The sequence below is a fragment of the Lepidochelys olivacea genome, assembly GCF_965140295.1.
Source record: "Lepidochelys olivacea isolate rLepOli2 genome assembly, chromosome: 1".
Taxonomy (NCBI): Eukaryota; Metazoa; Chordata; order Testudines; family Cheloniidae; genus Lepidochelys; species Lepidochelys olivacea.
In genome coordinates, this window is record NC_140411.1 from 220743332 (window position 1) to 220887510 (window position 144179).

Genomic DNA, 144179 nt, shown 5'->3' on the forward strand with positions numbered 1-144179 from the left:
AAGTGCAGGCTGTAGCCCAGAACATCTTCATTGCAGTTAAATAGCCCCACAGCCCAAGCCCCGCAAGCCTGAGTCAGCTGGTGTGGGCCAGCCACGGGTATTTAATTGCAGTGTAGACAGACCCTAAGAGGCAGCAGAGTCCTGTTCAAATTCCTTCAACCTCTCAAGCAGAGGTGGAACTTGAACGAGAGTCTCCCACCTCCCAGGTGAGTTCCCTAACCACTGGGCTAAAAGTTTTGAGGAAAGGCCTCCTTTCCCTCCCCTCCCCCAGCTGTTATTGTGTGAACTCACCATGGGGAGGGAGGGCAATCTGGTAGGCACCCTCTGAGCTCACTTACCAGATTGGGACCTGCACAGCACATCACATGACTTGGGCAGCAAAACACTTATCTTCGCCTGGTTTGTGAATCACTGTTGGAGGTGGAGCTCAGCATCTGGATGCCTAGAAGGAGGCAGCAGTGCACATGCACAGAGGCAGTAACACTGGCATCTAGGCAGGGCTGCTGGAACAGGGGGGGCCAAGCGGCCATGGCCCTCCCACTTTTGAGCTCTGGCTTCTGGCCTGACCTGGGGGCGGGGCCTTGGGGGCCGGAAGCTGGAGCCAGGCCTGGGGAAGAGCAGCCTGGGCAGCTATGGGGAGCCTCCACCTGCTCCAGGTGAGAGGGTCCGAGAGCAGACCCCGGCCTGTGTCCCCATCCTCTACCCAGGGCAGATGAAGGGTCTGGCTACCATGGCCTGGCTGTGGCTCTTCGGCCCCCGAGGCCCCACCCCCAGGTCAGGCCAGAAGCCAGAGCTGGGTCAGGGTAAGACATGCTGGGGGGGCGGAGATAGGGACACATGCTGGGGCTGCTTTCGCCCCCCTCCCCCTCCAGACAGGTGTAGGGGCCCAGGCTCCCCGGCCCGGCTCCAGCTTGGCTGAGGGAGAGGAGCCTCATACGGAAGAGGAGGGGCAGGTATGGGACTACAGAGGGGTGGTGCCTTGTGCACGCTTCCCCACCCCTTTCAGGAAGAATCCGTCACCCTTGTACCTAGGCAACTTTTATTCTGCAAAATTTAGGTGATGAATGAGCTTAGGCCCCTACAGGGTTCAGCTGGACTTTGCGCATTGCAGCAGTCCAAAAATTGGGACTTAGGTGCCTAAAATGAGACTTAGGCACCTTACTCCTTTTGTGCATTCAGGTCTGAGTGACCAACACAGAGTGGGACTAAGCAGGCTAAGATGGTACAGCCTGCTCCACTGATGCACATGGCCTGTTCTGTGGATTGGAATGGGAGGAACCATGGCCCCTCCTGTCTCTGTTTAGGGGAGTGTGTACCCCAGGACATGTGGACTGAGAAGTCCCTGAATTCCGTCAAGTGGATGGTCTGTGATTATGACTGACCCTTGTGTGGGAGGTGCACAGAAGACTAACAAAGCTTCTTGTGTCCTCCAACTCTGAATTCAGTCTGGCTCTTGGTTTTAGCTGCCAATTGATTCCTTCTTCTGGCACAGGAAAATACCATCATATTCTGATTTAACAGGACATTACACCTACCTCTCTGAGATCTGCAAAGGACTGAAAATCAAGGGGTCTTACCTTTGCCTGTGTTAATTGTGTTTTTCTCTCTGATTTAATGATGACAGGGAGGACGCTAGACCTGCCTATTCGTAGTTTTTCAGGCTTGGAAGCAATTTTCTTCCTACCAAGTGATGACAAAGAAAATTAATCAGTGGGACCTCACTACTAAACACACTATATATTATGCCTATGCTTAAGGGGAAACTATTCTGACCATCCTGAAAAAAAATGTTCTGGAATGAAGCTACTCAATTCACTGAAATATTGCAAGCAGTATCTATTCACATATAATGTCACTGGAATATAATACACGAGTATAATTTTGTTCTTTTTTTTTTTTTGATGAAAAAATAAGATGACGAGTGTGCTGGCTAGTAAGTATCCAGTCTTGGAATGATTAAAAAGATTTTTTTCCTTTAGGGAACAAATTGCATTAAAGAAAATTGAGTGAAGGTGCATGGCCTTATAGTAGCTCCATCTAGGTTGTATTTCCCTAGTTTCTTTATGAGAAGGTCATGCGAGACAGTATCACAAGGCTTACTGAAGTCAAGATATACCACATCTACCGCTTCCCCCCTATTCACAAGCTATCAGGTTGGTTTGACGTGATTTGTTCTTGACAAATCCATGCTGACTGTTACTTATTACCTTATTATCTTCTAGGTGTCTGCAAATTGGTTGCTTAATTATTTGCTCCATTATCTTTTCAGGTACAGAAGTTAAGCTGACTGGTACAGAAGTTAAGCTTTCCTGAGAAAGCAGGATGATCAGCGAGTTATCTTAAGTGCCTATACACAAATGTAAGAAGCCTGGAAACAAGCAGAGAGAACTGGAAGTCCTGGCACAGTCAAGGAATTATGATGTGATTGGAATAACGGAGACTTGGTGGGGTAACTCACATGACTGGAGCACTGTCATGGATGGGTATAAACTGTTCAGGAAGGACAGGCAGGGCAGAAAAGGTGGGAGAGTTGCATTGTATGTAAGAGAGCAGTATGACTGCTCAGAGCTCCAGTATGAAACTGCAGGAAAAACCTGAGAGTCTCTGGATTAAGTTTAGAAGTGTGAGCAACAAGGGTGATATCGTGGTGGGAGTCTGCTATAGACCACCAGACCAGGGGGATGAGGTGGACAAGACTTTCTTCAGGCAACCAACAGAAGTTACTAGATCACTTCAGTCACCCCGATATCCACTAGGAGAGCAATACAGCAGTGCACAGACAATCCAGGAAGTTTTTGGAAAGTGTAGGGGACAATTTCCTGGTGCAAGTGCTGGAGGAACCAACTAGGGGCAGAGCTCTTCTTGACATACTGCTCACAAACAGGGAAGAATTAGTGGAGGAAGCAAAAGTGGATGGGAACCTGGGAGGCAGTGACCATGAGATGGTCGAGTTCAGGATCCTGACACAAGGAAGAAAGAGAAGCAGAATATGGACCCTGGACTTCAGGCTGTAGATATTTAGTAATATGTTGCTATCAATGCTCTTCAGCGATTTATTTGTAAGGAGGAAGTCAGGGAAAACATCCTTTGCCAAGGACCAGATTCTGATACCCTTACTTATGTTGAATACTATCTGACTCAATGAATAGCACTGACAAAGTCAATGAAAGTATTTATGGAGCAAAGTGCTATTAAGAATGAGTTAGGATATCAGACTTTGTTCCTAAACTCCGATTTTTTATTCTAAATGTTCTAACAAACCATCCAGCCAGGCTGATGTTTTCTATTTTCTTTCAATATGTGTCTACATTTTGCACTATCTTTTTGCTGCCTTCCTATTGACAGCCTCCACAGCATTCCAAGACCTTTGGTGGCTCTCCCACTACTTCTAAAAGATTCACAAAGAAATAACTGAGATAGATAGCTAGCTAGATAGATATTTACTCTTTCTCAAAATGAGGCTTTTTGCTATTGTGTTATCTTATTTGATAATAAAAGTTCTCAGGAAAAGAGAAAGACTTGACAAATAAAATAGTAATAATAATAAAATAATAATAATTAATAATAATTATAATAATTTTGGACCTAATAACAATTAGGTTTATTATTATACAGATTATACTAAGCATGAGCCTGATTTTGATTATAGACCATCAAGCAGAATTGAGGAACTACAGTTTGAAACTGTTAGAAAATTCGGAATCTTGTTTACAAGATATAAAAAAACTTTTAGGACAGAATCCTGCAGCCATTATTCACGTCAGTAGTCCTATGACAGTATGGATTTGCAGGAGTGGGTCCTTGTTCTGTACGAATTGTTGACCACTTGTTCTTCCATGCTAGGTGACTTTTAAGACACAGAAAAACTAAAGCTGAAAAAACAGATGCCTGGAAGAGCTGCTGCTTTTTCTGACCAGCTAAGTTTCTTCAGAGATCCCATCCAAAGCATCAGGATATGCATTTTCCTCAAATATATGAATACCTTGGCTGAGTCAAGTGCATTATGTGTATATTGACTGAGAAATGAACAACCTGCAGTATACTGCTATCCTTATAAAATGGTGATTTTAAAATGAAAGATTAAGAACTTGTTTGCTTTTTAGAAAGTAATATTTGTGGTGGTGGTTGTTGTTCAAAGAATCATAGATATTCAAGATGGAAAAGGCCCGTAAGATCATTCTGTCCATCATCATAGTGTATGTTTGTTTCCTACAGGAAATTATCAAGAGCTTTGGCTAATTTATGTGCCAAAAAAATGGAGCTTCCAGCACTTCCTTTGGAAAACTATTCCACGACTTAATTTTTTTCCCCTTGAGGTCACAGAGATAGGGGCGGGGTGGTGTGCTCTTCAAAACGGCATCTCTTGTCCAGTACCAGATAAAACAACATCCAGTTTTGTCTCAGTACCAGTCAGGGAACAAACCTTAGAAAAGGAGGACAAATAGCCTGCCTAGTGGTAGAACATATTTTTGAAAGAAATGTCTGATTGCTACCCTCCACTGTCGTTCAATTCAGTTAGTGCTGTAACATGACCAGAATGACCAGATTTTCCAGATTTAAGATAGATACGAAAACTGAAAAAGCAAGAGATGTCCTTGTAAGTTACCTCATTTGTTCAAGAAGGAAAACATAAAACTGTCCAACCTCAGATTTTTTTGAGCTTTCTCAGGCTTTCTATTCTGAGGAGTTTTGGCAGCACTGTAAATGTGGATTCCTGGGCCATAAGCACAAAAACCTTGAAAGTGAAATTGGATATGTAACCCGCTGCTTGCTCAGAGTGGCGCGCCCCTTTAGTAAAGGGTGCCTACAGATAAAATAGAGGACCCTGGATATCAGAGAGATGGGCATGTCAACATAAAGTAGACATACAGAGATAAGAATAGATGGGAGCAATAGACCGGGGGGAAGGGGATCTTGTGAAAAAAAAAAAAGAGAGAGAAAGAGAGACTACTGTTGATTTTTGATCCCCCTTGTCCAAATTCACTTAAAGTTGGTGATTTTTATCTTTTTCCTGATTGGAACAATATTAAGATTATTTGATGTCTTTTTGTTTTGTAGTGGCAGGGGGGAAAAACAGGTGGACAAGGGAGGAAGCTGCAGAAAGCAAAACTTCAGGTTTTTAAGTGTGCCACTGTCCACAGGTATGGAAGCAAACCATCACCATCCTGACCAATCTCAAAGATGACAGTCAGCTGATCTGCATGTGACACCTCAGGTGTTGAGTCGACAGACACTAAGCCCTGGTCTACACTAGGACTTTAGGTCGAATTTAGCAGCGTTAAATCGATGTAAACCTGCACCCGTCCACACGATGAAGCCCTTTATTTCGACTTAAAGGGCTCTTAAAATCGATTTCCTTACTCCACCCCTGACAAGTGGATTAGCGCTTAAATCGGCCTTGCCGGGTCGAATTTGGGGTACTGTGGACACAATTCGACGGTATTGGCCTCCGGGATCTATCCCAGAGTGCTCCATTGTGACTGCTCTGGACAGCACTCTCAACTCAGATGCACAATTGTTTGCCATTGCTCTGACGCAGGGAGGGGCAACTGACGACACGGCTTACAGGGTTGGCTTTAGGGAGCTAAAATCAACAAAGGGGGTGGCTTTACATCAAGGAGTATTTCAGGCAGGACTTCACGGAGGGTTCCAATAAGAAATGGTGCACCTAAGTTATTGTTCTTATTGGAACAAGGAGGTTAGTCTGGCCTCTGATTGATACATGGCTAGATTTACCTCGCTGCACCTTCCCTGTGAGTGACTGCAGTGTGACCTAGAGGAATGAGACCCCTAGACAGGGGAGGGGGGGAAGCAAATGAGTACAAAACAAATCTGGTCTATTTCTTGTTTTGATCCACTACATCTATCTTTTACATCTTTGGCTGGCAGCAGATGGTGCAGAAGGACTGCATGCCATCCACATCTCATGGCTGCCCGGCAGAAGATGATGCAATACGACTGCTAGCCATCCTCATCTCTTGCCTGCCCGGCAGAAGATGGTACAATACGACTGCTAGTCATCCTCATCTCTTGCTAGCAATCCATATCGTCTGCCTGCTCACCATAAGATGGTTCAATAGGACTGACTGCAGGACTAAAGAGAATGACCTGGTCAAGTCACTCCAAATTTAGTCCCTGCGCCCATGTCTGTCCAGGCGCTCCCGGCCGACGTGGCCAGGAGCACCTCGGACATGAAGATGACGGCTACCAGTCATATTGCACCGTCTGCTGCCACAAGACAATGGGTTGCTGCTACTGTGTAGCAATGCCGTACCGCGTCTGCCAGCACCCAGGAGACATACGGTGACGGTTACCTGAGCGGGCTCCATGCTTGCCGTGGTATGGCGTCTGCACAGGTAACTCAGGAAAAAAGGCGCGAAACAATTGTCTGCTGCTGCTTTCATGGAGGGAGGGAGGGAACGGGGGCCTGACGATATGTACCCCGAACCACCCGCGACAATGTTTTAGCCCCATCAGGCATTGGGATCTCAACCCAGAATTCCAATGGGCAGCGGAGATTGCGGGAACTGTGGGATAGCCACCCACAGTGCAACGCTCCGGAAGTCGACTCTAGCCTCGGTACTGTGGAAGCACTCCGCCGAGTTAATGCACTTAATGCACTTAGAGCATTTTCTGTGGGGACACACACACTCGAATATATAAAACCGATTTCTAAAAAAACGACTTCTATAAATTCGACCTAATTCCGTAGTGTAGACATACCCTGAGAAATATCCCATATCTTTGATCTCATGTACAATGGCTGATAGTGTCATCTTTGCCAGCAGTGGAATGAATTAATCAATAATAGTCTTTGATAGATATGATGTATGGCATTTTCCATGATTTGCGTGTTCATTGATGTGCTGAGCTACGAAAGGGTCGAACTTAGCGATTAGCTCTAGAACACCAAGGTAATTGCCATTGTGTTTCGATCCAACAGTCTCATCTGAGCTATGGAATGGCAGACCATGCTCAGCAAGAAAACCTATGGTTTCAGCTATGCATCTGAGAACGTTCTTCCAATAAGCCCAAGCTTCCAAAAACTGGTTTTCCATTTGGGTATCAATTCTGCCACTAACTTTCTTTTGGGCATGGTACCTGCTAATGGACAATGCATGCTGCTTACTCATTGCATGATTGGTAATGTAGGCAGTAGTCTTCCAATTATTGAAGCCTTCGCAGAACATTCCCCACACTTTGGATCAGAAAACAGGTGGCAATAAAAACAGGACACTTTCTTCTTAGAAGGTGAATAGATGAGCCATTCTCAATTGCCAATCTGTTTGTTAGGCTTCACATATTCAAACATTGATTTAGTGAGATAACGATTCTGATTGGTGTACTCTCGCTTTGTCAATGAAAAGTCAGCATCTAGAATCTGGCATTTCTGTGGGCCCTTCTCAGTCCAATATGCAATGAGATCTTGAGAAGTCAAGTCCCACTTGCCTGGATGGTTGGAGAAGGATATTTTTGTATTACTATCACTGGGAAAGTCTTCAGAGGAGTGGGATGAGACTGCAGCTAGAGAAGTCACAGGAGGCTGCTCCTTTCCATCAGGTGCAGGAGCAGCAGGTTCACTGGGCTGGTATTCGCCTGGACTTCCTCACCACCAGACTTAATAGGAGGAAAAAATGTTAGGATGAAAGGAGTGCCTTTCAGCACTACATCTTGTCTTTGCCGTCTTTCTTTGCCCTCCTTCAACTTCTGCCATCCTCCTTTCTTTGACATGGTTTCTATAGTCCAGTGTAGGCCTTCTGTGTACAAAGTTCAATATTGCTTGGGCCCACAAACACTTACTAGCCCACAAAGACAAAATCAAAACCACTATACATTGAATTCACAGTCTTGATGGATTAATTTATACAAAGCTATATCTAATGAGACAAAAAATTTCCGCTGGCCCCGCTACTGTCGCTCAGCTGTTACTTCAATATGAAATGGAGGGCCTACAGTAGGGCCTAAAAATAGGAGAGTCTAAAAAGTAGGGCCTAAAGTAGGACCTAAAAATAGGAGGGCCTAAGGCCTTATTAGACTATGCGTTAATCCGGCCCTGACAACATCCCATACACAATTGTATTTTTAATACAATGTACCTTACTGGTATTAACTGGCAATTCAATAAGGTTCGGGGGAGAGGGGGTTAGTTGGGGAGAACATGAAACAGGAGTTATACTATAATGTTGCAACTGATTATGTCAATGTAGAGCAGATGTCCAGTACAGGTACTCTGTAGGGAAGGGACACAGTGATCAGATAAAATGGATTGGTAAAAGATTTAAAGGAGGTATTCTTTCAAGGAACAGAAACAGTGTGCCCTTGTTGCCAAGAAGGCCAATGGCATTTTGGGATGTATAAGTAGGGGCATTGCCAGCAGATCGAGGGACATGATCGTTCCGTTCTATTCGACATCGGTGAGGCCTCATCTGGAGTACTGTGTCCAGTTTTGGGCTCCACACTACAAGAAGGATGTGGAAAAATTGGAAAACGTCCAGCGGAGGGCAACAAAAATGATTAGGGGACTGGAACACATGACTTATGAGGAGAGGCTGAGGGAACTGGGATTGTTTAGCCTGTGGAAGAGAAAAATGAGGGGGGATTTGATAGTTGCTTTCAACTACCTGAAAGGGGGTTTCAAAGGGGACTGTTCTCAGTGGTAGCAGATGACAGAACAAGGAGTAATGGTCTCAAGTTGCAGTGGGGGAGGTTTAGTTTGGATATTAGGAAAAACTTTTTCACTAGAAGGGTGGTGAAACACTGGAATGCGCTACCTAGGGAGGTGGTGGAAACTCCTTCCTTAGAAGTTTTTAAGGTCGGGCTTGACAAAGCCCTGGCTGGGATGATTTAGTTGGGGATTGGTCCTGCTTTGAGCAGGGGGTTGGACTAGATGACCTCCTGAGGTCCCTTCCAACCCTGATATTCTATGTTTCTATGATTCTATGAAACAGGAGAGGCTCGGGGCTCTTATGACTGGTACAGCAGGGAGCCAACCCCCTCTCTTTCATAGTCCCTCCCACCCAGCAGGTTGGCCGGGGACCAGGATGGATAAAGGGGAGGGCTGCCAGAAGCCTCTTCGGTATATATTGAAATAATTATGGAATTACCTGCACTGTACACTCCCAGACAGTTAAGAATAAAGTTGCAGCCTAATTAAACCACATCCAGTGTCTCCTGTCCTTGCAACATAGCTGGATAATGAGGTTATTAGAAACTTATAGAAACTTGCTGAATATTGTGTGTGAGGAAGGCAAAGACGTAGCACATCAGAGGTGGATTTGATTCAAATAGGATGTTATTTTTCATTGCACTGATTTATGACACAATGCTGTCACACACCAGCTGCAGCCCACCAAAGCTACTTTGGAATTTCTGGACAGATTGTGGTCAAATGCAATTATGTATTATTCAGCAAATCGACAGTTTGCTGCATAGAGAATCACAGAATTAAGTGGCACGCCATCTAGTTTCTGTATGTTTGGGATCTACAGTGACAAGGTTGGTAGTATGCTGGGCCAAAGTCCACAAAGACAAGAGAATTAATCAAACATATAAGCCAGATAAATACTGATGTGCTCAGAGATACTGGTCTCATTAAGGGATATCCTGTAAAGCGTGGCCTGATACCTACTGCAAAGCCCAGGGGAGATGATCTGTTTCACTGCCGCCAAACGTGCAAGTGGAGTTTGAATGAGGGAGAGTAATGGAATTATTGTGCAGATTCATGAACCAACTGAGTGGCATGATCATATTGTTCCTGTTTTTGAAAACAAATTAAACTATAAGGATTTGTGTTGAACTTATTAAATTCAGCAACACTGAAATAAAAGTAAATTATGCCTTCACTTCTTACCTCACCAATGCAAAAAGAGAGCTTATAACAATAATGCAGTATCTTAAGGAGGGTGGCCAAACATACTTCTGATGAGAGCTTTTCGCATTACTTAATGAATTGAGTGTCACTGCACTGACAAACCAAGAGCCTCTGAACCGAGAATAAATTCACAGTCTTCCCAGAAATACTGAAAGGTGAGGGAGTGATTATTTGAAGCTCACATGGGATTAAGCATATGTTGAGAACAAGCACACAAGCCATCTGGTACCTAGAAATCAGTATAGCCATTAAAAATAAAGTAATATCTTGCACCGGCAGTGACAACAGGCTCCCAGCATGAAGAACATTTAAACTCCTCTGCCTGATGGATCATGGCAGCTACAGCTATATCTGACTACAATGGCCAATTATATTTAGTGGTCATTAACTATTTTTCATGTTTCATAGAGATATTTCTCATGCGAACTACATTCAGCAAGATAGTTATAAATGAAAGTGTTTGGTCTCTATGTAATCTATAGTCAGTTAATTTCCAATAATTTTTCATCTGCAAAATTCAAGACATTCCAGTATGTTACCTCTAGTTCATATTACCCTCAAGGGAATGGCAATGCAGAGAGAGAAGTCCAGACTGTCAAAAGTATCCTGAAGCAGAATAATCCATTTCCAGCCTTCCTGAGCTAACTCTTTAAACAGTGATAAATAGTCCAACAGTTATTAGAAAATCAAATTCACATAAATACGCCATCTTTTTGCCGAAACTAGAGCCTTATTGGCCAAATTCTGAAAAGGATAAGGTGTTATATGAAACAGAAAGATTTGTGTAAAAAGTTTCATGACAAAAGAAATTCTACTAGGCCCTTACCAGACTTAAACTCTGAAGCTAAAACAGTTGGTAAGAAATAGTGGAGTGAGCCTACAGGAAAAATGAAATACTCCAAGATCCTATCTCATCAAAGCTGAGGAAGAAAATGTTACAAATTACTTCTGTCTACTCAGGATTCCTGGATAGATGTTGCTGACATTTCCCAAACAAACAAAAGTACAAACAAACAAGACAATTTACCCAGGGCTGAGGTCATGCATAAAAAATTTAAGCTAAATGGATCATTTTTCATGAAGTCATGAGCAAGTGGAAACAAAGTTTTATAATGTAAATCCCAGTGTAATATTAAACAATGGCTTTTATTACTATGTAAGTATATAGAGAGAGCTTATTTTAATTGCTTATAAGAGTTTATATGATCACTCAGATTTATCTGTAATAACGTAATTGTGTATAGACAAAATTATGTATTGGTTTATTTGTCTTTCTTTTATTTATTATTTATTTAATTGTCTTACCTATTATTTATGTATGCTATTAAATTATTCAGCTCTATAAAGAACACTAGAAAATAGGATGAGGACAAAAATCATAGCAGTGCTCATAAAATACTGATAAATCTTAATTCTCACTTCATTTTAAGGAAACCCCAATTGTTATTGCAAGTCATAATTGCTCTAACTATCTGTCTAGGTTCTTCTACCATACCCATCACTGTAATATTTCAGCACCTTAGAAACAATAAACTCGCAACAGTGTTTTCTGTCTTGAATGAACCCTAAGTATTTGAATACAAAACATACTTTTCACATATTGAGGAACTCGAATTTAGCACATATTCCTGTTCTCAGATGCTCACCGCAGATCTCTTTTGCATATTTTGCATCTGATCAGTGAGCAAAACTCCCACTAAAGTCAATGGGAGTTATCTGTGGGGTATGAATGCAGACTATGCAACCAAGTTCTGCAGCATAATCAAGAGTTCAGGAATGCGGATAAGAGTTAGATCCAACGGGAAAGTCTTAACTCTAGTGTCAAGACCCAACTCGGCTAGATAATACTTAGACCTGCAATGAGTGCAGGGGATTGGACTAGATGACCTCTCCAGGTCCCTTCCAGTCCTATGATTCTACTGCCCTCCAATCTATCTATTTTTTAAAATAATATATTTTCTTTAATTAATACACTGTTCACATCACTTTCAACCTCCATTTCCAAATGTCATAGACCTTGCTATATAATTATAAGTCATTATTAATAAACAATTAGTAAGTGTCTTCAAAGTTTCCCACCATGATTCAATAGAAGTTTCAGTTTTTAACAACTGTGGAGCCAAGGCATCAATCTTAATCTCCAACCTTTCCTCCATGGATCTTAATGCAGAAAGAAACGTCTTCCATGAGATCCCCAGAGAATCACCATTTTCAAAAATGGGGTCCCCGGGACCTGCCTGGCGTGAAGGAGAATAGGGAGTTGCACTGGGTGTACCTGAACATGCAGCTCCATCCCACCAATCACCAGTACTTAACCTCAAATTGTGTTCAGTAGGCCTCTGCCGATTTTTCTCATCTGGCGATTTTCTCTTTTTCTGTGGCATTATCACTGCACTCAAAGAGAGTTTGAAGTGAGAAATGCACAAGCCGATGACACAGAAGAATGCCTGCAGGTAAGGAAACCTGCTGCATGCACATTCACAGCACCACCGTCCTGCACTGTCCCCAAGATTTTGCCATTTTGAATCTAGTTTTTATAAGCATGCTTGGGATCAAGGCTAGTGTTAGGGCCAGAGCAGATGCATGGTGTCTTTGTCGCAGTGGAATTCTGCAGATTGTATCTATGATGTAGTAATATTCTAAATGACAAACTGCATTCTTGTGGTCATAGTGACCAAACTACCCTCAAAAGTTATGTAAATAATTAGTAAATTTGCATGTGAGATTGCAATTATATTGTTTTTGATTTCATCTGTAGGAGATGGTAGCCAGATTTGTATATAGCTCTGAATAAAATTCCTTGTTACCCTGGAGTGACAATCATCCTTTTGCTTCAGCCAGGGTGAGTGGTACCCAGCTCAATCAGACTTTTAGAGGAGTTGGAAGCAAGGTAGTGGACTAGGAGCTACAGCCAAAGACCTTGTCTACTATAACCCTATTCTTAAACTCACTTATCACTTAAACTGCCTTATCACCAGTGCAGTTCCACCAATGGTAGCAATGGGAAGAGCACTAGTGTAGATAAGGCACTGGCCAGGTTTACTACTATGTTATTTAATGCTGCTCCACCTTATATTCACAAAGCACCTTTCTTTCTGAAGGATCGCCAAGTGCCTTACAAACTAAAATCAAAATGCATACATAGACTACTTACTGTCTCACTAATGAACAGTGGAGTGAAACACAGAAAAAGTTTAACAGTGCATAGCAACACTACAAAAGAATTCAGAGCAGAAAGGGAAGAAGAACATTATATATGGCTGAAATTGGAGGTGGTATTTACATAGAAAGTAATTTCCTGAGATGGAAAATGGCCAGGATAATACAAACAACCTATGCTTGACAAAAGACAATGGGATTTCAAATGGTTAGGGTCTCCATTTTATGCATTATCCAGTCTTTTTTGGCTCCTTCTGTGTCCCTTTATAAGTTGGGGCAAAACCCTTCATAGCAATGACCCTACCAACCAAACATACTAGCGAGACTTCTGTCTTCTTCAAGTGGAGTGTGAGGCAGCCCTGACACATCTAGCCAGAAATATTGTCTATACACCTCTCAAGGACAGAGACTATAGCTATGTGTACGCTACAAAATTAAGTCGACACAAGTTACGCTGTCGATCAAAAACCGCTATAATCACATTGCCTGTGCATGTTCACACAACGCTCCTTGTGTCCCCAGAGCATGTCCACAGATGGTGCTCTAGTATCGAGGGAGAGAGCAGTGCACTGTGGGTAGCTATCCCACTGTACAGCTAGCCACCTTCATGTGCGTGGAAGCTTCTAGGAGTTGTGGGAATGGGAAATGGATTGCAGTACGTCATGGATGAAGGCTCACCATCCCACGATGCAGTTTTTTCTGTTCCATCATTCCAACTACACTTCATGCCATTTTTCAACGGCCCCTGTAAACTGTGTGCCTGCCATCTTTGCCTGAAAACATGGATCCTGCACTGCTCTCTAGTCTTGTGATAAGTGTTACGAACACAACACCGCTGATCATGCAGTATTTCATGATCTGCAAATCTGAACAGGAATCCGTGGTGCCTGCCCTGCTGTGTGCCATGGAAAGACACAAATCCAGATTACTTTTGGCATTCATGGAGCAGCTGCACATGGTGGACCATCACTATTGGGCTCGGGAAACAAGCACTGAGTGATGGGATTGCGTCATTATGCAGGTCTGGAATGGCGAGCAGTGGCAGCAGAACTTTTGGATGCCCAAAGCCACCTTCCTGGAACTGTGGGCGGCACTCACCCCTGCCCTGCAGCACAAGTACACCAAAATGAGAGCTACCCTCTTGTGGGAGAAGCATGCGGGGATCACTGTGTGGAAGCTGGCAACTCCAGACTGCTCCCGGTCAGTCATGAATCAGTTTGGAGTTGGGAAGGCCACTGTGGGGGTTGCATTCATGCAAGCATGCAGGGCTATTAATCACATCCTGCCAAGAAGGACTGACTCTGGGAAATGTGTGTGAAAGAGTGAATGGGTTTGTGGCAATGGGATTCTCTAACTGCGGCATGGTGACAGATGGCACGCATATCCCAATTCTGGCCTCAGACCATCTTGTGACAGAGTTCATCAGTAGAAAGGGCTACTTCTCTATGGTATTGCAGGCACTGGTGGATCACTGGGGTCGTTTCACTGATATCAACGTGGGGTGGTCAAGGATGGTACACGATGCATGCATCTTCAGGAACACTGGCATGTTAAACAAGCTGCAAGCGGGAACTTTCTTTACAGACCAGAAGATTCAAATGGGGATGGTGAAATGCCTGTAGTGATCCTGGGAGATCCAGCCTACCTCTTATTCCCATGGCTTAAGAAGTCTTATACCAGAAACCTTGATAGCAGCAAGGAGCGCTTCAACAAAAGGCTCAGCTTGTGCAGAATGACCACTGAATGTGCCTTTGGCAGATTAAAGGTGCACTGGCGCTGCTTTTTTGGCAGGTTAGACCTCAATGAGGAAAATATTCCCATGGTCATAGCAGCCTGCTGTGCTCTGCATAACATTTGTGAAGCTAAGGAGGAAAATTTCCCCCAAGGGGTGGAGAGTTGAGACGGCTCACCTGGCGGCTGACTTTGAGTAGCCAGATACTAGGATATTAGAGGGACTCAATGTGGGGCTATTTGAATCAGGGATGCTTTGAAGTAGCATTTTGACAATGAGCCCCACTAATGTTTTTTTGTAATGCATTCAGCAAGGCTTTATTTACTTGCCGCCTGGAATGACCCTTGTGATGACTGCTTCTTGAGCAGGATTTGTAGCCTGCAAATATGCCAATTGCCTCTGTGTATGAATTCCAGCACCAACCACTGTGTGTAGGAGAAAGAGATTCACTTTCTTTCTATGAGTACATTTTTATTAAACAGCAATAACCAATACACAGAATTCAGTGTCCTGCAAGGGAAATGACACTGAGGAGCACTCTCTTAATGGACACTCTCATAGCTGTGTGTAGGTCCAGCTGTCATTAGGCAACCTGTTTGAAGGGATGGAGAGAAAGGGGTACTGTGACGGGCTCGAAATATGCAAGGAATGTGGGGTGGGAGACAGGGGGGGAGTTTGGGGAGGGCATGGCATGCAGTTCTATACAGTCTCTCTAATCTCTTGGAGCATTTCACTATCAACCATCGTCATCCTGCTCAGTTGGCCAGTAGTATATTCCTACTGATATATTCTTATTACTCAAGCATGGAATTTCTATCCCTAGAGATTCAGTTATACCGTTTGATTCATTTAAGACTTTTACTATATTTGACTTTATACGCTTTCTTTCATATATAGAGCCACTCCCCAACAAGCATGTCTTACTCTGTCAATCCTATATATTTTGTACCCTAGTATTACCGTGTACCATTGATTATCATCATTCCACCAAGTTTCTGTGATGTCTGTTATATCAATACAGACACTCCCCAACTTACACAAGTGTTCCGTTCCAGAATGCCTTGCGCAACTCACATTTTCCGTAAGTCAGAAACGTATACCTGACCATTACGCAAAAAAACAAATTAAAAAAACCCTCCTATTTCTATCTTACAGAACCTTTTCTGTAAGTGCGGATTTGCGTAAGTCTGGTCTTGTGTAACCCGGGGAACGTCTGTATCCTCATTTAATACCAGGCACTCAAGTTCACCCATTTTATTATTTAGAATTCTAGCATCCGTATACAAGCACTTATAAAATTTGTCACTTTTTAGCTGTCTGCCCTTGCGATGTAATTGAATGGGATTCTTTTTCGTTTGACTGTTTCTTTTCAGTTCCCACCTGTACTTGATCAACTTCTATCCTCTCATCTTTACTAGGATATAGAGAATCCTCGTTAATAGATCTTCCCATAAGGGATGTCTCTGTCTGAACCATATGCTCGTCCACAACTGTTGGCTTTCCCCCAGCCCTTAGTTTAAAAGCTCATCTACAAACTTTTTAATTTTATATGCCAGCAATCTGGTTTCGTTTTGGTTTAGGTAGAGCCCATCCTTCCTGTATCGGCTCCTCCTTTCCCATAAGGTTCCTCAGTTCCTAATAACCCAAAGCCCTCCTGCCTATACCATTGTCTTATTCATGCACTGAGACCCTGCAGCTCTGCCTAACTGGCCCTACGCATGGAACTGGAAGCATTTCAGAGAATTTTATTATGGAGGTCCTGGACTTCAATCTTTGAGCCGTGTCAGTCCCAGGACATTAGAGAGACAAAGTGAGTGAGGTAATATCTTTTATTGGACCAACTTCTCTTCGTGAGAGAGACATGCTTTCAAGCTTATACAGAGCTCTTCTTCAGGTCTGTGTAAGCTTGAAAGCTTGTCTCTCTTACCAACAGAAGCTGGACCAATAAAAGATATTACCTCACCCCACCTTGTCTCTCTGTTAGGATTAGGGTCAGTGATCAGAGGTTCTTTTGTTCTGTTTTAAATAATTTTGACAGGGTTGTCAAACTATAGCAAACGGAGCAAAATACTGTGTTCTTCGTTTATATCATCACCTCCTTTGCTTTTTTTGTTCATAAAAAGCATTGGTATTAATGCTAAAAACCAAACTATACAATTACTGGCATTTATGACAGAAACCAAATCACGGCACGTAGTGAATATCTGTTGTGAACGCATTTAGAGCTCAAATAAATTGCATAACTACTGAAAGGAATTATCTATCTTTCACTGAGGTTCCAGCTTTTACCTAACGTTGCCACTGGGACGATTGAGGCATACAGAGGTCAGGTGACTTGCCTAAAAAATTGAATCCATTACTTAGAACCAAGAATTCCTCTTAGTCATTCCCAGAAAACAATAAACCTCCTCGGTTTCTTAAATCCACAATAAATAATCTTTTAGTATCTTGTTTTATTTTTATAATCACATTTGAACTGAAAAAGTATAATTGTATAAAGGACTAATTACAGTTAAGTTATATTTTACTTCAAACAGCATCATAGTTCACAAAATTATATTATTCAAATATTATTCTGAACAACTGGGCTACTTATCCCTTTAATGCCTTTCCCCCATATCCCATACTGAAGGGAATTAAGAAGTTAAAAACTATTATTTATTTGCAAATGCTTCACTGATTCATTACCCAGTCCTTTGAATTGTTACGAGGTCAAATTCATCCCTTGTGTAAACTGGCACAACTGACTTTTGTGGCAGTGTGCCTTCTTAAACAAGAACTGACTTTGGTCCATGGACTCACCATTTCTAAATTAAGGTCAGGTCCTGGTGGTTCAGTAACTACCATTCCAAAACTTTATTTATTGCACAATAAATAGATTTTCATAATCATAAAACCCTTGATTTTGCAAACATTTAAGCATATGCTTAACTTCAATGGGTTTTGGATTTGTCTCATAACTAGTTCCACTGACTTCAAGGGGATAATCACATGCATAAGGTAATGCTTACATATTTGCAGGGCTGAGGCCAAAGTTTGTAAGAAATTTTCAAAATGCATAAAGTCAGTTACTATTACAAACTAGCTGTTTATAAAGTATATTTTATTTTACTTTTTTTAAAAATACAGTTTTCTAAGCAGCACATTATACATTCTTAGAAATAAAATCCACACGAATACAAATATCAGTAAGTTTTAACAAAGATTTGAGAATCAACTTTTCTGGACTGGGAGGAACAATGATTTCACTTTACTAAAGGGATTCTTTAATTGGACTATGAACAGAATGAATACTAAAAACTGGGAATTCAAAACTGCAACTTTAAGGTTACATTATGAATCCATTCTATATTTTTAGATCCATAATTGATACACCGCTTTTTAGATTGTTTTTATGCAATTTAAAAATGTAATACCCCCCCTTTTTTTTTTTCAAAAGAGGATAGACATCATAAGGTACAATCTCAAATACACAATCAATTTATTTGGGCCTGATCCATCAAAGATGCTGAGCAACCTGAGGTCTCCTTGATTAAGTAATATTATTCAGCAGCCGAAGGTGCTCAGCACTTCACTGGTGGTACACTGCACCTTGAAGGATGAAGGCCCTTTATTAATAACAGACAAGCAACATTGACAGAATTTCCTCCCTCTGAATGAACAGTTTAATGAACAGTTTACTGCTCATTTGTTTTCAACCCTGTTTAAAAACAAAAGAACCCCACCGAACACTCAGCTTCTTTCTAAACAGTAATCCTTCAAGTGAGAGACACTTTCATAGATCATTCAACTGCTGGCGGCAGTTGGGTGCAGTGGTTTCACTCGTGCTAATCTGGACAAGCCAAGTCTGAGACCTTGAGTAGGTGATTTAACTGAAATTCCTCCCAGTGGGTTACTCCTGCATCCCAAGGCAGCTGAAAGCGTTTTAAAACAAAACAAGTGTCACAAATTAACAGAAAAATCATTGTCACTAACTTACAAAAAAGAGCTAATAAGTATCCTCTTCTAGAAATTGCAGAGAGGCCTGAACAATATTGCAGGAAAGCACATAAAAATCAGGTACACTGCCAGTGGGAACATATTTGACAGTTACAGCAGAAGGGGACAAAATCTGCAGGAGACTTTTAAGGCTCCCCCTACATGTAACCTCACGGTGACACCAACACATTTCACTCTGCTACCATAATACAGCATTTCTCAAAATCTGGACTGCCGTACACTTGCTGGTGCTCTGCAGAACATTAGCAGGTCTCATGGTACTATATTCCTTCACCTTTTTATCAACTGCTTTTACAGATATCCTGTTTTTATTGCCATGAAGAGGCAGGGTACATGAAAAAACAGCAGAGAACAAAGAGCCCGTAGCCCTCTAGCCTAACACTAGAGGCTGCTGCTACATAGGAGAGGAGAAGAGAAACTATGAGTCTCCCCCCACTGAGTCTGCTCTGCTGAAACTGTGAGCTACCACTCTGAGCCACCGGTAGGGGCAGGAGGTATAAGTGGAGGATGAATAGCCAGGGGAGCATGGAACTAGGCATTTGGCAGCATGTGTAGTAGGAAATGAGGACTTGAGAGTATGTAGACATGTGCAAGGAAAGAGGACCAAGCAGAAAGGATCCACATGCAGAAGAAGACAATAGATGAGAAAGGTGAAAAAGCAAGAGGGAGCAGCAGTGTGATCTAACTTTTTGAAAAAAGACCAAACACTTATCATACTAAAGGCAACTACAAATACAAAAATAATAGTAGCCAAGTATTGGTGTAAGGAAGCAAATAGTGCATTGCAACAGGGATGCTGGACACCTCTTAAAAGAGGAAATGTCCACAAGACAATCCCTATATTGAGATTTGTGCCACACTATTGGGAAAAAGCTTTAGCACCCTTGTCCTATCAAGAGAAAGGATACTGAGGCACCTGGGAAGTGGACAGGATAATTTTGTGTGGGACAATTGACTCTAGGACACAGAGGTGAGTGGGGTAGCTCATACTTTGATGAGGAGGTGCTTGTTTAGAAATATAAATACTTTAGAGAACACCTTTTTAAACACATGTAAATAGGTATATTTGTCTGCAGTTACCATATTACATATACCTGGTGGTATCCATTTGGGCTTCTTCTTGTCTGTTGAGGGACTTGATGTGTATAAAGGTTTTCCAATAGGTTCTGGAGAACTTGATGTCTTCTTCACTGTTGACTGAGATTTTGCTTGGATTATCCGTGGAGAAGAAACTAACGGAACCACTTTGGCAGGAAAACAAAAAAAGCTTTAGAAAAATTGCTCTTTATTAAAGAAATCACACTGCACAAAATTACTGTGCAAGTGAGGACCATTCACTTCAAAGAAATACAGGTGGATATGTCTTAAGAATCCCACCTTCCAATCAATGCAAGTACATTTATTTGAACACGTTATAGCCTCATACTTATTACCTGGTTTGGAAGTAAGCACTTATCTTGTTACTGGCATGGGACGTATTGTAGAACTGCATGAAGGGACAAGCTAACATAAACTCTGCCATAAACTCTACAAGAAAAAACATTTCCACACCACAACTAAAATGGTTCTGTAGTATATGATTTAGCTTACACTTGTAAGCTTACACTTACATTGTTTGAAACTAAATCACACCAGCAGGTCTGATGCATAGTTATTTAACACACATGTAAGAAATAGTTTTTTAAAAGGTTGTTGTGCTGATACAAATTGTGTTAAAGAGACACAGTGACCTTGTAACTCAAGTGTGGTAAATAAATATCTTTAACTATACTATTAATAAACACTGAAGATCATTAAAGGCCTTGATTCCCTGTAAGCAATCCATGTGGGTGCAGGGATCCACCCAGCCAGATGTGATCATATGATAAGGACCTAAAAGTAAAATAATGTAGAAAACCTAAATGAATCATTGTTATGTTTGTTTGTTTGCTTGTTGTTTTTTAATGGGACACAGTCAACTGAAAAAAAATAAATCATCCTTCTGTCTGTTCATTTTTATTTTACTCGTTACACCTAAAACTCAAAATTACTCTAATTGAAAGATTAAATAATTATTTCTAGGGCTGTTGACTAATCACCGTTAACTCACAAAATTAACTCACAAAAATTATTCATAGTTTTAATCGCACTGATAAACAATACCAATTGAAATTTATTAAATATTGTGGATGTTTTTCTACATTTTCAAATATATTGATTTCAATTACAACACAGAATACAAAGCCTTGCATGGACAGGTTTCAGATGAAGTGGTCTTTAGCCCATGAAAGCTTATGCTCAAATAAATTTGTTAGTTTCTAAGGTGCCACAAGTACTCCTCTTTCTTTCTACAGAAGACAAAGTGTACAGTGCTCACATTATATTATTATATTACAAATATCTGCAATGTAAAAATGATAAATAGTATTTTTCAATTAACTTCATACAAGTACTATAGTACAATCTCTTTATCGTGAAAGTGCGACTTAAAAATGTAGATTTTTACATAACTGCACTCGAAAATAAAACAATGTCAAACTTTAGACTCTACAAGTCCACTCAGTCCTACCTCTTCTTCAGCCAATTGCTACGACAAACAAACATTTATGCGAGATAATGCTGCCAGCTTCTCACTTTCAGGTGACATTGTAAATAAGAACAGGCATTCGCATGGCACTTTTGTAGCTGGCATTCCAAGATATTTACATGGCACACATGCTAAACATTCATATGCTCCTGCATGCTTTGGCCACCATTCTGGAGGACATGCTTCCATGCTGATGACGCTCGCTAAAAAACTAATGTATTAATTAAATTTGTGAACTCCTGGCAGAGAATTGTATGTCTCCTGCTCTGTGTTTTACCTGCATACTGCCATATATTTCATGTTATGGCAGTCTCAGATGATGACCCAGCATGTTGTTCATTTTAAGAATACTTTCAATACAGATTTGAAAAAATGCAAAGAAGGTACTAATGTGAGATTTCTAAAGATAGCTACAGCACTCGACCCAAGGTTTAAGAATCTGAAGTGCCTTCCAAAATCTGAGAGGGACGAGGTGTGGAGCATGCTTCCAGAAGTCTTAAAAGAGCAACACTCCAATGCAGAAACTACAGAACCCGAACCATTAAAAAAGAAAATCAACCTTCTGCTGGTGGCATCTGACTCAGATGATGAAAATGAACATGCGTTGGTCTGCACTACTTTGGATTGTTATTGAGCAGAGCCCATCATCAGCACGGATATGTCCTTGGGAATGGTGGTTGAAGCATGAAGGGACATATGAATCTTTAGTGCATCTGGCATGTAAATATCTTGCAATGCCAGCTACAATAGTGCCATGCGAACACCTGTTCTCACTTTCAAGTGACATTGTAAACAAGAAGCAGGCAGCATTGTCTCCTGCACATGTAAACAAACTTGTTTGTCTGAGCAATTGGCTGATCAAGAAGTAGGACTGAGTGGACTTGTAGGCTCTATAGTTTGACATTGTTGTATTTTTGAATGCAGTTTTTTTTTGTGCATAATTCTACATTTGTAAGTTCAACTTTCTTGATAAAGAGATTGTACTACAGTACTTGTATGAGGTGAATTGAAAAATACTATTTTTTATTTTTACAGTGAAAATATTTATAATAAAAATAAATATAAAGTGAGCACTGTACACTTTGTATTCTATGTTGAAATTGAAATCAATATATTTGAAAATATGGAAAACATCCAAAAATATTTAAATAAATGGTATTCTATTATTGTTTAACAGCATGATTAATCGTGATTAATTTCTTTAATTGCTTGACAGCCCTAATTATTTCTCATTTCTTATGTTGTCCATTTGACAGCAGTTTGTGTACAGTTTCATTATTACCCCAGATAGTTAGTGTGTCAATTTCCCCTATTTCTCTAAGTATTTCACACAATACAGGACAGACTTTTTTTTTTAAATTAGGAAAAAATGATTGTAAAACCACAAAAATCAGCAGGTTGACTGAAGTACAGGGAGAGTACCTGAAACTTCTTTTCACTCACTTTTTGAAAATGACTCTGCTTTGAAATGTAAACAGGTCAGTGTGCGCTAGGGAACTTTTAGTACATGGTAGCAGAGTTCAGAGGGACAGTTAGCATGCGGCACAACTGCATGTTGTAGATTCACCCCCCAGTTCATATTCACTAACTGTCTGTCTAAACAAGTCCTGTATTTTTTGGTGATTACATCAAGCTTACGTGTAGCATTAATTCTGGATTTGGAGAGTTTCTTTTCTTTTTCTGTTTGGACCTTTAACTTAATTTCTTTCCTTTTATTTTCTTTAGTTTTCTTCTTTTTTGCAGCAAAATCTTCATCATCTTCCTCACTGAAATCTGAACCACCCTCTGATTCCTCATCTAAAAACAGAAGAAAAAAATATATGAGGTTTGACATGTCTTTAGTAGGAGTGCAATTTATTGTTGCCACCTGGTTTTCTAAGCACATTCTGAACAAAAGGAAACCATGTTTGGAGTCCTAGGCTGAAGGTCGAATAAGGAATAATAAGCTCAACTGACCAGGTCAAAAACCTAGCCTTTAGCTTCGTTCTCTTGAAATGCATTCAGGACACATAGCTAATAACAAATTGTAGTATTTCAACGAGGAACAAAGGTATATAAGGCTGAAAACAGTAAACATTTTACTGAAAATATTCTTCTCTCAGGATAATTAGACATATTCAAAACATACCCAATAGGAAAAATGTAATAGTAGAAAACTTACCAGACACAAAGTCTGGCTCATAGTTATCAGCATGGTCTCCCTCATCACTGTCATCTGTCAGTAACTTCTGCTGTGACACAGCTTTAGATGCTGCTCTTCTTTGCCTATAACCACCTGTGGGGATGTCATTGTCATCTGTGACCTGATCGGGGCCTGCAAGATAAACAGTGGTCTTATTAACACTAGTTAATAAAGGAACTGGTTGCATGATTAATAGTAAGTACTAAGTGTTTTGCTGGACTGGAACCTTAGTTTCCAGAACTGATTCCGAGTATTTCTGGAGATCTTTATCCAAGTGCACAGTATCTGAGCTTCTTCAAATGTCTGTAATTCTCATTTTATTTTATCTTTTTAAAAACTGCTCTGAGTCCTTTTTGCAGGTAAAAGTTGCCAATGCTATTCTGGAATCAAGGTGTTAAGAGTGAAGACTCAAGTAGTTGAGAGTACTTAGATCTTCCAAGGAGATAAGCAGTGCCTTAAAATATTTGTGTGTGCACATGCATGCATGTGATTTGTTCAGTTTTCACTTCTTGATGATAAATTGATGGTTTAAAAAGATTATTTGGAAATCTGAACTCAATTCCTACCAATTTTAAGACAGGAGCCAAATTTAGATCTAAACAGATTGAATATATCTTTCAGACCAAAGCATATCTACGCAATAAAAATCACTTTTATTCTTTTTTCTCCAATAGTTTTTGCCTTCACTTCCCTAAAAAGAAATGTTTCAGGAACACTGCTTACACATATGTTTACATATACAGACAGACACAATAATAACTTACCTAAGAGACCACTATCTGCACTGCAGTTGGAGAGGATGGAACTGCTGTCTACATTTTCTAATTCAATAGCTTCACATTTTTTAATGCCTATATTTAAAAAAAATGCATAAAATATGTTTGAAAATTTGCCCTATAAAGACTCAGGATATCAAAAAATGAAAATAATTTAGCCCAAACAAGTTAAACTCTAGCAGATTCCAGATAAAATTATTTTTAGTAGATAATGATATTTTTTGTCACAGAAAAGCTGCAATGTAATATATTAACTTTGACCAGAATTACAGTTGCCACACTGTGATGGGCTGAAATAATTTGTGATTTTCTTTGTTCTTTATAATAAATTGAATTGCATTATATCCATTTCACTATAAGGAAACAAGGTGTAGACAGTATAGTACAGTGTTAAGAGGAAGATGTTAATATGGAGCATAAATGCACTTAAAACACTTTTCTCACACTTTTTTTTTCCCATTTTAACTATGTTATTCTCCCTCCACACATTTTGGAAGCCAAGCATTTAATGTTTAGTAATATTTCTCTGTAATTACAGATCTACATTCCAGTAAAAGCTGGGACAAAAAGAAGCTATTATTGTGGAAAATCCACAAATTTTGAGTATTGAAACAGATTTTACTGTACACTCCAAAGACTAAATTTGCAATTGTAAAATTAAGTCTCTAATACATCTGCTTGCAAAGATTACCATCTTTTGTTAGGCATGGACAGTGTACTCAGTAATATACATGCACCATTAAAACAACTTCTGCCCCACATTCTTCTAAAGTCTAAATCTGTAGATTTTGAGGACTACGCGACTGAAATGGTTGAAGTCATCCGCATAGGCCCAGTTCAATTCTCATTGAAGTTAATGGAAATTTTTCCACTGACATCAATGGTGAGTTGCATCAGATCCCTATGAGAGAAAGTTAATATTGTTCTTGGAAAGTTTAATCAACCCAAGAGCTTTATATTTAGGATAGTCAAAGACTGAAGCTTAATCTACATTATACACAAGTCATTACAGTAGGTTTTTTCAAAATTGCACAGCACTACTTAGCATTAGCACAATTTCGTATGATAAACCTCATCCCATCAATGAATAAAAAGAAATGTTCGAGTCTTCTCAATTAATCAATTAAAAGAAAGGATACAATACCAGCACGGTTATAAAGCAACTACAAAGGATGCTGAATACAATCAAGGAATAGTTTAAAATGGGAAAAGTTCAAATGCATTTTAATTGTACAGATAACCTTGTTCTTGTGAATCTTGCGTTTCAAGGATGTCTCCAGATGGTTCTTTCACTGACAAGGCTAACGCAACTTCTAAATCTCTCTGGTAAAGTTTGTCATCTAAGGCTATCCTGAAACAAGTAAAAAACGTTCTAGGAATTTTTTTCCAATAAATCTGGTGAATATTATTTTCGCGAACTGAAGCGATGCAAAGCTACTTCTGAGCAGCTACTCATTAATGTAATTATAAGTCAGCATCTATGCAGGAAATAATAAAAAATGTTACAATACATAATCTGTAATTTACTGCATACCAAATGAGCAGAGGTTTGTAAAATTCAGATGATAGAACAGAAGTACGTCACACTTACCAATATAGAATGCTTTATGTCTTCAAAGTGTTGTACATACATTGATTAATGATCAGTAACAGACTGGAAAAATCTATTTCATTTGTAGAAAATATCCCACTGGCATGGAATTCCACATAAAATATTTTCTACCAAAAAAGTTGTTTAAAATAAGGATAATTAAGTTTTATTTGACTTTTAAGATCTACTTCTGAATTTCTGTCAAATATGAGCTGACCTTTTGTTGAAGCCCTAAGTTCACTTATTTGAACCTTTCACTGCACTGCACCTTTAAGTGGGGGGAGGCACTTGCCGGGGAGAGGGAATAGCACTGGGGGGTGGAGTGGGGTGAGGCTGAGAAGCTGCTGCAAAAGGGGGAGTGAGCCAGCGAGGCCACACTGATTCATCCCCAGGGATCGGAAGGGCCGGGGAATTCAAAAGGGAAAAGCCCGGCAGAGAAAGCCACTTTTCCCTGGACTAGGTGGAGCAGCACCTGCCCTCCCTCCCTCGAGGTGGCAAAATACCAGGTTTGGTCAGAACCTGCTGTGGGCATAGCCACTCCTGTCTAGGAGGGCTGGAAAGGAATTTTTCCCTCACCACCCAATTGGCCTAGGTGGAGTGGGGATTTTTTTTGTTTTTGCCTTCCCTTCACGACCAGATTACCCTAGGTGGAGTGGGGGTTTTTCACCTTCTCCCACAGCAAGTTCAGGGAGGGTTTTGTTATTGTGAGGAGGGAAAGGTGTTAGACTATTATGTCACAACTCATTATGTAAATGTGGGGCAGATGTCGAGCACAGGTACTCCATAGAGAAGTGATAGAGTGACAGACAAATGGCTTGGTAAAGGACTTAAAAAGGAGCTGTTGGTTTAATTTTCCTGATATCTGCTGGGAGAGCAATACAGCGGTGCACAGACAATCCAGGAAGTTTTTGGAAAGTGTAGGGGACAATTTCCTGGTACAAGTGCTAGAGGAGCCAACTAGGGGGGGAGCTTTTCTTGACCTGCTGCTCACAAACTGGGAAGAATTAGTAGGGGAAGCAAAAGTGGATGGGAATCTGGGAGGCAGTGACCATGAGTTGGTTGAGTTCAGGATCCTGACCCAGGGAAGAAAGGTAAGCAGCAGGATATGGACCCTGGACTTCAGGAAAGCAGACTTCGACTCCCTCAGGGAACAGATGGATAGGATCCCCTGGGGGACTAACATGAAGGGGAAAGGAGTCCAGGAGAGCTGGCTGTATTTCAAGGAATCCCTGTTGAGGTTACAGGGACAAACCATCCCGATGTGTCGAAAGAATAGTAAATATGGCAGGCGACCAGCTTGGCTTAACGGTGAAATCCTAGCGGATCTTAAGCATAAAAAAGAAGCTTACAAGAAGTGGAAGGTTGGACATATGACCAGGGAAGAGTATAAAAATATTGCTCGGGCATGTAGGAATGAAATTAGGAGGGCCAAATCGCACCTGGAGCTGCAGCTAGCGAGAGATGTTAAGAGTAACAAGAAGGGTTTCTTCAGGTATGTTGGCAACAAGAAGAAAGCCAAGGAAAGTGTGGGCCCCTTACTGAATGAGGGAGGCAACCTAGTGATGGAGGATGTGGAAAAAGCTAATGTACTCAATGCTTTTTTTGCCTCTGTCTTCACGAACAAGGTCAGCTCCCAGACTGCTGTGCTGGGCGTCACAACATGGGGAATAGATGGCCAGCCCTCTGTGGAGAAAGAGGTGGTTAGGGACTATTTAGAAAAACTGGACGTGCACAAGTCCATGGGGCCGGATGAGTTGCATCCAAGAGTGCTAAAGGAACTGGCGGCTGTGATTGCAGAGCCATTGGCCATTATCTTTGAAAACTCGTGGCGAATGGGGGAAGTCCCGGAAGACTGGAAAAAGGCTAATGTTGTGCCAATCTTTAAAAAAGGGAAGAAGGAGGATCCTGGGAACTACAGGCCAGTCAGCCTCACTTCAGTCACCGGAAAAATCATGGAGCAGGTCCTCAAAGAATCAATCCTGAAGCACTTACATGAGAGGAAAGTGATCAGGAACAGTCAGCATGGATTCACCAAGGGAAGGTCATGCCTGACTAATCTAATCGCCTTCTATGATGAGATTACTGGTTCTGTGGATGAAGGGAAAGCAGTGGATGTATTGTATCTTGACTTTAGCAAAGCTTTTGACACGGTCTCCCACAGTATTCTTGTCAGCAAGTTAAGGAAATATGGGCTGGATGAATGCACCATAAGGTGGGTAGAAAGTTGGCTAGATTGTCAGGCTCAACGGGTAGTGATCAATGGCTCCATGTCTAGTTGGCAGCCGGTGTCAAGTGGAGTGCCCCAGGGGTCAGTCCTGGGGCCAGTTTTGTTCAATATCTTCATAAATGATCTGGAGGATGGTGTGGATTGCACTCTCAGCAAATTTGCAGATGATACTAAACTGGGAGGAGTGGTAGATACGCTGGAGGGCAGGGATAGGATACAGAGGGACCTAGACAAATTGGAGGATTGGGCCAAAAGAAATCTGATGAGGTTCAATAAGGATAAGTGCAGGGTCCTGCACTTAGGACGGAAGAACCCAATGCACAGCTACAGACTAGGGACCGAATGGCTAGGCAGCAGTTCTGCGGAAAAGGACCTAGGGGTGACAGTGGACGAGAAGCTGGATATGAGTCAGCAGTGTGCCCTTGTTGCCAAGAAGGCCAATGGCATTTTGGGATGTATAAGTAGGGGCATAGCGAGCAGATCGAGGGACGTGATCGTCCCCCTCTATTCGACATTGGTGAGGCCTCATCTGGAGTACTGTGTCCAGTTTTGGGCCCCACACTACAAGAAGGATGTGGGAGAGAGTCCAGCGAAGGGCAACAAAAATGATTAGGGGTCTGGAACACAGGAGTTATGAGGAGAGGCTGAGGGAACTGGGATTGTTTAGTCTGCGGAAGAGAAGAATGAGGGGGGATTTGATAGCTGCTTTCAACTACCTGAGAGGTGGTTCCAGAGAGGATGGTTCTAGACTATTCTCAGTGGTGGAAGAGGACAGGACAAGGAGTAATGGTCTCAAGTTGCAGTTGGGGAGATTTAGGTTGGATATTAGGAAAAACTTTTTCACTAGGAGGGTGTGAAACACTGGAATGCGTTGCCTAGGGAGGTGGTGGAATCTCCTTCCTTAAAAGTTTTTAAAGTCAGGCTTAACAAAGCCCTGGCTGGGATGATTTAATTGGGGATGGGTCCTGCTTTTGAGCAGGGGGTTGGACTAGATGACCTCCTGAGGTCCCTTCCAACTCTGATATTCTATGATTCTATGAAAGGAGCAGAATGGGTGATGAGGGGTGTTTGGGGCTCCTATGACTGGTACGGCAGGGAGCAAACCCCCTTTTCCTATAGCCCACCTTAACCCTCGTTCGGAGTTGGTGGGGAGGGAGGATGATAAATTCCTAGCAATGGGTTGTCTAGGGGACCTGGATGGAAAAAGTGGGGGCTGACGGAAGCCCCCCAGTAGATATTGAATGAACATGGAGCTACCTGCACTGTACACTTTTATCTGCCAGGTAGTCCCAGGCATCTAATAATGAAATTGCGGCCTGATTAAAACCATGTCAAGTGTCTCCTGTTCCGTTTTGTATACTAAGCCTATGGACCATACAGTGTTTTCATGTGCTATACTGATGGGTTCCCTAGAACTACCTAGATTAGATTAGCCACAAATTTACCTAATTTAGGCCCCAAACCTGCATTGGACCTATGTAGGCAGATCTCTGCACCAGTGTAGAGCCCTGTTGAAATCCACATTGCTTCACGTCATCAAAAAGGTCCACCGAGTCATAAATGATTGAAGAATTGAGGTGCAGGCACTCCTGTCATTAGACATTATTAGATTATCCTTCACTCATTAATGGGCAAAAGAATTTGATAATAAATCTCAGACTAATATGTTAGAACTTTATTTGTAGTTATTTAAAACTACACTCTAGAAAAGTGTAAAACTCTAGGAAAACTAAGAAATTGAAGTGTTGAGATGAAGCTTTTCTATTGCACACAAATAACTACACTTCATTACCTCTCACCTTTTACTGGGCGTTTTCTTCGGCACTGTAGTCACCTCCTTGTGTGGCCTTTTCTGCTTCTCCTTTTTCTCCCTATTTGTCTCTGTAGGTACTACTCTAGATTTTTTGTTTAAAGGTGCAGGTAAACAGGCAAAGTCTTCATCTGTTTATAAAAACATGCGCAAGTTAGAAATAGTTTTGCCCATACAGTGCAAGTTTTTCCAACCACCACAAAAAAGGTCTCTCTCCTCGGAAAACTTATTTAATCACAAATATAAAATATTCTAAATGTTCATGTTCTTATGGCCCTCATCTGAAACCAATTTTCAGTCTCATAATCAGAAGACAAATAGATGCAACTGTAATGAGCTCTGGGATACTCTGGAACAAAAGGTACCAGCTAAACGTAGATCGTAATCCTAGTGAGACCTGATCCTACTATTTCTAACATAATTTTCAAGATGTAGATATTCAAGTTAATTAATTATCAACATGGGGATAAAGTTTCAATCTCAAATATGTTCTCAGAGTTCTCATTCACTTGTGATTCAAGTTCTTCTGATAACTGAATACCATTCAATACACACCATTCTTACAGTTCTTGGTCTTTTGGAACCTTTTCCTTTTAATGATTCCCATTCTTAAAAAAGATCTCTCCCCTTTCATTACATTGCCTCTTTACAAAGTATATGTCTTTAGTCCTCCAAGGCCCAAACTGGAAACAAAGACTGAAAATCAGGGATATCAGACTAAAAGCAATCCAAGAACTTTAAAATTTTGTCTTTAGTACATATAACTACGATGCAAAAAAACTGCCATAAAAATAAGTGATAATATCAAGTTTGAATGGGATGGAGGTGAATGCTGTATAATGAGATTTACTCAGCTAGTAGACAAAAAAAAAAAAGTCTTCCTGTCTGCTTTATAAAATATGTTGTCTATCAATGTTTCCCTGGACTCACATTGTTATACTGCACAAACCATACACCCTCAGAGGTGTTCCACTGTAACAAAGAAAACCTTTAATCTCTATGCAGCAAGGATACATCAAAAGATAACAGATCAAATTCTGTCCTTGAATACAAGCATGATCTGTCCTACTGCAGCCAATGGGAAATGTTCACTCACATTCAACGACAGAGCTAAATGCTTTCTGCTAAAGGTTGGCATGCTTATGCAGTAGATCAATCTTTAAAACTAATCTATCAGCCAGAATAATGGTAGATGTAATATAAGGCGTTGAGGGTCAAAGTGAAAAACAAGGGAAATGGGAACAGTTCTCAGTGCTCTCAAAATGATGCAGAAACCCTTCCTGCAAGAACATTAAACATTCAGAGAAAACGACCACTTAAGATGCATCTGCTGGAATAAGAAAAATTAATTAACAAGACTTTTTTTTAAATGTAAAAGAATGTCTCCCTCAGTTTCAGAACCTATATATCAAGTATCAGCTAAAGAAAATTTCTATACCAAACGTAAACACCTGAAAATAGGATAATGAAAAGGATTTTGCTGCCCACTGTGGAGGGCGGACCCCCTGCACACAGTTTCCTCTACCTCAGGAAAAAGGGAAAGTTTAGTTGTCTTTGTGACACCATCCCCTCTTGCTGCCTCCAGAGCCCAGGGAAACTCCTCAATGGGGCCAGTGATCAGTGCAGAGGAAAAGAGTGGAAAATGGGTGAACTAGGTAAGGAGGATGCATGGCACACCACACTGTTCCCCTCCCAGACCTCCAGAGATTCCTAAGGAACATTTAAAAACCCTAGAGCTGTATCTTCTATTTCACAGAAGGAGGTGGACTGCTATGTATTGAAGCCGGACCAAACAGACATAGAACTTCAGCAGAGAGGCATGAGACCTCTGCACAGATGGCCCTAGATTCCTGTAGATCACTGTCATTTACAGAAAGCCCTGTGGCCTGTTCCATGGAAGGAACATCCCTCTGGAAAAATGTCAGAGAAATCTCTGCGAGAAGAACCTAGCAAAGCTCTCCTGTCCCAAGTCTCCTCCTACAATTTGTTTTTCCTGCAGGAGGGGGCTGACCTAACCCAATATTATGAACAGGTCAGCAGTGTAAATATCACTGCTATTGGGTAATATCCTTATAACATGTATTGTATTCTAACAGGGCCTGAATTTAATTCCACTAAAGCCAATAAGAGGTTTTTCACTGAATTCAACAGAAGGATAGGACCCATATTCTACCAACATTTTATACAAAGCCATTGCAGAACTTAACTCTTTTTGTTGTGGATAATAGTAGGACCACTTACCATCATTTTCAAAATCCCCAAACTGTGAATAATCAACAATTTTCTTATTCCTATGACAAAACAACACACATTATTAGTCACTCAATACAAGAATCATTATTTGTTAATTTTAGTTTCTCAGCATTGTACTAATTCCCCTTTTCAAATCAGCCTCTATTCATATATATAGTTAGTCATTGCTATCATATAAACTGTAAGCTCAATTCAACATGCGTTAGTGTCCAGCTATTCAAGTGTTTTGGAAGTAAATGGCTTTTTGTTGCTGAGTTAATTTATTTCTTCTATGTACACAATTTATCAAAATAATTATTTCCTTCTAAAAAATAATTAATCTTATAAATTACGTTATTGTCTTGTATAGTTATTTGAGATGTGTTTTCCAGGGTACTTTTAGATTTTGTTTCCTAGACTAAACTGTAAGATCATCGTATAAATATTACCATATGCAAGACTGCATCATCAAAACTTTCAACACATTACTTAGGCCCTTGATCCTGTAACAAGTTACATGCCAGTCGACACAAGCCCACGTGGAGATCTGTTGACTTCAATAGGATCTCTGATAAGCACAGGGATCTGCCTGCCTGCACAGAGCTCAGCAGGATTGGGGCCTAAGATCTGATTGTGACATTCTATACCGGGGGGGAGCGTGCTGTAATCTCCATATTCCTCATTTTCATATAATCGTGATCTTACGTATAAAGCATGCCTTGCAAGGTATCAGGAGAAAGGTTATGATCTGCAAAACTCATTTATCTATCCATATATGTGTAGCATTAATGCATATGAAGTTATGACAATTGTGTAGTATTGTTTTCACTAAAACATGATGTAAGTTGGGGGCATCAGCCAGATATTAGCTCCCCAGAGGCAACAGCAAGGAAAGTTACCAACGCCCAGGCGGGGTGTCAAAGAACCCATCAACAGCCATTGTCCAACAAGGGAGCCACAATGGAATGACTCACCTGCATGAGGCCACACTAGGGGAACTGCTCAACTTTGCTTGGAGAGACTCAATAACGCTCACCTGACTCTGAAGTGGGGAGAGGGGCAAAGAGAGAGGAAAGGACATGATAAAAGGAAGAGATGTTTGCCACGCTCTTCCTCTCTCTTCCACCTACACCTACAGACACCACACCAAGCGACTGAAGCGCTGATCAAAGGGGAGAGCCTGGCTGAAGGGCAACCAGCCAGTCTGTGGTGAGAAGCATCTAAGTTTGTAAGGACGCTGAAAGTGTTAAGATCATCTTAGAATGCGCTTTGCTTTTATTTCATTTGACCAAATATGACTTGTTTTGCTTTGACTTATAAATCACTTAAAATCTATCTTTATAGTTAATAAATGTTTGTTTATTCTACCTGAAGCAGTGCGTTTGGTTTGAAGTGTGTCAGAGGCTCCCCTTGGGATAACAAGCCTAGTGCATATCAATTTCTTCATTAAATTGACAAACTCATATAAGCTTGCAGAGTCCAGCAGGCATAACTGGACACTGCAAGACGGAGGTTCCTAGGGTTGTGTCTGGGACCGGAGATATTGGCTAGTGTCATTCACTTGCAAGTAGCTGGGAGCAGCTTACATGCCCGAGGCTGTGCATGAACAGCCCAGGAGTGGAGGTTCTCACAGCAGAGCACGGTAAGATCACCAGTCCAGATAACTCCAGAGGGGAACATCATACTGATCCACAGTATATTTATTCACTAGTGACTCAACCCTAAAGATGCTGAGCACATTCAACTTCATTATGAGTGAGGACAAAGAAATAATAGGTATTTAGGAAAGCAATGTTAGAAATATAGACAAAAAACAACAATACAAGAAAATGCATCTGGAAAAAAAATAATCAGGAACACAGATATTCAATGAAAGGGAAACACTGAGCCTACAATGACTTCTGCACAGGTACGTGGATCTGCCCATGCAGAGCTCATTGTAGGATTATAGCTTAGAAGAATAAACCATTGTCAAAAATGGGATCTTTATGTCACTTTCTCAACAGAGATCGAAAACTGTTTGCCCACAGGTGTAGATGGGACAAACTGTTTTCAACATTTGTTATAGGAAGTGTTATAGACACATTCTGGAATAAGTTGTCTAAAACATGTTATGCAGCAGGTGTGGTTATTCCCAGTCTACACATGCCTCAGGGAAGCCACTGTCTTCAATTGCTGGTATGAAGAAGCCAGAGAGGACCTTTTGTTAACTTTTGCCATCATCGATTAATTCTTTTGTGTCGATGTAACCTACTGTGAAAAGAGAATGATGGGCGATAGTGGAGAACAACTCTAATATGAAACTGAAATGATTACAGTGTTTAAAAAAGCTGATATTACAAAGATGCAAGATGGGAAATCACAGTCCCTCTCTGTAAACCTTTTGTAAGGGCACAGTCATAATACTGTGTTCATCACCATCATGTTCCTATTACGCCTCTGGTGTTTAAGGCGGTGACGAAGCTCCTCCACTCCTGTCTGTTTCTGACAAGTCTTTCAATGGTTCCCCAGCTGTGGCCCGGGTTTTTCAGCTTGGCTTCCACAAGCTCTTTGCCACGTTGTTTTCGGGCGGCCTTGTTTTCATTTGCCTTCAGGTGTCCATCCTATTGCTACTTTGTGGTTAGAATCAGTTTCTATCTGAAGCACATGACCGATCCATCTCCAACGCCTCCTGGCAATGATGGTGCTCAGATCCTCTTGGTTGCACTGTGTCAATAGATCTTGGTTTGAGATTGTTCTGAGCCAAAAGATATGGAGGATTTTTCTGAGGCAGGTTAAATGGAATAAAGACAGTTTGGACATGTCATACTTTCTCATTCCCCAGCATTCTGTACTATAAAGTAATGTTGAAAGTACGCAGCTCTGATAAATCTTGAGTTTGGTTTTATTGTTGCATTTTGATGATTTCCAATCTGTATTTAAGCTCCTGAAGGTGTTCCTGGCTTTATTGATTTTGTTCCGAATGTCCTGGCTTGTTCCACCGTCCTGGCTGATGGCGCTACCCAAGTATGTGAATGTTTCTATTTTGGTGAGAACATAATCCCCTATCCGTACTGGTGATGGTGAGGCAATATTAAAGGTCATGGTATCTTCCTATTATGGTTGATTTTCAGTCCAATTTGCTGGCTGAATGCGTTGAGTTGTTTCTTCTTGTATATGGTGTTGGGTATGTGATAGGAGAGCGACATCATCTGCGAAGTCCAGGTCTTCAAGGGATGAGAAGAGCGTCCATTTAATGCCTCTTGGCATGTCTACTGTTGTACGCTGCATTACCCAGTCGATGGCAATGTTGAAGAGGATTGCAAACATGACACACGCCGATGTACTGCTGTTTTCACTTCCAAACTGAGCTTACTGTGATCAGTACAACCTCAAATGTCTGTATATCATGGGCTTTGATGCTAGAGTGTTGCAGATCTTATAAGTCCTTCCCCCTCCAAGATAGGGAAATAAGTAACAGCAAACAAGTTTGGATAAATGTATGATTATATGTACTGTTGTTGTAGCTGTATTATCAGAGATAAGCTCGCCTCTCAGCAACATAAGCTGCTCCAATAAAAGATATTACCTCACCCACCTTATCTTTTGCACATACATAGGCAGTTACTTGCAACTGTATGGCACCCACCACCAAAGTGGGTGGAGAACTGTACATAGCTTAGATGCATACTTGCCTAACATCAAGCTTTTAGGAGGGCTTCTCAGGCCTGGTCTACGCTACGCAGGTTGACGCAAGACAGGTTACATCAACCTAGCTGTGGAAGAGTATACATAAATTTCACTCCCACAGATGTAACTGCCCCACTACGCCAAATTAGACCTTGTGTACACTACACAGTTTTGTTGACAAAAGTTAGCTTCTGTCAGCAAAACAGTGGAGGTATACACACTGAAATGTTCTTCCCACCAATGTAACCCCCCTACTCTGACAAATAAAATCACCTCGACGAGAGGCACAGAGCTTTTTGCGACTTGGTTAGAGCGACTCAATGTCAGTGTAGACACTGAACCTGCTTATGTTTCCTAATTGGCCTCCAAGAGGTGTCCCACAATGCCCATCATGACCGCTCTGGTCAACAGTTTTAACTCTGCTGCCCTGCAGGAACACAAGCATGCATCCTTCCCCCGTTTAAAAGCCTGGGAATTTTTGAAATTCCTCTTCCTCTTTGCTCAGCATGGACTGTTCACACAGCATCTTCCCAGCTGATCATGCTGGGTTTCCGCAACAGAGGTGCTCCCGCCTGGGGTACACCAGAGCCGTTGGATCTGTTGGGAGAGGAGGCTGTGCAGTCACAGCTTCGCTCAAGTTGTAGGAACTTTGATATCTACAGACAGATTGCTCATGGCATGCAGAAGGGACAAAAAGGGACAAGCAGCAGTGCAATGCTAAGACCAAGGAGTTAAGGCAGGCATACGAGAAGGCAAGGGAGGCAAACGGTCGCTCTGGTGTAGCACTGAAGACACGCCACTTCTACCAGGAGCTGGAGGCCATCCTCAGCAGCAACCCCACCTCCACTGCCAAGAGCTCCATGGATACTTTGGGGGACTGGAGGCAGCAGCCAGCAGAGTCAAGCCCGAGGACAAAGTGATAGATGAGGAAGTGGAGTTGGAGGAGGATGTGGGACATGTGACAAAGTCATCTGGTGGCATGGCAAGTCAGGACCTATTTTTGACTCCAGAGGGGTTTAGCCAGTTCCAGCACTATGGCTCTGGTGCTCATGAAGCAGGAGAGCATGCTCTGGTAAGCACACATTTTGCTTTGATACTGCACAGAGATGAGAGATTGAGGTCTCATTTACTTTGTTATATGGTAGAGGAGGGATAAGAGGTAGAAATTACCAACAGAGCCTGAGCAGCTAAGCAACGGGGGCCCGGCAGAAAAGTTTGTTAATGTCCTGGAAATCCTGCATAGAGATCTCTAGGAAGCTTTCATGTAGGTACTCTGCAATCCTCTGCCAACGATTCTTTGGCAGAGCTGCCTTGTTTCCCCCCGCCGTGGGAAACTTTGCCATACCAACGGGCAATTATTTCTGTAGGGACCAAAGTGGCACACAGGGAAGCAACATAGGAAGCCGGCCTGAAGCCGTACGCATGCAGGAAGTGCACCGTTGCATCCGGAGTTACCTTCAGGAGTGAGATATCGGATTTGATTACCCCAGCCTGTGGAAAAGGGTGATAATATTCAGAATAGTCTCTCTAGGTACGTATAGTAACCCTCTTCACAAACTACCCAGAATCTTTGTCCATTCTTGCCCATTCCCTCTTCCTAACATCTTCCCCTCTCCCCCACTCCACCCCTGCCGAACTCACCCTATTTTGGACTCTTGTCCAGCTGTGTGCTAGCTAAAAGACAGTGAGAAAGAGGTATATGTGACTTTTATGATTCACAGCTGTCAGTGAACTCACAATACTGTCTCTATTCTTTATTTCCTTGGCTTCTGCAAATGTGCCCTTGAGGACCATCTCCTACACCCCGATGGAGCACCTCTGTCAGATAAGGAGGCGAACCAGGTGTAGTAAGGAGAGTGCAAAGTGCTGCAGTCAACACATACAGCAGATAGCAAAACTGGAGGGAGACAGTTAACGAAAAATGTAGGCTAAACGTTGCTAAAATTCAAATACAGTGGCTATAAGCAGAGGAACATTTGCTCACTACAATTAAAGCCCAGGAAGCAAGCCTTACAGGAGTCATTCAAGGAAGCATGTAAACACTCCCTGGCCGAATGTATCACAGAAAGACACATTACTGGGACTCATTGTCTTAATGCTCCTTCAAAGCCATCCTGATTCGAATAGCCCCCTGCTGAGCCCCTCTAATTGGCCTGGTATCTGGCTAATCAAAATCAGCAGCCAGCCAATTTATCTTAGCGCTCCATCCCTGGGGAAACCTTTCCCCCAACGCTTCACAAATGTTATGTAGAAGACAGCAGGCTGCTTTGACCATCAGAATATTGTCCTCATTGAGGTCTACCCTGCCAAAGGCACAGTCAACGGTCATTCGGCCCCTGCTGAGCCTGTTGTTGAAAAGCTCCTTGCTGCTGGCTAGGTTCCCAGTGTAAGACTTCATGAGCCATGGGAGCAGGAGGTAGGTGGGTCTCCCAGGATCACTATGGGCATTTGCACATCCTCCATTGGAATCTTCTGGTTGGGAAAGAAAGTTCCTGCATGCAGCTTTCTGTACAGTCCAGCGTTCCTAAAGATGCGTGCATCATGAACCTTCCCTGACCAATTTACATTGATATCAGTGAAACGGCCCCAGTGTTCCACCAGTGCCTGCAAGACCATGGAGAAGTAGCCCTTTCGGTTGTTATACTCCGTTACAAGATGGTCTGGGGCCAAATTTGGGATGTGCGTGCCATCTATTGCCCCACTGCAGTTAAGGAATCCCATTGCTGCGAAGCCATCAAGTATTTCCTGCACATCACCCAGAGTCACAGTCCTTCGTCGCAGGAGGCGACTGGTGGCCCTGCACACTTACAACACCACAACCCTCAGGGTGGACTTTCCAACTTCAAACTGATTCGCAACTGACTGGAAGCAGTCTGGAGTTGCTGGCTTCCACACAGCAATCTCCACTTGCTTTTCCACTGTGAAGGCAGCTCTCATTCTGGTGTCTTTACACCACAGGGTAGGGGCAAGCTCTGCACACAGTTCCAGGAAGGTGGCTTTGCACATCCAAAAGTTCTACAGCCACTGCTTGTCATCCCAGACATGCATCATGATGCGATCCCACCACTCAGTGCTTGTTACCTGAGGCCAGTAGCAACAGTCAATAGTGTGCAGCTACTCCATGATTACCAGGTACAATCTTGAATTGTTTCTTTCCACTGCACACAGCAGGGCAGGCACCACAGAGTCACCTTCTGTTTCCCAGCTCATGAAATACTGCAGGACCAGGTGCTTTGGGTTCATAATACTTATCACCAGACTGATCAGCAGTTCAGGATGGTTTCAGGCAGAGATGGCAAGTGCAGTTTACAGAGGCTATTAAAAAACAGCACGAAACGAAGTCAGAAGCCCATGGAATGATTGGAGAGAAAGAACTACATCATGGGATGGTGAGCACAACCCCATGATTAAGGCTAAAATTTTGTCACAGATATTTTTAGTAAAAGTCAGGGACAGGTCATAGGTTTCTGTGAATTTTTGTTTATTGCCCGTGACGTGTCCCTGACTTTTACTAAAAATATCCCTGAACAAATGAGGAGGGAGAGGATGGTTCCCCCACCGCCAGGGGCGGCTGCAGGGGGTCCCCTCGCCACCCAGGGGTTGAAGTGGAAAGGGCAGGGACAAGGAATGACAGCTCCAGCTCCAGCCCCACTGCCCTGTGGCTGAAGTGGAAAATGTCACAGAGGTCTCTGGAAGTTGCGGATTCCGCGACCTCTGTCACACAAACATAACCTTACCCATGATGCACTGTGACCCATTCCCAGACCTGCCAGCGGCCGAGAGTGGCACATTGCACAGGGAGATCGCTACGGACAACGCAACACTCTCTGTCCAGGCAAGAGCACCGACTGGCGAACGTGCTCTGCCGACAGGAAGAGCGGTTGTACAGATGGGCGCAACTGATGGAATTAAAGCGGCTTACGATCAACACCGTAACTTAAGTCAACTTAACCCTGTAGCGCAAACATGGCCTGAGCAGCCCCGTTTCCCCCAGGGGCGCAGAGTCTCAGCCGCTGTAAGGTCAGCAAAGACAGCGCGCTCCTTGCGCCAACGGCTGCCAGCTTCGAGGAGCCCCCCCACAATGCCCCGCGCGGCCAGGACAATCCACCCAATGGCGCCTGGTGAGGCCCCCGCAACACCTACGCAGTGCGCAGGCGCGCACACGATGTAACAGCAGGGCCGGGCGCAAGCGGACACCAGTGAGCTAGACACGGCGTCAGACGATCAACCCCCCCCCCCCTCCCGCCAGCGGCGCCCCCCGGGCCTGGCCACAGGCGCGGGAAGCGACCACGCCGCCAAGGCTGGACCAAGGGCTACGCTAGCGGGGGATCCAGAGGACTGTTACCCCCCCCTCCCTCAGTCCACGGCGCTGAAGTGCCCCCGGGAGTCCGAGCCACCCCCGCGCTAACAGGGGGTGAGCGAGAATGAGGCTGCGCCCTGGCGGCTTGGTCACAAGCGATCCCGGTGTAACGGTCCGCGCCGGGACAGCGCCCCCCTGGCCCGTGTGTGTGTGTGTGTGTGTGTGTGTGTGGGTGGGCGCGCGCCGGGGCGGGGGGGGGCACCCACCTCCTGACCGGCCTCTCCATCGCGGCGGGGCGCGCGCCGGCTCCCCAGCCGCCGGGCGGGCCGCTCCTCTCCCCGCTCGCGCCGCCCCGGCACATTCGTCACCTGCACAAAAAAGGAGGCGGGGCCGGGGCGGGGAGGAGGAGGCGAATCTGCGGCGCCGGATCCGAAGGAGCCGCCGGGAGCGGCAGCGCCGCGCCGTCCCACCCCCGCCAGCTGCTCCGCCCCCGCCGGCCGGGGCTCAAGTGAGGGAGGGGCTGCCCCTCCCCCCCCCCCGGGAACAGCCCCCTCCCCCCCGTCACTAGCGCCGCCCTGGGCAGGGAGCCCAGCACCGCCGGCCCGGCCCGGCTCGGCTCAGTTGCCGGCGAGGGGCCAGGCCCGCGACCGGGCTCCCCCGCCCCCTCCTAGCGGGGCCTGGCGCGAGTGGCTGAAACAGCGGGCGGGGTAAGGAGCCGGGAGCGTCGGGTGTTTCCGCGGGGCCTGCGGGCGGAGGCTCTGCCCGGCGCTGGGGCCGCCTCATCCCCGAGCCCCAACGCCCCGAGTGCGAGCAGCGCCGGGCTTGGGGCTCTCACGCGTGGGTCGTGCTGGCCCGTGGGGACAGAAACCCGTGGCCGTGGCTCTAATTCAGCCTTTCCAGCGCTGCCGGTCGGGGAAGGAGCGTTGTGGTCATTGAGTCTGATCCCCAATTTAACCTAGGGAACCGTGTGTCAGAGGAGGCTAAAGCCTCAGACATCATCAACTCCTTCCTTCATTTGTGCAGTGGTGCCCTAGAGAGCTTTTCTCCACCCCATCTTACCCCGACCCTCAAAAATCCCAGGATCCAGCTTCCCACGGATAGTAGGATGGTGCTCTGTGGGTGACAAGCCTCTTTCAATGCAGCCAGAGAAGTTCTATCTGCACCAGGTCCCCTCTGCTCACATAAGCACCGGGGACATTGTCGTCCCATCCACCCTGTTTCATTAATGTATGTGGTTATAAAACGTGGTTACTTTTTGCACTTCACCAAGTTTGGATGATGAAAATAAACTAGCCAGTTTCACTTTCTGTTCTCTTGAACTAGTACAATGCTGTAAGGTTTGAGTTGCAAACCTTGCCAGGGACCGTTTAAATACAAACAGACTTCTAAGCTGTGGTGTTTTTAAATTCATGCAAACATTCATTTTAGGTTTTGTAACTGAGGTCTTGTTAAAATTGTTCTATTACTTTTGTGTAAACCCCTCAAAACAACATTTTTTATTCTAAAATTTACACTTACCCCTGAATATTCCCTCCCTGTTTTAATATATCTGCATTAAGAGGAAGTGAAATCCTAATTAACATGTATGCTCTCTTTGGGCCTGAACCTACAAATGCATACTATTGGATGCAATGTTTGATTTCAGCAAGACTAATTATGGCAATGTGCACTACCCCATCGCATGCTTGAGTTTGGGGGCCTACGCCAAGTTTTTCAGAAATGGGTGCTAAATCCATATTTAGTCATTAAAATTAGTGGAAGCTTCCAGGTGCCCAGCACTTTTGAAAATCAAGCACCTTATTAAGTACCTAATTGTGATTTTTAGGTGTCTTAGGGCAAGTCTACACTATGGCACTACATCGGCTGTAGCGCATCTGGTGAATGTACACTATGCTGACGGGAGAGCGCTCTCCAGTTGGTATAATTACTCCACCTTGGCGAGAAGCAGAAGCTACGTCGCTCACTGGGGGGCTTTTTCACACCCCTGAGCAACGTAAGTTATATCAACGTAGGCTATAGTGTAGACCTGCCCTCAATGTATTTTTTAAAAAAATTAATTTAAAAAAAAATTGGCTATTATGTCCACTTCCCTGAATATTTTAATTATTGCCAGAATCACGTTTTGTGTTTCCTTTTGTTCACGTTTGGAATATGTGAATATATAAACGATACAACATGCTGTTTTGCTTATTATGCAGAAAACCAACAAAAGAAGATGAAGGCCAATAAAGGAAAAACGTACACTAGAGAAAGAGAGTTTTTGTATAACTTCAATGCTGGAAATCAGCACTTAGTGCTTACAGTGCCTATCAAATTTCCTGTGCAAGAGAATGCCAGTCATTTGCATGGACGTCTAATGCTCCTGCACAATTTACCATCCTTCATAGAAAATGGTGAGAATTGGGTTTGTAAATGATCAGTGTCATATGTATTAATGACAGGTTTCAGAGTAGCAGCCATGTTAGTCTGTATCCGCAAAAAGAAAAGGAGTACTCAATGAAGTGAGCTGTAGCTCACAAAAGCTTATGCTCAAATAAATTTGTTCGTCTCTAAGGTGCCACAAGTACTCCTTTTCTTTATGTGTGTTAATGTGCTGTGACAGACTAAGCAAGAGTATTATTTCTAAAAGATTTTAAAAGGAATTTTTAATAATATTTAGCTGTTTTTATGGTTTGACTGCATATTAATATACGAGGAAGGAGCGTGGTCAAGTAAATTTAGCAGTTTTAAAGTACATGTTCATGCAGTTGTTAGAAATTTTCTTTATTTTAACTATTCATAGTAAACTCTGATTGATAACACATTCTTTTCTTATTACAATAGACTTAAAGCAATCTCTTAGTCAGTTCATAGAAGGAGAATCCATAAAAGATTATGATAAAGAAGCAGAGGCGGCCCTTGAAGCTGTGAAATCAGGAGAAGTGGATATGCACCTGCTGGCAAATGCTTGGGCTAAAGCTTATTCAGAGGTCAGATGCAAAAAGAAAAGGAGTACTTTTGGCACCTTAGAGACTAACAAATTTTCTGAAATATGAATTTCCAAAGGTTTGCTACGTGTGAAGTCTTTCAAAATGTATGTAGGCAGCATTAGAAATTACACTGAAATTCAGTTTTACTGATCACCCCACGTGGTGATAATTTGGCTATTCAGATAAAATCTGAGGGCTCATTCTGCAAGTTCTTAATCATGTCCGTGGAACTATCCATGAAAGGACTACTTCAGTAAGAATTTGCAGAAATGAGCCCTCAGGGTAAAATGCTGCCCTTTAATAAAGGGCAGCAACTCCCATTGAAGTCTGTGTAAATGGGGGCAGACTTTATCCTTGTACTTTGCATAAGACACTTCCTATTGATGCTGATGTGTTGGCCCCTTATTTACACCGATCAGTAAGAATTTTTGTTGAAGAGATCCAATTGGAAATGATTTAGCTGATTTTTTTTTTAAGCGTTCTCACAGGTAGGAAATAATAAATCATTTTTATTCAAACTCCGTTTCAGGTAGAGAATGTTATTTATGATTATCAGTTCATCCACATTTGGAGGTTGAGCAGTCCCTGTTCTGTTATTTCCACCCTAATGTACTGGGGGAGAGAATGTTTGTGATAGAAATGAAGGGAAAACAGAAGATGGAATGGGGAAATGGAGGAGAAAGAGAGAATTTCAAAGATAAAAGTAGATGGGGGAGAGAAGCCAAATTAGAAAAGGAAAATTTTTAAAATTTTGAACAGTGTACATTGGCACAAAAATTAACTCTGTCATTTTAAATGACTTTGGTTCTGTGTGTTTAAAAATGTCCATAGCATTCTTTAAAATATTTGACTTTATTACTTTCTAGACAACATTAGAACATGCAAGACCTGAAGAACCCAGCTGGGATGAAGATTTTGCGGATGTGTACCATGATCTGATACATTCTCCAGCTTCTGAAACTCTGTTAAACCTGGAACACAATTATTTTGTTAGTATCTCAGAATTAATAAGTGAAAGAGATATGGAACTGAAAAAATTACGAGAAAGGTATTTTTAAAATGTCTCATTAAACCCGATGTTTTCTATATGACTCTGTTACAAGCTCTGCAAATGAACAGTTAGCAATATAAGGCTTATTTTAGCTTTCTTTTTCCTTCTTTAAAAAGAGTACAGGTCAGTTAAAATATAAAAATGTGACTACATGTAATATTTGTTTCAACTTTGAATCTAATCAAAAGCTAGAAAATGTAAAAGCTAAGGTAATCTGAATCACATTATGTTCAAGTTCCACATATATTCCACAATGTATAATTTTTTTTAAGTACATCAGAATTAGGAAGCCTGCCAAACAATCAGTGGGGCCACCGGATGATCAAGGTGCTAAAGGAGCACTTAAGGAAGACAAGGCCATTGCCGAGAAGCTAAATGAATTCTTTGCATTGGTCTTCACTGCAGAGGATGTGAAGGAGATTCCCACACCTGAGCCATTCTTTTTAGATGACAAACCTGAGGAACTGTCCAATATTGAGGTGTCACTAGTGGAGGTTTTGGAACAAATTGATAAATTAAATAGTAGTCAGTCACCGGAACCAGATGGTATTCACCCAAGAGATGTGAAGGAACTCCTAATATGAAATTGCAGAACTACTAATTGGTATGTAACCTATTGTTAAATCATCTTCTACACCAGAGGACTGGAGAATAGCTGATGTGATGCCAATTTTTTAAAAAGGCTCCAGAGGTGATCCTGGTAATTACAGCCCATAAGTCTACAGTACCCAGGGAAATTAGTTGAAAGTAAAATATAGTAAAGAACAGAATTATCAGAGACAGAGATGAACGTTATATGTTGGGGAGGAGTCGTCATGGCTTTTGTAAAGGGAAATCTTGCCTCACCAATGTATTAGAATTCTTTGAGGGGCTTGGCAAGGGTGATCCAGTGGATATAGTGTACTTGGACTTTCAGAAAGCCTTTGAGAAGGTCCATCACCAAAGGCTCTTAAGAAAAGTAAGCAGTCATGGGATACGAGGGAAGGTCCTCTCATGGATCGGTAACTGGTTAAAAGACAGGAAAGAAAGGGTGGGAACAAATGGTCAGTTTTCACAGTGGAGAGGGATAAATAATAGTGGTGTCCCCCAGGAATCTGTACTGGGACAGATATTTATACTGTTCAACATATTTATAAATGATCTGCAAAAAGGGATAAACAGGCAGGTGGCAACCTTTGAAGATAATACAAAATTACCATATATACTCGATCATAAGCCGGTTCGTTTATTAGCTGACCCCCCTCAAGATGGATAAGTAAAAATGGAAAATTTTTATGACCCGTTCATAAGCTCACCCTATAATTCAGGGGTTGGCAAACTTTGGCTCCCGGGCCATCAGGATGGGCCGAGACAGTTTGTTTACTTCAAGCGTCCGCAGGCATGGAGGTAAATCTAAGTAAACAAAGTGTCCCGGCATGCCAGCGGCTTACCCTGGCAGGCCGGGATAGCAACTGGTGGGGAAATTTTTCTGGGTGGGAGAAGCTGGGGGTCAGGGGAGTAACCCCTGTGACCACCCCCCCAACGTGGCCCCACCCGTAGCCCGGGACCCCCACACTCTCCCCAGCCCATCCCTTCCCACCTTATCTGGGGAGGATGTCTCTGGTCTGGCCGGAGCTGCTCCGGCGGGCCAGACCAGGTGGCACAGCCACAGCATGTTCCAGCGGGCTGGGCCAGGCAGCATGGCTACAGCGTGCTCCAGGGGGCTGGGCAGCGTGGCCACAGCCTGCTGTGGGGGGCGGGGCCGAGCGGCACAGCTACAGCCTGCCATCCTCGGAGCTGCAGCTGCTTCGGAAGCTGGGGCAAGAGCAGCATGGCCAGAAGCTCCGGCCCCGCCTCTTCCCTTCTGGCTCTGCTGCCTTTCCTTGCTCCCCCTGTTGGGGGGAGGGGCTGTGTCCCACCTCTCCCTCTCTATACCGTTCGTAAGCCGACCCCCATCTCTGATGTTTCCCTTTTTTACTAAAAAAAAAAATTCGGCTTATGAACAAGTATATACAGTACTCAGGATAGTTAAGTCCAAAGCAGACTGAGAAGAGTTCTCTGTTCTGTTCATTCCCTCTGAAGTATCCGACACTGACCACTGTCGGAAGACGGGATACTGGGCTAGGTGAACCATTGGTCTGACCCAATATGGCCATCTTTATGTTCTTGTTGTATTTTTAAAGGGAATGTATTATATAGACAATGCAACATTTATTTATTTAGATTCTTGAAAACACAAAAAGGCCCCTAAACAAAAGCTCCAGTACCTTTTAACATGCCTTAAGAAATGCAGACCAACCACTTCCTCACACCAAAAGAGGGAGAGAGAACCTCCACTCCAGCCAATGATTATAGCTTATTATAATACATATTATTGGAACATTGGATTCTAGATAACTGGTAGACGGTTGAAAAGCTGCAAAAATCCTCTTTATCCACTAGGGAAAGTATATGCAATGCTTTCCTTTTTAGAGCAGAAATAAAAGCTTAAGCTGAAACATTAATACACAGAAAAATATATAACCATATAAAATATTAGTTAAAAAGGGACAGTTGTGAGGCTTCATTGTATTAACACCAAAGTGACCCAATTACATAGCTTGTTGAGTAGCAAGTGAAGGTAAATTTCTCAAAACATCAACCTTCTGATATTATACCCACATTACAGAATGCATGGATGCATATTTAGTTTTTTCTCACAGTATGAAGTTACTTTATTCATGCCAGTTATGGAGACATTAAATTGCTACAATATGGGTATAGTATAAGGCTCTGACTGCTAATGAATTATTTTCTCAGTGAATCACATGTATGGATAAGCAGAAAAAAGAGCACATGGAAATAGCTCCACATTCTATCTTGCAGAGCTTTTCTATGGTATAACTGTGTATTGACTTCAGTGGAATTTATTTTCATGTACTTTGCATGACCATGAATCTTCATATGTGAGGGGCTATTGAAGTTACACCAATTGCGTGTAGGTGTTATATAGTCTATTTACAAATGACCTGATTCGAAAACCCTGTCCCTAGGTTTTAAATTGATGTTTTGTACCAGGTATTGCTCCCAGTTTTGTGCTGTGTTGAGCTGATCTTTCCCTGGAGAAAAGTGTGCCTGCAAAAGAAACCATGAGGCAAGTGACATAAGAGGATTAAAGAAAGGAAAGAGAGTATTAGCTGAGCTGGCTCAGATGATTGGTGCTTATGTGATACTGAAACTTTCTTTGAATGTAGCTCACACTGGAAGTTAGTCCAATATAAAGTGATTTGGCAGTCTCAGTCCAGTTTCTGATGGTTAGGTATCCACATCACAGAAACACTACCAGTTGATAGTCTCACATGACTGAATGGGTTCAGAAATTAAACTATCCTTTCAACACAACAGATATTCCCTCCAACTCAGAATTGAGAGAAGCTTGTCCTGCTCTGTTTCTGTGAAAAGGATTTTAGTATCCAGGTTGCTTAATTTAACACACTTCACCTGCTTTAATTTTTTTAAAAGGAAAAAGATTAAAATAAACTGTATTTAAACTATTTTCAACAAACAAAACAATGACATCATCCTGATATGCTGAGATTTGAAAAGTTGCTACTGCACATGTGGAAATTGACTTTTTTTTAAAATAGTTGGTGTTGATCCACAAACTGTGTGTAAAAAGTTCACTCTTAAAAGGAGTCAATCAATAGCATTTATCTAAAGCTAACAAACCTTCCTATACATGGTTTGTTAACACTGGATAAAAAGTTGCGTAAAAATCTGCTTGCTTTACACAGATATACCCAGTGAAGTCCTTTGCACTACTTATGTGGATAAGTTGGGTGGGTTTGGCTCTGGATTTCTGATTTTTTGCCTTCAAGTTTAATTTATATTTAAAACTACCTTGAGAATGAAAATGTTGGTGATGTAATTGACAGCGATAAGTGGCTAAGCTTTCAACATTGGCAGAGACATCCAGAAAGTTTACTTAATGTAATTAGGCATTGGTCTAAATGATTGGCTTCCGTTTTAGACAAGGAGCAGAAATGGATAAGGTGATGCAAGAACTAGGAAAATCACTAACAGATCAAGATGTAAATGCATTGGCTGCTCAGCATTTTGAATCCCAACAGGTAAATTAAGTTCAGTGAATTGGAATAAATCATGCAAAGAGTTGTCTTTAAAAAAATGAATTGGTTGGAATGATGTCTACTTTTAGGTTTTGGAGAATAAATGGACCAGTGAACTAAAACAGTCCACCGCCATCCAAAAACAGGAGTATCAAGAATGGGTGATAAAACTTCATCAAGATCTAAAAAATCCCAACAACAGCTCAATCAGGTATTTATCTCTGCTGTAAAGTTCTCTCTAAATATTCTTTCTGTTCAACTACAGTAGTTTACAGGACTCACTTTTTACTAGTTGTTCTCTCATAATAGTCATTTAAATTGAAATAATTTACTGAAAGGCTGAGAGCCGTTGAAAATAGAACCATCACATGTTCTTTTATAGAAGAGAGAAAATATATAATAATTTAGGCCCATGCAAAATGTGTCTTTAAGTTGTCTTCCTACTTTACCTTACTATTTAAAATGTATATTTCTAATATAATGTTCCAGAATGCATTCTGAGGTCATTTAGGAATGGTTTGCGGTATCACAGAATGTGCAGGGTTTATAAACACTAAATTCATAGTACAGGATTTGATTGAATGTAATCTAAAGGAAATTAGTGGATGTTACCTGGCAACTGGAAAAAATTCTGGTTTTTTGTGACTGCTGGTGTGCTTAGGCTGAAGAAAGGTTTTCTGACTGCAGGCTAGGGTGTGTAGAGGCACATTCTTGCTTCCCATCTTGTGGGAACTGCCTCCTACACTAGTGTGCAGTGTGCTGCTGCAGGTTCCTAACTACTCCCTCAGGCCAGATACCAGAAGGGAGAGTATAGTTGCAGGGATAGGTTAGGGGTGGGAAGGAACCAGTATGGAGTCCACAAGTACTTGTACAAGTATGCCAATTGGTATGGCCAGCAATAAGAGGAGGCAGGTTTGGAACACGAGGCTGTTGACCTGCTTGGGAGAAGATGATTGCGGGGGCGGGAGCAGGAGTTGGTATTTAGTGAGATAACACTGCAGCATCTCATGCTCTCTGGAGGATAAAGGAGAAGTGAGGATGGAGACTGCTTCCACTGGAGTGGAAAGAAAGAGGGGAGATAATGAAAACCAGAATACTTTCAGTATAGCTCAGTGTTCTAAGGATTATAAATTGACATGGAGAATATTGCAATACATATTTAAAGTGTGTTTGGGAGTACTTTCCAGTTGTCAGGTCATTTCGAGAATACATACTCAGGAGTATATAACTGTAAAGCAAAGCTGAGCTGCTCTCCAAGGTAGTGAGCAAGGGTCATACAGTAAAAATCAGTAGCGGTGCTGTCATAAATCTAAAGGGAAGGCTAACCAACTTTAAATCCCTCCTGGCCAGAGGAAAAAACCCTTTGACCTGTAAAGGGTTAAGAAGCTAAAGATAACCTCCCTGGCACCTGACCAAAATTACTAATGAGGAGACAAGATACTTTCAAAGCTGGAGGCGGGGGAAGCAAAGGGTTCTCTTGGTCTGTGTGTTGCTTTTGCGGGGACCAGAGCAGGAATGCAGGTCAGAACTCCTGTAAAGGGCTAATAAGCCATCTAGTTAGATATGCGTTAGGTTCTGTTTTGTTTAAATGGCTGGTAAAATAAGTTGTGCTGAATGGAATGTATATTCCGGTTTTTGTGACTTTTTGTAACTTAAGGTTTTGCCTAGAGGGATTCTCTATGTTTTGAATCTGATTACCCTGTAAGGTATTTACCATCCTGATTTTACAGAGGTGATTCTTTTACTTTTTTCTTCAATTAAAATTCTTCTTTTAAGAACCTGATTGCTTTTTCATTGTTCTTAAGATCCAAGGGTTTGGGTCTGTGTTCACCTATGCAAATTGGTGAGGATTTTTATCAAGCCTTCCCCAGGAAAGGGGGTGTAGGGCTTGGGGGGATTTTGTGGGGAAAGACGTTTCCAAGCGGGCTCTTTCCCTGTTATATTTTGTTAGATGCTTGGTGGTGGCAGCAATACAGTCCAGGGACAAAAGGTAAAATAGTTTGTACCTTGGGGAAGTTTTAACCTAAGCTGGTAAAAATAAGCTCAGGGGGTTTTTCATGCAGGTCCCCACATCTGTACCCTAGAGTTCAGAGTGGGGAAGGAACCTTGACAGGTCCTCTAGTCAAGTCCCCCCCGCTCCCCCGTTCTAGAATGTTTCTGATTACACTGTCAGTTTAAAACTAACCAAGTTGACATCTAAACCATCACAGAATATAATTGGCCTTCATAGTTAACAGCTCACTGACGTGAATAGGCAGTTCATGCTTTTCAGAAATATTGGGCCTGACGTGCCTCCCACATTGATTTTTACACCAGTAAAACTAGAAACTTAGAGGAGTGTGATGGGATATACAAACCATACATTGGCATGGAAGAGGTTAAAGGATAATATTGGGCCCAGATAGCCCCACCCCTCCAACCCTGCGGAGCCTGCTGCAACTGGAGAGGGTTGAGAGCAACCCAGCTCAGAAGGGGGTAGGCTGCAGAAGGAGTGCAGACCTGTTGTGCAGGCTCCTGGAAAAGGGGCTAGAGCCGCCTCCCTGAAACACCAGGACTACATACTCTGCCCTGCTTGAGTCTGACAGTTTGGTGTCCTTTTTATTGTTTCTTTTTCCTATTTTGAACCAGAAGCAGAGAGTGTTGTAGGAAGTGACCCAGGGACGGTAACAAAGAGGGTCCACACTCCTCCCAGGGTTCAATGCTGATCACCTTCCTAGAGCCCTAGGTCAGAGTCCAGTGGAGTGGCCAGACCTGGGCTCCCCTACCACTACCCTCCCTCCTCTGGCTGACTGGTTGCTAACTACTAGATCACCCAGCTCACCGAGGACCATACCAGTGTTTCCTCTTAATTTTTTACGTCCACATGTGGAATGAATTTTGTTATGTGCACCAATATGGAGGTGATGTGTGACACGACACCTTCATATTGGTGCACATAACAAAATTTGTGTGGTGGGGGTGGGGCCGAGGGGTTCGGAATGTGGGAGCGGGCTCAGGGCTGGGGCAGAAGGTTGGGGTGTGTGGGGGGTTAGGGCTCTGGCTGGGGTGAGGCTGGGGATGAGGGGTTCAGGGTGTGTGGGGGGGGAGCTCAGGGCTGGGGCCAAGGGTAGGGTGCAGGGGTGAGGTCTCCGGCTAGGGGTGAAGGCTCTGGGGTGGGGCCGGGGATGAGGGGTTTGGGGTGCGGGAAGAGGCACAGGTCTGGGGCAGAGGGTAGGGTGCAGGGGGTGAGGGCTCTGGCTAGGGGTGAAGGCTCTGGGGTAGACCTGGGGATGAGGGTGAGGGATGTAGGCTGCCCAGGGGCTACAGTGGGGAGAGAGGACTCCCCCCAGCCCTCTCTCTCCACAGCAGCTCGGTGCCCAGGGAGAGGCGCCTCTCCCCGACTGCGACAGCTCCAGTGGGGCTGGACTGGGCCGAGGGAGGGGCTCCTCTCTCCTGCAGCTCTGGCGGGCTGGGCCGAGACGAGGGAGGTTCGCCTCTCCGCGCTGGGGCCCTGAACCCCGGTGCAGAGCTTAATAGGCAGCTGCGCGGCCCGTGCAGCTTAGAGGGAACTTAGGACCCTACTACAATCAGTTTCTCCCAATTTACAGCTGTGTAAGGTGATAGGACCTAAAGACTGAAACTGATTCTCCTATTTGCAGATTCAGTAAGAAAAGGCATCCTGCCATATGAAGGTTTTCTTCACAACTCACGACCAGAAGGGCTAGAAACAGTTTTTAAGAAGCATTCATAATTCTGAGGTCCCAGTTTTGTGTGCTCAACTTGAGACATTTTGGTTCAGTTTTTTATTGGGTGTAAGCTGATGTAGCTCCAGAGTTGTCAGTTTATACTAGTTGAGTTTCTGACCCTTGTTTATGATTTTCAGAGTACCAAGAGCTGTAGGTCCTTAGCACATCTGAAAATCATGCTCAAGGTCTCAAGTCAGGTGGTACCCAAAAATGGAGCTATACCAACTGAGGCCCCAGTTCTGCAAATGTTTGTGGATGGAGTAGTCCTGTTGCGTTTAATAGAACTACTCATAAGAGTTCACAGGATTGAGATCTTTACTAACACTTTCAAAAGTTGGAGTCTTAATTTTTGTAATTAAAACTTTAATTATGCAGAAACAGATAGAACTTCCCAGGTGCCCTAACACAGCATGCTGTCTCTTACTGTTTCAGCCGCACCCAGTTGTGAGAGGAGACTGAAAAGTTGTTAATGATTAACTTTAATTGATTTGGAAGATGCTATTTACACAATGGAGAGAATAAAAATTAAATCTGTTTTTAAAAATAATACACTGTTGTTCAACTTGATACTCATTACTTTTTTATTTTTCCTTCTTGTGACGTTTGTCTTAATCTTCTAATGTTGCAGAAATAAACATGCTTTATTTATTTGTGTATGAGTTGCACTAAGCATGTTGACAACAGTGTTTTATGGAAACAGCGTTTGTCTTCTGCCGGGGAATCCAGCAAGGGGAGCTTTGTGATCTTAATGTACCACAAAAGAAATTGAGACTTTCATATCATTCATTATAAGCAAATGGTGGATTTTTTTTTCTTTTTTAAAGGAGTGTTTAAAAGCTTTCCTACCAGATTGTAACAATTTAAAAATAGGTCTAATTTTAAGCTCAGATTCCTTTGATATCCCATTTTAAAACACCCACAAATGGATTTTTATAAAATCCAGCAACTGCAGAATTATTTACTGGATGCTCTCAACAGCTAGGTTAAGAGGAGAAATTAAATATTTTTTTTATCTTAAATCTCCCCTTCTTATAGTGGAATCTGTGACTTCTGCTTATCTTAGGATAGAGCTGGGAGCTGTAATCTCTCTGGGCCATACCACTGTATTTTAATTATAAGGCTGCAGCCATCTGCTCTGTTTCATGCAAATTATATGCAGCCTTTTGGCTTCCACTGATCGGTTGGGCAAAGTGTGTATGTCTCTAGCATAAAACAAAACAAAATTCTGCCTTTGAAAAGAAGAACATTAATGGGAAACCTACTAGAGCTTTTAAATTTTTTTTTTTTTTTATGGATTTCAGTGAGGAAATTAAGGTTCAACCCAGTCAGCTGAGAGAATCTGTAGAAGGAAATGGAAGAATTTATGAAGAGCAGAGACAGTTAGAAGAAAGTTTTACTATTCATTTGGGTAGGTATAGTAACATGATCCCATAGATAACTGAGCACTGATTCTCAAGAAGTCATTAAGCTGAAGTATGATTATACTGGGAATAAGTGACAAAGTATTAAAATAATACCTAGAATAAGGCATCTTGATCTGTTGTAAGTAGCTAACTGAAAAACACTTTCTAGGGAAAATTTCATGATACAGTTAAAATGTTGGTTTTTTTACCTAGAGCCTGATTCAGCTTCTGTTAAAGTCAATGACAAAAGTTGAGAGTTGGATTAAACTCTACAAAAGAATTTCCAAAAATTAAATATTTTAAATGAACAGTTGTAATTCGTTTATGCAATTGTATTTTTTTAATATTTGACATGTGCTGACAACCTACATATTTCATCTTCTGTCTCGTGGTGGAGGATGGGACTTGTTTAGAGGCCTAGATTTACCTTCCTCTATCATACACACATTGTCTTATCAGACCCTTTAGTCTTATAAATTGCTACAATCGGTAGTATAAAATCTTGACACCTTTATAGATGCTAAAGAAAAAACCTCACTCATTACCCTCATTTGATTATTTGTTGTGTATCTCCATTCTAAGTCTTGGTCACGCACGTACACAATGCATATTTGAGCATTAAAGGGTTGATAGCAATGAGTACTCTAGTTCGTTATTTAGTAATATTTATGAAGTTGTTTGTATTCAGCGCTCTTTGCGTTTGCTTTCTATACAGGAGCCCAGTTGAAAACCATGCATAATTTGAGATTATTGAGAGCTGATATACTGGACTTCTGTAAACACAAACGCAATCACCGAAGTGGAGTAAAGCTTCACAGACTTCAAACTGCATTGTCACTCTATTCAACTTCTCTTTGTGGTCTGGTTTTATTGGTAGACAACCGAATCAGTTCATACAGTGGCATCAAAAGAGGTAGGTCATCTCATTCAGTGCATTGTGGAAGTGAACACCAAAGTTACCCTTGCAATCTTTACTCTTGCTCCCCATCCCTTCTCAGAAAGAAGCAATTCCTATGAAACTTGATTTTACCACAAGTCCTCCATTTCTCTCTCTATCTGATAGATCTCAAATCTTGTAGCTGAATTTGCTTCATCTCTGTCCTAACATAACTACTAAAATAGTCTTGCAGTGTCTGGATCCCTCTCTCACTTGCCCACTCTGGAACTTGCTTAATAATAATAATTAATAATAATTATGTGCTGCACTGCCTATATCTTTACAAAGATCAAGGTTTTCACAGTTGGGTGCCTAAAACTAGGCTTTAAAATCCATATTTAGGCATCTAAAATGAATAGGCCTGAGTTTCACAAGTGTTGAGCGCTGCAAATTTGAATGGAAGTCAATGAAAGTTGTATGCGCTTTCTACTCCAGAAAACGGAATTGGTAGCAGATGTGAGAGCACCCCTTTTAAATAGCTAGACTTGTATAAATGGTTATCCACTGTGGGCAAGGCAACTGACATTTTATTTGCCCCTGTTCCAATCTTGGCCACATCGGCTTTCTCTGAACTGCATTACAGACCTCTCCCAGCTTCCTCCTGAAATTCAGTACAAAAATGTTTACATTTCAAATGTTTGTTTTGGCCAGAGCCACTGTTACTGGTTGGGTCTCCTGTCCCTGACATCCTGTCATATCCTTTCCTTAAAAAATACTTCCAGTGAGAAGTAAAGTATTCCAAGAGAATAAAAACAGTGTAGCAGAAGAAACTGCAGCATGATATAATTGCCAATACTACTATTTCTCGGCTGCTTCGGTTCCTAAAAGTATGTTTCATACTCTCAATAATTATTTTTATTTTTTTACTTATTTCAGTTTATCAAAACAGACAAAAAGCTGCTAGTCTTAATCCCTAAATGTCCTTGACAATTATTTAGAAGTCCTAATAAACAAAGATTTAAAAAGGCAGCAATTTCTGTCATATACAGCAGCACCTAATTAGAGCTAAGGGGGGAAAATGTCTTCTGCCTAAAAACCACTTCTTAAGAAACATTCTCTTTCCCAAAAGCCCTCTTAAAAGATTAACCTGGTCACATGCCGTGGAGGTCAACGAGGTGTATATAAAAATGCTTACTACCTGACTTTTCAATCATTAGCTTCCTTATTTAGTGAATAATAGCAAAAGCACCATGTGCACTCTACAAATTTTGAAGATATTTTCCCATTCAGTTTGTTTTTAATAACAAATAAAAACCTGAACCCGGTGACTTTTATTTAGAGAGGGACTGGAGGAAAATTCTTAGGCCCCGATCCTGCAACATAAACCTACAAGTGGATTGTAGAGCCACAGTGAAGATAATGGGGCTCCATAGGTGCACAGCATGGATCAGGGCCATATTATTTGTTTAGGGCTGACAGTGTGCTCAGTGCTGTACGAGAAAGAAGGTCTTAGAACTTACTTTGATAGCTTTGCTTATGTAGCCCCAGTGTTGCAGATATTTTATACACATGCTTCACATGGATAGTTTTGTAGTGCCCTGCAAAGATTTCGAAAGCCTTATCTTTGCTCATGTGAGTAGTCCCACTGAAGCGTGTGTGAATAAAGTTAAAGATGTGTGAGTGGTTTTGAAAGACAGAGGTCTTGTGTGTGTGTATAGAACCTAGCAAAATGGGGCCTTGATCTTGGTTGGAGCCTTTATGCACCTCTGAAATACTAATAGTAATTAATTTTGTACCAGAATTGAACTTTGATCTAGAGAGATTCATAATGTTATTCTGTTGTTCACAGAGAGGATAAGGAATCTGCTACCAGCTGGGGCACTCTTCTATAGTTGTAAAGTCTGTGTTTCTGGTGTTGAAGAACTAGGGTTCTGATTCTGGCTTTCTAGATATGTTGTGTGAAAAATGTATCTATATATGCATTTTCTCTGCAGCACATAACTTTTTACACTAGTAGTCATTCCAGTTGTTGGTAACTAACACTCTGACACATTTCACTAAAATATTTATAGGAGGTACCAACAAAAGAAATTACAGCATTCAAATATATGTCTTACAAAATAAGAGAAAAAAAATTTATGCACACAGTATTTGTTTGGTTCAGGCATGGTCTTTTAGGGTTACTTGGTATGTAATATCAGTCTTTGAAGATTTTCCTTTTTAAATCTATTTATTTAAAAAATGTTCTAGCTCTCTTGTAAATTGTTTGAATTTAAAGTGGAGCGCAGTAGATACATTTGCTATTCTCACTAGCTTGCTAGAGTTCTAGCACAAAATTATATAATCTTCACAGACAAAAGCTGCAATTTGTGTTTTAAACTTACTTCCTTTTAGATTTTGCAACAGTTTGCCAAGAATGCACAGATTTCCATTTTCCTGGGATTCAAGAGCAGCTTGAAATTGTGCAGCAGGTTGTACTTTATGCTAGAGCACAACGCAGCAGTAAGTCAAAAAGACAGCATGGTCAGTGGCAATCAAAATTATTTTTCTTGAAATAGAACATCCCTGTGACTAAATGCTTTGTGTGTGTATGTCTGTAAGGGCAAGTCACTTAACCTCTCTGCACCTCAGTTTCCCTATAGGTAGAACAGGGATGTACCTCCATAAAACACATTGGGATTGGTGCGGGGGATGAGTGATATATATAAGCACACAATAGTTTATTAGATCACTTTTGTCTCTTTAAGCATAAAGGGTCTGCCAGAGTATGATTGTCTGAAACTAATATACAAAATTTGCAATAGAAGTAAGCTAGAGAGCTCAGGGAAGACAGAAACATTAGGGGCTTCTGTGGTCTCCAATATAAGTTACGTTTACTTTGCTTCGTAGCAGTAATTCAGCTAGCTCTCTTTTTACTTTGTTTTCTTAAAGGTTCATATGTAGGCAGAAACATTCATCTGTTAGATCCTTTCTCTTCTTAAATCCTGAGAGATCTCCAAAAGACAGGATCTGATATGTAGTAAGCAAAGAGTAATTGTCGTCTTTGATATTGTTTACTCTATCTGGCACTGAATTAACTTGAGACACATTGGTCCTGGTGTGGAGAAATCTACCTGGCACAATTTTATAACTTTTACCAGTCCCTCTGTTAATGCATAGAGCAATATTAGTGTTATCTCTTTTCAAGCTACTGATGAGCAGATATCAAGGGTTCAAACATGCACTTTAATATAGTGCACATTGCCATATATCCTAACCTTCTACACTCGTGCATGTGTATCCTGTAACGATTGTAACAGCATTGTGTGTCCTGTCAGAAGTTAGGCTCAAGCCCTAAAAGAAAATACTATAAGTAAAGCTAATTGTTATGATACTTTCACTAATTCTGTATAGCCGGAGTCACGTTTTTAAAAGAAAAAAGATAGAGGTACTCTTCCAATGTCCTCCCACAAAAGAAGCTGCCTGCTTGAGAGGCCACTCATGATAGATTGAGCAGATAATCCGAATAGTCCTCTGGGCTTGTTTACCTCTCAGTGGTGGTCAAATACACCCATAGGTTCTCCTGGATGTCTTGGATCCATCTTATTTTTCTCCCCTCCAGTCAAGTGGCAGTATCTCCACTTTCATGAGGCCAATATGAGATGTTAGTTATACTTAAAATACACCAGCAACTGAGTTAATGCCCTGTATAATGAATGGGGAAGTTCACCCCTTTTAGAGCTATTGTTCCAGTCTATCTGTAAACTTGGGCACATAACGTGGCATCAGTTAACAGAAAAAGACTTAATTAAAAGAAATCTTGAGATTCTGGTGCACAAAGTGGCAGCTTGAGAGAGGTTCTGGCTTGCTGTACCTTCTCCCTCTCTCCAGTTTAAGCCTGCCCATAGCAATGGACAAATTTTAGTCTGATTTATTTTTTTATTTTCTATCCAAAGATTTAGAAATTTCAATCATGTGGAGGGAGTTACGATTTTTTCCCTCACAACCACTGGGTAGTAAAGAAGAGAATATCCTGACTAACATGAGGACCAGGGGGAAGTGCATCATTCACCACTCTACCTTGTATTTACAAGTGGCTAAGAGATTGCACAAAATGGCAGGAAATCTTCAACCACATGCTGTTGAGGCAGTACTCATACTTTTGTTTTCATGCAAAGAAGTACTTATGTGGTTTAAGTGAGTCAGTAACGTGAGTAGGCTCACGAAAGTATATAGAGAAACTATTTTCCTTTAGGAACCAGCATTTTGTAATAGACAGTCTTATGAAAGTAGTTTTCAGTATTTTCTTCACTTCCGGTTTTATGTGAACATCTCCATAATTTTCCTTGATACAAAGAAGTAACTCATTTTCATGTAGTAAATCATTATGTTGTTTTCTTATTTTTACACTCCCTTTAAATTCTTTTTGTATAAAAGAAATGGTAAATTGTTGGTTATATGTTAATGAGCTTCCACAAACATTTATGTTCCTGTTTGCAAATTAAAAAAAATCAAGTTACTGCTCTCCTCTTATCTGTAAGATTCTGATGTGACTTTAGAGAATTAAGACCATAAAAATAAATGAAAATTAGGAGAAAAGCAGGGAGAGGGCAGTTTTAAGAAAGGTTGAGAACCACTGCTCTTCTATTTACCATAGTGGGCCACATCCACAAAGTATGCATACTAGCTGTATGGCCCTGAGGCTGTTACATGGGCCTCAGATGTGTGCTGATTCAGCCACAAGTGGGCTGTGGGTTGAGAACCACTGGCTTAAAGTGACTATATATTTATATGGCCCCAACATGATAGTATCTGAGTGCCTTGCAAGTACAGTGATATAACAATCTTTCTTCCTTCCAAGTCTGTTCATAGCATTCTGTTTCTATTATATTTTGGGTGCATTTGGTTTTCGGAGTATGCCTAAATAAAGGACTGCGGTGTGAAAGCTAAGTCAAAGAGATGATTTTGCATTTAGGACCTGATCCAAAGCCTACTAGAGTCCATAAAAAGATTCCCATTAATTTCAGAGGGCTTTGGATCATCTCCTAAATTCTTACAATGTGATGAGTGGAAATATTTAATGTCAGTTTACCAAGGCTAATATAATAAATAGCTTATATACAATATATTTAATGGTTACATTACATACAGATTCCGTAAATAGAAATGGTGGAAATGAAGATAAGTCCAAGAATATTGAACGAAACCAATCAAATATTTTGCCTGGTGAGTACTGTTATGGGGATTTGTATTTGTTTTTTGTTTTTTAAAGCAGACTGTGCTTTATAGATACATATTTTTCTAGTTCTAAATTCAGAGCATAAATTTGAAACTAAGCACAACTTGCCTTGAATAAGAGAGGAGGGGTGTTCTTGTGGCTAAGGCATGGGTCTGGGTGTCAGGACATCTGGTTTCTATTCCCAGCTTTGCCACTGACTCGCCATGTAACTTTAGGGAAAGTCACTTAACCAATCTGTGCCTAAGATTCGTTTTGCAAATAAAAAACAACCCAGCTTACAATATTTGAAGGAGTATTGAAATATTTTCAGAAAACAATTGTCTTTTAAAATAGTTGATTCTAGTCACTATTGTTGTGACCCAGCAAAGCACTTAAATATGTGCTTAACTTTAGGCAAATGAGTAGTTCCACTAAACAGTACTAAAGCCAGTGGACTACTCCTACACTTAAAATTAAGCATATTCTTAAATGCTTTATTTAACCAGGGACTTCAGGAGGAAATATCTCTCATTGCTTCTCCGTGTATGTTGTCCCATTAGTAAGAAAAGTTTCTGTAGAAATGATTTGAACATCTACACACAACTTGTGCACTATTTAGAAACAGATTTAGTTAAATCAGGGCAATCCCTAATGTGGACACTTTTTTCAAACACCCAGTGGGTGTTTTAAATCAGTTTAGTTTAATTACAAGCCAACTTAAGATAAGACCTTCAAACTGATGTGAAGGTGTCCATGCTGGGGGTGTGGCGGTTGCACTGACTTCATTAAAGCTGTTTCTAAACCAGGGCAGTTAAATGAATGTACAAACTGCATGTAGACCAACCCTATAGGGAGAATAACATTTCTCCCTTGTTTTGTATAAGCATTGTTGAAATTAGCCTACCAGAACCAAAGGGCCCAACTCAGAACTTTGTTTCTCTTGCCACCTCCCATCACAAGCATTCTTTCCTTTTGCCTCCTTTACTTTGTCTGTTTTTTTTTTTTTTTTGGTGCACACACCTCCTTTCCTTTCTATTGACCCTTTTACCACTCCCTTTATAATTCTCTTGTATTCCAGTTCGTTCACATACCTGTCCTTCAGCCACTTCTAAAACTCTTGGTATTTTGTGTGAGTGGTGGTAGAAGAGTAGTGTTAAGTTCTCCCCTCTTTTCTCGCTCCACTTTCCAGCTGGCGTGTTAGCCACTTTTACAATATCCTTCATTTCAAAAATATTTTGTTCATGAAAATCTGCGTCCTAATGATGCTGTTTCTATATCCCATCTTTATAATTTGGTCCCAATCCTGCAGTGAGATTCACACAGGTGAACCCCCCCCCCCCCCTTGAGATTTCCCTCTTGACTTCAATAGGGCTATGCCCAAGTGCATCTGTTTGTTGGATTGGCATCTTAATTTGTGGTGGCTGTCCCCAAAATTTCCTCACACCTTCATCTCTGTTACTTTGTGGGCTAATATCAGATCCAAGACTCCATTGCCCCTCCTTGCTTCCTCCACTTTTGGGATTAAAACTGTTCCAAGTCTAAAAATACTTTTTGACAAATTGTTTTTAGGCAAACCTTTTAAAATTTTTTAAACAAACCTCAGTATTTAATATCCCCCATTACTACACCTTCTTTTTAATTTTGATGCTCTCTGATAACTTGCTTCATCTTCCTGTACATTCCTGTTAGATAACCCACTATCCTTTCCCACAGGCTTTTTGTAGCCTTTATTTTAACCCATCCATTTTGGGTATTTCCGCCTCCCACATCTGTCTTCACTTCACTGCTTGCGTATATGTTTTCACTGTTCCACCTCCTCTTTATTTTTTTTTCTCCTTTGACGTCTTCTACCACATATAGATCGTATCTGTCTATATTGGCACTGTCATGCCTTATTACACCAGATCTCTGATGCCAACTACATTCAGTGGAAAAGCATGAAAATAAGTCTTGGGTCAATGTGAACAGGGGAGGGGTGTCACTGTTCTGCAGGTTTTTACATCTGTTAGTGTCTTTTCTTATTTATAGCTTCTGATCTAGGTTAGATGGGCACATTTTGCCTTGTGTCTTTAAAATAACAGTACGAAAGTACAGCAATTGATTTTATTTGATAAAGGATTGGATCCACATCGGATTCAGACCATTAGTATTAAAACATTTACACTGTCATTCCCAGCATGCTTTGATGTTTATTATCTATGTTTGTATTTAGTATAGATTACTAGCATGATAGAGATTACATTGTCTCTTTCATTATTCTGCAGGAGAATTTTACATCACACGCCATTCAAATCTTTCTGAAATTCATGTTGCTTTTCATCTGTGTGTGGATGATAATGTAAGGTCTGGTAACATTACTGCTCGGGATCCTGCGATCATGGGCCTCAGAAATATTCTCAAAGTTTGCTGTACACATGATATTACTACAGTTAGCATCCCTCTTCTGCTGGTCCATGATATGTCAGAGGTAAGCAAAAACAAACAGCAAAAAAACCAGCAAAACCACCCAGTAATCTAACTTCTATGTTTGCACTCAGAAAGGTAGCGTATTCCTAGATCAGCTCATCTAATTGAGAAAGCTCTACAGTAGTTGTGCCATACTCCCAGTTTTCATCAATGTTCTTGAAAAAGAGTGGAGATGAGAAATTTAGAGCATACTAGTACTATTTAGATCTGTTCTGTTTATTATTTGTAGATAGTATAGGATGGTCTCAGTCTTTATTTTAAAAAAGAGGGGGATTGGGAGGAAAAAGCAACCTAACTTAAAACGCCACTTTCAGCATTGCATATTCCTTCTTCAGAAACTAATCAATCTAACCCTAGTCTTGCAAAGGAATCACCAGTAGGGATCCTTGCATGTATACAGAGTATGTGTGACTTAAATGGCATTCCACACAGACATAGGGTCTGCACAGATTCTTTTGTAGGATCAAGACCTATTATTGTAAAAGATGTAATTGTGCAAAAGTTAGGAAACTTTCAGTTAATGTTGTGCAGAATTATATACTTTAACCTCAAAGTTTAGAACTAGATAATTAACTCTCTTAAAAATGAAATCTTATCTCTGATATAAACATTTTTTCAGGTCACAAACCTGAGGTGATCTATGCAGGCATGAGTCTATTCATGTAGATTGGTTATCAGAACTTGAGTCTTAGGTTTTAATTAGGGAGGGAGAACATCAGTTGATTCCTACGATATATTTTGTGGATTTTCTTCTTCAACCTTTAGTTCAGTTTTATTTTCAGTTGCATATCTTAAAACAAACAAACAAAAACAAAAAACAAAACAAAAGAAATACCCTGTTCTTGTACTCTAAGGGCAGGTCTGCACTACAGCCCAAGTAGATATAACTTACATTGCTCAAGGGTGTGAAAAATCACACCCCCAAGCGACGCAAATTTTCACGTTCCACACCAGCACTGTGTCAGTGGGAGACACTCTCCCACCAACATAGCTTCTGCTTCTCGCCAAGGTGGAGTAATTATGCTGACGGGAGATCACACTCCCGATGGTATAGCATCTCTTTATCAGATGCGCTACAGCGGTGCATCTGCATTGGTGCAGCTGTGCTGATGTAGCACTGTAGTGTAGACTTACTCCTCATTTTCTGATGGGATCCTAGTTAAAAGACATGTTCTACTGTGTGAAACTGAAGAGTAGAATTAACACCTAGTTCTTTAGATTCTTAAATGCTAATTTCTTTTATCTCCCTTTTTGTATTGGTTTTCTGGTTTAAGCATTTGCAAAATAAACATTATGACCAGCATAGTATGTGTAGATTAGGCAAAACTATGTATTCATCCTTGATATACTTTGTGAATTGAATTGGAAATGCTGGTAACAAACAATTTACTGCAGCTGGCTGGCCTAATTTAAAACATGCAACTTCTGTAATACATTGTACAGGAAAAAGTGAACAATCTCAGATTTCTGAAGGCTAATCTGAACTTGGTGCCTTTTGGAAACCTTGTTTTCTAAAGTTGTATTTACCACCTACCTAAAAATTTTTTTTGTAAAGTGGTTAACCAGGAGCACAGCTGCAGAGATGTTGAGATGTTTCATTGTGACAGGCATTCATCAGGCGCTTTCTTTATTGTTCTGCAAAAAAAAAAAAAAAAAGCCCTTTTTTAGATGGATTTTTATAAATTAGCAATGACATGGAGTTTATTAAACTGAATGAAGGGTGACTTCTTTTTTACTGGTACACCTCTACCCCAATATAACACAAATTCGGATATAATGCGGTAAAGCAGCACTCTGGGGGGCGAGGCTGCGCACTTCAGTGCATCAGCGTGTCTGGCTCCGACTCGCTGCTCTTAGAGGCGTGTTAAGGGTGCTGGGCTAGGGCCAAGGGGTTGGATAAGGGGCAGAGGGTCTCGGGGGGCGGTCGGGGACAGGGAGTGGGGGGGGTTGGATGGTTTGGAGGTCCTGGGGACAGGGACGTTCGATAGGGCGTGGGGGGCCTGTCAGGGGGCAGGGGTGTGGATAGGGGGCAGAGCAGTCAGGGGACAGGGAGGAGGGGAGTTGGGTAGGAGGTGGGGTCCTGGCAGTGATTAGGGATGGGGGTGTCTCTGGAGGGGACAGTCAGGGGGCAAGGAGCAGGAGGGCTTAGATAGGGGGTGGTTAGAGGCGGGGGGGGTCTCAGGAGACAAGGAGTGGGGGGGGTTGTATGGGTCGGGGGTTCTGAGGGGTCAGTCGGGGTGGGAAGTGACTTAATAACGGAAATGCTCAAGGCCAAAGCAAGTTGGATATAGCATGGCTTCACCTATAAGGCGATAAGATTTTTTTGGCTACTGAGGACTGCGCTATATCGGGGTAGAGGTATATTGGGATTTCATATAAAGCGAATGTCACAAAGAAAAGTTGCTTTTACTGTTTCACTTGTGCCTAGTGGCCCTGATCCATAACTGGGGCCCCTTGGTGATATGGCAATACAAATAATTGTTGATAATAATAATATTGTTGGAGTTTTTTAAAAAGTACATTCTGTAGACTTCAATGCATGCAAAACCATACCTGTTCTGTATAAACTGAGATAACTTCATACCATTTCCTAGTGCATAGGTGTTTACATTTCATCACTGAAAACACCACAACTGCTTTTTTTCTGTGGAGTCTGAGCAGAGGGGCCGTTGCTGTTGCCTGTATTACTGTTCTATAGAAAAGCAGAAAATTTCTCAGGGGTGTCAGTCAGGCACCTTTTGTGACCATTACAGTGATGCAGAACATTTTCTGAAAAGTCCAAAAAATGAGAAATGGAGATTTACAATCTGTAGCATAAACTGGCTGGCTGTATCATTTTTGTGTTATGGCAAATTATTTTGGGTATGTGCCCTTGTACCACCATAAACAATTCCACTCCTCATTTCCATCAGATATATATTATGAGACAGTTACCAAATTGGCATTTAGTCAAAGTATACCTATTGTAGCCTGGTGTCCTTACTAAGGCAAATTTATTTAAATTAATTGGACTTTTGCCTACCTGAGAACTGCTTAGAGACTTCAGGACTTGACCCTCTATTTTTAGCCCTTGTAGGGCCTGATGCTGTAAAAACTTAAGCACCTGGGTGACATTCCCCAGAGATGGACAGCTGTGTCCCTCAGTTCTCCAACCTGGGGTCCCTTTTACATTGCTTTACTGTGAGAGCAACCACTCCTGGCCTTGCTCACACACAGCCTCTCTAGCATGTAAATTACTCCCAGCTGAGTTTTATGAGTGCTCTAAGCCAGCCACTCCTGAATTATATGTCAGAGTGACACCAGCAAACTCCTAGTCCCAGACTTGCCTCCAGAAATGTGTGTGTTGTACAGCCGGGTACCCTCCTGGACAACACCAGCTCATAGAAAGTCCGTTATTTTGTTAATAGAAAATAACATGCACAAAATTTGGGATAACAAGTGGAGCTTCCCAAACACTTCAGTTGAAACACACACTGGTTTAAGCAAAACAATAAAGCAGGTTTGTTAACTACAGAAAGCTAGATAAAATGATTACAAGTAATAAGGCATAAAAGCTAGAACTGGTTACAAAGAAATAAAAGGTAAAACACAAATGAATACCTAACTTATCAAGCAAAGTGAATTCAAAGCAAAGATTTCTCTCACCACAGGCTTTATCAGTGTTACTGGCTGAACTCCTTTTAGACAGGATTCCTTCCCCCCCCACCTCCTCAGTTCAAAGCTGTTCCATTGTTCCTCAGATGTGTTTGCCACGGATAGAGAGAGGAGGAATTGTGGCCTCTGTTCTCCTTTCATATAGCTCTCTATTTGTATTCTGTTTGCATGGGAATTTCCTGCTGTTCTGTTGCCAAAATGTAAATTTTTCGTTCACATCCTTTTTTCTGCCAAAATATGGCTGCTTAACTAGGTGATAGTTCATTTGATTTTGTTGACACCTGGCTGACGTGTCAGTTTGCCTTTGTCTCTGAGGACCTGGCTCGTGCCTGCTTTTCTAAACTTGGGACATGCCTCAGGCCATGTCTACACTCTCACTTATATCCGCAAAACTTTTGCCACTCAGGGGTGTGAGAAAACACCTTCCTGAGCGACATAAGTTTTGTCAGAATAGCTACCGCAGCTCATTGAGCTGGTTTTATTATATCAATGGGAGAGCTCTCTCCTATTGGCATAATTTGGCTACATGAGCACTCTTACAGCAGCACAGTGGCCACAGTGGAGTCTTATAACTTTATACATAATGTTGCCCCATATTTTACCAGGACAGTAGTGTTCAGCAGATTATGAGCTTTCAAATGATAGCACACAAGGTACAAAATTTATGAGCATTTTGTAAAAGTGGTGAACATAAGGGTACCAACTGTCACAACCTGCTTTAACTTTACGCATGTTACTAGTCTCACTGACTTCTGTCTCTTTCAGATAGAAGCTTGTGTGTATATATAAGGTTTGCAGCAGATTCTATAGGACAACATACTTAGGCTGTCTTGGACCAGCAGGAGAAACAAATTCCTAGACAATGGCCCTCCTACTAAAAAATCAAGCTCTTTTTTTGATAGATTTTAGAGCGCAAGACAGGGATGAGATCCTGGTTACTGACTGCAGACCATAGCTCCCTGAACACTTCTTGTACCTCACTAGAGTGATAGTAATCAAAACTCAACCTAGAATGATAGTATCTTTTTTTACCCCATACACACACAGGACCCTGCCCATCTGATCTGAGTAGCCTTATGAACCTTAGTGGAATACTCTGCATGTAAAAAATAACCTGATAGCATAGTGAAATCATGAGTATATCACTTTTAAAGGTGACACAGTAATGATTCAGATTCTAATCCATATTTGAGTTTTTTTGGGTTTAATTCATTGGCATTCTGTGTTCAGTCTGTTATTTCTGTGAGTGCCCCCAACACTTAACTTCTGTACGCCTCTGACGTGGTCCAAGAACTGGTGTCATATCCTCCTTCTTTGGTAGGTCCTTTTAAGGTATCAAATGTTTTTTGACCTTACTGACTGCAAAACTACTGTTAATTTGCCTTCAGGGCAACAGGACCTTTCTTTTTAGACACTGGTTTTTAAACTAGGCCAAAACAGGGATCAAAACCACCAACAAACGCCTACCTTACATGTGACAGCCTGTGTAGGCAGATAAATTACAATGAAGACCCAGTATTTCTTCCGGAAAGCTTGAAAAAAATATATATATTCCGTTGTGCAGCATTGTGCTATCTGATTCATTTGTTGCGTAACTTAAGGGCAAAGCAAACAGATGCTAAGGATTTGCATCATGAGAAAATTGTTTTTAAATGTTTCCATTTTACGATGTTGGTTCTACTGCCGCTCTCGATTTTTTTTTTAAATAACGATCCACTGTATCTAGTGTAGGTGGGAACTACAGCTTACAGCAACCCTCTAAGGCCATGTATGGGGTGAACTGTATTTGTGTTAACCAAATGATCAGAAGTTTGATACTTTTTAAATAAGGCTGATTTTTTTTTTTTCCCCTGCTGTAGAGATGCTCTTTGTGTGGTGTTTGACAATCTGTCATTTACACTGTGTAGATTTAAAACCATTTGCTGGTTTTGTGGAATACAAAAGTGCTTAAACTGGAAATTTGGAAGGGTAGGTAGAGTGCCAAGTCCATGTTTATATGCATAGTTCTGTTCATACTAGGAAGTGCTTATCTTTTGAATCATAGGAATGATTCTTTTTAAATAACGTTAACAACATTGACATTTTTTTATCTGCCACTGATAGTATTTTCCATTTCTTGGCTTAGATTCCAAGGAATGTCCTAAATTCATGTAATGTTTCCCAGTGTTTAAACTTCTATCTAGATCTCAAATTTATTTGACAAGTCCCTATTAACCATGCCTCTTGGGATACTTTATAGGTGCAAGGTACCATACCTAATCTCGGTTATTTAACGGAAGCTCCAAATTCTCTCTCCATCTCTTCTTGTATCTGTATCACTTGAATTATTGAATTTATTTTGGGATATAAATCCAACCCCAATAGAGGATCTATCTGCCAGGGCATTTTTAGTATGTCAGTGGCGATAGTATGAGGGTCATAGCTAGAAGTCCTCAAAAAGAATACCAGCAAATTCAATGACTGCAGTTAGGCTGCTGAACACATCCTTACTCTGGCAATCCAAAGTTTGGATCGGACTGTATAAGCAGTTTAATTGTATGTAATACATGAAAGCTGAGATATTCAAAGCTGCTTATGGTAATAGTGCATGTGAATGTCCTTGAGATGAATGGGAGCTGTGCATCAATATCCCCCTTTGGAAAATCTAAGCTTAAAAATGCATATTGCACTGTTCACACAGTAGCCTCTCAGCACTTTACATAAAGCAGTAGCTAAGTTTTTGTGGTAATCCATAACAATAAACATTTGCAGAATGCTTTGGAAAACTAAGTGTTCTTTGTCTATGATATTATTTGAAAAGAATGAAGCAGATCAATAAACCACATTAGCAAATGTGCTCTATGGCCTGAGACATTCGAGAGAGACCTCTGCTTAAGGAGAGAACTTTCTGCTTTCTAGCAGAGAAAATTGTGTTCAGAAAATGAGCAGGTGTGCAAGCTCATAACACTAGAGACTGTAAAGACAATATGAGAGTAAATAAGACATTGGAATAAGATAAACACGAAAATATAGAAAAACATTGTCTTGCAACACTGTTGTCTTGAGCCACTTGTTGATGCTTTTGTTATGTTATTAACTTTAACCAATTTTAACTAGCTTTTTTTTTTTTTTTAAGGAAATGACTATACCATGGTGCTTAAAGAGGGCAGAGCTTGTGTTTAAATGTGTCAAAGGTTAGTGCACGCTTCACTTATTATTTTGTCACATTAACTGTCAGCAAAAATCACTTAAAATTACATATTGCAAAAGAGATGAAAAATGTGAGGAATTCAAAATAGAGCGTCAGAAGTAATTTTGTATCTGTTGGCATAACTTTACCATTAATGTGTATGTTTTCTATATTCTTTCCTGTTTAAAAAGTGATGAACACATGATGCTGTGTTAGAACAGAGGGGAAAAAAGTAATATTAACACACACTTCTCATATCAGGGCTTGTCTACACTTGAGCACTACAGCTGCACCACTGTAAACGCTTCAGTGTAGACACTATCTATGCTGATGGGAGGGATTCTCCTATTGGCATCAGTAATTCACCTTCCCCGAGAGGTGGTAGCACTGTGGACAGGAGAATTCTTCTGTCCACCTAGGGCTGTCTACACAGAGGGTTGGGTTGGTATAGATATGTGAATAACGTAGCTGAAGTCGATATACTTAGATCTACTTACCATGGGTTCCACACTACGTGATGTCAACTGGAGACACTCTTCCCGTCGACTCCCTTTGCGCTTCTCGTTCAGGTGGAGTACAGAAGTCGACGGGAGAGCGATCTGACCTGCTAAATCAACCACCGATGCATCGATCGCCACATGTCAAACCCCCGGTATGTGTAGACAAGGCCCAAGTCTAGAAGACAAAGATGAAAAAAGACACATTACACTATCAAGACATCTGTCTGCCAGTGCATAATTGTTCCTTCCCAGTATATTTTCCAGTATCTCATTCAGCTGATGTTTTAAATGACCCACACAATGGAGCTTCTACTAATTTTTTTAGGAGATTATTTCAGAGGTGAATGAGCAGGCATTTTCCTGATACTTAGTCTCAGTTTCCCCTTTTTATTTGTCTGTTATCTATTACTACTGGTTGTACTCCTGTGCCCTACATTTAAATAATTCCTCACCATCTTTGCTGTTCAAACCCTTCAAATATTAGTTGAATGTTAGGCCCCCTACACTAGAAGTTAGCCAGTTTCTTCTTAGTGGGGGTTATTAGGTGGGAGCCATATGCTCATTCACAGTTATACAACATCCCTATGTCAGCAAAATAGAAAAATGCTATTAGGAAAGTGTACATGTTTTGCTCTTTCTTCACAAATCAGTTCCTCATGATCATTTTTATTGCCCTTCTCCAAACTGCGTCCAGTCTGTCAATATATTTCTGGTATTAGAGTGCCCAGAACTGAATTCAATATTCCAGGTGTGGTCACACCAGAAAGCATAGCTAGTTGTTGAAAGCAAGCTGTCAAAGTAATACAGATCCAAAAAGTATCTTCTGATGCCTGCTGCAGCTCCATGTTGACCAGCACGAGATTGTGCAGTTTGCACAAGCGCAGGAACTTTACACCCTTCAAGACTAGAATGGTGTTCTCCATAGTGGATCATCAGGATCTGCAGGCTGACCAGAGATTTGAACCAGCAGGTTGGGCAGGCTAGTGAAGACTAAGGGCCCAGAGGTGCTAATCTGGTTTATGCAGCTCCACTAGGTGTCTGAAATCATAACTATATATGTAAATGTATACCACACTCTGATAAGTGTCATTAAAAGGAAAATCTAATGCGTATAGTGTGTAAATATGTGAATGTTGTCTTCTAGGCTTCATGATGGAAATGGCTTCATGGGATGGAGGAATTTCTCGGACTGTACAATTTCTGGTACCGCAGGTAGGTTTAATAGAGAAATTAACTCCTGTTATGGCCTAGGAGACAAAAACAGAACAGGGTTCTGGGTGCTGACAAATCTGGGTTTTGTTCCCTGCTGTGCCTTTTTTAAAAAAAAAAATCTCTGTGCTTTAGTTTTCTCATCTGTAAATTGGGAAGAATACATGCTTTAGAGGTGTTGTGACACTTAATGTTTGAACCACTTTTTGCCAGCCACAGATAGAAGGCATTATAGGGTATATCATTATCGCTGTTTATCGTTATCAGATAACGGGAGTCAGAATTCACAGAGTTTTAGAGGGTACATACTAATATAAAGATGTGTTTTTACTGCTAGTTTCTTCAGAAAGTGTGGAGTTTAAGCTTAAATGACTTTATTTTAAGCTTTCAGTTGGTCTTCTCCAGCATCTTTGAAAGTTAGTGTGGAGAGAGCCCAATCATGCTCCCACTGAATCAGTGGCACAGCTCCCCTTTACTTCAGGGGCACAGGATCAGGCCCCAATAGACGTGCACTAGAACTACAAAGTTGTTTGTTAATAACTACCCCAAATTGTTTGAATTCTGGATGATCTTCAGAAGCAGGAAGTCATCCAAAAGTTGTGATCAGTGCTAAGTTTTGTTTATTTGCTGTGGTCCTTAAAGTTATGTACATTGTAAAGTTAACTGGAAGGAAGCATTATTTGGAAGCATATTCATAAGTTAAAAAAATTACTTAACACAACGTTATGAGCCTCTAGGCAACGAGAACCAAGAATAGACTACTAGCAAAATCAGATCTAATTTTGGAATTCAGAGAGTGAGACACTAATCTGAAATCATGAAAAGGTCTATGCTAGGGCTACGTAAGAGAAAGTCAGTGACTGGAGGAAGAAAGCCTCTTTAAATAGATATTTTTTACTAATGTAAATACAGGGTAATATTCCCAAGTAGGTTTTGTCCTATTAATTGCTAGAATTAGGTTATAGCTAAGAGTCTAGTTCATTTGCAATATTGTGGAAATTACAGATACTGCAATATCAGGCTTCCACCACAATTTTGTTTTTAATTAGCTTATTTTGCACAGATCACAATTTTGCATGCCTTTTGAGCATGCAGTTAGTACTGCACTAACATTCAATACCTGTAACATGTAAAAGGCTAATGTGACTGGTCTTGATTTCTATAGCCATTGTGTTAAGACTTAATTTCTGAATTTTATGTTGTACTGGTGACTTTAAAAAATAATAATAATAAAAAAGGTGTAATATAGTTGCAGCAAAATATCTGGTTACAAAAAAATTAGCAGGCATAACATAATACTTGAGTGTTTATTATTCCAGCAATTTTTTCTTAAGCAAATAGGTCTACTCTAGCTTTTCCAAATTACTGCTATTAACAAAGGTCCGTTATTACCTTTCTGCAATTTTCCATCTCTTGTTCGCGATTCAGATGCATTTTTTTGAAGATCATCCCACGATTCAAGTAGGGCCCTAGTCATAGCATCAGTGGCTGGAAACCTCATCTGGATGGTGGATGTGCTGCTATAAGACTCCCCTACCGAGTAAAGTACTGGAGGAGAGGGGAGAATATAGAGAGAATGTTGGTCTCATCCAAATTATAGCAAACAAATCAATGCTTTCTGTTGTCTTCATTTTTACAGACTATATCTGAGGAAATGTTTTATCAGCTGAGTAATATGCTCCCCCAGATCTTCCGAGTGTCCTCTACGCTGACTCTGACATCTAAGCACTAACCCCTCTGAAGTAATAAGATGCATGTCACTGGAAGAGATGAGAGTATTGGTTTAAATATCTAGAATTTCTCCTCTGTATTTTTCCCAAAATTGACTGTTTATTTGGAAGTTAAATTTTATTGCAAGTTGCAAACAAAATAATGTGTATCCGTTCAAAAGTTCATAAAATCAATGATCTGTCTTGATTTAGATGTTTGCCAAAAAAATGAAATACAGTCAATGTCTTTCAGCAAGATATTAATGTGAAATATTTCACCTTTTTACACATATCATGAACTGTAAATGTTAGAGTGTGACCTAAAATGTGTGTATTTAAAAGTTATCTATAGAAACAGAGTAATTGTCATACCTAAGCATTTACAGTAGCAGGAATAGATATCTTTACTTTTTTGGAAACATTCTTGTTTTCTGAATTTGCCCAGTGCAATTTAGAGGAGCGTGAATTATATCAGGCAAGCCTTTTTGGTATAATTTAAATAATCTGGAAACATTGTAAAAACAACTGTAATAAGGTCCACCCTGACCATGAGAATAAAATTGACACCCCCGCCCATAACAGTTACAAAATGAAAGGTAAAATAAAATGAAAAATAACCACTAACTTCTTGTATTGTGCAAATCATTCAGTAGATAATATACTCTTGTGACAGTGATTATGGGTTTCAAGTTATAGTCATTTCCATTTTCACAATGGGTTTTTTTTCTTTTTCATGTCCTGGTATTTTTAGTGTAGCATCTCTTGTTCAGAAAGGAGATTTGGCATTGGTGGGACTTCCACATAGGCAATTCAATAACAGTATCAGAACTGCCACACTGGTGTATTTTGTTGCCTGCTATGAATTTTTCAGATTTCATAATCTAAGTAAATTTAAAAAAAAAAAAAGTGGGGGGGAGGGGCAGTTCTACTCTGTAAAGATGACACTGAACAGGTCTGCTCCCTTTATGTATCCCAAATCTCCTTTGCTGCCTTTTAGTGGCAAAATGAGATTTTGCTACTCTTTAAACTTTAGCACAGCACATTACAGTTTCAGGGCCAAGTTAGTAACACCTGTGCAATCCCACTGAAGACCGTAAGTGCCCACTTTTCATGATAAGAGCGTTCCAGTTAGAAACTGCTCTAGATGTAATATACTACACATAATTTCCTGGATTTCTCATCCCATATTCTTTATAAATTAAAATATTGGTTCTTTAATAGGCATTCCAGCCCAATGAGGCCTCTAGTGGTTAGTATCCACTCAGTCGTGTGGAGCTTGGACATGACCACTCCACCGGGCTCTAACCCTAGGAAGGTTGACAGCATTTGGCCTCCGGAGAGGACCCCCTGAGTTACCCTTCCCAGGTCACTTCCTACTAATGCTTCCCTCCATTCCTGATCCTAGATGAAGAAAAGGAAAACAAACTGTCTGCTCCGACCGGGCTCAGCATACAGTCCTTCAGGGAAGCGTCACTAGTCCCTTTTGGCAGGAGCCTTCAGGGTAGGTCTGTACTCCTCCCCATTCTGAGCTGGTTTGCTCCTTTTCAACTCTCTCTCTCTAGTTGGGGCATGCGCTGCAGGATTGGAACAGTGGGGTTAGCTGGGCCCAGGACTGTCCTTTAACCCTTTCTGTTCCAGTGCGGGGTTTGTATATCCTATCACAGGCTCTTGTGCCACACTGGAGAACGAATAGGGTGACCAGATGTCCTGATTTTATAGGAACAGTCCTGATATTTGGGGCTTTTTCTTATATAGGCTCCTGTTACCCCCCACTCCCTTCCCAATTTTTCACACTTGCTATATGGTCACCCTAAGAATAAAGAGGGAGTAATAGTATCACTCCCTTGAAATGGAACATGGTTTTGGCATGAAATTAATGGAGTGACACTAGCATAAATAAAATTGGTGTAACTGAGTGGATAATCAGGGCTGTTAGCTTTTTCTCTTCTGAATTTATCAGCATCAGAGAAGAGAGCCATCAACATTTTTTGCTACCACTTTTTCATATTGCATATATAGTGTCGAGCTAGAAAATACCATTTGGGTCACCCTGGTTAGTCCACACATGAGACGTATGTTTTTAATTACAAGAGAATGAGCAATAGACAAAACAGCAGCCTAAAGACGAATTGCTACTGGAGAGATCCTGTATGAGTCAAGGAAAGCTATCTGAGAATAAGAGGAAAATGACTTAATAGGCATGAGGATTGCTATTTGTATGTGCAATGCAACATTCCTTGGAAGGATGACAGTGCTGTTCACTGTCTTTACTGCCTTAAAAATACTTTTTTTAATTGTGTGTTGGCAGCAGGTGGGCTGGGCTCCTACTGAATAATTACCAATAAGAAAAACAAGCAAGGAACATGACACTGCTGTTGATTACTAGTATATTGACCTACTCACCATAGTTGATTTTAAATTACAAGTGGTTTTATAGGGACAGAATTCAGGTTATTAAATAAAGTTAATTGAAGAGAGAGTCTCTGTTCATTCTAGACATAACTGGCAAACCGCCAGCAGGTGCAGGCCAATACTCTATTGTCTTGAGTTATATGATCTGTGGCAGTTTGCTTGGATGACGACTGACACCCAGGAAGAGAAGAATCATGCAAACAATTGAGAGAGACAGCTTCTTTCTAGTCCCTAATAGGAGAACCTGCAGTAAGAACAAAAGGCCAAATAGAATACCATCTGCTCACACTAGGTTGGAATTTGAGCCAAAGTATTCAAATACGGGACCTCCCTGTGCTCGCAGACCTGTTTTACACTGGGGTAGTTCCAATATTTTCACTAGAGTTACTCTTGATTTACACCACCAGGAGAAGAATCAAGCCTAAGGATTTTTTCTTCTGCAATAGTTTTCTTTTGGTAACAGAATATGGTTGGTGAAGCATGGACTGGAGCCACAATATTTTTCACATGACTTATTACCTTGCCCTTTACATGACAGGTTAGCAGAGCCAACCTAAAGGAAAGCTGTGGAGAGGCAGTATAGCCTAAATGAAGGAACTGGGGTTGAGAATTAAGATGTCCTGCGTTCTAATATGGTTGTGCCGTTAACTCTTGTGTAACATTGGGCAAGTTACTTAAGCTCTGTCCCTCAACTTTTTCCTTGTGCACAATGGGGATATTAGCTAATGTTTGTACAGCATTTTGATTATGTAAAGTACCCAGGATTACTATTGTTTCCTGTCTGTGACAGAGCCAGGAATACAGCCCACTTCTCCTGGGTTTCAGTCCAGCGCTTTAAACATAGGAGGATGTCCCTTCTCCTCTTGCAACTCTCTGCACCTTATTCACTGTCCATCTTATGCACTGAAGGAGGCACGGGTCATGTACCTGCTATAATATGTGATCATGTAATTAAAACACATACCACAATGCATATGCATGGGTAACCTTAATTCTGGCCTTTTCTAACTTCTGAGAGCTTGACTTTACAACCTTAATGTTCTTTTACATTTTTTAATATAATTTCCCATGTTTTTAGCAGCAAATTGAACAAAACAAATTCCATTATTGGCAATGATATTGATCACCCACATAGGTGATGATGACCTCTACACTTGCAATAAAGGAGTGTCTGGTAGCACTAGTAAGCTGTTATCCTGTAGAAGGAGACACAACAAAGACTTTACTTCCCACCTGTGCCAGAAGTGACTTTACTCTGTTTCTCATCTGTGAAATGGGGCGGGATGATACTTGTTGGCCTCCTAAGATAGGAGCATGAGTCCTTACTCAGTAATAAAGACTATGAAGTGCACAGATTTGTTAACACCAGTCAGTGGAAGAACTCTGATTAAAACCCCTGCCAAAGGGGAAGTGTCCAGCTGCACCCACCTCATCCAGAGCTCTAGCTCTAGGGAGAACATAAGCACATAACAATATAGTGGGTCAGACTAAAGGTCCATCCAGCCCAGTATCCTGTCTGCTGACAGTGGCCAATGCCAGGTAGTGAACCTAACAGGTAATGATCAAGTGATCTCTCTCTTGCTATCCATCTCCACCCTCTGACAAACAGAGGGTAGGGACACCATTCCTTACCCATCCTGGCTAATAGCCAATCAAGAAGCTGCTAGAATCAATTAAGGCAGGCTAATCAGGGCACCTGGGTTTTAAAAAGGAGCTCACTTCAGTTTGTGGTGTATGTGTGAGGAGCTGAGAGTGAAAATGCGGACTATTGGAGGACTGAGGTGTACAAGCATTATCAGACACCAGGAGGAAGGTCCTATGGTGAGGATAAAGGAGGTGTTGGGAGGAGGCCATGGGGAAGTAGCCTAGGGAGTTGTAACTGTCGCACAGCTGTTCCAGGAGGCACTCTAGACAGCTGCATTCCACAGGGCCCTGGGCTGCAACCCAGGGTAGAGGCAGGTGGGTTCCTCCCACCTCCTGGTCAGACACAGGAGGAGTCAACCTGGACTGTGAATTCAGAAAAACGGCCAAGCTGAGGGCTGCTGTGACGCTCCAAGGCGAGCAAATCCACCAATAAGTGCAAGACCCACCAAGGTAGAGCAGGAATTTTGTCACAGCTCCTTTTGTATCTTGATGGTCCAGGGGCCCCACTGGTTGTTTAGCAGGCTTCCTGCTTCTGATGTACTTAAAAAAACATGTTATTACCTTTTGAGGTTTTGGCTAGCTGTTCTTCAAACTCCTTTTTGGCTTTTCTTGTTACATTTGTACATTTAATTTGGCAGTGTTTATGCTCCTTTCTATTTACCTCACTAGGATTTGACTTCCACTTTTTAAAAGATGCCTTTTTATCTCTCACTGCTTCTTTTACATGGCTGTTAAGCCACGGTGGCTCTTTTTTAGTTCTTTTACTGTGTTTTTTAATTTGGGGCATACATTTAAGTTGGGCCTCTATTTTAGTGTCTTTGAAAAGTGTCCATGCAGCTTGCAGGGATTTCACTCTAGTCACTGTACCTTTTAATTTCTGTTTAACTAACCCCCTCATTTTTGCATAGTTCCCCTTTCTGAAATTAAATGCCACAGTGCTGGGCTGCTGAGGTGTTCTTCCCACCACAGGAATGTTAAATGTTATTAGATTATGGTCACTATTTCCAAGCGGTCCTGTTAGAGTTACCTCTTGGACCAGATCCTGCGCTCCACTCAGGACTAAATCGAGAGTTGCCTCTCCCCTGGTGGGTTCCTGTACCGGCTGCTCCAAGAAGCAGTCATTTAAAGTATCGAGAAATTTTGTCTCTGCATTTCGTCCCGAGGTGACATGTACCCAGTCAATATGGGGATAACTGAAATCCCCCACTATTACTGAGTTCTTTATTTTGATAGCCTCTCTAATCTCCCTTAGCATTTCATCGTCACTATCACTGCCCTGGGCAGGTGGTCGATAATAGATCCCTACTGTTATATTCATATTAGAGCATGGAATTACTATCCATAGAGATTCTATGGAACATGTGGATTCATTTAAGATTTTTACTTCATTTGATTCTACATTTTCTTTCACATATAGTGCCAGTCCCCGCCCCGCAAGACCTGTTCTGTCCTTCCAATGTATTTTGTACCCTGGAATGATTGTGTCCCATTGATTGTCGTCACTCCACCAGCTTTCTGTGATGCCTATTATATCAATATCCTCCTTTAACACGAAGCACTCTAGTTCACCCATCTTATTATTTAGACTTCTAACATTTGTGTACAAGCATTTTAAAAACTTGTCACTGTTTATTTGTCTGCCCTTTTCTGATGTGTCAGATTCTTTTTTATGGGGATGTTTCTCATCTGATCTGGCCCATACTTCATCCTCTTCCATTCCCTCCTCCTGACTAAAACCTAGAGAATCTCTATCAATGGACTCTCCTCTAAGAGAAGTCTCTGTCCGAACCACATGCTCCTCTGCAGCAATTGGCTTTCCCCCGTCTCTTAGGCCACATCTACACTACCCGCCAGATCGATGGGTAGTGATCGATCTATCCCCGATCACTCTGCCGTCGACTCTGGAACTCCACCATGGCAAGAGGCGGAAGCGGAGGTGACGGGGGAGAGGTGGCCGTCAATCCCGCACCACGAGGACGCGCAGTAAGTGATTCTAAGTCGATCTAAGATATGTCAACTTCAGCTACGCTATTCTCGTAGCTGAAGTTGCGTATCTTAGATCGATTTCACCCCCCCCCCCCAGTGTAGACCAGGCCTAAGTTTTTAAAAACTGCTCTGCAACCTTTTTAATGTGAAGTGCCAGCAGTCTGGATCCACTTTGGTTTAGGTGGAGCCCATCCTTCCTGTATAGGCTCCCCCTATCCCAAAAGTTTCCCCAGTTCCTAATAAATCTAAACCCCTCCTCCCTACACCATCGTCTCATCCACCCATTGGGACTCTGAAGCTCTGCCTGCCTACCTGGCCCTGTGTGTGGAACTGGGAGCATTTCTGAGAATGCCACCATAGAGGTCCTGAGTCTCTTTCCTAGCAGCCTAAATTTGGCATCCAGGATGTCTCTCCTACCCTTCCCTATGTCACTGGTACCTACATGTACCACGACCACTGGCTCCTCCCCAGCACTATACATAAGTCTATCTAGATGCCTCGAGAAATCCGCAATCTTTGCACCAGGAAGGCAAGTCACCATGTGGTTCTCCCAGTCATCACAAACCCTGCTATCTATGTTTCTAATGATCTCCCATTACTAACATCTGCCTTTTCCTAATGACTGGTAACCTCAGAGAGGTAACCTCAGTGTGAGAGGATACCCCAACATCATCTGGAAGGAGGGTCCCAACTATGGGAAGGTTTCCCTCTGCTCCCGTTGACTGCTCTCCTTCCCTGAGCCTTTCATCCTCAACAGTGCAGGGGCTGCCTGACCGGAGGTGGGACAAATCTACAGCGTCCCGGAAAGCTTCATCAACATCCCTCTCTGCCTCCCTTAGCTCCTCCAGTTCCACCACCCTGGCCTCCAAAGCCCGTACATGGTCTCTGAGGGCCAGGAGCTCCTTGCACTGAATGCACACATACGCCACCCGCCCACAGGGCAGGTAATCATACACGCTACACTGAGCGCAATAAACAGGAGAGCCCCCACTCTGCTCCTGGGCTTCTGCCTGCATTCTCTCCTACAGCTACCTAGGCTAATGATAAGGTTTTTGTCTAAGGTTTTTGTCTAAAGGTTTTTTGATTATAGTTTAGTTTAAAGGTTTTAAAGAATGGGACGTGTACCTTGCCTCCTTCCCACTCCCCTTCCAAACTCCCTCTCGAAAATCCCTATTCGCGGCCCCGTTCGCAAAGCATGCTCAGTGTGTTTGCCATGTGAAAAGCATTGTGGGGCTGCAGCATGCTCAGTGCAGTTGGCATGTTAGGAAGCTCTGAGTGGCTGGAGCGTGCACATCACAAAGTTCTAGAAAGAAGGGAAATCAAGCCATGAGTTGTCTCCTTCAGCCCTACTGTCAGATGGGGTGAACAGGCTGAATTTCCTCTTCCTGCAGTCTCCCATTGAGACTCAGGGCCAGATTAAAGTATAGGCATTATAAGTCCATGTGTTAGGCTCTAGCTCCTGGAACCTGAGCTTTTACATAAGTTTCTAGTCCTTATGGTTGTAAAGAAAACATGAACTGAGTGTAACCAAGGTAGCAATGTCTGGCTGAGCCTGCAAACAGCGTGAAACAATCACTGTGAGAGGTTTGACTTCCCCATGGCAGCTCACCAGAGCATTAACTGTAAGGCACATTCTCAAAGGGGCCTTGCCAACACCACCCTAGCAGAGAGCTGTGTGTGGCAGGAGAAGAGTGCAGCAGGACTAGTCCACCCACCCAAGCAGATACACCCTGGCTGCTGAGCTAAGTACTGGGGTAGATTGGGGTTTTGCTTCCACCTCTGCCTCTTTGAGGGAGAAAGGAGAATGCTGCTGCTGCTGCTTTCAGGAAGAAGGGGGCCCCAAGCCACGAGCCCTGTCTCTCTGGGAGGGGAGAAGTGTCCCCATACCTGTGTCCAAGTGGGGATGTGGCCACAGGGAGGGGGCAGAGTCCTTTGGTGAAGAAGTGTTGTACCTAGGACTCCAAATTATTCAAACCCAGCCTTCTCCAAGGATAGGAGCGGGGAGAAAGGGTTGTCTCATGAATTGCTAAATCAGTGAGAGACAGACTACGTACTCACAAGTGGCTGTTTCCACTGCTTTTGTCAAAAGCTGACTTGGTGGAAAAGATGGAGTAAACATATCTCCAGGACCAAATGAGATTTCTTCCAGCACGGTCACTGGTGTGACTTTTCACTGAGTTCGTGGCATAAGTGACTAGAGGGCTGGATGAGAAATCAGGCACTCTATACTAGTACATCCATCTACCTCTGGGGCAAGAATGTTTTAATGCCCTTTGGAAAGGGGTGAACTGATGAGCTTCACAAATGGAAAGCGAGACCATGGCTGGGGTGGGATACAAGAAGCAGCTCCCATTTCACCCAGAGAATTCTGTGAGGAAGCTGGATGGTGAAGTGGTGAAGAGAATGTGCTCTGGGCACAGTGAGGCTTTTGATAAACATTTTGCATGAGAAGTTAGGCCTCAATTCTGAAAGTGCTGGCTGCCTCCTGAGCAGCACTGCTGAGTAACTGCACCTCCCACTGAAGTTGGATCCCAAAGCAACAGGTGATAATGTGATGGAAGTTAAATGAAAGCCAAGGGCACTCAGCACCTTGTAGCATCAGGATGTTCAAATGCAAAGCCACGAATATGGCCAGAGTGATGACAGGGGAAAATTATTGCTGAGTGGAAGAATGCGGGGAGGTGGGGAGGGGTAGGAACAGGATGACTTGGAAAAGTTCTTATCGGTGCTGGGGCCAATTCTTTTTGATACTTCCATTAATGCCTTTGAAATCAGAACAAAATATATGCTATTCAAATTCACTGACACCATTGCAATAGCAATAGCAGTAGAGACATTCAGGGATAACCCAGAACCACAGGTCAGACTAGACAGAGCAAGGTGATATGGAAGAGAAGGCAGCAAATGGAATTTAATATTGCATACTGTGAGGTGTAGCTATACTCTCAATGGGATATAGCAGAAAGGAACTCGGATGGACAAAGGAAGAGACGCTAAGATGGCAGTGAAGGATTATATGAAGACTTGGATGTCAAATGCAGCTGAACTTTGGCAAGAAGATATACGTGCTCCTCATGGTCTCCTTCCCCAGCATGAAGCAGAGTGTCTTTTGGAAAATATATTTGCAGATCAAATCAGAGCCTGAAATCTCTTGTTGGCTCATACAGTAATATCTCTCCTTCCAGAAGGGTCAACAAACAAAGTGAATATAGGGCGCAGCTTCTGATTTGTCTGTTATGTCTTGGTCTGGGAAGAGACTGAGACTTTTTTTATCTTAGGGACAACCACCAATACCCAATGAGAAAATTAATGTTAGGACTAGAAATAATGATGATCCTTATATTTAGGTAAATATGAAGCACTTGGTCCCAGATATTCTTCTGTGATTAAAAGCAAATGTGGGCAATTTCTGCTAATAAATACAGGAAAAACATTCAGTTTGGTTTTGTGTAACAATCTTATGCAATCAAAAGCAAGAGGATTGTGATGTTATTTCAGACCTTCCCACTAGTTCTATCCTTTATTTAAAAAAGAGTCCACTTTTGTTCTGTTATACTGGTGTAAATCCAAAGGAAATCCACTGAAGTCAAAGTCTGAAGTTCATGGAGTTGCTCCAGAATTACTCAGCTGTAACTGAGGTCAGAATTCGGACTTATGTGCCATTTTTTGGGTGCTAGGTACAGAGTAACAGTGGCTAAATGACAACCAAACAGGAATATCAAAGGCATCTGGAAATCCTGGAACTGCGTAAACATCAAGGAGGAGGAAGGTTTATGTAGGCTGCTCCAAGTGGTGTTAAATAACTGACAGTAATATGGTTAAACTGGACATAGGAGAATGTATGATGAATTAGAGGGAAAATACCTTAACAGTAAAGTGTATAGAACAATATCCCAAAATGAAGTGATATCTATTATGTAATTTACAGATAAACTGAAAAAAAGCAGTCAAGACTATGCACTGAGGAGCAATCCTAATCTATCTGGGAGATGACAAAATATGACCTATTTTTATCTTTATGATGTGTTCAAGTCAAGTTAACCATTCCCTCTCCTAGTGTTCATAAGGCCAATACATGGGAGCTATCAAAAAAATGTTATGTGAATCAAGACCAGCTTTGTCTTAGCTTAACTATATAATAAATTGACTTGACCATAGAATAAAACCCCTTTTCTGGGAGTAGCTGTTTTTACGGATATTCCATCTTTACAGAACTGAACTGTTCTCATTCTAACTTGGTGTTTTTGTGCATGTGAGATGCTGTGGGTCAGCTAAATAATAACAGCATTGCTCATTTTCTGATTTGGCTTCAGCTCGCTACCCTGATTCTTATTACAGTATTATGGCTGCTATTCCCATGTAATTTATACTAATCACAGCAGTACATTCTGTACTTCATCCAAATGTCTGCAACTGGATGTCCAGGGAGAAGGGTGCTGTCCGAGCTCTAACTGGGTCGAAGAATAGCAGTGTATTTGCCCCCACCCATAATAATCAAAACTGGTGGCTGGTGAAAGAAATAACAACACATCTTGGGGCTTCTGAACAACCTAGCATTTTACTCAGCTGTCTCAATTATGGGTGTCTCAATGATTTTGGTGCCCAACTTAGATATCTAAAAGGGTCCTGACTTTCAGAAAGTGCTGAGCACCCATTTCTTTGATTTTTCCAGGGACAACCTGCTGCCCTGGTCTGGAATCAGACTAATCCATTCAGCTCTACATAACAATACTAATTAATAATACCTCGCTCTTATATTGTGCTTTTAATGACTAGATCTCAAAGCACTTTACAAAGGAGTTCAGTATCATTAGCCTCATTTTTACCAAAGGGGAAATTGAGGCACAAGGAGGGACGTGACTCAGAGTGGCAGAGCCAGGTATTGAACCCACCTCACAATTCAGTGCCCTGTGCAGTGGGCCACACTGCTTCTGTGCTTCCCCACCCTTCTCTGTTGCACTGGGACCAGTAACTCCTCTGCCAGGTCCCACTTGCTCTGCCGTTTTCAAATCAACTCTTTGGTGTGCACCATGTGCATACAAACTTTTTCTCTGCATTCCTGCAGGAAATGCTCCTTCCCTGGGAGGGAGGCACAGGGTCCTTAACTGAACTCATTTATTCAAGTTTGGAGCAAGGTATGCCGGAAGAGATAAAGAGCTGCGGGAGGTTTCTTTTAAATGAAGTGGTTGTCTTTTCCCTACTGAGAATAGCCTCACCTGACACTCTACAATGGAACTCTGGGCTTGATCTCATGAACACCTCTGATTCTCAATAGCTTCAATGGGAGTTCAGGGCACCTGGCACCTTTGCAGGAATGGGCCCTTTAAATATAAATTTAAGAGTGCCATGAACTGGAAAGTTAGCAGACTTGAAGTGGGTTTGGTTGGCTCCCAAATATCTTCTTTTAAGTGGCTTCAATTGAACCATAATGGCTTCTGCCTGGCACAAATTATAATCCTCCAAAGTGCTCTGTATTCACTCACAACAAGTCATTTATAGGGATCATTTTGAGTTTGTCCAAAGACGACTTTTAAAGCCAAGCAGAAATAGTATAGCTCAACAAAGAAGAAGGCTTGCTTCCTTCTCACACTTACAACCCAGGAAGATTCAGGTTATTTCAGAAGCGGAAATCCTACCAGTACAAGCAGGCTAAATCTCCTTTTTTGAGACATGAAGCTTTTGGCACTCCCCACAGACTGAGAAGTGAAAATTGCAGTGGGTCACTGGCACGTGTTTTCTCTCAAGCTTGACCAGCCTCACAAAAGGATGTGGATGGCTACTGTAGACTAGTTGTGGTGAAACCACTGTCTGACCACCAGTTTTTATCTTGGATGTGTTTTTATCCCTTTCGGGCCATTCTCCCTGCCCTTGGAAATGGTTCTTCCTTTCAAGCAGTGCCTTAATTATGGACATGTCTTTAAAGCTGATGTTACTACATGCAAAACAGCACACTCCACTGTCATGTTGATAACTAACCTTGCTTAGCTCTATTTACGAATCCTTCCTGTAAGTGATTTGAGCTGCAGATAAAAATATACTCTTGGAAATTGCTATATCTTTTTTCTTAGGTTTGCTTATGTGCCAATTTTGTTGGATTTATAAACCTTAAACACAATTTAGAGAAACCCTGATGTTGTACAAAGGTGAAGGGTATTTTGTTTATCCCAAGGGCAACACCTTTTCTGATATTTACTTTTAAAATATATTCTGGAAGGTGGGATTTGCCATGCAGGTTGGACCACTTATCCTTCATTTCTGCCTCCAGGAGTGGCCAGAATCTGAAACTTCGCAGGAAAGTGAAAAATTTCCTGTATTACTTGGCACATGTATGGTACTTTTCATCTGTACATCCCAAAGCACCTCACAAAGAATGGCTGTTATCATTATCCCCCAGGGGCAAACTAAGGCATGGATAGGTTAAGTGACATGTCCAAGGACACATAGCACAAATGGTCAAAGAACTCCTGTCTCCCACTCCAGTATCCTATCCACTTTGTCATAGTGCCCTTGGTCAATTACGTACTACTGTACACCAAGGAATCTTTCCTTCGTGACCACTGCAGCCACCAATTGATGCTCTGAAGCATCAACACTGATTGCCCCTATTTAGGCATGGCAGTATGGGATGAGATTTTCAAAGACATAAAGGAGAGTTAGGTACCTAATGCTCATTGTCTTTCATTGATAGCTAGGCACCTAACTCCCCTAGTCAAAGTTCTTCAGCCCTTTTAAAACTCCTGTCACAATATTTGACTCTTATACCTCCTGAAGCATCAAATTCCTCCGATTGACAAACTCTGCTTAAAGAAGCATTGAGTTTTAGCATTTGTCCTGCATTATCTACCATTCATTTAATCAAGCACTGATTTTTCCTCATATTAAGGGGCAGTGTAAAAAAACAAACAAATGATTAATTTTCACTTCACCAATCATTATGTTGATTATTATTCCTTAACATTTATCTAGTGGTAGCACCTAGAGGTGGTGGACTGTGCAAACACATAGTAAATGACAGTCTTTGTACCAGAGCTTACATTTCCAAATTAATAGCAACTAAAATATTGACAGGAAAAACAACAGGCAGGAAAGTATTTCCTTCTTGTCGTCCCACCGTGGTCAGGTCTCAGTCCAAAGTTAAATTCTCTTTGGTAACTAAACAAAATGTGGTTTTGAGTCTGACAGGGAAGATTCCTTTACACATTTTTGCATGTGTGCTAAGACAACTTTAAAATTGTTGAGATTTAGAAGGTCAAATGCTGCACATTGAGAGCATGCTAAATGCTCTGCTAAGTTTGCAAACGTTCATTTAGTAATAACAAAATCACATAATACCTACCTAGGCCTTGATTCTGCTATTGAATCTGTACAGAACCCCATTGACTTCAATGGGTTGGATTGCAGGATCAGCCCCCATGTATAAGGCATGCAATAGGTTTTAGGGATATTTAGTTTTTAAGTCTTCAGTTGTGTAATTTATATATGGCATTATAGATGCTGGTGGATGACATTAAGGAAGAGGGAAAATAGCTTGTATATCAAACTGACCTTTCAGAGTGGGATAGGGTAACCAGACGTCCCAATTCTATAGGGACAGTCCTGATTTTTGGGTCTTTTTCTTATATAGGCTCCTATTAACCCCTATCCCCTCTCCCGATTTTTTACATTTGCTGTCTGGTCACCCTAGAGTGGGAGAAGTATTAGGCTGGAGAGGTGATAATCCTTTTGCCTGGGACATTTAAAATTGGACTGGACAAAGCACTGGAAAAATGCATTGTAGGGAATAGTCCTGCCCAGGGCGATGGGCTTATAGTGTCACTTTCAGCTCTGGCCTCTGGAGTCCATAGAAGCACGCCTCAAAACCCTCACTAATTCCACTGCAGTTCTGCAGTCGGACATATACTCACCACCTCTTACCACCCACTAGCCCACACTCCCCTTTAATTTCCTCACCTCTCTAGAACATTTGAAATGTGATCATTAGATGCAGTCAGAGCACTCAGCGACTCATTCCACCAGCTTAGGCTACGAAGGGCCAGACCTATTGTCCAGTGAAGTTAATGGAAATGAACAACTCCCACTGACTCCAGGGGGCTTTGGATCAGGTGCCAGGAGAAGAATACTCAGTACCCAGTTCACATTAGGAGAGGATTTCAAGTTGGCATTGACTCTGCCTAGAGTTTCCCCACAACACCGACATAGTTGCAAAGAGGGCCATGGGAACTTTAATAATCAAACGTGGTCAGGATCTCTTGCATCAGCCCTGCCAGTATTTGAGCTGCTAGGGTTTCTAGCACTAGTAGTGAATAGTACGCCCCATCTTTGCCAGCCTACATATGGCCTTGGAGGTGAAAGTGCCACCTACTGAACCCAGACTATTTCCTGAGGCACCTCCATCATTCCTGAAGAGCTCCTACTTAAATACTTACCCATTCTAGCCATTCTTCACTCTCAGCCTTCATCTATGTGGGTATGACGCTTCCAGCTGTATTCTGATGTGCGGTGAGCTTTGAATCCACATTTGTGTGTGTCTACTGCAGAGATACAGTAAACGGAGCATTTTTTAAATATGTATATAAAAGGAACTTAACACAGCTAGGTAAAAGGCAGTTGGAAATAACCTATATTTATCATACAATAAAAAAAGACCCCAAACACAGTACTGACAATCATCAGACTTAGCCTGTGTGCTGTCTCCCTAGCTTTGTCAGCCCGCCCCCGCCCCCCTTTTGTAGAAATACAGTGGGGAGATTTTCTATACACAGAGAACATGAAACAATGGGTCGCTGCCCAGCGATGCTCTTTATAGGGCAAACTGGAGGGAATGTTAAAATTCTTCAGGGGAAGATTTGTCTTTTGGTTATAGATTGTACAGCACGTTTCACAACTGAGCCCCCAGTCCCTAATTGTGGCTTTGAGGTTCTACCACAATAATGAATAATAATTGTCATTATTATAGCACACTTGGGTACTACTGCCAAATAAATAAATACAACAGTGCATACAAGAAAGCTGGTGTTTTCAGCAAGAACTCTGTTTTTCACAGATTTTAAGGCCAAAAAGATCAAAATTAAAGGTGCCATGATTTTCACTTCCAGAGCCAGGGTTGACCTGGGATTTGAGCATGGCATCTCTGACACTAAGCAAGAGCCCAACTGCGAGGCCACCAAATAGACCATTAAATAAATTCTATTCTGTGCAACTGTAATAATCCCTCCTTCCCCCATCATGCATCAGTATCAGGGTTTGAACTTAGAATCTTCTTGAATCTGCTACTACTTGAGCTACAGGACTCTAAAACTACCTTAAGGTCTCTGTCATATACACTAGTATAAAATCTAGCTAAATGTAACTCCTAACAGATTTTTTTTCTCCAAACTAGATACATGTGGGGGGAAAAAAGAAAATCGTCAGCTGTTTTACTGAGTGATTCAGATAGTAATGAAACATTCTTTCAAGAGAATGATTTAAACAAGTATCGAGAGCAATTTTTTGAGCAACCTTTACTTAACGTGGAATGAATGAGCACTCTCAACAGAGTGGGACCTTTTCAGACTGTTTCTAGGAAGTCTGCATATTTTAACATTCCCCCCAGTTTGTCCTATAAAGAACATAACTGGGCAGCCCCCCATTGTTTCATGTTCTCTGTGTATATAAAATCTCCCCACTGTATTTTCCACTGCATGCATCCAGTGAATTGAGCTGTAGCTCGAAAGCTCATGCTCAAATAAATTTGTTAGTCTAAGGTGCCACAAGTACTCCTTTTCTTTTTGCGGATACAGACTAACACGGCTGCTACTCTGAATCCTCCTAGAGTGGAGAGCCTGAAAAGCCCAGGCACAAAACCGCTCACGCAATGCATTTCTGCTGGATGCCAGCGAACGGGCTGACTTCACTTCACAGTCGGACTCCTGCCCTCAATTACACAGCTAAGCCATGTTCAGAGCTGTGTGGTTTAAACAGATGTAGGGTGTAATTCTGGCCCTATTGAAGTCAATGGGAGCTTTGCCATTGACTTCAGTAGAGCCAGGATTTCGCTCATGGTGTTTATCTTGGGATATGTGAAGTTTAAATAAGAAAACAAATGTGTGTAAAATATGTAGGGATTATCAAATCTCTGCAACTCCCACCTCAACACAATGCATTTAGCAGCATGGTTCAGTGACTAGGGAGTCAGAAGGTCTGGGTTTAATTCCTGTTGCTGTCAGTGGCCTATATGATCTTGGGAAAAATCCTCTCTCTGCACATCTGTTTCCTCATTTGCAAAATAAAGGTAATGATAGTCATGTTTGCAAAATGCTTTGAGATCATTGGATGAAAAGTGCTATATATGTGCCCAGCATTACTATTTATGCCATGGGCTTATATTAGCATTGGGAAGCTGGATTTCCGAAGACCTTATCGATCACACCCCATCCCTGATAAAGTATATATTCCCAAAAGCCCCAATCCTGCAAAGGCATATGAGAGTAGCTTTCTATGGGACTACTCACTTTGATAAAGTTACTCAGTTTCTTAAGTTTTTACAGGATTTGGACCTAAATAGAAAGATGAGAAAGCTCTGAAGTGGATAAATAAGATTCAATTAAAAAAAAAATCAAACTAAACTGAATCAGATACTGTCTAGTGCAGAAGCTGGAGCGCCCTAGTTGGAGTATTAATCTTAGCGGTACAGTAATAACAATTGTGCCTAAGGTTAGATATATATCTCTCAAGTCCATAATTAAAGGGACACAGTATGTTTAGAAGTCAGTTTTTAAAAAAATGAAAACAAATTATTTATATTCTAAAGAACTCATTAAGGTTATTAATGGGAAAAGCAATTAAAATTAAGCATCATTGATGCTCTTTGTTTACCTTTTGCATTCCCCCCCCCCAGCTTGGACAATGAAAATAGGTTTTACTTTTAATAGTGAGTTTCTAGTCCATTTAATTTTCAGATTTTCATGCATCAACATTTGGTTTGCAAACACTACAGGGGGAATGTTTGTTTATTTTAAAATGCTGTTCCATTTGGATGATTTTTTTTAATTATGGAAGTTTGTTGCACAAAACCTAATTATTTAGGCAAATGTGAGCTGAATGTGGCTCTTTAAATTGTTCCCAGTATGTTAACAATTCTGTCTCCGAATTGTTCCACTCCAAGTGTTCAGAAATCATGAGTCAGGCTCCAAAAATCATGAGATTGACTTTAAAATCACGAGATTTTAAAAATAATAAAGTTGGGTTCTTTTTATTTGCCTTTTGTTTTTTCAGACTTTAAAATTCATGATTTCAAGCTTTTCTCCACAAGCCTGAGGGCTAGAAATTTACTTTCTTTTTGACATGACAGGAGAGATTCTCAAGTAATGGCATGACTCTATGAGCCAAGACTTTAAGGAAGACACCAAATATTGCAAGGCTGGTAATAAAATTGTGAGAGATGGCAAAACAGCAGTTTTTTAGAAAACAGGTTACCTTTGATTTTACGATAAGGTAATTCTGTCAGTGTGGGAGGAATAGCCACAGTGGACCAGATCCTCAGCTGCGATAAATTGATGTAGTTCCATTTAATTCAATTAAACTATATGATTTACATCAACTGAAGAGCTGATAGATTTCACACACTGAGTAGGATGTTAAATAGAAAGGGTATACCTAACAGAAAATTATCAAAGTTCTACATAAATAGTATATAAAATAACATTTATTTGAAAAAGGGAGCTGTCAACAAGTTTTTGACAACTGCAACGGGATTTAAAACTAAAATTCAATTTAAAAATATACTGGAATATGTAGAACAATCATCCCAGATTTGAAGCCTGGTTCTATTCTGAAAAGAGATTTGGTAAAAAGGAGTACGTGATTGTTTTTGTTTAAACCAACTAAAACATTCTCTGATCTGTCCAATCCCTATTTTACAAAAAATAGAATGATAATGTTTTGCAATCCTATGCCATCTTTCAGCCGAGGGTCTCAAAAGGGATCAGACACCTTATCACAATGAGCAATAACTTATACTCCTGTCTTACCACTGATAAATCTGACCAACTGTATATAGAAATCACTTCAGCCAGCACTGAAATGCATCCATCTCTGGGGTGGAACAAGAGAGTCGATTTCTTACTGCAACACCACAAAACTGTTTAGGGCCCCACTTTAGGAAAGCACTGAAGCACATACCTAACTGTAAGCACATGAGTTGTCCTAAGATGAAAGCTAGGCACATTTTTAAGCACCTTCCTGAATCAGGCCTCCAAACAGTAAGGGCTTGCGTTCACTGCAGAGTTGACCCATGCTCTTACTTGGGAGTTGCCTTTAACCCAGCTCCTGACCGCCCATAAAACCCTCTCACCTGGGTTTGCTGGTGGTTTCAATCAGAACTAGCTGGCCTCACTGGGGTTATAGGGTAAAGCCTAGGTAAGGCCTTCACGTGGGCGGGTAACCAACCCATTTCACAGTGAGGATACAGGTTAAATCACTTGAGTGCTGCTTATGGTCCTCCCGTGTCTTCCCACAATTCCCTGTGTGCCCAGGTGAACAGAAAAGTTCTCCCACAATTCACCAGGAAAGAATGATAAAAAACAGCTCATCTTAGTGCAGCACAAAACCCCCTGGGATGTGCCCCTAGAAGTCCGAGCAAGACACACAGCTGCATGCAGCACCAGTGAGGGCGCGGTAACTTGGGTATGGTTTTTCACCATGGCTGCTCACACCTGGGTGAGGCTAACCCAGGTGTCAATCACTTGAGTTCGCTCTGCAGTGAAGATACCATCAGTGCATAATATCACAAGCAATAGAAGTTGGTAAGGGAATTTAATGAGATAGAATGCAGTTGGGAGTTTTAATTTGGCCAAAACACGGGCTAATACCCCTAGTTCTTATGCAAAATACCATGCGATAGTTTATGACTACTCATGCTCAGGACCTTGGTTTTGCATGTCTTCCAAAAGACAGCAGTGTTTTGATGGAGGTCAATGGAAGTGCAGCAGATGCATAAACGCACAGCAATTACATATCTGTTGCATTTTTAGAGAGAAAAAATGCTTGCAGCACAATATAGCATGTTAGCACCAAGGTGCTATGGGTCAGATTTTCAAAGCAGCCTAAGAGTTTGGGCTGCCTAATTCCCATTGAAATGAATGGGGACTGGGTGTCAGTCTCCCCTCCTGGCTCCAGAAATCTCAGTCTGCATATCTAAATGAAAACGCCATACTCTGTGCCAAGATTTCCAAAAGGGACTGGTGATTTTTGAATACCCAACTTGAGGCACCTTGAGCAGCTTGGTTTTCAGATAATGGATACTAAGCACTTTCTGAAAATCAAGCCCATTTTTAATGGGTCTGAAGTGGGACACCCAAAAATCACTAGTCATTTTGAAATTCTTGGCCACTAGTGTGTAATGTAATAATCTAGGGGCACAGCTCTGCTATTACCACATGTAGCGCTGACCACCAGTTGGAGTCCTTGCTTTCACGAGTAGTCCTATGAGTTGACCTGCAGTAGAACTACTCTCTGTAGTAAACACTGTGCCCGGAAGCAAGGGCTTGCAGGATTGTAAGAGAATAATTGCCTATTGCATAACCATCATATTTTGATAGTGGAATCATATACAAACCAGACTAGCCAACCACACAGAAAAATAAAAACAGAGCAAGAGCAAAGACAATATAAAAAGTGCAAAGCAAACTATGAAAACTAGGGATGAAGTAATTCACAAACCTCAGCAAGAACCACACAGGAGCGAGTTAAATATTTCTGTGTCACCGCGCAAAGAGAAGCACAGTACAGAAAATAGCAACAGATGGTCAGAAATTGCTTTCAGGATTGATCAACATGCATTTCTATGTCCAGCCGGTCACCAGTATGGACTTATTCTGCCAGAAGCATGATCATTTTTCATGCCTTTATTTTTATTAATGCTTATGAAAAGTTATTAATTGCAGCATGTTTCCCTTCCATTGAATTTTGCAAAGAAAGGAAAATGGCAGACTGGAAAGGACAGCTGGGATTGCATATGGTAGATGTCAGTTTACTTATGTGTAACCATTTTACTGCTGTAGGGGAATGCAGCAAAAGGTCAGTGTTGAGACCCTACTGAAGAAAGTTCAGTGCACATTCCGGCTGTGAACATATGGTCACTACGTAGCTGATCAAAAAGGGAGTTTCAGTGCTCTGCCACATGCTTACCTTGACCCTGCTCCATACCACCCGCTTTACGAGCATCAGACAAACTATTCTTTAATCCCACATGGAATATGCATTCTGTCTAGAAGATACTTGGAATAACTGCATTTCGTCATTAGTGCAGCAGCCATGAACTGGGCCTATCTGCATGGAGGAGTGTGCAACAGACACCATAGTAAGTAAACCACACCCAAAGAGTAGGGATGACAGATACCAAGATGGTAGGTGCCTTATAAATGCATAAAATAGAGAGGTGATAATATTTCTTAGCCCTTATACAGCAAATTCCACCCATAGATCTCAAAGTGCTCTACAATGCAAGATAGGGCAGTATCACTGACCCTCTTTTAGACATAGGGAAACTGAGACCCAGAGAGGTTAAGGTCACATAGCTAGTTAGCAGCAGAGCCAGGAATAGAACACCCAAAGCTGCTGTGCCATGCCCTAACCCCTGATCACACTGAGGGTACATTGGAAAGATCAAAGAGAGGGTAGCAGCAGTGCTCAGCCAGAATGTCTCTAGGAGTTACAGCAGAGCACACATCAGGGCAGGAGCTCTGTCATCATTTTTCAGCATACCTTGCACTTCCTACTCAGACAGCCTGTGTACAGGGTGCAAAGAGCCTCTTTGCACTCTTCCCTTGAGTACTCATACATGTCTGCCAGAATGTAGCCCTGCCTGAATTTGGATATTGATTGCTCAAGGAAAGTAACGTAATATTATGTAGCCCTTAGAACTATTATTTTCTGTCACTTCTTTAAACGCGTAATCTCCTAGACATGATCAGAAGCGTTCAGTGTCAGAAGGAGAATTCTGTGCTAATAAAATAAGCAAAAAAGCTGAGCCAGTTGTTAACTCAATTAGGCCTTTCAGAATTACACACAAGGAGTTCCTAAGGCTTCAAGGGCTTTCAGCTGATTTAGAACATGCCCTCATAACATCACTTGATAAAAATAAGACACTGACTTTTTAATAGAATGAATTACTTAAGTTTTATATTTAACCACAGTCAGCGTTGAGGCTATTACTGGTTTTCAGAATATTTTAGGAATCTGATCTTGATCTTGCATATGCTAAAAGCCATCACAACAAATGTCTTATGCTATGGCTGCTGGGGAGGAAAGAGCAAAGTGGCTGTAGCTGTTAGCACAATGTGTTTCTTTTCCATTTAGATTTGCTGCTGTCATGTCAGTATAAGCATCTGAAATAGTAATTTCATTGCAAGCAGGAGCAGGAAGGCAGTCATGAGCCACCAAGACTTACTCATCTGGCTCTTTAGTTGAACTGAGTAACAATGATTCTGATTTTTCAGGGAAAACTTTCAAAAGCCCCTAAGTGATTTAGGAGCCCATGTCCCATTTTCAGAATGGGTGCCTACATTTAACTGAAAGTCAATAGTATTTAGACTCTAAAGTACCTAAAAAGAAAAGGAGGACTTGTGGCACCTTAGAGACTAACAAATTTATTTGAACATAAGCTTTCGTGAGCTACAGCTCACTTCATCAGATAAGCTCACGAAAGCTCATGCTCAAATAAATTGGTTAGTCTCTAAGGTGCCACAAGTACTCCTTTTCTTTTTGCAAATACAGACTAACACGGCTGCTACTCTGAAACCTAAAGTACCTAAGTCACTTCTGAAAATGGGACATAGGCTCCTAATTCACCGAGGGGCTTTTGAAAATTTTACCCTCTATCCACTGCAGTTGATCCAGTTGACAAGATTAGCTGCTCTGGGTTTGGTCACCTCTCCTTGCTTTTGCGCTTTCATTTGGAGTAATTAGCAGAGAGCTTAATTGTATAATACAGCTGGTAGCAACACAAAATCATGCATCAGTTCAGGTCAAGAAGTTTATAGCAATAGGTTAAAATCAACAACCCTTTTTGTCTTTTTATTTAGCTTTTGTTCCATGTGAATGCATTGCTCAGCATTAGTTTAATGTGTTAGTTTCCTTGCTATTTGTACCAGGTGGGATAACCAAATATCACAGAACCACAATTAAGAATAATTTGCATAGTGGCAATAATGTGATGCTATAAATAATGGATATTTGGGAAGGGATGGACATATTAAATAGTTGTGTCATATCCTCCCACCACTGTGATATTGGTCTGTTTTATTGGCCCAATTCAGTGTTGCCTAGTCTAATTTTCAATAACCCCAGTGGCAAAGCTTCAAAGCTGGAGTAATCTACACAATCTAATTGTCTTGTTTGATGTGCAGCCTAAATTTCCTTTCACACAATTTCATCCCACGACTCCTATGTATAAACAATTCCTCCCCTCTTCTTATATGCTTCTAGCCAGTTATCATGGAGCCGGATCCTACAATTACTGAGCACCTTTTTCACTTCACACAGTGCAATAGTGGCGGGCTGGCGAGACACTAACTTTACTTGCTGATTCCAGTTTCTTGACATGTGAGAAGAGTGAAAAAATAGCGGAATGTTAAGGTTGCATGGGTAAGCTCTGAAAAACGAACTCATTATCCACGTTTAAAACCGTCCTCAAAACCTTTGCCATGATGCCTGCAAAAAAAAACCATGACAACGGCTAGGCTGAGATCACTGCCTATTGTTCTGGCCAATAGTCTCTCATTGCATCCTTGTACTTCCCAGCCTGCCTGTATCCATCGGTTATCTCTTGTCTTATACTTAGATTGTATATACTTACCTCTTTGGGGAAAAGAGTCTCTTTCCGTTCGGTGTTCGTACAGCGGCTATCACAATGGGCTCCTGGTCACTGACGAGGGCTCCTAGGCACTACAATAAAACAAATCATTAATAATTAAAGTCAGCAAATGCTCCAGTTAAACTTGCAACTTGAAATCTGCCCATTTGTGTGTCTGTGCTGCAATACAGCCTTAACCTCCTCACATGCCATCCAAATCTGATGCTAGACATTTATTTTTCTGCTGCCTTAGATCCACTCCTGCAACATCCTGGTACAGTAGTTTTATTGCACAAGTAGCTTTAACTTTGGCATTTCCAGACACTTGAGTTTTCACTTGAGCAAAGGCTCTGTAACCCTAGTGTTTTGGACAGAGATGTGTGTAGAGTTTGCGACTCATCCTGGGATGAAAAAAGAAAAGGAGGACTTGTGGCACCTTAGAAACTAACCAATGAAAGGTGCTAAAGAAATTGCAAATGTAAAACATTGCTATTTTGGAGCATTACCTGGCAAAGTGCCCAATTCCCTTAGTTCCCATTAAAGGCTCCAATTTAGCAAAGCGTTTGAGAGCAGACTTAACTTTAAGCGCATAGTTAAATCCCATTAAAGTCCATGCTTATGTGCTTTGCTGAATCAGGGCCAAAGCTAATTAGAGACATGTTCTCAGCACCTTGCAGGAATGAGCTCTTTTTTTTTTTTTTTACTAGCCCATCAGTCCCTCTTCCATACTTCCGCAGGCATTTAGATAAACACATCCATTCTCAAAAAGAAAAGGAGGACTTGTGGCACCTTAGAGACTAACCAATTTATTTGAGCATAAGCTTTCGTGAGCTACAGCTCACTTCATCGGATGCATACTGTGGAAAGTGTAGAAGATCTTTTATACACACAAAGCATGAAAAAATACCTCCCCCCACCCCACTCTCCTGCTGGCAATAGCTTATCTAAAGTGATCACTCTCCTTACAATGTGTATGATAATCAAGTTGGGCCATTTCCAGCACAAATCCAGGTTCTCTCACCCCTCCCGCCCCACACAAACCCACTCTCCTGCTAGTAATAGCTTATCTAAAGTGACCACTCTCCTTGCAATGTGTATGATAATCAAGGTGGGCCATTTCCAGCACAAATCCAGGGTTTAACAAGAACGTCTGGGGGGGGGGGGAGATTAGGAAAAAACAAGGGGAAATAGGTTACCTTCCATAATGACTTAGCCACTCCCAGTCTCTATTCAAGCCTAAGTTAATTGTATTCAATTTGCAAATGAATTCCAATTCAACAATTTCCATCCCACCATCAACCTCAGCCTGGTCCAGTCCACACAAGAGATCCACTTCCTGGACACTACGGTGCTAATAAACAATGGTCACATAAACACCACCCTATACCGGAACCTACTGACCGCTATTCCTACCTACATGCCTCCAGCTTTCACCCTGACCACACCACACGATCCATCGTCTACAGCCAAGCTCTGCGATACAACCGCATTTGCTCCAACCCCTCAGACAGAGACAAACACCTACAAGATCTCTATCAAGCATTCTTACAACTACAATACCCACCTGAGGAAGTGAAGAAACAGATTGATAGAGCCAGAAGAGTTCCCAGAAGTCACCTACTACAGGACAGGCCTAACAAAGAAAATAACAGAACGCCACTAGCCGTCACCTTCAGCCCCCAACTAAAACCCCTCCAACGCATTTGTCAAGGTTCCTCCCCCACTCTGAACTCTAGGGTACAGATGTGGGGACCTGCATGAAAAACCTCCTAAACTTATCTTTACCAGCTTAGGTCAAAACTTCCCCAAGGTACAAAATATTACACCCGTTGTCCTTGGACTGGCCGCTACCACCACCAAACTAATACTGGTTACTGGGGAAGAGCTGTTTGGACGTGTCCTTCCCCCAAAAATACTTCCCAAAACCTTGCACCCCATTTCCTGGACAAGGTTTGGTAAAAAGCCTCACCAATTTGCCTAGGTGACTACAGACCCAGACCCTTGGATCTTAAGAACAATGAACAATCCTGCCAACACTTGCACCCCCCCTTTCCTGGGAAATGTTGGATAAAAAGCCTCACCAATTTGCATAGGTGACCACAGACCCAAACCCTTGGATCTGAGAACAATGAAAAAGCATTCAGTGTTTTACAAGAAGACTTTTAATAAAAAAATAGAAGTAAATAGAAATAAAGAAATCCCCCCTGTAAAATCAGGATGGTAGATATCTTACAGGGTAATTAGATTCAAAAACATAGAGAACCCCTCTAGGCAAACCTTAAGTTACAAAAAAGATACACAGACAGAAATAGTTATTCTATTCAGCACAATTCTTTTCTCAGCCATTTAAAGAAATCATAATCTAACACATACCTAGCTAGATTACTTACTAAAAGTTCTAAGGCTCCATTCCTGGTCTATCCCTGGCAGAAACCAGCATACAGACAGACACAGACCCTTTGTTTCTCTCCCTCCTCCCAGCTTTTGAAAGTATCTTGTCTCCTCATTGGTCATTTTGGTCAGGTGCCAGCGAGGTTACCTTTAGCTTCTTAACCCTTTACAGGTGAGAGGAGCTTTCCCCTGGCCAGGAGGGATTTCAAAGGGGTTTACCCTTCCCTTTATATTTATGACAGCATTATTAAGGATCTACAACCTATCCTGAAGGATAACCCAACACTCTCACAAATCCTGGGAGATAGGCCAGTCCTTGCCTACAGAAAGCCCCGCAACCTGAAGCAAATACTCACCAGCAACCACATACCACACAACAGAACCACTAACCCAGGAACCTATCCTTGCAACAAAGCCCGTTGCCAACTGTGTCCATGTATCTATTCAGGGCACTGTTCCTCAGACGTTCTTGTTACCTCCTAGAAATGTGCTGGAAATGGCCCACCTTGGTTATCACTTCAAAAGGTTTTCTCTCCCCCCACCCCACTCTCCTGCTGGTAATAGCTCATCTTAAGTGATCACTCTTCTTACAATGTGTATTTTTTCATGGTCTGTGTGTATATAAAATCTCCTCACTGTACTTTCCACTTTATGCATCCGATGAAGCGAGCTGTAGCTCACGAAAGCTTATGCTCAAATAAATTGGTTAGTCTCTAAGGTGCCACAAGTACTCCTTTTCTTTTTGCGAATACAGACTAACACGGCTGCTACCCTGAAACCTGTATTAAAATGCAATTGTTTCTGGGTTATTGTAAGATTGTATGTGACTTTTCTAGGAGGCTCACTAATTTAAACCTGTGGGGAAATGTTAGGAATTTCAAAGAACTGTCTGGGACAATACATGTGAATTGTGTTTCCTAGGAGGTACTTAGGAGGCCTTTTGAAGCTATGCCTTATGGAAAAAACCCTACTGATTACCTCCTCCTGGAAACTCCAGATCAAAGACCCCTAAACTGTATAAAGGAGGGACTAAACTTTTCATGACTCTGTTAGTTCAGAACTGAGGCTGTTATGAACTTGCAAGCATTTGTGCTAGAGCCCATGCTGGAGATAGTTTTTGGGGGGATGATCTCTGGTAAGCTTATTAGTAGGTGTCTAGATTCTTTTAATGGTTTCTCTGTAATGCTTAAACCTTAAGAATAAATATGCTTACACAGAAAGTGTTTTTGGTTTATAACAGTGGCAACTGCACTGTTAACTATCTCTAAGGAGAAAGCCAGGCAGACTATGCTGGTGAATTCACAGTATAATCAGGGAGTTGTGCAGCCTGGAAATGCCCTGGTCAGGAAGCAGGGAAACAGGTCTCCAGCTAAGAGAAGTCACAGCCAGGGGAGCTGGAAGCCTTCGCGTGGGTGCCCTTGCTGGACTATGAAGGGGAATACAGATACAGTTGCCCTGAACTGTAACGCGCGATTACTCCCACTCCAAAAAATAAATAAAAAAAATTACAAAGCATTAGCTGAGTTCAGGAGAACTCATCACATGCTTAAGCACCCTGCTGAACTGGGGCCTTAGGTATTGTACTAACTTGAACATATCTTTGATCCACAATCTTTATTTTTTTAAGTCACCTATAACCCTTATAATTTGTGAGAGTTTGTTTTGCCTTCTGCCTGCTCTGATCTTTCCTCTGCATCATTTTGTAGATCTATTTAGTTCCCACCTTATGTCCAGGATTAATTGTTCTCTCCTTATCGTATTTGAAAAAATCCTTTCCCCCTACTCTTCGGCTATTGTTAGCTCATTCTGCTTTTGACCTGCCCTTACCTTTCTTCTGTAAACTTTAAATGACTGTACATTTTTGCTTTATTCCTGCCCTAGTTCTCCATTTCCCTTACAGGGTTTTTCTTATTCTTTGATCTTTGAGCCAATCCCTTGTGAAACTGCACTAGCCACTTCTAGTGTGCAGTTTTCTTCAACAATGGAATCTCCCATTCCTAGCTCCTTCCAGGTTCATGCAATTTAATACTTCCTCTTATCACAACAGGATCATGTTTCTTAATTCCCACAAATCTGCTTTCTCAAAATGCAATAGCCCACTGCTGCTGCATTCTAGGGACCCATTCTTTAGAATACTGAATTGAAGAGCCTGTGGGTATGTGCACCCACCTTACCTATTCGTCTTTTGAGTTCTCAGTTAATTTGCTGCTTGCTTTTGATAAGATGTAGATGCAAAGGTAATTTCTCCTCTGGGTAATCTTTATTTTCTGTGTCAAAGTTGTCCTCTGATTAAATGAAGAACCCCTTTATCCTCCATGATGTATTACCTTTGTTACTCACAGATATCAGGAACAATCCCCAAGAGAAATAATCCTGCAATTTCTAGCAACTTGATAATAAATCATGGATATTTTCATTCTGACTCTTCTTCAGTGCTTGGGGTAGGGAGGTCTGTACCAAATACTTATTACTGTTACTCCTTTGTTATTGTATCCTAACCCACAGTGTTTAACTTCTACTGTCTTCAGTAACAGATTGTAGCTCAGTGGCTACAAATATTTTGTGACATAGTGCCCCAGTACCTCTTTCCCCCTTCTTATGTATGGTACTTAACTAACGGTCAATACTGATATGTCATATGTGAATCGCTGCTGCTGGTCTCAGTTATACTCTCTAGACATCAGCTACACTACCTCTCCACCACACTACCTCTCCACCTTCTCTCTTTTCATTCTGGGAAGTGTGTGTCAGAGCATAAGAACAGAAGAATGGTGAGGCTGGGTCAGACCAAAGGTCCATCTAGCCCAGTATCCTGTCTGCCGACAGTGGCCAATGCCAGGTGCCCCAGAGGGAATGAACAGAACAGGTAATCCTCAAGTGATCCATCTCCTGTTGCCCATTCCTAGCTTCTGACAAACAGAGGGACACCATCCCTGTCCATCCTGGCTAATAGTCGTTGATGGACCTATCCTCCATGAATTTATCTAGTTCTTTTTTGAACCCTGTTATCGTCTGATAGACTATATAGAGCAGTGGGAGTTATGTGAATTTGAAGCTTTCAATTAACAAACTGCCTCCTTTGAATCCAAGAGAATGATAACCTACTTGTTCTATCTGATCCAAACTGTTGCCTTCTCACCACAGAATCTGTCCTCGTGCTGGGCCAATCCAAACTGCTTTTCTCTGTGCTCTCAGCCCTATCCAGGAGCTGATCACTAGCATTAGTCTTCCTCTTCCTTCATTCATGCTTGGCACTTAAAACATCCTAGCAAGGGCCACCTGCAGCAGTCCGAATTGTACTTATTTCCTCAGAAAAAAGAACAGGAGTACTTGTGGCACCTTAGGGACTAACAAATTTATTAGAGCATAAGCTTTTGTGAGCTACAGCTCACTTCATCGGATGCATACAGTGGTGGAAATGGCCCACCTTGATTATCACTACAAAAGGTCCTCCCACCCCAGCCCCGCTCTCCTGGTGGTAATAGCTCACCTTTCTTGATCACTCTTATTACACTCTGTATGGTAAAACCCATTGTTTCATGTTCTCTGTGTATATAAAATCTCCCCACTATATTTTCCACTGTATGCATCCAATGAAGTGAGCTGAAGCTCACGAAAGCTTATGTTCAAATAAATTGGTTAGTCTCTAAGGTGCCACAAGTCCTCCTTTTCTTTTTACGGATACAGACTAACACGGCTGCTACTCTGAAACCTGTCTTTATTTCCTCAGGTCACTGAAATCAACATTGGGGTTCTATCCAATCTCTCCCCTGTATATCCCTGGTTCCCATGGGAGGTCTATAATCCTGAACTCCCCTAACATTCCTCAGGATAGCCTCTACCCTGCTCGTTACATCTCTTGTCCTGGTGCCCAGGAATCATATACTATTCCTGTTCTCTTGCTCACAAAAGGAAGAGGAGAAGCAAGTAGAACAGCTGAATTGCTGCCGTCACCTCTGAAAGCTCATGCTATTTGTTTTAGCCCACAGGGCTGACAAAAACATAGATCTCTTTTGAAGCAGCCCCGAGTCAAGTCGTCATTCAGCTGATGCCTTTTCTGTTTAACTGGATGTAATTCTGGTGGTGAAGGAAAATGGTCTTTGGCCATTTTTCCAAACAACTGTCTGAGATCATATCCTAAAGTTTACTAGTTGTCTAGTAATGAGATTATATTATAATTTACTAACTTGTTGAGAAGGGACTCAGAAGTCATCACTTACTCGTGTAGGTCCAGATTCAGTAAATCACTTAACTGTGCTCCAATTCCATTTGATCAGTAAGAATTGTAAGGAGTTTTACACAAAGACTGAAGTAAAAGAAAAAAGGCAGACCCCAACTTTGGGCTAATCTGACGTTTTGGATCAGCTGGACAGCTCAAACTGACACTCCCTAGATTTGTATCCTTAGGGGTTAGGAGCAGGGCATGTTCACTGGTGGTCCCTTCAGTCTGGAATTTGCTTCACCCATGTATATTGAACATTAGGACATGTTTTACAGACTCTCTGTTTATTCAGGCTCTCTTTGAGGGGGTGGGTTGAGTTACTGTTTTCACGCATAAGCACACTGTGTAAACTGTGTGGGGGGGCGGGGGGGGAATGACAAAAAAAGACACCCAAGGAAGAGCCATGATGTTATCCAGACACTGCCCTTGACAGTGTAAGCACCTGGATGAGTCTGAGCTGTGCCCTGCTGAGTCAGATCAGAAGGACGTGGAAGTTTCATGGTTGCTGTAAGAAAAAGAAATGGGGAAGTCGACACTTTTGGCCAGCAGGTGGAATCTAACTGGAACAGAGACTTATTCATATTTGTTAGAAGCCATCGGAAATGGGAAAGGTTGGGGAGTCTTGTTTTTCCTGTTCCTTGCTATGTTCCTAATTCTGTTCTAGCTCTCCAGCACTTCAGATACATTCTGTCACAGGCTCAAGGGCACGTATGTAAGGTGTTAAATCTTCGCTCCATAGCTCCCCTTGCACTGGTAACATTCATTTGGGGCTTTTAACGTAGAAATGTATTAGCTATAACAAGAAGCCCAATGTTTAAGAAACCTTGGTGTAGGTCACTTGAGCTAGTCTGCAATCCTCCTGTGCTTTTAAAATTGTCCACCCCTCTACTAACCAACACTGCAGCACAAAACAAAAGGAAAGGTACAAATTTAGGGCCTTTGGCAACTGACAATTTCCCCGCTCTAGCACAGCATAAGAAGGTAAAACACATGCCTGCCCAATCATGTAGAAGAGGAATAAGGCTTACTCTTGCAATGTACGTTTCACCCTTCAGAAAGTGGATTCTTAAAATTTTGTTCAGAAAAAAAGATTTACATATTCACAGATGTCGTTACTGGACAGATTAGAGAGCTTCCAAGCCAGGCACTACTCCTTTGAACGCTGTTGACCCATCATCAGAATTTTCAAAGTAACTGACTAGTAAACCCATTTACTTCTGCACTTCCAAAGCATGTTGCTGGACATGGAATGTTCTGCAATCTCCTTCTCGCTTTTAAATTTGGAGAGGCAAAGCATGTTGAAGATCCCCACTATGACTCAAAGACTACTCAATTTCACATGGAATGATACACCCCCATCTCTGTGGGCAAATGGCATGATAGGCTGGGGTTTTCAAAGATGCCTGAGGAAATTTGGCTCCCAGCTCCTACTGAATATGATGAGAGTTGAACAGTCTTAGGTACCTTTGAAATTCCCAGCCATATTAGTTAAACCCAAAGTGTGAGGTGGGTTTGCTTTTCCTCATATCCAAGATTAATATTGTGTGGCTCAGTTGAAAGTAGCAGTCTAATGATATGCTGAAAACCCCTGAGACTTGGGTTCAAATAGAACAAGACTGTACTGCTAACATTCTCCTTAACGATCAACTCCTGCTCCCTAAATACCAGAGATATAAGGAGTTTCACTCCCACTCACCAATAAGTGTGACTAAGGTATCTTGGATACAGTACCACGGCCAGGCATCCTGCTACATTCCCTTCCCCTTTAGCTCTTATTAAATACACAAAGGCATTTCACTAGCATAGCAGAAGGGTTAGAGCAGTAGGAAACGGCAAGACTAAAATGAGGGGATCAACTTTATGGCACCCCCATATTATCTCTCTGAGCTTCTGGCCTTCGGTACTGTTCTTTTGGCAAAGAATGAGACAAGCAAAACAGCACCAGGTAGTGATACTCTACAAATACTTTGTAAATCCCAGTTAGTAGCAAAAAGCACAATCTCTCTGGGATTCACAACCCTCTACTAAATGATATGAACAAAGACACGGACCTACAGAATAAGTTGTTAGGAAAAAATTTAAACAAGTAATGGAAAGACGTGAGGCAAAGAGCCAAATTTACATGTACTCGCATACAAAAGTGGTCCATTACAAGATAATGTACTAATGGTACATGACACCAATATGACTGTGACAAATATATGGCACACTAGCCTGACAGCTGCTGGCATAACTGTGTGGGGACTGGCTTTCTTCTTCAGATGTGATGGGAATGTCCAATCACCACTAAATTTTCAAAATCTTGCCATCTTCTACACTGAAGATCTGATTTCCCACCAACTGTCCTGGGTCCCTTTCATGTTCCTTTAAAAGGAAAGAGGAAGGTAAATAATCGCAGATCTCTTGGTAATGGCCAAGGGTATCCTATCAGAGCCTTACAAAATTGCCATGAAAATGTGCCAGCTGTGGCTCAAAAATCCAGTTACTTGCTCTTTATTATGAAGACTGATGATAATGGAGGGGGAAATACTTTAAAAAACCCTATTATTCAAAAATGCCCTGACCTGCCAAAAATAATTACCTACCCAAGTAACTGACAAAAAGTTTTGAAGATGCCCTCACAGTCATATTGCAAAAAAGAGGAGCAACCAACACTCAGGTGTTGGATAGCCATTGTATGAGATGCTTTTGGTATCATTGTATGAGCCATTGTATGAGATGCTTTTGGTAAATACTGACATTCCTTAAGCACGGATAGGTGAGTGACTATCTAAAAAATTTGGCTTCCAATTTTAGAGATTGGTTTATGGAACTGAGCACCCAGATTTTTCAGCAAAGACATTAGATTCACGCTTTTTCTATCAACGATTCTTCCAGTAGCACCATTGTTCCTGTTGCAACTGGAAAGTGGAGACATATCAAAAAACAATCCAAGTTAAGCTTATTTCATGTCACTCAGTAGCTCCTGTCTGCTTGGTAGCATTGGCCAGATGGGTGCTTACACAGAGTGGGTGCAATTACTGGTGCTGGCTGCTGTCTCGATTTTTTTGGGGAGGAGGGTAGGAATGAGGAACAGTCAATGTTTTGTTCTCATACTGTACAAATCCTTTCATAATGGGCAAACCCAAGAGACAAAATGTAGGAGTAGAGAGGCAGTGTGGGTTACTGAGCAGGGCTGTAGCTGCGGAGTCAGGAGATTTGAGTTGTGCCACTGACCTACTGTACTAAGTATATATGAGAGAGGGTGTGTATGTTGTGTGTTAGCAGACCAGATGCGCTAAAGATGCAACAGGCTGTGTAAAATGCACTTCCCTTTGACAGCCTTGCACTGGCCGACAGAATCGCCCTTCAGTATTTCCATTGCTATCCTCCTTTGGGTGTCATCCAAGCTCCGTTACCATTGAGAGGAAGCACTGAATCAATCCTTGCATCAGCTGCCTTTGCTATGCCCCCTTCCCGGGCAGCATTAGCTGCCTTTGCCTCCCAGCTCCCAGGCTGCAGATGCCTTGCACCACAGCAACTTTCTCTCCTGGAGGACTTCCCGCCACCAGGTTCCTGTGCCAGGATTTAAATTGGTATAAACCTGGGGTGAGTATTGCCCAGCAACTATAAAATGTCGGAGCTAAATTCTGCTCTCACCTCTGTGTGAATCCACAGAAGCCAATACCAGGGTAACCGAGATTAGGATTTTGGCTCATAACCTGGAGGTTAATAGTTGTATGGGAAATACAACGGTAAACTGTGTTTCATAAATATGAATGAAAGCTTTTGTGGCAGCCTATAAGGAGTAAAAGGTTTCCTAACACTGCTGTTGGTGTGGAAGCTGTTGTGTTTGACACTTGCACTGCTTCAAGTCAGCAAAGACAAGCACAAAGCAATTTTTGAAGTGTGTGTAGTCCCCTCCTGCAGTGGTAGAGTCAACTTATTCCTCCCTCCTCTCTGGCTTCCTTTGGGATCCGCGATTGCTGGGTTCTCCATGTGCCTTCTCTTCCTTCCCTCAGCGAGCAGGGAGAGGTGGTATCTCCACCTGCTGCTGGAAGCCAACCCACTGTAGCCAACTCCCCTACCACAAATGCTGCCTGTCTGGGCAGTTCCATCTGTATGCAGGCTATCCTGGGATTGCAGTTGCTTGCCCTGGTGTATCATTCAGGTACCCAATCCAGTAACTTCTTCTCTTCTTCTCTGTCCCAGTCTTTACTACCAATCTGGGTTTCACACATGCGCTGGGCAAGCAATTTCAGTTTCTCAGCCTCTGCTTCTGTGCTGCTTTCTTCCTGTGCACGTGACTGGGAATTTGCTCCATCCAAGCCCCACAATAATAAGGGACTTTCAATGAAACGGGCTCCTAAATCATTTTGAAAATGGGATTTAGCAGCCTAAGTCAGTGAAATGCTCTGAAAACTTTATTCTGCATCAGAGTACTACACTCTGCTGCTTGAATTCCCTAGACAACCTTGAAAATGGATCTGTATTGCTGTGTTCCAAAGATGCTTTATTTTCCAATATTGTACTGAAATACTGTCATCTAAGACCATTGTTGGAGAGTGGCAACTGGTCTTGGGCCTTAAGATCTCAAGGAAGTAAAGGCTGATTCAGGTAAATTTTCCACCAGCTTGGTATCGGTAGAATTTAAGTGCTATTCTGGTGGCTTCTCTCCCAACAGGAGTATAATTCCTCTCCAGTTTCTCAGGGTACAAGACTCAACTTCTCACTGCGGTCTAGCAAACCACCTGAGATCACAGCCCCTTCTCCAGTAAGAGAGACATCACAAGGCAAGATTAGAAGTAAAGCAGAGTCAAAGGCACCCTCTACAGAAGACAGAGTGTTTAGCTGCTTTAGCTACTTCTTGGCATTTTCCTGACCAGTCCCAATGTTTACCTTTCTATACAAGTTCGGTCAGGCTGTAATGTCATGCTTTTCTGTGATGCTATAATTTTCTAGACTATTTTACTAATGCCAGGAAATCTGCACAATCCAGTGACCAAAAACCCCTATATAGGAGTTGTTCAGGGCCCACACTTCAATTCCTGCCTTAGCCGCAGTGGGGGCACTGAGAGGCAGTAGGCCTTGCCCATCAGCTGGGGTACATGTAAGTTTCATCCCTCGACTCAGTGTGGGAGGAGAGGTGGGGGGAGTTACCTGCATAACACTTTATTCAGGCAAGTGACCTAGCCCTTCTGGACCAGATCTTCAGCCCCTCTTAAGCTTAAAGTGGACTAAAAGCTGCTTTAAGGGAGCACCTCAAGGTTCCCTTAGTGAAGGGGAATCCTCAGCTGGCATAACCAGTCCTGTGCAATCTGCTCCTGGCACAGCCTCTTCCCTTGGGCAGGGAGCCTTCCAGGGTGGGTGGGGGCGCTAGGGCTTGAGCGCAATGCACTCCACTGATTCTGCCAGCATAGTGACCCTTTGGTAGTTATTTGCCAGAGAAAGTTGGAGATGCCCTGATGGTTCTCTAGCTTGTTGCAGGGGCCTGTTCAGCCACAGACTGCCTCCAGAACTGGGGGCAGGGGACAGAAAGGTGGTGGAAAGCCACTTATGTCTCATCCCCTTCTCCAACAAGTGCACTGAGTGCTGCTCCGCAGCACCTGAGGATTTAGCCCACAGCGTCTGTATTTTTACCCCTGTATAAAATAGGGAGAACAATCACCATGAGCAAAATCCAAATCATACTTTAAGATCCCACGGGCACATAGAGCTTGGTAAGGAAATATCATTCTCTGCATTTTAGAGGCAAGAAAACAGAGGCTCGGAGACGTTCAGTGACGTACCTGGGAGTCGCAGTAAATCCACCCCCACAAATGGAAGTTGCCTTACAGACACAGGTCTGCTATTTGCACTCAGATGATTCAGGGTGAGGTGCCTTGGATTTGTTAGGTGCTTAAAGAAATACAAACATAGCCATTTATTACCTATTCTCCCAAACGTTGCCTTGATCTACCTGAGCTATCCTATTGTAAATTCAATGAATGTCCTGCGGAGGAAGTGGCTGGCAAGGTTTCTGTTACTCCCTAGTCCACAACTGTTTTTGCACCTTCTGTTCTAAATAAGGAAGCCTGCAAGATATCTGACTATCCAACCAATTTGTCCTCTTTGCATTCAGCAACCCCTGCCGACCATCCAACGAAACTTCATTCCTGCCTCATATATTGGATGACAGCATTCGTCCAACCTCAGCCAGCCCAGGAGAAGAAAGTAGGTTAGTGTTACAGCCATGGTGAGTTTACCTTTGGCAAGCTGTTGATGTCACAGTGATGCTGCAGGGTAGAACAGCCTCCAAACTATAAAGATAGGTCAATCCAGTATATTGAGGCTGCCCACCAGACAGCAGGAGCTACAAAACATGGTCCCCACCAGTGAGAGTTCTGCTGGCCTGTCTCTGTTCCCAACCCAACTGCTCTCAGGCTTTAGTTTCATGTCAGCAATCTTCATCTGCCTTCCAAAAATAAGCCTGTGCCACCATGCGGAAGGGAGAAAAACAAGAAGGGCGGTATTTTTAGGGCCATTAATTCTGACCACGTGCCCGAGAGGTGAACCGGATGGCCATTGCACAAAGACTTCTCATCACTATGTCCTGTGAAGCCAGCGTTCACTGGACGTTGCCTGCTTTTGTTCTCTTGGGTTTTCTGGCTGGGATTGTTTCATCGTATCCAGTTGTAAGCAGAACTAATGGCACATTGCTGGAGAGAGGATGGGAGTCTCTGTTGTCCAGGTCCATTGCTGGGATGTCAGGAGAGAAATCAGATGTGAACTGGGAGAGTGACTATTTGCTAGGAATCAAGAGGCAGCGGAGGCTTTACTGCAATGTGGGCATCGGGTTTCACCTTCAAATCCTCCCAGATGGAAGGATAAGCGGTGTTCATAATGAAAACCAATACAGTGAGTTGCATCAAGAAATGAAATAGAATAGATGTCACTTAATTGCGGTGATCTCTAGTAATTACCCTGCGTAGGACACAAATGTTACTGCTTGATATTCTTAGTCTAAACTACATCTGTTGCCTTTTAAAAGTCTCCAGGATCAATCAGCACTAGAAACCTCCAGGCTGAAACATGTCATGAATGCTTGGACAAAATTAGATACCAACTTATTTTTACTCTGCTTTACTTTACAGAGTAGAAAAGACTAACCAGTTTGCAAACTTTTTTTCTGATGCATTTTTTCACTCATGCATTTTTGCTCAGTATTTGAATCTTGAGGTTTTCAATTCACTCAGCATATTAGCATGACTTCTGAATAGCAGTTTGCTAGCAGTTTAAGGACGTGAAGGATTTGAAAGGGCACAACTAATCCACATTTATTAGCATTGCCATTGTTTTTAATCTGCAAGATTAAAAGAAAGGTATTTTTAACTATTTATTTGAATTTCTTGTAAAGTGCAATTTACAAAACCATTTGCAACTAAAAGATTATGGTGAGTTTCATGACGCAACCCCCCATTTCTTGTGGCAAGAATGACAGTATTGAATAGTCAATGGCTATGATTAACTAATTAGGAATTATTCCCAAATTCTATAGGACTTTATAGTTTAACAGGGATGAAACCAACAGGATTCTATAGCAAGTGAATAGGATTTTATAAATGTTATTCTAAAAACCTACAGAATTTAATAAAGAATGTGATACCCTGTATATTTTTGGAATTTCATAGTAGGGATAATAGGAAGATTTTAAGTTCTGTAGGACATTCTCATAAGGGTTTTAATAATTATATTGTTAATTTCCTTTGACTGAGCATTATAAGAGTAAACTTTTTTCTGTTTATTTAGGTCTTTTAGAAATATCAACTGTGGAGCGAGGTGTTGTTAGCCTGTTTGGGGTGAAAAGTGCTCTCTTTGTAGCAATGAACAACAAAGGGAGGTTATATGGAACGGTGAGTACAAGTGCAAGTTTATTTTTCAAGTCTTAAACATTGGACGTGACACTATTATTAAGAAGTCTTGGGTATCTTTTTCCCTCCATTTAAAAACTGAGATCACAAGTGGAGAAAACAGTCTTTCAATTATTGCAGTGAGCCTTCTGGACATACTGTCATCCAAGATAGTCAGTGCAGCAACTGGCATGATGTCCGTGATGGTTACTGTAAAGCATTTCAGCATGATTGTACAAGGGGCACCTCAGAAATATGAATATGTCAAAAAAGGGGCAATGATCAATAAATGACTTTTCTGTCTACATGTCTTGCAAACCCTTTCTAGCACAGGTAAGCCTTGTTTTGTCAAGAGTTCTGTTAGGGTAGGAGAGAGGGCACACATTTTCCTGGGCAAAAATCCATTGCAGAGGGTGGGGACCACTGGTGAGTAAGAAAAACCCCATGAGATTCCTCAACTGGAGTTGCTTTCAAAGTTCTTTTACATGGGGAAAACCTGGTTGGACTCACAGAATAAGCAGGAAGTTTGGTCCCAGAATCCACAAATACCGAGGGACACATGGACATCAGGAAATCTCCCAGAAGCCTGCTTTATAGCATCAGGCCCAAAGGGGGAAAAAAAATACTCATTGCCACTAACAACATTGTTCATCATTATATAATTGGTTGAACAGCCGAAGAGTTGTGACAGGGGTTAGTGATTGCTGAATGCAGTTTAACTTTCACATCCAGTGTTCCAGTTTTCCTGTCTTAAACTATTTTTTGTTTTGAAATTTAAGATAATTATAGTTTAAAAAAAAAGGGATCAAATTGGAAACAAAGTATTTCAGCTGACCCAAACAAAAGGTGTTTCTTTTAATTTTCAGTTTGTGAATATTTTTCAAACTTCACCCACTTGTCCTGATCCAGGAGGGAAAACTGTTCTGATATCTGGAAAATTTGGAGGGGACAGGAAAACCTTTTCCCTATCCAGCTCTAATGAATGGTCTAGCTCCAAATAAAGAATAGAGTTTGCTGAAAATTTCTTTTGTGCACAAACAACTGAGTTGTTTCCTTGGAAAAAGTTGTCACTTCAAGAAAACTTTTTGGTTCTTTAAATAAAACATTAAACGATGGCCAGATCCTGGAACCTTTACTGACATGAACGATTCTTAAACATGCAAATAATCCCAATAGGACAACTCAAGGCCACAAAGCAGTAATGTACGTACACACACACACACACACACACACACCTTTAAGCATGCAAATAGTACCATGTGCTGGATTGAGACCTGTTTAGAGACTGCTGGATCAGGCCTGCCCCAGAGTCCTGCCTCTTTTTCCCTCCTACCCCCCCCCTTTTTTTAAACTGTTTCAATTCAACCCCACTAAAAAACTTTTAAAAGACAATTTAGAAAACAATAATAGTTGAATATTTTCCATTGCAAAACCATCCTTGGTTAAAACCTGTGAGACTTTGGATAGATTTGTTCCAAAAATATCTGATCAGAAAAGCATGAACTGAAAACATTACAGCATCAGTGTTAGTGGCATTACATATACAGGACATTTGATCTCATGGAATCATTTTCGTTTGTCCTTTCACACAATAATGCAGCCGCTTTTGCCAACCAAACATTTTGATGTCTGTTTGCATGTGTACTTATTACAGTATGTGAAGTAATAAAAAGTTCCCCATGCAAATATATGGAAGCCAATTCCTCAGATTTAAGTGACCCAGCATGCAAAACATACAAGCACTCTCATAACTGAGAACTCTTAGGTGGTGTGTTTGATCCTGTACAATTTAAATCAGATTTTAAAAAAAAGGATTTAGAACCAATTTGGGATCTGATCCTGCAAAACCCTTATTAAACCACATAGTTCTCACTCAGTGGGACTGTTCATGTGAAAAAGGGTTGCAGGATTTCTGGCAGGTAACATTATTCCTCTATAAATGACAAATAATTTTTTGTGGGGTGGGCGGGGGGGGAATAAATCCATGTCATGTATACAGCAAATTAGTGTGACAATGGTGCAAAGAATGATTTACAGAGACAATTAAGAAATCCCTGATTTAGTATGAATTAACTTGTTAATGGGGGTCAAGAAGCACATAGTCCATTATCTGAACAGATGGCATTAGCGTGCATCTGACACTGAATAGTGCTGAAGGAGTTTTATTGTTGGACACAGACGCTACGGCACCACCTGTTGCATACCACAACAGGTTCTTCTGCTGCACAAATAAGAAGAAGAAAAATCACTTGGGTCTTTTAAAAGTATTTATGGCAACTGCTTTGTTCCTTTTGTTTTTCCTCCAGGCAATTTTTCAGGATGAATGCAAATTCAAAGAAACCCTGCTGCCCAATAACTACAATGCATATGAATCTAGTGCTTACCAAGGGGCTTACATAGCGCTCAGCAAACACGGGAGGGTGAAAAAAGGAAACAAAGTCTCTCCTGCGATGACAGTGACACATTTTTTGCCCAGAATATGAAAACAAATACAACATATTAAACCACAGGAAAAAATATCTATTTCGTTTTGCACATGTGAATAATCTCCCAGGTAAAGTATTTATGCCGTTTGTGGATATATGTATATTTGGATAGAGAAGTTTGTATTAGATCCATTACACAGTATATGCTGCTGCTCTTGTACTCAGTGTACACAAATTACGTCTGGGTGAACGCACCTGAACTGGTGCTATACAGAGAGAGAGAAAAAAAATGCAACCCTGACTGAAGGGCAACAAGTATCTGGAACTTGTAGAGCAGCCACAGATACTTTTTGTTGTTGTTGTTTGATTTTAAATTACCTCACATAGTAGCCTTTTGATTGAGAGTTTTTATCAATACATACAATGGGCCAAATCCTCAGCTGGATGGACTTCAATGGAGCTACACCAGTTTACACCATCTGAGGATCTCCCCTAACCCCCATATAAATAGTGCTGAATCCCAAAGTCCTCACTCAGTTTTACTCACTAGGGCCCACAAATGGTTCCACGTGAGCAAACTTGTTTGCCGACAAAATCCCACTGAAGTCAGTGGTGACTCCACAAGGGCCTAAGGCTCCGCCCACGTGGACGTCTCTGCAGGATGAGAAACAAAAGTCAGTTTGCCTGAACCCTGCTCTTCATTTAAAATTTAGATTGACCTAGTTATATTGCTGGGGGTGGCGGGGGAAAGGTGTGAAAAATTCACACACCCCTGAGCACCGTTGTTATCCCAGCCTCTAACCCCTGCTGAAGATGTGGCTAGGTTGACGGAAGAATTCTTTCATCATCTTAGCTACTGCCACTCGGAGAGGTAGGTTACCTACAGCAACAGAAGACCCCCTTCTAGCAACATAGGAAGAGTTTATACTATGGCACCACATCAAGACTGTTCAGGCCCATCTTGTATGTACACATTTGTGTGCATATCTAGTTTATTACACACACACACAATCTCTGTAGCTATGTATTTTTAATGCACCAGTCACCATGGTATCCAGGTGCCAAGGTGCCCAGACATACATGCACACAGGGAGGTAAATATTTAAAAGGCCATCTATTTTATTTCACTTTCACTACAGTGATCTCTGCGTGCTGGAATTAGGCTGCAGTATTTAACTTGTAAAACGTATGGCATTCATGGGAACTTCCCACAAAGGGATATGTGAGAGAACATCTTTGTTTAAAACACTGACTGCCCGTCATACTGGAGAGTCCTTCTTAGACCCAGATGAATCTTTTTTTGTTTGATAGTTCAGGCATATCCTATTGCCATATTCTTCTTTCCCTTGTCTCAGTCAAATACAGCAGCTTACATGTTGTCCAAAACATTCTCTTTGGGGGCTGCAGTGGAGGAAGTTATGTCATAATTCCAACTGGTACAGATAAATACTTATTTACTTGCAAGGGCTGTTTGCAAATTTCATGTGTTGTCCCCCAAACCTCTCCTAAAAATACACACAAGGGACATACAACCCTGCCCAACTGTTTAGATAACCTTTTTCCAGAATACCAGTCATGCCACATTCTCTGTTCCTTTAAGGAGTATTTTAAGAGGCCTTAAGTCAATAGTTGCTATAAATGTCAGTTACTAGAAGCCTTGAGATGCCTGCATTGACGGGGTGCTCCTAAATTTGAAACTAGATTCAAGGCAGCGTCAGAGCAGGAACATTTTCTGCATAGAACCCACCATGTTGCTGCAGAAGCTTATATCCGAGTGCAAGATAATCTCCCACGTGCAACCAAAATGCTGAATATCACCGGCCTTGACATGCCATTCTATTTGCAGCGGGTGTATATTTGAAATGAATGTGGGCCTTTTGACCTATGAAGTACACTGTAAGGGCCAGGCCCTCAGCTGGTGTAAATCAGCACCACTCCATTGACATCGGTTACACCAATTTACACCACCAGATGATTTGGTCCAAAGTGTGTCTGTGTATGCATACTTACATGCACACTTTTCAAGATATTGTGAAAACAACTTTATTAATTAACAAGAAACCATTTTCCAGTTACTTTTGTGTGATTTATACTTGAATTTATTTTGCTCAAAATGTAGACTTTCTGAATTGCTCACACATCTTGTGATTACTGTGTAAACAAAGAGAAAAGGAAGGACATGTGACTTGGACATTTTTGATAAGGCAAAGAAAAAGAATGATTGAGTTGTTGAGTACGGTAGCATGGAAAGAGACATGAGGTTGGCATACTATAGATGTCTGCCATGTGTGAAGCTATTTGCTTTGGAAAGCTTTGCATTTTTAAGAGGAAAAGGAGGATGTTTGAAGGTGGGTCAGAGCAATGCTTAGAGAATAGCGGTTAGATCCCCAGCTGGCGTAAATAGGCAGGGCTCCATTGAAGCCAGTGGATCTACAATGAGACACGAGCAGAGGAGCTGGTCTATTTTATTCCTAGTTGTCTTGAAAGGACATTTAAAGAGGGATAGCAGAGTCAATGGAAAAAGAAATAATGTTTTGAATGTTGATACATCAGCTATATTTGATCACACTTTAGCTCAAATCTTGATATACTGGGAGTGTTCTCAGTTACACTGGTTTAAATCAGGAGTAACACCACTGAAGTGAATGGTGTTACACAAGTGTGTAACTGGCATACAAGATCAGAATCAGTCCCATTAACTCTGTGTCATCAGTGACATTACAGTACACACTAGGTCATGGAGTCGGTTGTTCAATGTAACACCCAAAAGTTACTGATGGGCTGACCTGGTCTGTATAAATGCAGGCCCCCTGCAGGTGCATTTTGGCTGGGTATTTGGATATCCAGATGACTAACTCTACTGAATTAGTCTGAACACTGCCATATTTCCCCACATCTTTTGTGGAGTCGGTGCCAGTGAAAGCAGAACTTGTAGCAAAAGATAGTGCAGCATAAGGAGCATTGATTAGTGTGTGTGTGTGGTGAATTAGATCACTCAAGTGCTGCCTTCTGCAGGTGATGCCGCAGCATGTTGGGGTTGCATACCCATTGGATAAGCAGGCATTTGGAGAGATGCTTTGACTGTGATCCCTCTCTAACGTGTGGTTATGTTCATAAAAAGTGACTGTCAAATGGCACATGTTTACTCCACATGTGTCCTCAACTCATGGCGTTTTACATTACAGCCAAAGCCAAGTTTCACTGTTGTTAGCCCTGCAGAAGCAAAACAGCTGCAGGAGAGTGGCCCTGATTTTGTTCTGCCTCATGCATCGCTCGCAAAATTGTCAGCTGAATTCCAACAACAGACTCCTCCTACTTCACCATAAGTAATAAGGAGTCAGAAAGTACAGCTTACTTTGCAGATCTCAGGGTGAGATTGCAGAGCTGGCAATTAGAAAAAACCACCTTCAATTTATACACTCTTTACATAGAAGTTACTGGGAGAATTTGGGTACAATCTTACAAACCCTGACTCGCATGAGCAGGTCTTTACTGAGGTCAGCTACTCCCCGGAGCAAAAAATGTAAGGGAATGAAGGTTTTTGCAATATGGGGCAAAATATGGAACCCCTTTGTCATTATCAGAGCATATTCACTCATCAGTGCCCATTAGCAAGTTATTCTGAACCATATTACTTGCTCAAAAAGTGTCAGCATGTCAAAAATACCACATGCATGCTAATTATTGGCTATGTAGCTCTTTCTTTGTACATAGGTAACAAATCCATAGGAGAATCCCATTACAAGGACTGTTTGGTTTTTTTTTGTAGGCAAACCCCATAACAACTAAGGGCCTGATCCAACTCCCACACATGTCAGGGTCTCTCTCTCAGAGTTAGATCAGGACTTTACTTACGTAAATAAACTGCCCCACACACATGCCGGGAAAGCAGAGTCATCTTTGTATACCTCATTAACTATTTCAATTCCAATATTCTATTTTGCACAATAAAATGGTGCCAAAGTTCTAGCATTGTTTTCTTGCCACCAAGATATACCTCATCTTCTGACTCAGTGTGGACTTACAAAGAAGATTGTAAATTTGTAGGAAACAAAAAACTGTCCAATCGTTTATAAAATGTAATTGCTTCTATTTTTATACATATGTGCTGTGCACAACTGTTTAATGTATTCATAAAATAAATTCTTTTGATACATTTCTTGTGTTTTCACTCCCCATTAAACTGCTTTGGGCTTATTTCAGAACTGCTGTATTCAGAAGAAATTATGTCTACTGCTGGTTTTTATTCACAGCTGCAGTCAGAGGCCCTGTAAGCAGAGTTAAGGCAGAACTGTGGGCTTCTGTATGGTTCATGTGTCCTCTCTGGGGAGCCACGAGCAAATCCTACTTAGCAGCTGAGAAACTGGGAGGTTTGGGGGAACAGTAGTAGTCTGAGCTGTGGGGAAAAAAAAAAAAAAAAAAAGCAAAAGGTGGAGTCTGGTCAAAGTTGTGCTGTCCTGGACAAGTGTGTAGATCCACTGAAATCTTTGGCTTAGGGGCTCTTTATCTGGGGAAATTCTAGAATGATTCTTCTGTTATTAATGCTCTTAAACTTATAAATTTCATACAAGCATTAGTTTATTGCTTAATAGGAATGGCCCAAACCCCACAGCTACTTTACATACAATTAATTTAAATGGTCCCTTCTAAAGATTTTGAGCTGCAGACTTTAGTTAAGTTTAGCCCTTAGTCACCTCAGGCTGTGACCTCGTCAGTCCTTACAAATAAACAGTTACTCCAGGTGAGCATTGGCATAGGAGACCTCCAAGGAAAATCCAGTGTGCTACAGGCCACGGTGGCTGGGATTTGGGGGCTTTGGATGCCTAACTCTTACAGGCGCTTTTGAAAATCCCTCCTCATCTCAATGATTTGGCCTATTTTCCTGAGTCAGTACTGAACCAGTCCTTAAATTAAGTGGGTCAGACATCTCTCCCCCCAGTTTCAAACTCCTGCCCCCTGGGGAAATAATGTAAAAAAAATCCATTAATAAAAGGTTGGTGGGACGAGAACAGTCACTCTTTTCTGTTCAATCCCTCTATTGAACTCTAACACCCAGCCTGGTATTTCAGAGCCAATGTGGTTATTCAAGAGGAGAAGTGTTAATCCCACTGTCCTGGCCAAATGCCAATCTGTGCAATTACATTCTGCCTAGCTAAATTTCCCCTGCAGTTCTGGCTGGGGACTCTTCGTTTCTGATCCTAAAACATCCTGTACTGGGGCTGTGCGGAGATGCCATGTTCCACCCCAGAGCTGACTGCACTTCCTTGGTGGATAAAGTAGTTCTTCTCTATGCTGCAAAGAGTTCCTGTATAGTGCTAAGAGCCAGTTAGGCCTGATAATGGTGAGGGACACAGCCCCACTCTTGGTGGCTGGAAACACTGGGCCAGATTCCCAACAGCTGTAAATCGACTTGAAATCACTGCAAATACACGAATTTACATCTGCTGAGGATTTGGTCCGTTATCCCTGTGGAGGCCAGGAACTGACATGCTGGGGAAAACGTATTTGCCACCTGCCCTTGCTGCACCCTTGGAAAAGGTATAGCTGGCACTCCCGATAGCACAGCCCTCCGGATGCAAGCTGCTGCCAGTGGGAACCTAGCCAGGGCCAGACCCTGCCGAAACACCCCATGTGACAGAGCGTGAGTAACCTAAAGCTGACTTACTGCTCTCGGTGCTTGGTGGGAGTCCCCACTTGAGCCAAAGGGCTGAGGTAATTGATTAAGAACTAGGGGATTATCCAATCAAGGAGATTCCACTTGTCAGCTGAGGATGCTTAAGAGAGAGGCAGGGGAAAGGCTGGCAGGAAGGCAAAGCAGCCCCAGATCTCAGAAAGGTGAGAACTCTTTTCCCCACTCCCCACTGTGCCTTGGGAGGAGGTAGAGGCTTGGGATAAAGCCTTATGCTGTGGTGAACAAATACTCGTAAAACACATTGTAAATAAAGCATGTGGTGGTGAACTTGCCACTAGAGTACATGAGGGATGTTTGCAGCAAGGAATCCAGGGGAGGGAACCCCGCCCTGTGACCCCCCCCCCCCCACCGCCCCTCTGGAGCATGGATTGTTGCAGCGCTGGTGCCCAGCTGGTGAACACTTGGTGGGAAGAAGAGCCCGAAAGGATCCTTGGGGATGAAAGGTGCTAAATAAACACCAGATTGTTGTCATAGGCAGGGAAAAATCTTCGCTGAACTTTGCCTCTCCTCAGTTTAGAGTCCTCGTCCTCCTCCAAATACCACTTCGAAACAAGATGACATTTCAATTTCCACAAGTTCCTGCACCCTGGTAACCCTATATGCCCCCTGCCAGCAGCCTCAGCAAGTTGACTCAAGTTCTTGCCTCAGCAGTGCTCTTCTGCTCACCCCCCTTGGCCCTTTCCCAGCCCTGCAAATCCGTGGGAAATTTGCAGGGGAAGGGGAGACGTTCACATGCCCAGTAGAACTGGCAAGTAAAATTGAATTAAAAAAATAAAATTGAATAGCCTAAAAACTGCACCGTTCCTGCTTTCCTTCATTCATTCGCTCCCTCTTGATTTCTCTCTCCCCCCCATCCCCCCACCTTCTTTAATTTCCAGCCTTTTTTCTTTTATTGAAGTTGCTCCTTTAAAAGTTCCCCTGCCCCCACCCAGAGCCGAGTATCCCAGGTAAGTCTTTTCTGCTTTCTCCACCTCCCTCCTGCGGCCCTCAGCATTCCCTGGCAGAGACCCATAATCCATCTGTTTACTCAGTCTCTGGCTTCTTTGATACTCTGCCATCCTTATGAGGCAGCGGGTGGCATTCTCGTTAGCTATTTATTTTTGTGTTCCCGCATGTCCCATGATGCTACTGAATCACATGATGAACCTCCACTTTTAGCGCCTGGGTTATACATAGGGGTCTCCTCTGCGATTTCTCCACCATGTAGCAATTGGCTACATTCACAGACCCTCCGTACCTCAGGTTTCATCTTTGGGGCATACACTTGGATTTTCCTTCTCTTGGCACACAAAATGGAGATCTGGAGTGTACCCCATGGCCAACTGACGGAAGTAGCATCTGCAGATTAGACTGACAGTTTCCCTTTTTATATCTTTTATATGTAGTCCCTGGCATTTTTAGAGACCTGTACCAATGCACTACACTGACCCCAGGACCATGCCATCCAGGGGTCACCACCTCTCCTATGACTGGGCATACCCTAGCCCTCAGAATTTGGGCTGCTCTCAGGATGGTGAAGCTGGGGTCTGGTCCAAGCTCTACAGCAAGTTATAGTGCACACAACTGCCTGGGAAGGAAGTAGAGGTGGTACACACGGATCCATGAACAGAGTCTCATAATGGTGGCATTGGGAGCCTGGAGTCCCACTCACAAAGATCTCTAGACCCAGTAGCTGGGGGACCTCTGGCTCAGACAATAGAACCAAGCCAATGCTGTGCTGATACAGACTGGAGAAGAACGCTACACTGAACATCAAGTAAGTGTTAAGATGCACAAGGTCCCTTTATAGGGTCAAAACAAGAGCAATCTCACTGTGCTTCTATGTAAAATCTACATACCTACACGGCTGGTTAAGCTACTCACATGCACAGTGATATATGGCCATGTACCGTATATGCTGTTCTTGCTGAATATTAGGAAGCTAGATCACTTCTCTCACCCCATAGAGAAATCATTTAAAAATAGAGTAATTCTCTACATGTAATACTTAAAGTCACACTGCTGAAGACGTTTGCAACTAGACTGGGCACAGCACTGATGAATATACAATAGGGACCAAGCCTGCATTAGCAAAGGGACTAGTTGCAGAAAGGCCTGGGAGCCCCAGTCCTGGACCAGGACCCCACCGTGCTAGGTGCTGTACAAACCGAACAAAAAGACAGCCCTGTCCCAAAGAGCTTTGAATCTAAGTATAAGACAAGAGACAACAGGTGGATGCAGGCAGACTGACGGGGGCGTACAAGGAAACAATGAGACAATACTGATCAGCATGACAGGCAGTGTTTCTGTGAAATACGGATAGTGCCCAAAAACGCCTTTGGCTGGATTTTTGGACTGACATTCACGTGTTTCTGACTTGGCTGTACATTTAGAAAGAGCAGAAGAGGTGAACGATATTTAGCACCGTGGACTGGGAGCTAGGATTTCTGAGTTCACAACTGATTCACTATCTGACCTTGGAGAAATCACTTTAGGCTATCTGTAAAATAACTTCTATGATGAAAATCCTCTCTAAGTTTATACGAAGAGCAGAGGAAAGGCTTTTGGCAAGTTGCCAGTGTCCTCCCTCCCCCCCACCAGCTAAAACATTTGTGCAGTAATATGTTAGTTTTTGACTCTTTTGAAAACTGTCCTGTCACCATGTCTGTCTCACAAATCAAAAATTGTGTGTCCAATTAACAGTAACTTCAGAGAGTGTTCTCTAGGCAGGGGCTGAGGAGAAATTTTCTGTGGGAAGAAACAACTTTTTCCTTCAAAAAGTTAGGGTATGGATGTTTCCAAAATTGGGTTTATAATAGAAACTCTTAAACCCTTAGCTATTGAGTCTCTCTCATGAATCCTTTTCCCCCTCATTCTCTTTTGCAGTGACAATAGGAATTTGAGTACAATCGATCACTCTCAGAATCATTAAGGAAGCTGGTAATGTCGGAGAAGACTTCCTCCATTGCCTGTTACTATTGTAGAAGGATTGAAGGACGACTGTCTGAACACGTTGCTGGTGTCTAGAAAATGTTAAAGGGAAAAGGATACAGGCAGCTGATGCGCCAGAGTGACACACCCTGTTTCTGCCCCCTCCGCCCCCCAGGTTCATATTGAAAAGGCACAGAGGGTCCATTAGACACGGGTAGATCCTAGCTGCAAGGTCACTGAGGTCTAACCTTACTCTGCATAGAAACATTGTTAATAAAACATTTTGCATTAATATATCGCATCTTTCATCCCAGGAGATCAAAGCACGTTACAATTAATTAGGTAAGCTTCACCCAAGGACCCCCAATGCCAACTGGCAGAGGGCACAGAGGGGCATTAGGGTTACAGAGATCCCTGGGTCTGGTATTTATATTTTAATTCACCAAAGAGCATCATGTGAGGTCTCTACTGAAAGCCTGTGTCACACTGGTCATCATAATCCTTGTGAAATGTATGTGTGGATAATAGGGAAGGAGATGTAACTATACAGATATCTAGGTATAGGAAATAATGTTCCTAAGGCCTTGTGGTTAAAGGCAGGTCACCCAGAGGTAGCATGCCTTAACTTGACAAGAGAGGGGAGACACTTATCTCCCTGGTTGACCCCTGTGTCCATCTGCACACTGAGTCAGATGCTACTGAAGAGATTGTGAGGACTCCAGAAGGAAAATTAACAAGAAGAGGGGAACAGCTGGGAGGAGACCCTGTTTTAGAGGTGAAGAACAAAGGACCGGGCTGGTATATCCAGGGATTCAGAAAGATGCCCTGGTATCCTTCATCAGAGAAGACGAGCGGTCATGGGGAATAGGCTTGTGAAAGAAGGGGCTCAGCCATTCCGGCTGAAAAATGCTGTAAGAAGGACTTTATTTTATATGTAACCCTTTGTTTCCAATATTTCTGTTTGCTATCATTTGACTCTCTGTGCTTTGTTAAATAGATGAATACTTACTTTCTCTATAAGTATAGGTAAGTGCCATGTGTTAAGCAGAGCTGCGTTCTAAAGCATAATTAGGTAAGCTGCGGTAAACTGTTCCTTTGGGAACAGCGGGCCTGGTAACACTGAAAAGGGGCTGGGCACCACAGGAGGATGCTCAGAGGACTTGGGGGTTGGAGCATGCCTGTTGCTATGCTGCATGAGGGACAGCAGAGCTTGCACGGGCTGAGAGGGAGGGACTTGCATTGCCTGTGGCTGGCAGTGTCAAGGAACTGACTCTTGGCAGGTACAGACAAGGCTCCCTCATGCCAAAGGCAGGTGGTAGTGAGGTGCCTCCCAATGCTTGCTTCCCATGGGAAGCATCACAATACCTCTGCAATGTAGGTATTATCATACACATTTCACAAATGGGGAAACTGAGGCACAGAAAAGTAAAATGACTTGCCCCAAGCCACAAAACAGACTCAGTGGCAGAGTCAGAAATAAAGCCCAGGAATCCTGGCTTCCAGCCCCCTTTCTAGTACTCAGGTAAATGCAAAAGGACTGGAGCCAACAGAGAAAAGGTCACGCTTTTCACAGCTACAGTCATGATTCCAAAAAGCACTCAACTCTGTGTTTAAAGTTACGCACATTCTTAGGTTGATAGTCCGTGATCAACTTGCCAGACAAAGTTGAAATACCACATGGGTTCAGAGGGAGCGTGTTTTAATGTTAAAGAAATTAATCCCCGGAGAGTGTCAAGCTCCCCTCTTGAGTTCGTGATATCTCCCTCATCTTATACCTTTCTCTCTTCAGTATAATTCCCACTTTCGGGTCATGTTAGGTTGAGAGAGAGATGAGGTGGACGCTCCAAACCCAACCCTGAGCGCCACTAACTCCCTCCCATTTACAGTAAGAGTTGGGGGTTCTCAGCATCAGGCCACTTTTTATCCCCTTTCACCCCATGGCTTCACACTCCAAGAAGGAGCCAGAAATCAAGCCTTCCACCCTCCTTCACCTGAATAATTCCTTACACCTGCAGAGCATCCCAGGTGTGTCCATGGTGTACCCAGGGGAGTAAGGTTTCCAGAATCTGGCCTGAAGTTCCTGACATCGTGTGAGGAGCTGCACTGAATTTTATGATTACTACTTTTGTATTTCAGACTCTGACCATTGTTTTAGCAGAATTTGGTGGGGGTGGGAGATGCAGGTAGATTTGCGTTTTTAAAAAAAGGCAGCATCAGCCCAGAAGCTCACAAACTACCCTGACAAACCAGTGTTGGATCATGTGACCCTCCAACAAACTGGTAGGCCCCATAGAGTGCTGTAATTAGAGTAGCAATTTGAAATATTTGTACATACAGTGGCTGATCTGTTGCTCCACACCGTACTCTCAAAGCAGATATCTCCTCCACATAAAGTTACATTGAAATGAGAGAAACTGGGTCTACATTAAGATTATTCTGCTAAAACATCCCACCATTCCGACCACCAGGGCAGATCTGTGGTATTTCGACTAGAGCTGGTCAAAAACTTTCCCGTCAAAGCTGGTTTTCTTCAGAAAACGGGATTTTCGACCAAACTACATTTTTATGAAAAGTGCAGGCTTCCTGTGGAAAACTGAAATTTTCCAAACCAAAAAAAGGTTTTGGCTGAGAACCTAAATAACTCAGCTGCAAACTGAAAGGTTTTGTTTTGGAAGTGTTGCTGCAGGGCTCATTGGAGTTGTAGTCCTGGTGCCTCATGCTCCCATTCTCCTCTATGAGCCAGGCTCCATATTGGAATTCAACTTCTGTGATGCACTGCAGCCATACGACTACCATGATGCACCACCACCCTTCACTGAGAGGAGAGACAGTGGTGCATCATAGGCAATGTAGTCCACCCAGCCAAGGGAGAAGAATGGACATGAGGCACCCGACCTACAGCTCCCATGATGGCATTTCTGATTTGAAATATTTTCCTTCTTAGACAAAAGATTTTGGTTTTCACCATTTTGCTGAAAACTTAAAATTTTTTGCTGAAGAAAACTCCATTTTCTAAACTAGTTCTAGTTTTGAGCACCATATAGACTAACCCCATTTCACAGCAGGTCTCCCTGACATGGTGGTTAAAAGGCTGGCAACCACTGGCATCTTGTCTTCACTAATACTCCCATCATGGGTGAAACTTAACCAGAGACAAGAATGAAAAATTTCTGTACAAATAATCCTAACATAGATAAAGCCAGTAAGAGAGATTTAGGCCCCAATTCCACAGAGACTTATGCATGTGCATAAAATTCTACACATGAGCAGTCCCACTGAACTCAGTGAGACAGCTCATGTGCATAATGTTAAGCACATGTGTAAGTCTTTGTACGATCAGGTCCTATGATACTAGAATGATAGACACCATGACCAGGATTTTAAAAAAAATTGATTCCAGAAAGTTAGGCTACCAAGTCTACTTGGACATCTAGGTAAATGGCTTGATTTTCAAAAGAAAACATTGAAATATATAATTACATACAACTATTTGTATATACCTTTTCCATCCATTGGATTGTAAACTATGGGGTTTAGGCTGCCTATTTTCAGTATAACACATCAGAATTCATAATTCTTATTTTTATTATAGCTAGAATTTCTGTACAGAGCAAGGCTAATTACTATGCTCCCTTTTTTGCTATTGTCATTGCCCTCTGGTGGTTATTTTGTTATTTAACAACTAGATGTCAGAGATTTAAAATGTCTTCGGTGTTATTGACTTGGAAAGAAAGGGAAAAGGAAGCTGTGGGGAAGGGCTGGGAAGGACAGGATGTCTAAGGAGAATGTCAGAGGAGAGAGGATGATAGAAAGTGCTTTGACCTTGTACAGAAAGGGACTCTGTTTTACTGTAAAGATTGCTGAAGCAATCTCCAACCCATTAGTGATTATCTTTGAGAATTATAAATTCACATCAAAATATATACAAAGAAATAATATATTCCACTCAAAGAGAAAACAGAGGACCTGGAAAATGATAGACCCATCAGTTTAACTTTGCTACCTAGAAAAATACTGGAACAAATTAAACAGTTAATTTGTTCAAACCAAGATGATAGTAACGTGATGAGTAATAGTCAACATGGATTCCCCCGCCTGGCCCCGAACCAATCATGTCAACCAGTCTAGTTTTCTTCGACAGCCCAGGAGCACCATTTCAGATTTTGGCAGGGGGAGGAAGGGTCAACTTTAACTGTGATTCCAGGAGCACTTAGGCACCTGAAAACTCTAGGGTTTTTTTGTTGTTGTTGGTTTTGGCAGATAACTTAGAAATTAGCTGACAGGAGCACTGTATCTAATTCCTATATAAAGAAAGAAAAAAATAAATATTAGACCCACTCAGCTCTAATGCTAACATGTTCTGACATCTTGTGGCAAGATACTTAAGGGACACTGGTTAGGTTAAAAAAATTGATTTATATTCTTACTCTATTGCTAACTCCTGAATACAACAACTGTGGAAAAATCTAGATTACTTTCTATCATTTAGGCTATTTATTTTTTGCAGTTCACTGAGCTTGAAATAGATCATTCAACTTTTGGAAACATCCTACTAGGGCAAGGGCCCCTGAGTTTATACTGCAGCTTCCTGGAGCTCTAGTGGTGTCACCCTATTACAAATAATAAATAATAGACTAGAAACTGACTTTAAACAGGAGTGAACCTGACACTTTCAAGTCATTTTTCACTTCTGTTTAAAGGCTAGTTACTTTCCAGAAGGCTCTTAAACACAACACTCCAGTGACTGGGTTGCAATTCTCACAGAAGAATATTTAAAACCAAACACCAAGAAAATTCCAAGTTTTAAAGCGGAGAAAAAAAAATTGAGTCTTCTGAGGTATATCAGGGCCACTGCAGGCAGGAAAGGAAAATAAACAGGTACAGGAGCTCTGGGGAGCTCTTCCTCTTGAACAAAAGTTGGAGGGTCAAATCTTCCAGTCCTTAATCAGGTAAAATTTCTACTGCCATCAGAACCGCCACTCAGATATTAACATGTGCTCAGTAACTATACACTTCATACTCAAATATTTGAGCCATCTTATCCAGGGCTACACGTCTTATACATATTGGCTCAGACTACATTTTCTGTCATATTCGGAGCAATGCTGAGCACACAGGTGGTGCCCAGTGAATAATACAAATCACGACAATAATAGTTAACTTTATGGACTCTGTGGATGCAATTTCTGTTCTTTGTTCTGGAATTGGCCTGAGTATAGGTGAAACCCTAAGGATTTGTGGCATAAATACATCTGATACTCCTATGACCGTCTCATTCCTTCCTTTTCTCAAACTCAGAACAAAAAATGACAAAACAAAATGGTTTTCTGTTAAAAGGTAAAATTGCACAGCAGCCATTGCTCTACAATCCAGCACAGGGCAAAACCTGCCACCCCATGGGGCTTAAGTGATCTACTCCCATTCTCTTTCTTCATCCTTCCTGACCTCTCTGCTGCTTTTCATGTTGTCAGTCATGACATCCTTCCCGATCACCTAGGACCATTTGCTGGAGCATCAGAGAACTGGCTTTCTTGGTTTTGCTCCCATCTATCAGAGCCCTCTTTTTTTGCAGCATGCAGTAGAGAGAAATGCTGATCCAGTGGATGGGGAGCTAGCCCTGAGACCCCTGGGTTCATTTTCTTACTTTCCCCCTGGATTTCCTGTACGACCTCGGGCTAGTGCCTTAGGGACAGAGTTTCAAAGGATTTTAGCCACCCAAAGATGCAGCTAGGTGCTTTTGAAAATCCCACTAGGTGCCTAAACACCTTTGAAAATTTGGCTTTTAGTCTCTCTGTGCCTCAGTGCCCCATCTGTACAATGGGGTAACAGCACTGCTCTCTCTCACTGAGGGGCTGTGAGGAGAAATAGGTTAGACGTTGTGAGGTGCTCAGATACTACGGTGATAGGACCACATAGGTACCACAGGTAGAGTGGGAACTCCTCTATACCACTGCTATCCCTTCCCCGGGTTTTGGCCCCTTCTTTTCACCTACTCCCCTCGCATCTCCCTTTTTTCTGAATGTAACCTTGGCTGTATTTCTTCTATGCTGATAACACTTCTCATCCACTTAGGTCTCTCCAACACCCCATGCAGTGGGATTCCTGTTTTACAGATCTTTCAGGCTCATCTAATGTCCAGATCCTTAATTTAAATTATTTAATTACCAGCCCTTTCTTATCTTAATCACCCTGCCTCTGTTTATAAACAAAATGCTGACTCCTTGCCCCGGGACACAAGCCAGGAACAGCACCTCTCCTCTGCAGAACTCACGTTCCATACTCGGGCTGTACTGCAGTTAAGAGCTCCACCTGGGACTAGGACGTGTGCCACCAGCAGAGCTCCAGTATGAAACTCGGGGCAGAGCAGGGCAGGGAGCAGCAGATGCCGCCCCCTTCCCCCCACACACACCCTTCCTAATTGGGGCCCAAAATCAGCCTAATGGACAGCAGGGAAGCTGTAGATAGGATATATCTTGGTTTTTGGTAAGGCTTTTGACACCATTCCACATGACAGTCTCATGAAGAAACTAGGGAAATGTGGTCTAACTAAAATGACTATAAGAGGCGTGCAAAACTGGTTTAAAAAAAGACACACTCTGAGAATAGTTATCAACCCTTAGCTGTCACATTGGGAGGACATATCAAGTGGGGGTTCCACACAGGTCTGTCCTGGCTCTGATACTATTCAATATTTTCATAAATAACTTGGATGATGGAGTAGAGAATGCACTTATAAAATTTGTAGATGAAACCAAGCCGGGAGAGGTTGCAAGCACTTTGGAGGATAGTATTAGAATTCAAAGTGACCGTAATGAATTGGAGAATTGGTCTGAAATCAACAAGATGAAATTCATTAGAGATAAGTGCAAAGTACTACGCTAAGAACAGGTAAGATAAAACACCTGTCAGGGATGGTCTAGATATACTGAATCTTGCCTCAGCGAGGGTGATGACCTCTTGAGGTCCCTTCCAGACTTAGATTTCTATAAATTAAGGTCCTGACTGACCTTTCACTCCAGCGACTTCAGGGCAGCTATTTCTAATTTGTTCTGATGTAAGTGAGATCAGAATTAGGCGCAAAGTCTTTCAACGTTTTAGCATCCATTGTGAATAGACCTGGAACCCATAGGATACAGTATTTGGCATTCAGACACCATTGTGATGAGTGACCTTATAAAACACTAGATAAACCGATAGTAAAAATGGCCATGCATTTACATAAAGTTTTTCATCCTGAAGGATTACAAAGGACTTTGCAAACATAACCCCTGATAAGGTCCATTGAAGTAAATGTGACTAATCGTGTGTCTAGAGCTTGCAGGATCCAGGCCACAACATATACAACCTACAAACAAGGATTACTTCACCCACCACTGAAGAGTACCAGTATCTACTTTTGGCATGAAATGCAGGAACTGTTTAACAGCACACAGCAACATTATACAACTATGCAGTAAGGCAAGTGAATAGCTTTTTCCAACTGAACTTGCAGTTGGAAATTTATAAAATAGGCAGAAAGTAATAGCTCAGTTTGGAATTTGGCCAGTTATCACATTTCTCACCCTATTCTTACAAGTGATAATTCTTTCCTGAAGGTCATATCTTCAGCACTACAGTGACCCCTCAAACAGCTTCCTAGGGCACTGAGTCTAGACTGACCGAGGGGAGTGTCAAGGTGGGCAGAGCCGTCCCTAGGGTACGGCAAACTGGGGCGACAGCCCCGGGCCCTGCACTTTGAGGGCCCCCACAGGAGGCGGGTGGGGAGGTGAGGCGGGAGGGTGAATGGGGTGAGGAGGCGAATGGAGACATGAGCGGCAGGCTGGCAGGCGAGGAGGAGCCCCCCTACCAGAACCTCCCCCTCAGCACCTTCTGCCCCCTGGTGGGCCCTGCTGATCAGGGCTTCCCCTCCCTCTCAGCGTCTACCGCAGATCGGATGTTTTGCCCACTGCATCAGGAGGAACTGGGGTGGGGGGCGAGAGGAGAGGAGCAAGGGTGCAGTGCGCTCGGGGGAGGGGACGGAACTGGGTGGGTAAGAGGCAGGGCGGGAAGAGGCAAGGTGGGACCAGAGCAGGGTGGGAAGAAACAGGGCAGGGGTGGGGCCTTGGAGGAAGAGGTGGAGTGGGGGCGGGGCCTGGGCAGAGCCTGGGGGAGCACCCCCCAGCAGATTAGAAACCCCGCTAGGGACAGCCCTGAAGGTGAGTGAGATAATATCTTTTATTGGACCAACTTCTGTTGCTAAGAGAGACAAACTTTTTGAGTTTACAGAGAGTTCTTCCTCGGCGGCGGGAGGGGGAGTATGACATTTAAGGAGACCCTCGTTCAGCAGAGCACATGGGACTGCTCACATGCTTAAAATTAAGCATTTGCTGATGTGCTTTGCTGAACAGGGAGCTGAATCACCAGCAAAACTTGTTGCTTCATGTAGCTGTTGAAGGTCTCACAACCAAATAGTGTTCCAGCTCAACATGTCAGTTTTCAAATTTCCACCATTTCTGGTGTATCCTTCGGGGAAAAATATAATTTTCTTAAAAGAGGAAAAAAATTTGTGCTCCCCACCACTCCTAATTCAAAAAGCAGCCAAAGGGATTTTGCTCAAATCTATCAAGCCAACACCAGGCCAGATCCTCATCTGGCACTAAGTTGATTACACCAGCTAAGCAGCTGGCCCTCATTTCTCATGGGCCAAACAGCAACCAGACAGTAATAGTTTTTGTACTGTGAACAAATAGTTTTGATATGAACTGGTGACCTAGAGAAGAAAGGCTCTGTATCCTGTTAGCAACTTCCCTGGCTATATGATTAGTGTAAAGCTAACTGTGATCTCATGTATGCGGGTGTAAATCAGCAGTATTCAGTCAGATGCCTTACCAGAGTCTTAGGATATGTTAACAATTACTTTTATCAGCCAAACTTGTAATCCATGGCCTGATTCTGATCTCACTTACGGTGGTGCAGACCCCAGAGGTCAGCGCTTCCTGAGGGCAAAACCAGGGTAAGTAATAACACAACCAGCGCAGTGATAGAATTTTTCCTTTTTGAGATGTATGGGGATATGTCCCAGAAAAATAAATCATGTTCTCCAGAAAAAGAATATACGATTTTGGCACCTGAACATAAAGAGATGATGAAAGTGCCAGGCAGGTACTTTGCAAGGCGTGGATTTTCAAAGCCTGCTCAGCAAATTCACCAGATATGGAGATGTGCAGAACATCAGTAATCTGAGAAGAGCTCAGCCAGCTAATTCTCTTGGTTTAGCCACCATGCTGCTGAGCTGTCCTCACTGCGTCAGAGTTTTCCTGGCCTGCATGCAGGATTGACATGATGGATAAAGGTGATGGGGGACGCATGAGGCTCTTTCCTCCTGTCATAGTGACTGGACATGAAAGGAACACCCGATAATATGTGGATGGTATCAGTCTTGTACTGCACTGGTGCTGAGAGTGCTTCTCCCTTGAGCAATTGTGTGAATTAGAGGAAGAGAGAGTTCCCACCTCATGCAGTGGCAGTCACTTAAAGCAGGAACTGATTTTGCAAAATGAGTCCTAACCAGAGAGCGAAAACCATAAAAGGAAGAAATGTGCATTGGTGCATTGACTCGGATATCCTGCCTCATAGAACAGGCGGCACCTGATGCTTCAGAGAAAAGTAACTTCCCTCTTACTTAATCCCCACCATAAATGCACATGGCAAATTATCCAGTGAGGTAAACAGATGCTTTCCCGATCCCTGAAACCATTCAAGACTGAAGCTGATGTGTTGGATTGAGATAATTATTACTACAGTAGTAGTAGAGAAAAAACTACATGCGTCTATGGAATACATAGCTCTAGTGAAAAAGGAGTTATTAGACAGCCAAGGAAATAGTTCCTCATACTTCTAAACAGTCTGGTTGCTGTTTCTGGAATATGAGGAAAAGAATCTCTCTGGTATAGCCTCCACCACCAAATATAAATCTTTATGGATAATCTTGGAGGAGGTATGGTCCAATGGTTAACGCACTAGCTTGTGGCTCAGGAGATCCAGCTTCAATTCTCCACTCTGCCATAGACTTCCTGTGAGACCTTATGCAGGTAATTTGCTTTCTCACAGCCTTATCCATAAAATGGAGATTACATTATTGCCTACCTGACAGGGGTGTTGTGAGGATACACATTAAAAACAGTGGTGCTCAGAAACTACAGTAACAGGGAACAGGATAAACAATGAGGAGCACTTATGGCACCTTAGAGTCTAACAAATTTATTTAGGCATAAACGTTTGTGGGCTAAAACCCACTTCATCAGATGCATGGAGTGGAAAATACTGTAGACAGGTATATATACACACTACACAAAAAGATGGGAGTTGCCTTACCAAGTGGGGGTCAGTGCTAACGAGACAATTCAATTAAAGTGGAAGTGGGCTATTCTCAACAGTAGAATACCAAGGGAGGAAAAATCACTTTTGTAGTGGTAACGAGGGCAATGTAATCATGGTGGCCCATTTCAAACAGTTGACAAGAAGGTGTGAGTAACAGTAGGGGGAAATTAGCATGGGGGAATTAGGTTTTGTAGTGACCCATCTGCTCCCAGTCTTTATTCAGGCCTAATTTGACGGTGTCCAGTTTGCAAATTAATTCCAGTTCTGCAGTTTCTTGCCGGAGTTTGTTTTTGAAGTTTTGTTCTTGAAAGAATTGCCACTTTTAGGTCTGTTATTGAGTGACCAGGGAGACTGAAGTTTTCTCCGACTGGTTTTTGAATGTTATAAATTCTTAACATCTGATTTGTGTCCATTTATTTTTTGCACAGAGACATGTTCATTTAAATGACTGCTTCTTGGAGCAGCCGGTACAGGAACCCACCAGGGACCCAGGAACCCACCAGGAACCCACCAGGGGAGAGGCAACTCTCGATCTAGTCCTGAGTGAAGCGCAGGATCTGGTCCAAGAGGTAACTCTAACAGGACCGCTTGGAAATAGTGACCATAATCTAATAACATTTAACATTCCTGTGGTGGGAAGAACACCTCAGCAGCCCAACACTGTGGCATTTAATTTCAGAAAGGGGAACTATGCAAAAATGAGGGGGTTAGTTAAACAGAAATTAAAAGGTACAGTGACTAGAGTGAAATTCCTGCAAGCTGCATGGACACTTTTCAAAGACACCATAATAGAGGCTCAACTTAAATGTATACCCCAAATTAAAAAACACAGTAAAAGAACTAAAAAAGAGCCACCGTGGCTTAACAACCATGTAAAAGAAGCAGTGAGAGATAAAAAGGCATCTTTTAAAAAGTGGAAGTCAAATCCTAGTGAGGTAAATAGAAAGGAGCATAAACACTGCCAAATTAAATGTACAAATGTAACAAGAAAAGCCAAAAAGGAGTTTGAAGAACAGCTAGCCAAAACCTCAGAAGGTAATAACATGTTTTTTTTTAATACATCAGAAGCCGGAAGCCTGCTAAACAACCAGTGGGGCCCCTGGACAATCAAGATACAAAAGGAGCACTTAAAGATGATAAAGTCATCACGGAGAAACTAAATGAATTCTTTGCTTCAGTCTTCACGGCCGTCTTTTGTAGGTGACAAATCTGAAGAATTGTCACAGATTGAAGTGACACTAGAGGAGGTTTTGGAATTAATTGAGAAACTTAACAGTAACACGTCACCGGGACCAGACGGCATTCACCCAAGAGTTCTGAAAGAACTCAAATGTGAAATTGTGGAACTATTAACTATGGTTTGTAACCTGTCCTTTAAATCAGCTACTGTACCCAATGACTGGAAGAGAGCTAATGTAACACCAATATTTAAGAAGGGCTCTAGAGGTGATCCTGTCAATTATAGACCGGTAAACCTAATGTCAGTACTGGGCAAATTAGTTGAAACAATAGTAAAGAATAAAATTGTCAAACACATAGAAGAACATAAATTGTTGGGCAAAAGTCAACATGGTTTCTGTAAAGGGAGATCATGTCTTACTAATCTGTTAGAGTTCTTTGAAGAGGTCAACAAACATGTGAACAAGGGGGATCCAGTAGACATACTGTACTTAAATTTCCAGAAAGCCTTTGACAAGGTCCCTCACCAAAGGCTCTTATGTAAATTAAGTTGTCATGGGATAAGAGGGAAGATCCTTTCCTGGACTGAGAACTGGTTAAAAGACAGGGAACAAAGGGTAGGAATAAATGGTAACTTTTCAGAATGGAGAGGGGTAACTAGTGGTGTTCCCCAAGGGTCAGTCCTAGGACCAATCCTATTCAACCTATTCATAAATGATCTGGAGAAAGGGGTAAACAGGGAGGTGGCAAAGTTTGCAAATGATACTAAACTGCTCGAGATAGTAAAGACCAAAGCAGACTGTGAAGAACTTCAAAAAGATCTCACAAAACTAAGTGATTGGGCAACAAAATGGCAAATGAAATGTAATGTAATGTAATGTGGATAAATGTAAAGTAATGCACATTGGAAAAAATAACCCCAACTAGACATACAATATGATGGGGGCTAATTTAGCTACAACTAATCAGGAAAGTGATCTTGGAGTCATCGTGGATAGTTCTCTGAAGACGTCGACGCAGCGTGCAGTGGCAGTCAAAGAAGCAAACAGGATGTTAGGAATCATTTAAAAAGGGATAGAGAATAAGACGGAGAATATCTTATTGCCCTTATATAAATCCATGGTATGCCCACATCTTGAATACTGCGTACAGATGTGGTCCCCTCATCTCAAAAAAAGATATACTGGCATTAGAAAAGGTTCAGAGAAGAGCAACTAAAATGATTAGGGGTTTGGAATGGGTCCCATATGAGGAGAGATTAAAGAGGCTAGAACTTTTCAGCTTGGAAAAGAGGAGACTAAGGGGGGATATGATAGAGGTATATAAAATCATGAGTGGTGTGGAAAAAGTGAATAACGAAAATTTATTTGCTTGTTCCCATAATATAAGAACTAGGGGCCACCAAATGAAATTAATGGGCAGCAGATTTAAAACAAATAAAAGGAAGTTCTTCTTCACTCAGGGCACAGTCAACCTGTGGAACTCCTTGCCTGAGGAGGTTGTGAAGGCTAGGACTATAACAGGGTTTAAAAGAGAACTGGATAAATTCATGGAGGTTAAGTCCATTAATGGCTATTAACCAGGATGGGTAAGGAATAGTGTCCCCACCCTCTGTTTGTCAGAGGGTGGAGATGGATGGCAGGAGAGAGAGATCACTAGATCATACCTGTTAGGTTCACTCCCTCTGGAGCACCTGGCATTGGCCACTGTCGGTAGACAGGATATTGGGCCTGATGGACCTTTGGTCTGACCCAGTGTGGCCATTCTTATGTTCTTATGGCAGCTTTATGCCAGCATGGAGCAAACAGGCCAGATCATGGGCCAGGATTTGGTTCAGTGGATCTGATTCTCCTCTCACCCATGTCAGTTGAAAGTAGGTGCAACTCCTTGCTTTTTAATTATTTTTTTAAATATTTTTTCCAATGATTAATACAACAATTTGCAAAAAATAAAATATGAAAATGCTCTTGTGGGGTCCAATTCTAGGATGGCAAGCAGCCACACTTCCCACTGACTTCACAGAGAGTTGAGGGTACTAAGCTCAGAAGCTCTGAGCACCTTGCAGGCCCAAGCCAATAGACACCTTGATAAAAACAGAACCAGCCGATATTGGCCACATAAAATGCAAGAGGTGCTCTACTAAAAGAAAATAAAGAGCCTAATTCTGATCTCACACGTATTGGATTTAATGAAGTTATTCCCGACTGACACCACTGTAACTAAGAACAGAATTAGGTTCAAACTCTATAGAGAAAATGCTATTCATTTGGTAGCATGAAACTTAGGAGCACTTGCCCCTGAGGTCCTGAAGTTACAGGCAGCAAATGACCCAATACAGGTGAAAAGGGCAGCGAGTATCCTTGTTAGGAAACAGTTAAAGACTGAACAGACCCATATGAATCTTTTTCAGGTATTTGGATTGTTAATGGTGAGACAGATTAAGTAAGACAGCATGGGCATCCCTAGGTTTGATACATCCAATTCCCAGTCTGTATCAGTAAGTCCAGTGACCCAGTCTGGCTGATGAAATATTTGTCATTGGGAAAAAAAAAAAAAAACCCAAGTACACAATCATAAGCCAAAACTTTTTCTATCCAGCCAAATTCTGTATCTAGCTCAACAGGAAAGAATATTTGTTTTGGAAGTCACAGTCTGTTGAAAAGGTGTTAGACAAAGACCAAAGGCCCACTACACCCACATGTGTCCTTGGATGACAACACTTTATTGCAAATGTATTTCTCATTGTTTATTATTTGTGTTGTGACTGCACACAAAAGTCCTGATCAGGACCAAATTTCTATCCTCTGGTATGACTCTTTGCAGTTCCTAGTTTTGTTACGTGTTTATGATTTAATGGGCCAGACCCTCAGCTGGTGCACATCAAAATAGTTCTACTGAAGTTCATGCAGCTGCATGAAGTTACACCAGTTGAGGATCTGGCCCAGTGCTGTTTTGTTAGGAGTAACCTATGAACCTGCTAAATGGATGCGTTGTCGGTTATAGTTATTCAAGGACTGTCTGAAATAAATATTTTTTAAAATAAAATGCTCTGTTATATGAATACGCAGGCCCCCGTTAAACCTTTCTTTGTTTGACACCTCTGGGTGATTGGAATCTGGTAGTTAGAGTTGCTCTGGGTGGGGACAGCACTGGCTGTTGGACACAGGAAAATCTGTTGTGAAATACTGATTGTAGTGAAAGTGAGAGGCATTCAACAGCTGTCAAAGGAGCTCAGTACCTCACAGGAGGCACTTGGCCCTCCACAATCAAAGAATATGATTAATAACTTGAATTCACTGAAGCAAATTATGCGAATCATCAGGCAATGGGTCTTACTCCGATCTCACTTTCAATGATGTAAAAGCAGGTGTAATTCCATGAAAAGCATTAGGCCTAATTCTGATTTCATACTAGTCCAAATCAGGAGTAACCCCCACTGAAACCACTGGCGTTACACCAGAATAAAACAGTGTTTTACATGGAGTTATCCTGACTTACCACTGGCACAAGATCAGAATCAACCTATTGGAATAAGAATCAAATCCCCTCCACTTGCTCAGGGTTTCCCACCCCACCCACCACCTTCTCGGTCTCTCTCAGTTGGACAATTTTGATCCCTTTTTGTAAAATATGATTTTGAATAATAGCAATGCACTGAAGCCCAAAACCATTTGATATCCTATGTATTACCACGGGCAAGATTAAGAGTTAGTGTGTTATGGCATATGTAGATGGCACTCAAATTAATCTTTATAAGATGGGAACCCTATCGGCATTCACAAATTAGCATGTGTATTACAAGTTCATGTAACTCCCCATATAACGAGTACACAATACTCTTCACACGTTACCTGTCATTTTCACACCGCCCATTAATTCTAGAACCATTGCTTGTTGTACCTGAGCCTACCACTAGTCTGTGTCAAGTGCTTTGCTCTGGCGGTGAACCTTTGGAAGTGTCTCTTCCTAATCATGAATGATAAAAGAGCCTGGAGAAGAGAAAATGGAGAGAGAAGGGGAAAAGACATAAGCTGCAAAGATAGAGAGTCCTAAACTGAGCTAGACTTAACATGGGAGATATTTTGAAGGGCAAAATTTGGTAGTGAGCACTCTTCCTTGATCTCCTGACACTCTCCCTACCCCTTCTAAATTTCTAATTAGTAGGGGCCAAATCAGGGGTGCCGGAACAATTTTTAAAGTGAGGGTGCTGAGAGCCATTGAACCAAACTGTAAACCCTGTATATGATGGAAACCACTTCAAGCCAAGGGGTGCGGCAGCATCCCCAGCACGCCTAGTTCCAGCACCTATGAGCCAGATTTTGACACCCTTGCTGAGTTCAGGTAGTACCTTACACTAAAATCACTGAGAATATTCAGATTGACAACTCAGGGAAGAAAGGTCTACAAAGTGTGAAATAATGGTGGCACGGCCCAGCTGCATGGTTGTCAACATTGTGAGTTTGCCTGATGGAACAAGCGGACGCAAAAGGAAACCACCATCGTATTGCAGTGAAAGCACCTTCCAGCTGAGGAACTCAAAACACTTGACAAACCTTAGCTAAGTGTCTCAAAACCCCTGTGAGATAGAAACACATTACACAGAGTGTTTGGCTCAGTAAGCTGAGGAATTGAGAGATAAAGTGATATGTCCAAGGTTACATATGTGCAAATGGAAGAACCAGGTGCCCTGACTCCCAAAATCAACCTCTAGACCAAACACGTTTTACTCACATGCATAAAGTTATTTGGCTGCCCAAAGGTCTGCAGGATTGGAGACTAAGGGTTTGATCCAGCGCTCACTAAAACCAATAGAAGTCTTTCCATTGATTTCAATGGGCATCAGATCTGACCTTAAATCATTAGCCTCCATAATTCTTGTGTCATTAAGAGAGGCTTATCTTATAGTTAAAGCATCCTAATTTATCTAGATTGATAATATTTACTATATATAGTAAATATCAATCAAGTACAAGCAGCTTTCCCCTAAATTTAATTTATGGAACATTTTGATCAGGCAGCATTTTACACCTACTCTACACTGGTGTAAGTGATTGTACATGGTCCAGGGCCATGGAGAATGAGACCCTATAAAGAATATTAAACAAAACTTTTATAATAAATCTGTGTTCATTTTCAAAGCATAAAACAACGAGCCAGAATCAGCTTTTCTTTTTTTTAAAAAATGGGTCCTGTCACCCACACTGGTACAACTGAACTGGAGTTAAGGGAGTGAAACTGGTATAAAACTGAGGTGATAAAAAATTCAGGCCTATAGTTTTCACAGTTTCAGGTTTTGTATTCGAATGCAATGACAAGCAGGCTAAAGTGCAGTTCGACTCTGACAAGCCACGGTGTAAAAATAGCAGCTTCTTACTCAATAGCTATGGTCTTGCACGTAGTCAGAGCCGTGCGTGCAAGCTTTAGGGACAAAATGTGTGTTTTTACTTTGTGGGACTCTTGTTCCCTGGGCAGAGCCAACACAGCTCAGAGAAAAGAAGTTTTAATCTATCCCTTCTTATCAACATCAACAACAGAATTGTGTTCTATGTGCCAGTCCATTATGGGGTTACACATGGCATAATTTGAAGACTATGGGACAAATTCATCATTGGTGTACCTCCTCTCAAGTCACTAGGGTTACACCACGGTGAATTTGACCCATTAAAGCTTACAAGTATCATTCAGGGCATAGTGTTCCTGCAGAACCTGTATTACTAGTATTGGTAAACAAGAAGGAAAGAACCCAAACTTGACTCTCAGATCCCAGACTGAGTTGGCAAGGCTGGCAGGTAGGATAAGCAAACATATTTTGAGTCAAACATAGCTCATTTGATGGGGCAACACAGACAAATGCGGATCCTCATATGCCATTGTCACTTTTCAGAGCAGAACTGCCATTTTCAGATAACCATGTGCATGCCTTTGCCCCTTGATCAAATACACCACATCTGCAGACACCCCTCTGCCAGACTGGAAAGGCTGTTGAGAAATGAGGATGTTTACAGGGCCCTCCTTACCCATACGCAAACTACGCAGCTGCGTACGGCACCAGGAAATTTGGGGCACCTACGCAGCTGCCTGCTGCTCCAGTGGCCAGCTGGTCCCGCGGCTGGCTGAGCCGGCCCGGAAAGCTGCCCCCGCCCCAGCAGCTACATCCCGGGGGACTGCAGCAGGGGTCGGGTGCACCTTGTACTCACCGGGCCGCAGGAAGCGGAGCAACCTGGCCCCAACCCGCTCTGCTCCACCAGCTCCCAGCCGCGCTACCGGTGAGTGCTGGGGGGCGGGTCCCCCCTGCGCCCCAAATCCCAAGGCTGGGAAGCAGAGGAGCAGAGCGGAGCAGGCTGGGGCCGGGTCGCTCCACTTCCCGCCCGCCCGCGAGTGTGGGGTCGGGCCTGCCCTGTAATCACTGGGCAGCAGGCAGTGGAGTGACCCGGCCCCAACCCGCTCCGCTCCCCCGGCTCATGCTGGGGGGCAGGTTCCCTCCTGCCCCTGAAGCCTGCTCCTGCCCCCCCCCCCCGCCCAGCCCAGCCCAGCTGGTGTGAGGCAGTGCACTTCTGTCGACAGAGCTACATAGAAGCTGGTTGGATTTTTTAAAAAAATTTATTTAAACCAAAGTAAGGTTTTTGAATGACAAATCCCTTTTAACAAAACAGACTTTTGTTTTGCCATCCAAAAAAACCCCAACATTTTTTTTAGAAAAAACTGTTTGGTTTTCAAAAAACTTTAAAATGAAAACTGTTTGGTTTTCAGTTTGATGAAAACCCCCAAAACATTTCAAGGAAAACGAAAAATGTATTTCATTTCAAAGAAAACAAACATGTCCCAATCCGCTCTGAAGCGCATGAATTTACACCTGCTGAAGTTGTTACATGAGATACTTAGAACAAGGTGCTGAATCAGCATGCCCATAGTCAACATGCTTATCCAACTCTAATGAGCCTGCATGTCGGAGTTACCATATGTAACCCTCACTAGTAAAGTAAGCTACCTGCAGCAGGGTAATGAGTGGAGAAGACAGCATGGGAATGATTATTGTTGCGAAAACTTTGCAAATCTGTACAGAAATCCATTTCTGTAATGAAAAACCTGAAACTGGGCTAAGGTTCACTGAAAGGTCTGAACCTTTTCAGCAAACCTCAGCCAAGTTTAGAGTGAACCTGAACTAATCAATCAATCTCTGTGCATTCTTAGTGCTTCCATCACAGAGTTATCTAGGCACAAATGTTTCAGCTTTTGAGCAGAACTGAGCTGGCATATGTTTTGGATGGAAAGCCCATGTAGGTATTGTCCATCCCAGTTTTCATAACTCTGTCCCCATGTCAGTTTATAGGCCCATTAAGGAGACCAGAATTCACTGGGAGGGTCACTGCAGCTTCTATTGAAAATTGCTTTGGTTTTTTGCAATTCTGAGCTTGGGGGGGGTGGGGGGTGAATGTCGTGGACATCTTAAACTACTAGCTGGCATCTGGCACTTTTGAAGATTACATTAAAAGAAACGTGCTTCCAGTCAGGCGTGGGACAGTGTCCCAAAATTGTTTGTGCTACACTCATGAAATGTTGAGGTGGAACACTTAAAACTGAGCTGGAAGGAGAAGAGGAAAGGAAAATAAAGATAGCAGCAAAGAAATGGTGACCTCATTGAAGGCAGAATGAGAAAACAATTACACCAGTACACCCATTTGCCTTCAAATTAAGCTCTCTAATGCATGTGCAATCTCCATTGGCTTTCCCTGGGATTGCACAGGTGTTGCTGAGGTCACAATTAGGGCATAAGGCTAAACAAAAGCCACTGAGGGGAGAACTTGGCCAAAAGAAACTTTAATCTTGGCAACAATGCACAAGAAGGAAAGAATCCAGTTTGTCTCTGGATGCCAAGCTGAGTTTGTAGGGCTAGTGGTTAGGAACTAGGGGTCATGTGCTTTGTAGCTTCTGTGGACTGAGCTCATATTGCACATGCTAGAGGCTCCTTGTGTTCTTCCATTTCACTCCCTTCCCCCTCCCACCCAAGCTCCCTGTGTGTCACCTTCCCACCCATCCCCTTCTTTCAGGTACTCTCCACAACTCCCCCATTTCACGCCTGCTAGGGGTTCTGTGTGCTTCCCACTCCTTCCTCCTCCCATACCACAGACCCCTCTCTTCCAGCACCCTATTCCCAATTCCACCCAAGCCTTCCATTCCACTCTTCCCCACAATGCCAGGGGCTCTGTGGGCCCCCCATAGCAGGGTCTCCCAAATTCCTCCTCCCCCAGAGGCCTTGTGGGCCCCCATTTCAGGGTCTGCTATCCTCCATCTCCATGTCAGGGGCTTTGTGTGTGCCTTCTTCCCACCCAGAAGTTTTCTATGTCCTGCATCCCCCCTCCTACATACCAGGGTCTCCCATTCTCCCCCCACGCTCCATGTCAGGGATTGTGTGCACGACCCCTTTACACCCTCGTTATTTGTCGGGGAGATAGATCATTCAGAGAGTCAGGATTTCAACACATTGCATTCTTTTGGGAGGATGAGCAGGGTTATTGCTATTTTGGAAGGCATTAATTAGGAGTGTCATCAACCCATTGTTTGGTCCATAGATGATTGCTGAGGCTCTTGAAGCTATGGCTGTGCTAAACAGATGGCAGGGGCTCCGTGTGTCCCTCATTCTCCTCCCCCGCCCCATCACTTTCCCAATTTCCCCCCAAAATTAGTACGGTTCTGGCCACTGATGCATTGAACCTTCCCTGAAATTTTGGGATTGTTCAGATATGGCTGAAGCAGAGATGGCAATTTCCTACAATATCTTTGGGATATCTTACTGTATTAAGTTTATGTATCATTGTGGGCCAGGGATCATATGTAATTCCATGAGGGAGGGTAATAACAGCTCAACCAGGAATGAAGAACAGTGGAAGGGGTAGGAATTAGGCAAATTTGCTCAGATTTTAACATCTCCAGAGTGGTACCAGCACCTGGAAAGGCTCACTTGCATATACTGGTTTAAACTGTATTCTCCAGAGAGCGCCAGACCAAGAAAGAATGTTTGGATAAACAGCCCAAGTTTAAACTGACTCAGGGCCTACATTCTGATCCAGCAAAAGGCAGGACTCCTGTCAAAGTGGGGCTCCCCGGCCCTTAGGGAAGGTGTGATGGTATACTCTACTCACCGTAGGATGGTTCCTCCTGGAAATGTTGGGGATTAGCTCTCCTGCAGTTGCACTCCATCACGGTTTCCATCTCTCAGTCTGCATCCCTTCTCTCACTCCAGGAATGCAGCTTCCTCTCTGTGACTTGGCCCTCTGGCCAGGTCACCAGGATATCAAAGTCTTCAACACAAACTGTGCCAGGCAATCCACTCTCCACTGCCTGGTCTGTGCCACTTCCCCAATGACTGGGAGGCACAGGAACCCAGGCCTTCCCTCTACTCCAGGTTCCAGCTTAGGGGCCCCCTCTTCAACAGCCAAGGTCCACTCCGTCCCACACCTTGCTGCTTCTCCCCTGAGCCCCTTCCTACCCTTCTGGATCTCTCCCCAACCCCCTATGAGTTTGCCAGCCCAAACTCCCTCCTCCCAGGGAGTACCAATAGGCTACCCTCTATTGCCCCAAACACACCTCCTTTCACCCAGGGAGTAAGTCCAGACTACTTCCTTGAAACCCCTAGCTGCTCTCAGCTTCTGGGCTTTGCTTGTTCATGTCCCTCTGAACCTTGTCTAATTAATCTCTGCTCCCTAGCTTCTTCTCCAGGTGCAGCCTGGGCAGTTAATTGGCCCGCCTGGCCACCTTAACCACTTCAGGCCCTATGTGGGGTGGTTACCCCATCACAGAATGGTTGGAATGGCTTTGGTCTATGGAGGCCCCATAAAACTAAAGGGTGACTGGAGGTAAGCTGTTAGCATGCATGTAGGAACGTTTATATGTTGTCTCTGTAACAATTTTACCTGAAGAATAAATGTTTGCTTAGAAAGAGCTGGGTGGTAACTTATTAGCGGCTAGCAGTACACCATTCATAGCCCTCAGAGAAAGCAAAGCACAGTTGCTGCCTTTTAGGCAGACTGGTTTGCTGGGGATATTGCCGCACAAGGCAGGGGGCTATGCAACAAAATGGGACAAGCTTTCCCACCCAGAGACAGGTAACAGCGAGAAACCTGGGGCCTGACTGGAAATCCTGGAATGGCCCATGGAGGGAAAATACAGGTGCAGTTACCCAAAACTGTGACATTGGCATTCAAAAGTTCTTGCACTACATAAAGCCAGCCACAGAAATGCCATTGAGTTGAGTTTAAGGCCTTTGCAAGCTTGGCCAACAACTGACCTGATTCTCCACTACCTTTCGCTTTGTGTAACCATTTATACCTGTGCAAAACAAAAAACCCAAACCCCACCCATTCTGACTCGGTAACTGTTATAAATGTAAAGGGAAGGGTAACAACCCTTCTATCGGGAGTAACATAAAATTCTTTGGCACCTGACCAGAAGGAATTTTATGTTACTGCAGACATAAGGGTTGTTATCCTTCCCTTTATGTTTATAACAGTAACATTTTACACCCACTTTGTTCAGGGGCAAATGACTACACAAGATGCAAGGCCCTGAATTATTTTTACTGGTAACATCATTGAGAGTAAATAAATATGGAACCTCACACAGTGCCATTGCTACAGAGACTTTTAAGGCTAGACCAGTGCCTTAAGGGGAGTGAGAATGAGTAGTCTGAATAGACCCAGCTGTTCCCCAGCCTGCTCGCGTGCCTTGTAGTGACACAGTGGGGTGGCAGGATTTGATTTAAAAAGTAGTACAAGCTAATTTGGAACCACAGACACTAAAATGCCTTACTGACAATCAACATGGTCATTGCATGGTGATAACCTAGGGCAGAAGTAGGGTTGTTTGGGTACCCTAACTCTGCATTTCCAGACTTCAGCATGTTGAGATTTCTTTTAAGTTTAGCCCTAACGCTGAATTTCCTGGGTTCATAACACTTGATTTGGGGATAATTACAGCCTCTGCGTAATGTATTTTATCTTACAGATACATGCTGTCCACCTTAACTCCATCTTAACGTAGTTTTTGTTTATGGATTTGTTACAGACATAAACAAATGCTCACCACCACTTTATATATTGAAAGAATTTTTAAAAATGTAATTTACTTTTGATTGTTCATGCTGCTTACTTCATGCATTTCTTTCATTTTAGGCAAGAAAAAGAAGAGTCCATTTTTTTCTCCCTCTAGTCTACTGCATTTTCAGGTTCCCATGCACTAGCCTAAAGCTTGGGTTGCAAACATTCCCAGGACACCTTTTATCTTTTTTTTTTTTAACGATTTCAATTGGAATTAAATAAATTGTATGTGTAGATACATAACAAGAATACTTTTTGGCCTTGTTTTTTTAAAGCCAAATTTGGAGCTTAAACTGTCCATTTTAAAGAGTCATCGGCCTGTCAGAAAAGATACAGAAAATTCTTCATCCGCAGACTCAGGTGGAACATATAGCATTCCAGGGGGCAAGGCTGTGAGACTAGAGTTTCAAGCATCCCTTTCCAGCAATCACTTGACCAAATGTCATGGCTGAAACTTGGCGGGCTAATATGTGACGCTAATTATGGACTAAGGTTTTTACTGCAAACAAATAAAGGTTTCAAAATAAAACTTTGTAAAGACCTCTTGATTTTACAGCTCATGCTTCCACCTACAGGGCAGCTATTTTTTAATTATTGTTTATCACTTGCTAAGCACCAGATGCACTCAGCGTTATACCAGACGCAACATGAGACCGTTCCTACCTGGAAATGCTCATCATTATTCCCTTGTAAGCTCATGCATTGTATGAATAGCCAGTGCTTCGAAGAGGTGCTGTACTGTAGCAGAGGACTTAAGTCTCCATTACAACCCCTCAGCTTTGTCCTCTGCAGTGCAGCACTGGTAAATCGTTTAGGAGCCGATGCTGTAAGTCAGGGATCTCAAGCTGGAATAATCACCAGGGCCACATGAGGACTAGTACATTGGCCTGAGGGCCCCCTCACTGACCCCACCCTGCTGCCCCACCCCCCACTTCACCCCTTCCATGAGGCCCCGCCCCATACCCACCTCTTCCAACCCCTTCCCCAAATCCCCGCCCCTGCCCCACCTCTTCTCTGCCTCCTCCCCTGAGCGCACGG

The 144179-nt window shown here is 42.2% G+C and overlaps 3 protein-coding genes and 1 long non-coding RNA gene across 12 annotated transcripts; 3 read left to right on the forward strand and 1 right to left on the reverse strand.

Annotated features, from left to right (window-relative positions):
* Positions 1–17848: 17848 nt before the first annotated feature.
* RAD51AP1 (RAD51 associated protein 1) lies at positions 17849–40524 on the reverse strand. Of its 3 annotated transcripts, XM_084630893.1 has the most exons (10): positions 34526–37241; positions 33120–33187; positions 32155–32204; positions 29903–30044; positions 25527–25636; positions 24274–24360; positions 23489–23641; positions 22966–23124; positions 19856–20005; positions 17849–18676 (listed from the first exon to the last, which is right to left on the reverse strand). In XM_084630893.1, the coding sequence occupies exons 1-10, from the start codon at positions 34544–34546 to the stop codon at positions 18549–18551; spliced, it is 1068 nt and encodes a 355-aa protein (XP_084487019.1). In that variant the 5' UTR covers positions 34547–37241; the 3' UTR covers positions 17849–18548. The 3 variants fall into 3 exon arrangements, with proteins under 3 accessions (XP_084487019.1, XP_084487018.1, XP_084487017.1); XM_084630892.1 differs by lacking the exons at positions 33120–33187; positions 34526–37241 and adding an exon at positions 40381–40524; XM_084630891.1 differs by lacking the exon at positions 34526–37241 and having other exon boundaries at positions 33120–33403.
* FERRY3 (FERRY endosomal RAB5 effector complex subunit 3) lies at positions 40102–72752 on the forward strand. 7 transcript variants are annotated; one of them, XR_014712025.1, is made up of 15 exons: positions 40659–40821; positions 42313–42507; positions 42938–43083; positions 43950–44131; positions 48123–48222; positions 48309–48430; positions 53246–53352; positions 54063–54260; positions 56619–56747; positions 59355–59429; positions 61686–61888; positions 68657–68714; positions 69280–69362; positions 70355–70422; positions 72059–72140. XR_014712025.1 is itself a non-coding variant. In XM_084630836.1 (14 exons), exons 2-14 carry the CDS (start codon positions 42330–42332, stop codon positions 72149–72151), a joined length of 1659 nt encoding a protein of 552 aa, XP_084486962.1. In that variant the 5' UTR covers positions 40102–40228; positions 42313–42329; the 3' UTR covers positions 72152–72752. The 7 variants fall into 7 exon arrangements, 6 of the variants coding, with proteins under 6 accessions (XP_084486962.1, XP_084486963.1, XP_084486961.1 ...); XM_084630836.1 differs by lacking the exons at positions 40659–40821; positions 69280–69362 and adding an exon at positions 40102–40228 and having other exon boundaries at positions 72059–72752; XM_084630837.1 differs by lacking the exons at positions 40659–40821; positions 69280–69362 and adding an exon at positions 40559–40622 and having other exon boundaries at positions 72059–72752.
* A 35383-nt stretch (positions 72753–108135) lies between these two features.
* Positions 108136–111965, forward strand: FGF6 (fibroblast growth factor 6; the record flags this gene model as incomplete). Its single annotated transcript, XM_084617550.1, has 3 exons — positions 108136–108490; positions 109382–109485; positions 111789–111965. Exons 1-3 carry the CDS (start codon positions 108151–108153, stop codon positions 111963–111965), a joined length of 621 nt encoding a protein of 206 aa, XP_084473676.1. The 5' UTR covers positions 108136–108150.
* A 26203-nt stretch (positions 111966–138168) lies between these two features.
* Positions 138169–143294, forward strand: LOC311515616. Its single transcript, XR_014710198.1, has 3 exons — positions 138169–138314; positions 141754–141902; positions 143217–143294. It is a non-coding gene; the product is annotated as an uncharacterized lncRNA (long non-coding RNA).
* The last annotated feature ends 885 nt before the right edge of the window (positions 143295–144179 follow it).

Excerpts from the sequence above, each read along its gene's own strand:
- FERRY3 (XM_084630836.1), top strand. The coding sequence starts at position 42,330 with ATGAAGGCCAATAAAGGAAAAACGTACACTAGAGAAAGAGAGTTTTTG. Across the intron at positions 42,508-42,937 it reads ACCATCCTTCATAGAAAATG|ACTTAAAGCAATCTCTTAGT; the intron begins GTGAGAATTGGG and ends TTATTACAATAG. Across the intron at positions 48,223-48,308 it reads AGCATTTTGAATCCCAACAG|GTTTTGGAGAATAAATGGAC; the intron begins GTAAATTAAGTT and ends GTCTACTTTTAG.
- RAD51AP1 (XM_084630891.1), bottom strand. The coding sequence starts at position 33,226 with ATGTCCTTTCCTCTCTCTTTGCCCCTCTCCCCACTTCAGAGTCAGGTG. Across the intron at positions 30,045-32,154 it reads TGGGGATTTTGAAAATGATG|ATGAAGACTTTGCCTGTTTA; the intron begins GTAAGTGGTCCT and ends TTTTATAAACAG. Across the intron at positions 23,125-23,488 it reads TGAGCCAGACTTTGTGTCTG|ATGAGGAATCAGAGGGTGGT; the intron begins GTAAGTTTTCTA and ends TTCTGTTTTTAG.